This window comes from Phocoena sinus, chromosome 2, assembly GCF_008692025.1.
Source record: "Phocoena sinus isolate mPhoSin1 chromosome 2, mPhoSin1.pri, whole genome shotgun sequence".
Lineage (NCBI taxonomy): Eukaryota > Metazoa > Chordata > Mammalia > Artiodactyla > Phocoenidae > Phocoena > Phocoena sinus.
Genome location: NC_045764.1, coordinates 23,983,842 through 24,128,020, shown reverse-complemented (window position 1 = coordinate 24,128,020; position 144,179 = coordinate 23,983,842). Strand labels below are relative to the sequence as shown.

Genomic DNA, 144,179 nt, shown 5'->3' with positions numbered 1-144,179 from the left:
TGCACGACCAGAGTTTTGTATCCATTCCCTTGGGGCATGATTTAAACCAAGAAATCTGTCATCAGGAGACAAGTGGGGAACCACTCCAGGGATGGCTCAAAAATGATGGTGAAGGGTTTTTGTCTCCCTCTCAACCCTGTAAAATTAAGTGAAACTGATCTCTGATTGATTATTAAACACTTTGCATTAAATGGCTGGGGGATATTCTGCTCATTAAACCCATGACTCTCAGCAGAGCTATTTCTGCCAGATTTTATCATGGGGGTGGGGGGTGGGCAGATAATGAGAAGGAAGTAATGGTGTCAAGTTGGCAAAACTCCAGAGGAAGTTAAAAAAAACTTCGGTTACTAACATCACCTGCAAAATGAATGCCATTCTTTTTGAGATTAAGGAGCCAGGTGAACAAATGTTAAGTCAGCACCTTTCCTATGGAAAGCAGTTACTCACTCTGGCGTGTAGAAGAAAAAGTCCAAAGGAATTTTTTCCTTCTTTTTGGAAGAGGCATACATACAGGACAAAATATCTCATTCACTTCGTATGGAATCTTTGAAGTATTAATGCCAATTCAGGTTCATGTGTTTCTCTTTATTTTGGTCACCAATTGTAATTGTCTCTTGCATCATTTGTTTGTGCCTTTTAAAAGATTTTGCACACCAGTGCCTATACCATGATAGTTAATATAAATGAGGGTTCCTTGGTCTCCTACAGAACACTTGATGGGGCTCAGCAGTGCAGGTATGAGTTATTATGACGCATTTATTTACTAGATGTGTTTTCTTTCCATTCACATGGTTTTTATTTTTTCCCCCACTTTACTTGAAATCACATCGTCCTCTATCTATCAGGGGATAAAAGATGATTACCTTTTTGTTCAGAATCCACTAAACTAATACAGTTATTCTGTTTGTTGCTAAGCAACGGAGCTGGGTTACCCAGAAGAATCTCACTCCACTGTCAGATCCCTGTTCCCTTTTTGATAAGTGACCAAGGAGAGAGTTTGCTGACGGGAAGAAAGAGCTTGTCACCTAGAGACTTGAGGAATCAAAAAAAAATGAACCGTCCCAAGTTTTGCAAAAATGCTTTTATCTTAGATAAACAAATTATGGTGTATTCATACCGTGGGATACTTTTCAGTAATAATAAGAAAGGGCCACTGATGCACAAAACATGAATGCACGTCACACGCGTCTGAAAGAACGCCAGACACAAGAGTATGTACTACGTGTATTTCATTTTGTGTCTGTGAAACCCTAGAAGAGACGAATCTAATCTAAAGTGACAGAAAGTGGGCAGTGGTTACCTGGAGCTTCAGGTAGGAGTTGTCTGAGATGGGGCACAGGGAACTTTTAGGCATGATGGAAATGCCCCACTATCTGTATATTGATTGCAGTAGAAGTTGCACAGATGCAAACTGAAATGAAGTTTAAATGGGTGTATTTTATTGTATGTATATGCTACCTCAACAAAGATGCTGTAGCTATTAGCATCCTACTTATTAAACTTAGATTTAGTTGTGTGATTTTTAAGACTAGGAATATCTTTTTTCTATTGAGAGTCATTCTTTTACAAGGGAAAGAAATTCATGTCACGTAAGGAAAGTGCAACTTAATTTTTAAAGAAGAGTTTTTGCTTATTTTTTTAAAAAAAGAATGTTTACTTGAGAAATACTGTAATTAATATTTCTCCCCTGGCTGCTTTTTCCCTTTCCTTTTTATTTTTATTAAAGTTATACGTGTAAATAATTTAAAGAGTCTCCTGATCCACAGGAACAATGACTTTCAACTGTTTCTCTTGGAATTAATTTTGCATTTCCAGTAAAATCCTTGTACCGCTGCTTCTCGACTTCTGTTTTATTGGTTTCTCACTCTAGAAGTTTAGTATTTCAGTTATTTTCCCTCTCTCTCTCTCTCTCTCTCTCTCTCTCTCTCTCTCTCACACACACACACACACACACACACACACACACATCTAGTCTCTCATCTGCCTAATGTGGTTATAGCATAATGCTGTTTAACGTTGGAGTTTAGCTTATTGTGACCATGTGAATGCCATTCATTCCTGAGACAGGTGGTAAGCTATGATTATTTTTCCTTTCCTGCACACTTTTCTGTTTTCCCTGTAGTACGATGGGGATGATTTTTTGGTTGGGTTGGTTTGCTCCCATGAGGATTGGTGACCTCCAGGCTCCCCACACAGCTGTAATCATGGACCCTCCGCCCCCTTCACCCTGTGTGTCCCCTTCACCTCTCACTGGCTCCCCTGTTTGCCTGTCTCTGTAATGCTCTTCAAAAGGGTAAGTGACAGGTCTGCTTGACCTGAAACATTTTTAATCTGCCTTCATATACAAATGATTGCTTCTCTGTGCATAAACAATTAGATGGAAATTCATTCCCTTTCTGAAATTTGAAGCTACTTCTATAATTTCAGTTTCTAGTGTTGTTTTGTGAGGTCCATGCCATTCTGATCCATGTTGCTATAGGAAACCGTTTTCTTCCTCTGAAAGATTCTCACAAAATCTTCTTTCTATTGTCCCTGGGTTCTGAGACTTCACAGTGAGGGGTGATTGTGTGGGTCCATTTTCACCTATTGTGCTAAGGACTCAATGGTCCCTTTCAATCTGGCAACTTATTCCCTTATGTTCTGGAAGCTCCGAATTGTTCCTTTGATGATTTTTTTCCTTCCTATTAGTTGTGTGTTTGGATACCCAAGACCCATCTTCAATTGTCTTATCTTTTCATTCCTACTTTCTATTGCTTTGTGCATTTCATCAATTTTATCTTCCAACGTTTCTATGGAGTTGTTTGTTGCAGTCATTGTGATTTCCAAGGGCTGCTTCCAAAGATGTGGTAGTCTTTTATTCCTCTGCATATATTAATAAATGTTTCTTAAAATCTTGTTCTCCCTATATGGTCACCTTCAAGTTTCTGTTTTCTGTATGTTTTGGTCTCTGTCTTAGTCTGTTAGGGATGCGATAACAAAAATACCATAGACTAGGTGGTTTATAAACAACACACATGTATTTCTCATAGTTCTGGAGGCTAGAAGTCCAAGGTCAAGGTGCCACAGATTTGGTGTCTATCATGAACCTCTTCTTGATTCATGAATGACCACCTTCTCACTGAATAGACTTCATCCTCAAACAGAAGAAGGGGTGAGGGAGCTCTCTGGGGTCCTTTTATAAGGGCATTGATCTTATTCATGGGGGCTCAACCCTCATGACCTCATTACCTCCCAAAGGCCCCACCTCCAAATACCATCACATTGGGGGTTAGGTTTCAACATACGAATCTGGGGGGATGATGAGCATTAAGCCTATTGCAGTCTCTCTCTTTCACAATGAAAGCTTCCACAGATGTCTGGCGATCCTTTGTGATCCGCGCATAGTTAAGGCTAGAGCATTAAAAGGCAGATCGGATGCTCTCTGTACGTAGATGGGGTCTGTTGCGCACAGCCCCCACTTTCCAGTCTTCTGTCAGGTGGGGAGGAAGTAGCAACAGCTCAAGGACCCGACTGCTTCTTTCACAGACTCTCACCTAATCCTCTTGTTTTCAACACCACTTCCAACACTATTCTAAGGGTTATCAGTGCAGCAAATTCCTGAGCCCCCCAGGGTCCTGCTTCTTGGCTTCTATTAATGCAGGCTTGGAATTTACCTTTCTTAGATCTGTACTTCTTTCTACCGAAGAGATACCTTCCATTTCCCGCTTGCAAATCCCCACCCACCCCCATTGCCTCTCTTTTCTTTTCCTTATCTATGTGAGTTTACATTTCATGATGACTGTTCTTTTGATAACCTCCTTTGGGTTGCTGTATGAAGTTTTAGGAGAGAATAAAGATGCATGCGTGACATTCGCCTGCCATCTTTCACTAGAGAAAATAATCTTTAGAAAGTGTTTTAATTTTATATTTTGGATCAGCAATAGAACAAAAGGAGTTAGAAAAATATACTCGTGGAGACAAAGTAGATATGGAAAAATACACAGAGAAAAGGTTGACCAAGCAAGACACACAACAGAGAGGGACAGTGAGATCAATGAAAAGACACAGACAAGTATGAGATAGCAGCTGGTGGGATGCTATTGCCGTTCAAATAATGTCCCAGTTCTGTGACAGAGGACATCAGGGGCAGAGGTGTTTTTTTTTATGTAATCGACTCTAGCCATTGAACAAACGCCATGGCAGGATGGTTGCCTGTTACATGTAAGGACTCTGGACTTAAGCCTTTAATGCAACTGGGCTTATCTCCTAATAGGTTAACTATTCCCTCTCCCACATCCTTGCACCTTGTAACCAAAAGGAAGAGACCCTGCCGGTTACAGAGAAGGCGAAGTTCTGTGCGCACAGGGCACACAAGACCCCAGGTGACCCTGCTATCTTCGGACTGAAGAATCTCTCAGCCACAAGACAGTTTAGTCTAAATATTACTTATAAGAATGAAATCTCCCCCAAACAACTAAAATATCCAACACTGGAGGGACAATTTACAAAATGCTATTTTTTTGCACTTCACACATTTATCTCTAAACTTAAAAACAAACCTGCAAGATTGTTACTTGCATCGCCGTCTTACAAATGACAAAACTGAGGCTCAAAGAGGTGATGTGATTCGCCCAAAGTCATTTAAATTTAATTCCCAAGCCAAGTACTTATTTCCCTATATCACGCTGCAAGAGAGGCAAGATGTCCTTTTCAGACCTCCTCTTCTAGGACTCTGCGTTTTTGTTTCTTGAGCTGATTTAAACTCAGCAGAAATGTCTTAATTATTACGAACCAGGGAAGCAAGAAATTGCAAGTTTCTAAAGCTTCACCAGCCAGAGAGAAGCATTTCAAACAGGCAAAGGGGCAGATACTTAGAAAACCATTGAGCTACTGCCACCGTCAGAATTTCCAGGGCTGTGAGTTAAAGAGGAAAACAGCACGAATCTATTGGCAGGCGGCCAACGGTTCTGTCTGCCCTCACAGCACTAGATTTTCAGAACTCTGTGCCCTTGACTGATGGAAACCCTGCAGAATACATTCGAAGTATCATTATTTTGAAACTTGAGAGGACCACAGAAAAATTCTGAAGGCTCTTTCTCAAGCGGAGTTTCGAGATACTACAGAAAACATAAGCCCTCAAATGTGGGGATTTTCCATCTAAAAAGTACAGTATGTAGCAACTTGTGACACAAAAAACCCCAGCAAAACAGCTGTTCCTTTGGCTGTTTCCTAACTGGGGCTCAGTGGAAGAGATTAGTCTTCACAGGCTTACTTTGAAATCAATCTACACATGAACCGAGACCAAAATCAGAGAGACCACGGAAGCCTTGGTCATTACCCTTCCGTGTTTCTGCAGCAATTGTGCTACAGTGTTTTCTGCAAACCATGCAAGCAAGCATTTGAAAGAGAGCCCTCACTTTGCAAAAGATGAAAAAAATCAGCCGTCCTTTGCCAAGTTATCTGCGTTATCGGTGACAAGCCTGAAATGAAGATTTCACAGCTTTATTTCATCACAATTCTAAAAATAATTCACACTGAAATGTAAACTACTGAAAATGCATTAAGATGCCACCCTCTCTTGGGCATTTACATTTAAACTAGAGGCAAGGGAGGGAACCTTAAGGCAAAGACGTGACCTTGTCCCTGCAGAATTTCAGGTAGGAGGGAAAAGCAGAATCTTGGAGCCAGAAAGGACCTGAGAGGTGATCACACACACACACCCCCCGCCCCGTTTCCTCGTCTATAGAGACCTTGGACGTAAAGACGTAGGTGACTTGCTGGTGTTAGAACTCAAACTTCCCGACACCCCAGTTCTGGGTTTCATCCACTTTGCCAGTTTCTCACTCTCTGTGGAAGGCAGGGTTGGCTTTGTGACAGAGGGACCCGTGGATCCGCAGGACTGAATGGCTGACATCAGATCTGCTCAGGGCAAGCTCTCAAATCATCTCAGGTCTTATCATGTCGGTGAGGTAGGGATGGAGGGGTGACGATTCTTAGAGAGAAATTCAACACAGAAACATTTTGAAGTAGCATTTTGGCTGTAAGGTCCTCGACCTGTGGGCGCAAGAAAACCCTTCTCTGCAGCCTCAGTGCCATTATTCATTTTATTTTCAATCATGATTTCACATAACCTCTAAACGTTTAGCGTGTAGATCTTTTGAAGTGTGATTAGTGTCGGCAGTGCGTGCCCTACAATAGTTAAAGAGGTTTATACACGCCTGTTTTCTTTTTGGAAAAGGCTTAGTTTAATATGCAGACGTCTTAACAAACCTGCATCTACGCAGATGACCCCACAATTGCCTATTTCTCTTCCTTGACTCTCTCACACTCTCTTTTCCTTTATATTCTTTTTCCTGACGTAGGTATGCATTACTGTTGCTTAGTATAACAAGGACCCACCAAATAATTGTGACTAAGTATTCTCTTGGGGGATTCAAAATTTTGAAAGGACAGCCAAAAGAGTTGATTCATTTGCAGAAAGATGGCATTTTAGGGAAGTTATAGCAAAAGTGTCAGCAACCGTATTTTGCTCAAAGCTTGAAATTTAAAGCAGGGAAATGTTGTCATGATAGTAATCCAAGTAGAATTAAATTTCTAACAACCAGGGTGGATCCCGGGGAGAGGAAAAGCTGAAAAGTTCATAAACACACTTAAGGTACAATAGGAAATACCTTTGTGTACACCTCTTCCTTTTGTTGAGTTGGCATCCCCGGTTCCTTACCTGCACATTTCAGCAGGTGAAGGACCAGGAACTAGGAGACTGGAGAGAAAGGGCCAGTTTTGCTAACACAACACATATTTTACCGATTGGGCAGCCCTCAGAGTGAATTTGCACTGAAGCAGGAAAGAGATGGAAACCCCAAGAGAAAAAGACTCACTTGGTCTCTTTGCAAGATTGCCGTGGGCTCTGCTTACCGCCCAGGTACCAGGGCCTCGGTTAACATTTTAAGAGCAGGTTTCAGTTCTCTTTTCCTCTGCTCCTAAGGAGGACAAAGGGAGAGGAAAGAGACAAAAACTCAGGAGCAGGGGAATACGAGCAAATATTCCTTCTCGAGTGGGTCCCGGGAGCCAAGGAAAAACACGCAGCCTTTCCGGAGTCCTATAATGTTGGATGAATTATGTTGTCTCACAATTTGTAGGCCATACCCTTGAGAACAAGGTACACGGAGGCGCTTAACATAGCGCTTGGCACTGGTACATGTTCTAGAAGTTCTTGTTAAATTTTGATCCAATCTGAGTGTCTAGAGCCCGCTGTGTGCTCTATTGTGAGAACGGACTTTCGTAGGGTACGATTTCTAGGGATAATTAGGGAGTCGGGCACTGTGGGTAGGGCAGGAGGAGGGAGGGGGGATTGAGAATTCAGGGGGCAACACAGCTCTGAAGATAGAAGGACAAGGGAGCAAAGACTGCCAGTTATTACCGATACCCATCCATTCTCCCGCCTCAAAGAACAAACCTCTAGGGCTTCCTTGGTGGTGCAGTGGTTAAGAATCCGCCTGCCAATGCAGGGGACATGGGTTCGAGCCCTGGTCCGGGAGGATGCCACGTGCCACGGAGCAACTAAGCCCGTGTGCCACAACTCCTGAGCCTGTGCTCTGGAGCCCGCATGCCACAACTACTGAAGCCCGCACGCCTAGGGCCTGTGCTCTGCAACAAGAGAAGCCACTGCAGTGGGAAGCCCATGCACCACAACGAAGAGGAGCCCCCACTTGCTGCAACTAGAGAAAGCCCGTGCACAGCAGTAAGGACCCAACACAGCCAAAAATAAATTAATTAATTAAATAAATTTTAAAAAAAGAACAAAGCTCTAAACATCACATACACAGGCACTGAACATCGCATTTCTTGGCCTCTTTTGCAGTTGAAAGTGGCCATGTGCCTAAGCTGTGGTCAATAAGATGTAAGTGAAAACATGGAGTGGGAAGTTTTCTTGAAGGGCATAGACTCCTGGGAAGAGTCCTTTTGATATTTCTGCTGTACATCTTTTTCTTTTCTTCTTTGAGAGTGATAGCTGGAGCTCCAGCAGCTATTTTGGACCATGAGGTGGCCTTGGAAATGAAAGCCATGCATGCACTGAAAATGTCAGAGTGGAAAGATCAGAGCATGTGTCCCCAAAGACCACCTTGGCAGCCTGGGACTGCCCATCTGCAGAGTTCTGTGACAGAGGAGCAAACTTCTACCTTGCTGAAACAACTGTTATTTTGTGGTTTCTGTTATGTGCAACCAAACCTAATGTTAACAAACCGAGAAATCTATTTTCTTTCATCCTCCAAGTGACCTCAAATGGATGGGGATGGCTTACCATTAACAGTTACCTACATCAAGTATAGTGACAGTTTTTATATCATTCAATGAGTGAAGATAACTTCATTTTAGGATTTATTTGATTAAAACAGTCATTTTTTTTTCACTCATGCCCTTTCTAGTTTGCTATCAGATTTCCAAGAAAGGGAAAGAAGTCAACCTGCTCTCTGTGCACAGAGGTTTCCTGAAACACCACCAGGCAAGAAAAATACAGGATCACAAAAACCCTCTACATTTCTCCCACAGTAGTTCGAGAAATCCCAAGAGGAAGGTCTCACATTTGCTCACAGCGAGGTCCTTTGCCTAATCACACTTTCCCCTTCCTGCTCTCCATCCCCCTGAAACTGCCTGGAAGGAGTGAATTTGCTTCTGACAAGTCTGGGGTCCCAGCCAGCTCCCCCTCTGTCCAGGTCACTGTTTCTCCATGCTCTGATTGGGTCCAAATGCATCCTTTATATCTTCCCACACATTTGCTCCCACAAGAAGGTCTGGTGCTTACAATATCTTAAGTAGCTTTATAGCAATGTTATTGAAGGAGTTCTTTCACTATGTACTTGTTTTTTCATCACAGACCCATTTCCCTAGAATCCAGCTGGATTGCAAGGCCCTGCGGGGAGGTTTATATCTTATTATTCTTCACATTCCTCACACTTCTCATAGTGTCTTAGTCTGTGCAGAGCTGCTATAACAAAAATACCATTGACTGGGTGGCTTATAAACAACAAACATTTATTTCTCACAGTCCTGGAGGCTGCAAGTCCAAGATCAAGACACAGGCAGATTCGGAGGGGGACCTGCTTCCTGGTTCACGGAAGGTGTCTTCTCATTGTGTCCTCACATGGCAGAAGGGGTGAGGGGCTCTCTGGGGCCTCTTTATAAAGACACTAATCCCATCATGGGGGCTCCATCCTCATGACCTCATCACCTCTTAATACCATCACCTTGGGGGTTAAGATTTCAACATATGGGCTTCCCTCGTGGCGCAGTGGTTGAGAGTCTGCCTGCCGATGCAGGGGACACGGGCTCATGCCCCGGTCCAGGATGGGCCGGTAAGCCATGGCCGCTGAGCCTGCGCGTCCAGAGCCTGTGCTCCACAACGGGAGAGGCCACAACAGTGAGAAGCCCGTGTACCGCAAAAAAAAAAAAAAAAAAAAAAGATTTCAACATACGAGTTTGAGGGAGTGTAGGTCACAAACATTCAGACCATAGCAGAGGATACTTGATACCTGGAAGGTATTTATTACAGTTTTTGAGTGAATGAGGGCTTCAGTGGCCAGTAACACGAATCCATTTATTCTCACTTCTAACCCTAAACAACCATCCTGGAACCAAGCTCAGCTCTCGCATGTCCCAGCTCTCGTCCTTAATGGCAAGTTCTTCCCTGGAGACTCTTTTTCACTCTGAATATCAAAAGGATTTATCTTAGGTTCTCAGGTTGTGACCCTTGCCGCACACAACACTGGATATCTAGAGGGACCAGGGGAGAGGAGACAGTCTTTTGCCTCCTTGACCCTGATACACTCAATGGGTCATCCAATGCATTCCTCCTTCTTTAGGTCCTTACTAATGGGCTCAACCTAGCAAATGAGGGTCGGCATTTAACTGTGGAAACACATGCCTAAAGCATCCCAAATCCCCAACGCCTGACTTTTCTCTGCCCCTATACGTCCACATTCCTCTGTGGATAGAAAAAAGGAAGAGACACAATAAAATGGTAGCATCGTGATACCTGCTTGGGACTGGGCAGACAGTACGAGACGACAACTTTGAGGTGCTTGGGCTAGACTCCCTCGTGGGACAACTTTTCAGCGATGGCGGGGGGGGGGGGGGCAGTTAGTTAATCCCTTAGAAGCACACAGCAGGAGAGCACAAGATGGACACAAAACTGAGCTCCTGAATCCAGATGTAGGAAAGAGGACGGGTTACTATCTGTTCATTTCCTGTTGCAGAGCCACTGGGCTGTCCAAATACAAAGGGCAGAGGGCTTCCCTGGTGGCGCAGTGGTTGAGAGCCCACCTGCCGATGCAGGGGACACGGGTTTGTGCCCTGGTCCGGGAAGATCCCACTTGCCGTGGAGCGGCTGGGCCCGTGAGCCATGGCCGCTGAGCCTGCGCGTCCGGAGCCTGTGCTCCGCAACGGGAGAGGCCACAACAGTGAGAGGCCCGCGTACCGCAAAAAAAAAACCCCAAAAAACAAACAAACAAACAAAAACAAATACAAAGGGCAGAGGCGTTAGCCCATTAGAAATCTACTGCAAGTTCTTCCTGAGGAAGGTGGGAGGTGGGGAGTTGCTGTGTTGCAGAATTCTCCAGAGCGCGGGGTGGGGGACAGCAGTCACAGTGGGGACCCAGGGCCAACAGGACAGGGAAACTGGCTTAGGAAGAGCCTCCGACACCAGCCTCCTTTGGAGTTTCCCTGCATGACAACACTCTCCACCCCGTTAAACCACAATGGGATGGACATCCATCCTGTTTCCTTATCATATACCCAGCAGAGAACACGTTGTCTGACATGTGTTAGGAACCCAATACAGATTTGTTGAGCAAATAAATGAATACACTCACAGTGAAATTGCTGATCGGTGTGGCTTTAAAGCAAATCATTGGGAACATTGCAAGACGTTAATGTAGAGGAGACGCAGCACAAGAAGCTTTAGTACATAAATGGGCATGTGCTTCTCTTAGGCCTAAGGATTTTGAGAAGCCAAGTAAGAAACCTTACTTATAGCTAATAAGTAAGTGCTATAATGGCTTATAGCACTGACCTTTATGTCCTGTTCAGCCATAGATTATAAAACTTACAGGGGCTCATGCATGGCCCCGACGATGTTCAGAAACTCTTTTTTTCTCTCTCCTTCCAAGCCGGCACCTTGCTCTAGTGGAGAGACTAGGAGCTGAGACACCTGACTTCCAGGTGAGGTTCTGACAGCATTTTGTGTGAGTGTGAGTACGTATATGTGGTAACCTGGGTGCAGTGATTTTCTCTCTCTACACCTCAGTGATGGGATAATGGACAGAGTAAGTCCTGCTTGGCTTAACTCACAAGTTTGTGTAGCTATTGAACGGAGGAATTCGTGTGAAAAACACTTTAAAAAACCCAGAGTCTAGGAGGCGATGCATTATTCCCATTTTCTAGCTTTCTCTGTTTTCCTCCTATTTCTCATGTCTTTAACTCACATGCCTTCCTCGACTTTTCCAATGGTCTTATCTTTTTCGGTTGTGTTTACGCGGGTTTTTCTTCCTAAAAGTGCTGGAAAACTCCTTCTGACCTGTGAGCTCCATTTGATTTTGTCTTTCATAAAACTGAGCAAAGGACTTCGTACAAAACGTAAGCTCAAGAGATTGGATACAGTTCCTTTACAGTAGGACCATTCTATCCTTTACAGTAGGACCATTCTATCCTTTACAGTAGGACCATTCTATAGAATGGATAAACTACAGTTTATCCATTCTAAATGTAAAATGTAACAGTGTGCATATCCTAACCCCAGACTCCGAGTCCATCCCTCTCCCTCCCTCCTCCCCTTTGGGAAAGAGTATAAAGAAAAGAATGTATCTATGTGTATAACTGAGTCACTTTTCTGTACACAGAAATTAGCACAACACTGTAAGTCCACTATACTTCAATCAAAAAACAAAACAAACATAAGCTCAGCACACTTGGTGGTGCTGAGCGGGACCCTGAGTAAATTGGCTGGAGGCCTGTGCTTGGGGCATAAAGGGACAGACAGGCTGTCTGAACTCAGGGAACCCAACAAAGTAACAGTATTCTCCAGAGTTCACAGCTTGGACATAATTATGTTCTCAGCTCTGTGAGGAAGCTCCCCTACGCGCCAGATGCGCAGGCTCAACGGCCACGGCTCACGGGCCCAGCCGCTCCGCGGCATGTGGGATCTTCCTGGACCGGGGCACGAACGTGTGTCCCCTGCATCGGCAGGTGGACTCTCAACCACTGCGCCACCAGGGGAGCCCTCCCCTATGTTTTAAGCAAAGTTCGCTCCCTTGACTTCCCCATTTCTCCAATTTCCAAACGATACTTGAGTAACGACAATTTACTCAGTGGGAACTTCTGTATCCAGAGAAAAGAAGCTAAAACTCTAGATTCCAAACCGTGCCAAAGTAGAACATATACACATTGGGTCAACAGAGTTTTTCTCAGGACCCAGAATTTCATTTTTGGCCAGAAATAGAACAATAGTTTGAATAAGGAGAGGACTTTATCCAGCCAAGCATCTCAGTGCCATGAATGACTCACAGCTCAGAGAAAAGACGAAAGTACTGAGAAAGCCTTTCTCCCCGGTGTTCCCGTGTTTGATGTTCCCTAGAACAAGAAGAAACAATTGCTACACCAAACATTTAGCGAAAAATTACTACATCAAATATTTAGCAAGTCAACCTTCATTATATCATTTAACCCTCAAAAAACAATACCCACAACACAACACATCAATCAATATTATTATTAACATCCCTTGACCAAAGCAAGAAACTGAAATTGAGAAATTAGTGATGTGCAGATGGTCACCAGCTAGAAGCGGCAGAGCTGGAATTTTAACTAGGTTTTCTGGTTTGTTTTATTTTCTTTGCAGCTAATTTATACATTTATTTTGGTTTTAAGGACCACAGGAGTAAGAAGTTGATGCTGTTCATACTTCAGTAATATTATCATTTAAATGATATCAATGGCTAATGGGATTCCTAAGCATTTTTCCTGCGGAGGCTTTGTGAAGCTACCCTGGTTGTTCACACCAGTGGTTCAAGTCCAATGTCATGAGGTAGCAGATGATTTGAGTGGCTCCAGGTCACTGAGCTAAGCTTGGGGATATCAGGGGTTCCACACATCCTGCCTAGTCTATTAACTTGATAGTGATGATATGGTCAGAGTGGGTTTAAACATGCTGTTTTCCAATTTTAAATGTAATTTATAGATAGTGTAGACATTTCTTAAAAATAATAGAAAGTTCAAAATATAACAGAAAAAACCTCCCTTATAATTGCTACAAAGGATAGTTGAGGGAACGTTGGAATATTTGTGCTTGGTTTCCTTCCAGCCTTCCTTTCTAAGTCCATAATTGGCATCGTGCTTTGTATGCCAGAAAAGTGCCACTTTGTTCATTTAATATCATATTTTTTATCTCCATGTCACTAAAAATTATGTAGAAAATTTTTATTCCTTTCAATGTGTCATGACTTACCATAATTTGTTGAATGATTCTCCCTGTAATAGGAAGTTTCGATTATTTCCTTTTAAAAAAAAGTCATAAATAACCATGGTTTTTTTTGGGTTTTGGTTTTTGGTGTTTTTGATTAGTACACCATCCACAGAGTGGAATGGCTGGGATAGAGGGAAGGAACATTTTAAAGCACTGGCAATGCAATACGTTGCCAGCTGTGCTAAAAGGCTGTATCGATTTGCACTCAGTAAGGTGGACACTCTCTTTGTGGGGTCCCAGGTCACCCAAACATTTGGAGATTCCCCCCTGCAGCCTTCTAGGAGTTCCCACTACCATGTGCATGATAGCTTGTTCCTTCACTTCACAGAGCCTGTTCCCTGTCTGAATAAGTGACCGAACTGGAGAAGGATGTCCCAGATCCCTTTCAGTAATCTGTGTCTGCACACCCTAAGCACAGGCATGGGGGCTCTTGGGGCTCAGGGGTCACCCTGACACACCTCCTGGCTGCCATTGTCCCATGCACATGACGTGTCTGGGCCATGGGATCTGAGTGGTTCCTTCTCCTGCACACCAGTCTCCCGCTCAGGTGGATGGCAGTGGGGGGTATTTTGCAAAACAGCCAACCTCAAAGACCCTCCTCCTGGCTACGCCCCCCTCTTCACAGCCTTCCCTATGATCCCACCTTGCAGCTGCAACAATGGGGCGCTTTTGGACCGTCTGGGGTCCCCTTACAAGCTCTCCTACCTGTGGGCACCTCCAGTACCACGATGTGTAAGTAGAGAGTTCTGGTTTACTTCCTTGGGAAACCTGGTACTTTAAACCCAAACACAGAAAAGTGGTCTGAGAGTTTATTCTGAGTCCCACTCAGACTTGGGCTGTTTGCAAACATGTTCCCAAGGGGTAGGGAGCTCTTGGTCAGGTTTTCATTAGGATTAGGGAGACGGTGGGATAGCATCAGTGTGGACAGTGCAGAGGGGGCTACTTAGCAAGTTTCCTTGGGATCAAACGATGAAGAACGTGTGGGTGGTGAGAACCTGCTTGGACTTGCAGGATTCCAGCAACGGAAGGGGTTAAACCAGAAGCTTCTCCTCGTCAAGTATTTTGAGTCCACCAGCTGGTTTGCGACATGAACTACAAGGGACCACAGACTCCCGGTCTCTGGGTCAGTCCCGATCCGTGGGGGATGATTTCCTCTTTAGAGAGGAGAGCTTTCCAGTTTGACCAGGATGAATAGATCTGATGACACTTGTTGTTGCGAGCGTTCACATCTCTTGTTCTTAGTCCTGTGATTTTCTAGGTCAATGATATGATGTCCCAAATTGTGAATAAAAGCCAGCTATTTTTTTTTTTTTTGCGGTACGCAGGCCTCTCACTGTTGTGGCCTCTCCTGCTGCGGAGCACAGGCTCCGGACGCGCAGGCTCAGCGGCCATGGCTCATGGGCCCAGCCGCTCCGCGGCACGTGGGATCTTCCCGGACCAGGGCACGAACCCGTGTCCCCTGCATCGGCAGGCGGACTCTCAACCACTGCGCCACCAGGGAAGCCCGAGCCAGCTATTTTTTTAAAAAAAAGGACTGAATGCCTATGGCTTAATATACACTCTTCTACTGAATTATGATTATTGAGTCCATCTGAGAGGATGAGAAAAGTCGGAAGTGATTTTTGTTCTTTAGAGGCTGAATATATGGCAAATTACTGATCAGACCTCAGTCAAGTCTTTGCAAGGTTAACTTTGTCTTAATGTCTGAAATGGAAGGAAATGTTATTGATGCAATGATTAGAAGTTAACTCTCATTTCTTCTATTTCTTCGGGGTAGGGGAGAGAAAGCTGGATTCCACAGCCCTGAAAGCAGGGCCTGGTAATGAGGCAAAAGCAAGAGGCTATAAATACTCGGGCTGACAGAGCAGCAGATGGTGGGGTTGGACGCGGATGGCGGGGAGGGAAACGTGCTAAGTGGGATTGGCATATGTTTCCTCAAGTCTTTGACCTGCTTGTTACTCTGAAGACTTTATTAAAGGCTTGAAAAAATTGATGTGAAAGTTGTGATAGCAAAGGAAAGTTGGAAAAGAAAATGGGAAAAAAGAAAAAAGAGATTCCTTGAGGCATGAGACTCTCTCTCCCTATGTGATTGATTTGTATTATAAGTAATCATTTTATCCATCCTGAAAGATGTCAAAGCACCACACCCAATTTCCCTTCCCCCTGCCCCTGGCCACTACCCCACTGGTCCTAGACTGCAAAGCAGAAAGCCAAGAGAGCAGTTGGGCTGTAGGCCTGAGGGCAGGTGCAGAGCTGGTTTGCACCCATAGGAACTTCCTGTTGACTATCACCTTGGGACCATCCATGAGGGTATTCATTGGGCCGCCCAGCCCTGAGGTGAGAGCGGCCCTCCAGTTCTGAGCCCTCTATTCAATGAAGTAATACAGTTCCAGTGTGTGATACCAGCTTTGCTCGTGTTAGACCAAGACAGGCTTCTGTTTAGCTCGAATCAGTATTTCCTTTGACTGAGACGTTACCCATGGGCCTTATTTATTTTATTAAAAAATGTTTTTATTTTATATTGGCGCACAGTAGATTAACAATGTTGTGTTAGTTTCCACTGACCTTATTTATGATTTACCCTTGGTTCATTATATTGTCAACTCCCTGTGGGCAGGACCCTCCTCTTCCCTGCACATAGCGTCGGGCTTCTAGCTTGAGCACCAGTATGCTTCTTCATCATCCAACCGCACTGTTTGGGTCTCACTAGATTACAAATTCCCTGATGGCACAAGTCGCGTCGCCTCTTGATTTAATGCTCCAGGGCAGCTGGCAAGGTGTCCTGTGCCTCACATTCCACTAAACGTGGAATCTGATACTCTGTGGTGGGCAGAAGACATTCACTTCTCTCCACAAGGGAAAAAAGGATGGAAAACGGGAAGCTGTGGGTCCACCTGTACCTGCCAGATATACTAGGACCGGGGTGCAGAGGGTCAGACTGTGCAGTCAGTGTCCATCTAGCTGTAAGGTGTAGACGGAGGAAGCCTAATACTTGCATGCATGAACGTGATGCCATATGGGAATAAGAATCCCATATCTTACAGTCAGAGTCCTGGGGCCAGGGGGGCGAGTCAGTATCATTGGAGTCCACAGGGGGGTCACATTCTGGTATGAGGCAGTGAGTGGAGCAGTAGAGGGGAGGGACCCAGAGGTGTGCCAAGGTCCCCATCTTCTTTCTCCAGGCCACTTGCCCACTGCTTGGAGGTGCGGTCCTACCTAGAAGAGCTGTGCTTTGGACTGGCCACTGGCGTATTGCTTCCTAAACTGGGTCTCTGCTGCCCCACCAGCAGCACCCCAGGCCTCCTGTTGGTAGCTCTTGGCCGCTAATGGTCTGTGGCTCGTTTACATGTTTGTTTGCCATAGAGTCTTAGATTTAGTGGTGACATAAGGACTTCAGAGAAGGTGAACCAGTTAAACCTGGCAGTTAGAGAAATTTATTTGAGCTGCCAAATAGAAACTGTAAGTACAAAAATATTTTGAAACAAATGAAAATAAACACACTAACATTCATAGGATGCAGCGAAAGCAGGACTGAGGGAATTTAAAGCAATAAATGCCTATATTAAAAAATAAGAAAGATATCAAATAAACAACCTAACTTTGTACCCCAAGGCAATAGAAAAAGAACAAACCAAGCCCCAAATTAGCAGAAGGAAGTAAGTAATAAAGAGTAGAGTTGAAATAAATGAGACAGAATTTTAAAAGTTTAAAAAATCAATGAGACTAAGACTTGTGGGGGTTTTTTGGTAAAGATAAACAAGATTGACAAACCTTTAGCTAAACCAACTAAGAAGAAAGGAGAAGATTCAAATAAATAAAAGCATAAAGGAAAGAAGAAACATTACAACTGATATCATAGAAATAAAACAAATCATAAGAGACTAATATAAAAAATTATATGCCAACGAACTGGGTAACTTAGAAGAAATGGATACATTTCTAAAAATATATAACCTACCAAGAATGAATTATTAAGAAATAGAAAATGTGAATAGACCAATAAAGAATGAAGAGACTGAATCAGTAATCAAAAACCTCCCAACAAAGAAAAGCCCAGGACCAGATGGCTTCATTGATGAATTCTTCCAAATATCTTAAGTAGAATTCATGCCAATCTTTCTCAAACTCTTCCCCAAAATGAAAGCGAATGGAACATTTCCCAAACTCATTTTATGAGGCCTGCATTACCTTGATATCAAAGCCAGACAAAACACAAGAAAACTACAGACCAATATTCCAGATGAACATAAGTATATAAAGAAATCATACAACTCAGCAAGAAAACAAAGAATATGATTTGAAAATTAGGCAGAGGAACTGAATAGACCTTCTTCCAAAGAAGACATACACATGGCCAACAGGTACATGAAAAGGCTCAGCATCATTGATCATTAGGGAAATGGAAAATCAAGGGGTATTTAAATTGCATTGGAGGAATGGCTTCAGTAAGTAAAAATTTTCAAGAAGTCACGGATACATAACTTCTTTCTTTTAAAAAAAAAATCCATTGCCCTGAGCCTAAGTAACTCAGGAAAAGTGTATTTAACCTCACGAGGGTGGACGGGACACTTGGAAGATTTGTTCTCCTTGCTTGCAAGGAGAACTGGCTCTCTGATCTCTGCTTCGCAGTTACCACCTTCCCTTCCTTCCCCCCACACCACCCCCACCCCCCCCCCCCGCCCCCCCCCCCCCCCGCCCCCAGTTTGCTTCTTGTCCGCATCTGCCATCCAGGTGCAAGTACGCGAGACTGTAGAAGTCTGAGTGAATACCATCACTCCTCTGAACCTTCCAAATAGGCTCGTCTTTTCCTCGCAGTGTTTCTCAAACAATAAAGAGCAGTTTCACTCCTCAGGAAGACCAGCCTGTCTGGAGTTTTATCCTTCCTGAGACCTATGAGGCATATGCTTCTGTAAGCGCGTCTATGATCAAACTTTTCCTCTGGAGTCATTATATGCTTTCTTATAACGTATCGCTGAAGAGGTCGTCTTCGCTCAGTAAGATCCTTCACCACTAAAGAAGGTTTATACGCACACTCATTCCAGACGTATGTCTGGATATACAGTACATGCTTGCCAAACAAGAAAGTACAATATTCATGATTGTTGTAAACGCCTATTTTTTCTGGTTTGGATTTTTGGTTGTTGTTGTTTCCTTTTTGTGTTCATTTTTTGTGAAAGGTGTAAGGTGTGTGTCTAGATTCTTTTTTTTTTTCTTTTTCTGCATGTGGGTGTCCAGTTGTTTGACGCCGTTTGTTGAAAAGACACTAGTCTTTTCTAATAAGGTTTTTTTTCCAGTAACGTTTTCTGGACGACTGCTTCTAGGTTGGACAGGAGCCTACCATCAAGCACGGTTGAGGAGATCTGTTTTCTGCAGTCGAGGCTAAATTTATTGGGCAGAGTCCAATTAGATGATCTCTGATATTCTGGGCCGGTCCTGGGATAAAATCTAGAGCAGTGATTGATTAAAACCTTAGAAATGCTTACGATCATTTAGCACACATCGCTCCCGGCCCTGCCTCCATGTCTCCCTCTTCTCCAAGTGTCCAAGTCCTATGCCACCCGCTTGCAGCTCCAGACTTCAGCTAATTCTAGGCTCCTAGCACAATTCTTGTCTTTATGACTCATGTGGTATTGGGCTGTTTCATGATAGGAAAGAACCAAAGACCCGAAGGTATAAACTCCTGAAAAGACCACTCTCTCCTCCTCCTCAACTATGTTTCTTTGTAGCAGGAACAATATCGTAAACTCTTTGAATCGCATATAGCTCAGGGTATAGCACAGAAGTGAATGCATAATTTAATAAATGCTCGTTAGTTATTTGATTGACAGGGAAGGTCCTTGTGAAAAAGGAGGAGTAAGTGACTCTCGACCTGTGAAAGAGTGTATACAAACCTGATCTTAAAAACCACAAAGGGGGCTTCCCTGGTGGCGCAGTGGTTGAGAGTCCGCCTGCCGATGCAGGGGACATGGGTTCGTGTCCCGGCCCGGGAAGATCCCACGTGCCGCGGAGCGGCTGGGCCCGTGGGCCATGGCCGCTGAGCCTGCGCGTCCGGAGCCTGTGCTCCGCAACGGGAGAGGCCACAGCAGTGAGAGGCCCGGGTACCTAAAAAAAAAAAAAAAAAAAATCCACAAAGGAAACCATGACTTTATCAAAGGTCTCTTACTGGCCGATACAGCCCTTTGCAAATGCTGTCTGTGCAACCAGAAGGCTGTCAAATAAAAATGCATGTGCTGCAATAGATACAATGTGTGAGTGTGTATTTACACACATATACATATATGTGTGTGTCTGTGTGAATATACAGGAAATTATTAATCCTCCTTGCAATTCTTCATGTTTCCCTGTTCTGCGGTCATGACTTATAAATTAGTGCAATTATCAAAGTTAATATGTTAACATTTAAATATTCTCTTACTGGGTACCATTCATTTATTCGTGAATATTTAATAAGTTTGGTAGAGAATAGTGAACAAGACTGGCCTGGACCCCATTCTCAAGACCTATTTAAAGGATGCTGCTAATATAAAAACGTATTTGAAAGGATTATCTATTCAGAAAGCATGTCCAACAATTAAAAGCAAATGGTTTTCCCTCTTCTCCATTGTCGGTTGGGTGTTAAGCATATCCCTGGACCGTTCGATACAATGTCTTGTTTCTTACTGCAGATAAAAGCACTGCTTTTCAAACATCATGTCGTTGTAGCCTTAGAGATCTCCAGCTTCAACAATGTAAGTTGTTTTTTTTCCCCATGTAGCCAGGAACTGGATCAATAAAGTAAAAGCATAATGACTTTCCCTGCTTTATTTTAGTATGTTATCTGATACTATTTGCTTTCTTAGTCTTAGTCAATATTGTTGTCTCCCAGGAGGTGCAGATGTTATCTCTTCACTCAACCCATTTTTCCACCATCCTAAATAAAAAGTCAGCCGGGACAAAGGATACTGACTGTGCTGATAATTTCTTCAGTGATTCTCAAGCAAATGATAGTGCAGGCTAATTTCTATCCTCATCATTTCCTTTGCTATGACTGTGAGCCCCAGTGGCCACACCTCTCACCTTGAGCCCCCAGCTGCCTTAATGATTAGGACTCTGTTTTGCGACCGGGCAGCGTTCGGCCACATCGCTCGGCTGAGGCCCTGCACACAGCACTGACCGCTCAGTGACACATTTCAAAGCTCAGGCACGATAAACGTGCTGCCTTATGCAACAGGAGGAGAGAAAGGCATCCTTCCACCACAGCCCGGTTTTCTCAGGATGTAGGAAGTTTATGACATTGTGGAGGCACCATACATCCCCCCTCCTTGTTTCTTAAACCTGCTCTTTACTTCTTTTCCTCCCTCCTGAGTGCTTCAAGGGCTCCTTTCAAGGGGTTAAGAGTCTCAAAGACAAATTTTGGAGCTGCCCGGTATGATTGAGAAAATGAGATTCCTCCCCCTTTTCCTCTGGCTTCTAAGCTTAATTCGATTTATGCGGGGCATTTCTCCTTCCATACTGGACTTTCACACCAACTGTGACAATGGTACCCAAGAAAGCTGGTCAGTGATTCCTCATCAACCATGTGAAAAGTGGTTTCCCAAGAAGCATCAACAGTATTTTCCTATGAATTCTCCTCATGCTGTGACCATGGTCCTTGTCTGGGCTTTCATTTTATATACAGGTAAACAGAGGCACAAAAGAAATAAAGTTTTTTTTTCAATTTTTATTGAAATATAGATTCCTTTCCATTATCGGTTATTACAAGTTATTGAGCATAGTTTCCTGTGCTCTACAGCAGGACCTTGTTTACCTATTTTATATATAGTAGTCTGTATCTGTTAATCTCAAACTCCTAATTTATTCCTCCCCCATTTTCCCCTTTTGTAGCTCTAAGTTTGTTTTCTATGTGTGTGAGTCTATTTCTGTTTTGTAAATAAGTTCGTTTGTATCATATTTTAGATTCCACATATAAGTGATATCATCTGATATTGGTTTTTCTCTTTCTGACTTACTTCACCCTGTATGACAATCTCTAAGTCTATCCATGTTGCTGCAAATGGCATTATTTCACGCTTTTTTACGGCTGAGTAATATTCCATTGTATATATGTGCCACATCTTCTTTATCCATTCATCTTTTGATGGACATTTAGGTTGCTTCTATGTCCTGGCTATTGTAAATAGTGCTGCAATGAACACTGGGGTGCATGTATCTTTTCAAATTATAGTTTTCTCTGGATATATGCCCAGGAGTGGGATATACCCAGATCATATGGTAGTTGCTGGATCATATGGTAGTTCTATTTTAAGTTTTTTAGGGAACCGCCATACTGTTCTCCATAATGGTCGTACCAATTTACATTCCCACCAACAGTGTAGGAGGGTTCCCTTTTTCTCCACGCCCGCTCCAGCATTTATTATTTGTAGACTTTTTGACGATGGCCATTCTGACCTGTGTGAGGTGTTACCTTGCTGAAGTTTTGATTTGCAAGAAATGGAGTTTTTGAAAACCATAGACTTAGTACCCAGAATGCACTGTCCCTGGACCGGGTCCAGTGTGGCTGTGAAAACAAGACAGAAAGTGGGGACTGCTCTAGATTCAAATCCCAGCTCTGACGTTGAGTCACTGGGTGACCTTGAGCAAATAATTTTGTCTTATTTTCCTCATCAATATAAAGGAAGAGTTTGAATTAGAGGCACGGGGCTCTAGGATGATAACATGCCCTGAGTTCTGGTTTCGTTTCACAGTAGGATGAAAGACAAATGTTTAAACATATTTACGATTGGCAACTTAGGTGCACAATGGAATAAAATACTTTTTCCATTACATTATAATTTGCAACAGGGGAAAATATGTAGGCTGAGGAGATTTGTAAGGAGAACTGTGTGGGAGTCACCAATAAACTATAGCTCTTAAAAGCTTTATATAGGGACTACACTGGCAGTCCAGCTGTTAAGACTTCGCCTTCCAATGCAGGGGGTGTGGGTTCGATCCCTGGTCGGAGAGCTAAGATCCCACATGCCTCAGGGCCAAAAAACCAAAACATAAAACAGAAGCAGTATTGTAACAAATTCAATAAAGACTTTAGAAAAATGGTCCACATTTTTTAAAAAGCCTTATTTACCAGATCGTCATCTTTTGTGCCTTTCCCATTTGAGAAATTTTACCCTCCCTTACTTGTCTCATCAAAGTGAAATAAGGGATGAAGAGGGTCGTTTTCTGAAGTTCCTTTTTTTTTTTAGCACCAGTGGTTCCTGACTTTCAAGCTGCTTTTTCCAAAACATTAAGCATAAAGTGTTAAATTTGGAGCTGCTTTCTTTTCTCTTCAACATTTATGAGATAGACACTCACTCATTCGTTCTGCTTTGAATATCAAATTATTTCATCCACCCAAAGATGAAAATTCTGCACACAGGTCCTAGAATAAATATATTACATTAAATACATTTTGTTCTGCATGAAATCTTACCTCTTGTGATTTGCAGTCAACTCCTGATATATTTTAAACAACAGAATGAAATATGGATTCCTTTGCTGCCTTCTTTCTGGATTTTTCTAGATTAACATTTCTTAACCAGGAGAGCATGGACCCCATCTAAGGAGCTTTCCCTTCCAGATGGTATAAAATGGTTTTGAATCCTCTAAATAGAGTTTAAAAGACATCAAGTGTCTGTCTATACCTGTAACCTTTTTTAACCTTGGGGAAAATGTCAAAGTTTTCATCCCATCTTCAAGGGAAACCATAATTTCAAAAGGGTAAAAATCACTGCTCTAGGTATTAATTTAAAGGATTTGACTTGTTCACAATATCAGACTTCTTTTTTATTTTTCCACTTTCCTAGCTGATAGTAGCTAGATTACTTGAGTTAAACTAAGGTCTTCATTTGAACTAGTGAGTGCCTAGGTTTTAAAAAATACTCAAATTTCTGAACTGTCAGCTTTGTAGATCAGAACTTCTACCAGTCTGTAGACGTCTATGTACTCCCGTCCTGAGCGTCTCTTTGTGACCTGTTCGGTACAAAGTTAACATGCTACATTTCTTGGTCTTAAGAAAATCCTTTTGTAGAATGAATTTATACAAGATTGCGAATATCCTGGAACTTGCAATCTTTCTAAAATTGCATGTCTTAGGAATAAAGATGCAGACATAGAGAATGGACTTGAGGACACAGGGAGGGAGAAGAGTAAGCTGAGACGAACTGAGAGAGAGGCATGAACATATATACACTACCAAATGTAAAATAGATAGCTAGTGGGAAGCAGCTGCATAGCACAGGGAGATCAGCTCGGTGCTTTGTGACCACCTAGAGGACTGGGATAGGGAGGGTGGGAGGAAGACACAAGAGGGAGGAGATATGGGGACATATGTATATGTATAGCTGATTCACTTTGTTATACAGCAGAAACTAACACTCCATTGTAAAGCAATTACACTCCAATAAAGAATGTTAAAAAAAATTGCATGTCTTTCGGGAAGATGGTTATAGGTTTTTTCTTTCTCTCTTTACCAAGCAAACAAACAAAAAAATGTTATAAACCCTGTTTTCTAGATCTACAATTGAGCTACCAAATCAGATCACCTTAGCGCAATTTTACACCCCCTTTTCCTTCCCCTTTCCTCCTTCCTGTTCACCAGTTTTGAATTTTGACTGAGGTTAAGTGTATAAAATGTCTCCTGGAAAAATATTGGCAGAAATTGAGTAAATACAGAGATTGAGTACTTCTGACCCATATAATATAATGCAATTTATAGCATGTGCCGGGAAGTTTCCTCCTTTCTCCCCCACTACCTGCAAAACGAATCACGCTAATATAATTGCAATAGTCACTTTGAACCGTACCCATTGAAATGGACTCCAAGTGCATACAGCCATCTAAAATAACAAATCCATATGAAAAAATCAAGATATTCCTGTAGAAATGATATGGGTGGAAACTTCAATTCCATTTAATTCGGGTATTGACGGTCACCTCTTGAATGACCAACTCTGGGGGAAATACCAAGGAAGTAAATGTGAGTGTCTGACCCCATGGAGCGTTCAGTCTCATTGAGCAGGAGGGCTTTGCATCTCTGAAACGGCAAGGAAGCCACATGTGGAATAGAGTCCGGCTTAAAGCACGTGCTCATTAAAATGTATGGGTACCAAGGGGTGGGAGGGTGGGATGAATTACGAGGTTGGGACTGACATATATACAGTTTTGATCCTATGTATAAAATAGATAACTGATGAGAACCTACTGTATAGCACAGGGAACTTTATTCCATGCCCTGTGGTGACCTAAATGGGAAGGAAACTCTAAAAAGAGGGAATATATGTCTATGTATAGCTGATTCACTTTGCTGTACAGTAGAAACTAACACACCATTGTAAAGCAACTGTACTCCAATAAAATTTTTTAAAAATCTACAGGAAGTTGGAAGAGGGCTGAGTTGGAGGCACTGAAACAGTCAAAGACAGAATTCTAAAGATATACTTGGATGGAGCCCAGGAGGTGGAGAAAACATTTGAAACTGGGGCAGTAATATAACAAAGGCTCTCCCGGGAACGGAGAGAGGATTTACAGGACGGGCTGAAGTTGGCCTGGAAGAGTGGAAAATGCAGGGTGAGGGGATGAACCTGGGGCTCCTGGAGGCAAGGGTTGAGTCTTGGCCTTGCTGATACACTGGTTGCTGGAGAAATAAGGGGTGAAGAGGATGGACTCCCAGCAAGAGGGAAGAATCCCCTTAACTTTGGGCACCTCCAGGGTCAGTCAGTACCTGTGGCACCAAGGACACACCAAAGATTTGGACAGATGCAATAACAGAGAGAGTAAAAGAGAGGATTGGGTAATGAGAAAGGGAAGAGGAAGAGAAAAAAGTGAATGGATTCATTTCACTAGGTATCTACCTGTGACCAGGACTCGATAGGGCCAACCTAAACTGGTGGCGTTACTGTTTCATGAAATGCTTTAGTGGGTAAGGAGATATGCCCATGTAATAAACAAAACTCCTCAGATGTGTTCTGATCCTCCTAAACCAGTTTCTTTCCTGGGATCAAGCGTTCCTTGACACAACTTCACTCACCCCTAGTCGTTTAGGAAGTGACCAATAAATACATGAATTAAACCGAATTGAAGTTTCCATCAATATAGTTTATGAAGGATGACCTTGATTTTTTTTCTATGTGGATTCCTTAACTTAGATCCCACTATATGCTTGGAGCCCACTTAAGATGGGATGATCTAACCCCTTCATACCCACTAGGGTGGCTACTATCAAAAAAACCAGAAATTAACAAGAATTGGTAAGGATGTGGAGACATTGGAATCCTTGTGCACCATTGCGGAAATGTAAAATGGTTACAGCCATTGTGGAAAAGAGTTTGGTGGTTCCTCAAAATATTAAAAATAGAACTACCCCGTGATCCTGCAACTCTATTTCTAGATATAAAGCCAAAAGAATTGAAAGCAAGGTCTTTTTCTTTCCTGATGCTCATTAATTTTTAAAATTGAAGCACAGTTGATTTACAATGTTGTGCTAATTTCTGCCTTACAGCAAACTGATTCAGTTATACATATACACACATTCTAGTTTTATGTTCGTTTCCATTATGGTTTATCGCAGGATACTGAATATGAAAGCAAGGTCTTGAACAGATACATGTGCACGTTACTCGCAATAGACAAAAGATGGAAGCAACCCGGATGTCCCTCAACAGATAAATGGATGAACACGATGTGGTCTATCCATACAATGGAATATTATTCAGCCTTAGAAAGGAAAGAAATTCTGATACATCCTACAACATGGATGACTCTTGAGGACGTGATGCTAAGTGAAATAAGACAGCCACAAAAAGACAAAAACAAATGCTGCCTGATTCCATTTCTTTGCGGTACCTAGCATAGTCAATTTCAGAGACTGAAAGTAGCATGGTGGTTGCCAGGGGCTGGGCGGGGAGGGAGGTGGGGAGTTGTGTTCTTACGGGGACAGAGTTTCAGTTTTGCAAGATGAAAACATTCTTGAGAAGGAGAGTAGTGATGACCGTACATTATGAAAATATGAGCTGTACACTTAAAGAAGGTTAAGGTAGTAAATTTCATGTTATGTGTATTTTACCACAATAAAAAAAAATTGAAAAAAAAAAAATCTGGTCTAAAATGACTAATGTTGCCTGAGGCTCCACACGGTGGAAGGCCCCCCGCTGCAGCCTCTCAGGGACTGATCCCTGCACCAAGCCGCTCATCAGATGCCCTATTTAGCAGTTAATTATTTCTCTTTGATACTGGCTTTTTCATCTTTTAATACAGCAGTTTTACTGCCTCTGATAATTATTCTGTCTCCATAACTCTTTTAAATCTAACGAGGCGTGGCCAGCTCTGCTTAACAAGGCCACACGTCATTAGCTTCTTGTCTCTGTGTCATCCTGTCACCCTCAATCACCACATGACCAACCAGGCACTAACTGGTCACTTGTCATTGGCAAAAGAGTGTGAAGTGACCTGCTGTCAGGTCAGTTAGCAGTGGTGTTTAATAAACTTCCAGGACCACACACAATCCTGCCTTTTATCCCCATCCCCCCCCACCCCCGCCACAATCCAGGTTGAGGGAACCTGTTTGAGGGATAAATCCGTTTTCCACTAACCCAACAATAAGACCTTTAGGGAGGGTCCTCTGCTTTCTCATCCTCTGCTCCCAGGAATTCTAATGTTTTGTCTCAAAATCCCCCGAAAGAAGCAGGGAGAAGTAACGCACGGAGCACGGGCTTTAGTCAAAAGACGTTGAGTCAGTCTTGCTGAGCTGTTGCTCACCAACTGTGTGGCTTCCGGCCAACCACTTAACCTCTCTGGCCCTAGTTCTTTTCCCAAACAACAGACTTCTGAGGGTTGTCTCAAAAGCTAAATGAGTTCATAGCTACCTATGTTGCCAAGCCACATCAGCCTGGAAGGAGAAGTAAGATAGTTCCCTTCAGTCTACTTTTGAAATGAGTTAGGGTATAAATTCATATGGAGTCAAGATGGTATCAAAAATTTCTTTCTTTAGGTTTTCTTTCTCCCCCGTACCGATCTTCTGTTGCATCACTCCCAAATCTTTTGGGAGTGGGAGAGTAGGGGTCTATTTATTTATTTGCTTCCAAACTCATTCTGAGTCTGCTTCTATAAATGAACTTCTGTGACAAGATCACAGGGAAGGCTTTCCATCTTGTTGGGGTTATTGCTCTGATCTCAAAATGAATCTCAAACACACTTCCTGAATAGGTCGGTTTTCATCTGGGCACACAGATTTCTCTTATTTTCTGAAGACAAAATCAAGTCATTTGTCACATTTATCACCTTAGAAACTTGATCAGTTTATAATAAACATAACAAACTATGTTTCCATGCTTCCAAGTCTGGAAAGACCATTGCACTGTTATCCTCAAAAATCCCTTCTTAGCCCAAAGCAGAAGACCATGGGGACCAAGTGCCGAGTCAAGGTCAACCACACTGGGTGTTCACGTGGCCTTGGGGACTGCTGGCTCCCAGGATGCTCAGGACTACCCCCTCCCAAAGGAAACCACAAGACTCTGTTCCCTCACTGTCACTTAGAGTCCCAGCATTGCTGTCGGGGTGTTTCCTTCCGGTCTGTGACAACCACCTGGAAGTTTCTTTTTCTCACAAAGGAATAGAGTGAGAGATTTGGGAGACTTGGGTCCCCGTGAGTTAGTGAGCCCTGTTCTAGGGTAACAAGGTCCCTCTGCTCCAGACCCACAACTTCACATGGAAACTGCAGAGCCTCCACTCGGCTTTTGATTTCCTCGTGATTTTGCCATTTTGTCCCCAGAACACTCACCTGAAAGAGAGCTGGGCTGGCTCAAAGGCAAAGGAGGGGAGCTGGTCCCCGAGAGTCCGGTCTGCCTTAGGCTGTGAGCTCCCTGGGGACAGGGCCACATCTTCCCTATGCTCCTTATGTCCACGGTGCTCAGCACAGCACCTTGCATGGAATCACACCCAGCAAGTGTTTCTCGAGCGAATGAATGAGTAATGAATGGGCGCCTGCCTGGTAGCCCCTCCCCCGACCTTGCAGACTGGGGCCCACTTCTATAGCCATCAGGTCCTCCATCAGGGACGCTCCTCAGAGCACTGAGTGATGAGTGACCCTCGTTCCTTCACTTCGAGTGAGGTTTCCATTCCTCTAGCAGCTGGTTACGAGGGCAACCTCGACTTACCTAGTCAAACTGTCTTCTCAAATTCATACGTTCACTCATTAATCCACTCTTTCTTTCAACATAATTAACTGATCACCTGCCAAGCACCAGGCACTATTCTTTTTTTAAAACATAATATATTTGCACAACTCAAAGTCCAAAATTAGATTTAAAAGATATAAACTAAGTTTCCCCGTACAAAAGCACTGTTACTTTTTTTAAAATTTATAAGCAGGGGATATATGTATATGTACAGCTGATTCACTTTGTTATACAGCAGAAACTAACATACCATTGTAAAGCAATTATACTCCAATAAAGATGTTAAAAAATAAAATGAAATTTATAAGCAAATAGAAATATATAAATCTGAGTTCCTTTGTTAAGAAGCACCCTTTATATACTGTTTTGTACCTGGATCTCTCCATATCTATGCATAGATGGCTTCCTGGTATTCTTTATAGCTGTATAGTATTCCATCACCGTAAGTGCCATGGTTTATTCAACTTGTTTTCTATTGCGGGGCATGGGTTGTTTCTAATCTTCTGTTATTGTAACACAAACACTGTCACAGTGCACTTCTGTGCGTGTGATATTATACAAGTGCATCTGTAGAATAAACGTCCAGAGGTGGGGCTGCTGGATCACAGAGTACATGCGTTTGCATTTTGGGGAGGCCAGATTCCCTTCAAATAGGGGTTTGCCCTTCTGCAGCCCCACCAGCAACTGTGGGGTCCAGGCTGTGTCCCAAGGAATGGGGATGCAGTGGGACAAAGACAGACAGGAGCTCAGCTCTTATGGAGCTTACATTCCAGTGCGAGCAGCCTGCAGACAACCTTCACGTACAAATAACCAAGATAATTGCAAATTGTGATACAATGCCGTGAGGACAATAAAACAGGGTTCTGGGGTGGAGACTTATGCAGGCTGGTGAGTGAGGGGTGAGCCGTGCTAGATGAGGGGGTCATGGAAGGTCTCCAAGGAGATGACACTTCATCCAAGACCTGAATGAGGAGGCAGCCATGAGGTCAGAGGAAGAACATTCCAGAACATCTGAGGGGACAACATGAGAAGGCATTTAGGCTCCTTCTGGAAAACCGTCCCTGCCCACCCCACCCATAGGTAGACCAACACGCCACAAGGTCAAGTTCAGGGATTCCTGTTACCCACTAATCTAGGGCTGTTGAATTGAGTTGTTTGAAATATTTCCAATCCCAAGAGTGTGTAAAACTAGGTGAGATGGAGAAAAGGTAGGTTCACTTTGCTGCTTAGAACCAGATCTTAATGTTGTTGACACGTAAGATATTTCTCATAATTTTCCAGTTTCTAGAATCTAGTAGATAATACACTTTTTTTTAAATTGTGCTTTAAAAAATATAACATAAAATTTACCACTTTAACCATTTTTAAGGGTGCGGTTTGGCAGTGTCAGGTATATTCACAGTGTTGTAGAGTCTTAAAATTTTTTTTTTTTTTTTTTTTGCGGTACGCGGGCCCCTCACTGCTGTGGCCTCTCCCGTTGCGGAGCACAGGCTCCGGACGCGCAGGCTCAGCGGCCATGGCTCATGGGCCCAGCCATTCCGCGGCACGTGGAATGTTCCCGGACCAGAGCACGAACCCACGTCCCCTGCATCGGCAGGCGGACTCTCAACCACTGCGCCACCAGGGAAGCCCAAGTCTTAAATTTTTTAACTAAAAAAAAAAATAAATAATAAGCCTAGGCTGTGAAAAAGGTTGAAACAAGAGAAAAATCACTAGAATTTGCAGCAGTTATGTGAGTGCCTGTGATGTCAAAGTTCAAGGGAAACCAAAAGAGGGAACATCACTTATGGATGAGAATGAAATTGAGGGTCTTTGACGTCTGGAAGTGTCCTTTCCCTAAAAGATTTTGATTACAACAATAGCCTTAACTCTTTCTCACAGTCCACTCCCATCTAGGTTAGAAAATTGCTGCGTTCTTCCAGCTCCCACAGGCACTTTCATGTTTGGTAATGAATCGCATCTTTTACTCAGCAGTAGAAAATAATTAGTGCCAGGTGGTAAATGACTGGATCAAATCAGTCAGCATCAGGCAGGTCAGAGGTCTCTCAGCGGCTCACCTGCTCACCTTTGTACCATGGAGAGAGGATGTACCTATAGATGATCCAAAGAATGTAGCTCTACTTCAAAGAAATGAAATGGGAACTCTATTAATAGTGGAAACAATATAGCTGTGAGCGTCATCTTCGGCCATGAGAAAATCCGCTGTCCTTTCTTCCTCTTTTGCTTAATTTTTCCTTGGACTCAGGATGCCACACGACAATCATCCACTAGATGGCGCCATCCATCTGTTTATCTGTCAGTGCGTAGCCCTTTCACTGGGTTGAAGCCAATGTTGAGACTCGAAAGCTAGAGGGCAAGATTTCCTCAGAAATGACTTATCAATTAAAAAGAAAGTAAAGTAAAGACCGCTTTGAATATAAAATGCCTGCAAAGGTCCCAGTCTCCCAGCTGCAAGGCTCAGTTTGCCATGAGGAAGCAATTGACGCGAGGGGGTTTTGTAACAAAGCCTGGGTGATGCCTTTCTGGAGGTGGACAGAAGACGTCAAGGAAAGAAGCTAAGATTCCATGGAACACCATTTCTAAGTTTCAGTAAATTTTGTGGCTGCCTGGAAAATGCATCCTAGATCTGTGTGCTTCATTTCACCTGGCTGCCCACCGGGGCAAAAGGGTTCGGGTTCCCTCCTCCCGTGAGCCCGGGCTGTCATCTGGAAGTCATCAAGCCACTTTGGGAAATATTTGATGTCACTTCTGTGAATGGCACTCAAGTTTCCAGGCCCTTCCCTGGATTTGAGCTCCAAGGGCACATTAGCAAGAAGAAGAGAATATTTCCATACAGGGGTGTCCTGGCAGCTCCAACCACAGGGTGGGCTGGGCCTTCTGTCCGGTCCCTGACCTTGACCTCAGCTGCCCTGGCTCTTTCCATGCTTTTCTTCTGACTCCCTCTGTCCCCTTCCCCTCTTATCAGCCTCTTGTTCTTTTGTGATCTCTGACCAAAACAGCCTGCCACTTTCTTTTCTTTTTTCCTTTTGAAAGTTTCATCAAAATTTTTTTTTTATTATTATTAAAAACTAGGATCTGATTATTTCAGATTCACAAAGAACTGGACTTGTCCTTGGTGGGCTATGATTTACCACACCCTTCGGTGCCCAGGACCACCCCTCCACCTGGCAGTGGGGGCAGGGGGCAGGGAAGCTGGGGAGGAGTGGTCCTCCCTGTACTAGACCATTAGGCTGATGAGATGCAGGGTGACAGCTCTCCCCAGACCACCCCAGGGTGCGTCCACTTGCATTAACGTCAACACTGGGACGCTGATGCCTCGTCGTAGCTCCTCAGGAAGGCGCCTCAGACGTGTTCCGGGAGGAATTCAGGCAAACAGGCCGCCCACCCCCATTCTGTGTGGCCTCACACACGTGGCCGCTCCCTCGGCCCTCTGCTAAGCTCTCCCACCCACCCCCTCACCTCCATCTATCTGAAGTGCCTTTACGGTAATTGTGACATTCATTGGGCAGACATGGCCACTCATCTAGGGTGCCTTCCAAAAGTGATTTTATTTTTTAAGTTGAAGAAGGGAGGGTGTGGGGAAGCGAGGGTGAGGTTTCCAACCTCAGTAGCATCACCGGAAGCGTTCATTGACTGTGTTCATTTTATTTAACCAAAAAGATGAGAGAGTGAGAGAGGGATGACTGATAGATTAGGTGGACGGATAGATGGATGGGTGGATTATGGACACATACATAGATCTATAGACAGATGATGATGATGATGAAGATGATAGATATCATGGATGGATAGATAGGTGATAGATAAGTGGAAGATGGATAAATAAACTTTCTACTCCACTTTATTTTTCATGCTACAAAGGTAATCCAAAGAAAAGGCACAGATAATTTATTAGTTAACTTCACAGAGAAGTCCTATTAACATATTTTTGGTAAAACGAGCTATAGGGTCTCTGGTTTGCTGCGGGGATGTTGCAGTGTTGGGATGGCCGTGAGCTCCGTCCGTGGAGAAGGTGGGCAGCTGTTGGGAAGCAGGAGGGCTTTTCTCTATAGCGACAAAGCAGAGTTAAGAATTCAGAAGCAGAAGAATGAATACAGAGGTCCTAGGACGCTTGCAAGGGATGCAGTCTGTGTCTCCACCGCAAAGAGCCCTCGGGGTGCGGGCTGATGTCCTCCTGTGAAAACTATTCTTTGACCCAAGCGTGCTCTGTAGGTGGACTCTTGAAGGAAGAGAGGAGATTTTGATGGAGGGATTTACTGGTAGAGTTCTGGCCGTTTGGTTCATAAATTATTCAACTTGAGGTCACATTAGAAAAATGCTCTGGGACTTCCCTGGTTAAGAATCCCCCTGCCAATGCAGGGGACACGGGTTCGAGCCCTGGTCCAGGAAGATCCCACATGCCGCGGAGCAGATAAGCCCATGCGCTACAACTACTGAGCCTGCGCTCTAGAGCCCGATAGCCACAACTACTGAGCCTGCATGCTGCAACTATTGAATCCCATGCACCTAGAGCCGGTGCTCTGCAACAAGAGAAGTCACCACAATGAGAAGCCGGTGCACTGCAATCAAGAGTAAACCCCGCTCGCCACAACTAGAGAAAAGCTCAGGCGCGGCAATGAAGACACAATGCAGCCCAAAATAAATAAATAAATAAATTTTTTTTTTTTTTTTAAAAGGTTCTTGTCAATTTCTCTAGCTGTCTTAGACACATCCTGGGACTTATGCATCCCTCAAGTCTGCGCAAGTGCCCTGAAGAAGCCACTTTAAAAATAACAATGATTAATTAAGACCAGGTCCACCCAGTCCTTCTGCTTTTTAAAAGGATCCCCCAAACAAAAGATTTGTTGTTTTATGGATTGGTGTACATACAATGGGTGGGCTCACTTGATTACAATGCCACATGCTTCGAATATTTTTACTGAAACTGATCAGGCCCCAGGGAGATGCTCAGTGATGGGGGAGGTTATGCAAATGCCCCCCCAGGGGAGAAAGGGAGATCACTTCAAAGGTTTTGGTCTTGTGATTAATAACAATAAGAAAAAGGACTTTACACAGTTATAGGGTAGGTTCAGGTCTTTCTTCTTTATGTCCTTGTTTACAACTTTTCCTACCTCGGTGAATCTGAAAATATTGTGGTGGAATTCTGATTTTTCTTTTGCCTTCTCTTCTAGTGGAACATTTTAAGGAACCAAAGGAAGAAAGACACGCTTGAGAATCTCGTCGGTTTTGACCACTTTTCATGTGTATCTAAAGAAGATGAAAGTTCCCAGTTTCCAGAGCATTTTCCTCAATGATAACTTGTAATCATATTACTTTTTCCTCCTGGATATTCCAAGTATGACCCATTTGGGGGGTATTTTTTCTTAGTTTATATAATAACCTCTAACACTAAATATGTTGTTATTCCTTTTACCTACCGCACATGGAAGTCAAATGAGATAAACCTAATATTTACAAAAAAAGCCTAAAATTATTTCAGAAATACATTTGACTTTCTTTAACTTCATTTTATTTTTAAAAGGCCTTGGTTGGGTATACGGATGTTTTCTAGATTTCTACTTTATCCAACTGTCCTACCGATTTGTCTGTTTCTTAAACTCTCCATAATTTCCTCATTTTGCAAAAATAAAATGGATGGCTTATCATCAGAGTTATTCTGAATGTAAATAAAATAATAATATTATAATTTACTTCTTCCATGGAAGTAATTGGGGGAAACATCATAATGTATAAAGAACTGTAATATATTTATATTTGATGCCCATCTCATTCATTTCTAAATGTTTGCCCATATGAATAGCGTAGAATCAAATGCATTTGCAAAGGTATGATATAGAACAGTACGGAGTACAGTACAGTACATATAATAAAATGATGAGATTTAAAGAAACCTATTTCTCAGTTCTATGATACCTGAAAGCAAATAGTAAGAGCCTTTTTCATGCATCTCACCATCTCCCTATAACATCTTGTAGAACAAGACCCTAATCTCTGTGCGCATACAGAGTTCTCTAAAACGTGCCATTGTCTTTGCAACCATAATTATTGAATTTTGTCTACAAATAAATGTGTATAATATATGTAATTGTCACGAATTGCTATACAGCTGAAAATGGGCTCTGGCCAGCAGTTAGCCATGCTGAGTGAATCTAGGATGGATATTCAGGCAGAGACCAAGTTTTTGTTGCCTGGAAAGGATGGTGTTCATGTTTTTTAGCCAAAGAACTGTGGGAAGAGACTGGATCGTTTCAATAAAATGGGATTGCCATACAGAACTGGCCACCAATATAAAGCCTTAGTTGTTTTTTTTTTTAAGCCAATGAAAGAGAAGCTATGTTTCCCACTGGGGGGACCCGTGTATGGGTCTTTTTTGATGCGCAAAGCCTACGAGTGTGGGTTTAGCTTGAATTGTTTTGAATTTACAGTTTTAAAAGGAGTTTTCAGTAGGAAATAGATGGCCGGGTGATTAAGAACTGTGGCGGTGAAGCCATGCGTCTCTGAGCCCCGGAGTCTCAGCTCTGGTCAAATCCCTTAGCCTGGGAGTGCCTGCGTCCTCTCATCTTTAAGGTGCAGATTCGAAAATGTACTTCTCTGCATTGTTAGGAGGCCTAAAGGAGAAAACGCCTCACGAAAAGCACAAGGTCTGGCACACAGTAGGCCCTGCATGGATGCCGGTGAGTCTTACTTTGAATTGGAGAGGCAGCTCCATGGTGGCCCGTTTCTGTGCTGTGACTTTGGGAGGAGTTCCTGGAAACTCAGCCTAGAGCTTCTTCAATTTCTTCGGTCCCACTGAGGATCCTGGGAATCACGTCATGCCTGGTAACAAATCCTCTGCTTAAGCTCACCAGAATGGACTGTTCTCTTTGCCAGGGAACCCTGATCCGTGTGGAAACTCCCGAAACCCCTATTGTTAACTGAACACAGGAGTTGCAGGGATCCCACAAAAACATTCTGTGAGGACCCACACTGCGAGGGGAGAAAAGCTGAAGCTCCGAGTAAACAGAAAGTTGACGCCAGTGTCTCTTTTCTCTGTTGCAAAGGTTAAATCCTCCCGAGCTGGACTGCATCTGTCACTCATTGTACTCTCCAACACCAGTGGGAATAATCCCTACATTCCACTAACCAGGGTGCTAATTTCACTCCAGCCCATATGCAGCATTGCATTCCCACAGCAGCACCTAAGACAAAATTCCCTGGGTAATGAAGCAAAGAGGAAAGGAAACAGGAGATGCTAAACCCACACTCATAGCATTGCTCTCCATGCCAACTTTCTGCTGCTCTGGGAAGGGCTGTCTTCTCACAGTGGGCACTGGACATTTCTCTCTCCTTCTGGCTTCTGCCATCCTGCCATCTTTCAAGGTTCAGCCACATCACCTCCCATGCTTTTCCTGGCTGCTCTGTTTCACAATATCCTCTCCCTCCTCTGAACTTTTACTCTCTATATCACTGGCAGAACCCTTCGTATACTTGCTTCTATTAGGAGTTGACTTCCTTGTGTGTATGTTTACCTCTCGACTAGATACGAACACTTTGGCATCTCTTACACTGCTGAACACAGAGCAGGCGTGCAATAAGTTGTTCTTGATTAGATTATACATTCATTACATCAGTGTAAAGTTCGTCTCCATGGGTTACATACCAACATGGAAGAAAACTGCAGCCCCATGACCTATTTACAAATCTGACATCTCATTTGAGTGCTGTGATGTCCTTCAAAAACAAGAAAATAAATGTCAGATTTGTCTTCTTGCTTTTCTGATCTTCCTGCCGTCCTGGCTTTGTATTTCTGAAGATAGAAAGAATTGGATGTTTCACGATTGCTTGGAATTAAGCATGAAAGGCACTCGCCATGTAACTCTGGGGTGGTAAAAATATAAAGAAGCTGGGAAGGGTCAGAATTAATGGAATCTGGGGCGGGGGCACTCCTCACTGACTCCCTTTGTGCGGGAGGAGAGCAGATGGCCAGAGGATGGAAGAAATGACTATTTCAACTTGCTCCAAAAACTGGGAGTGGGTGGGAATAAAGTCACTGTCAGGTCAAGTTCATGCTGGTTGGACTTGTGAGCCTTGACATTCATCTGTTTAGAAGGAGTTTAAAAGCCCTTTCAACAAAATCATCCAGCTCTACCTAATGTTACGCTTATGAACTTTCACAGGTAATTTCCATTGACTTATTGAGGCTTCGTTTTCTCTACCGATGGAGGGTTATGCATCTTTCTTAATCTGAAAGCCCAATGGGGAGAGAATATGTATTTGTTCTCCTCCCATCTCTTTGCTCAATAACACTGCTCCCAGCTGTCTTCTGTTCTTGGCAGAGGGGGCAGGGCAGAACCGCTCTTGTTGGGACTTGGAGGATACGTCCTGATTACAAGTGAGAAACAGACCACAAGCCGTGCTTCGCAGGGGTGGGCACCCTGGAGGCAAGAAGGAGAAGGACTGGGGGCCTGGGATGCGCTGTAGCCAGAACGAGTTGTACAGGAATGGAATGATCACATTACTTATCCAAGAGTGGATCATCAAATTCAGCTCTTCTTTGTTTAGAATATAACGTGCTGCTTTCAGGTCAAGTTCCACTTTTCCAGTTATGTTCTACCTGTTTAATTCTACAGTTTCTCTGTACTTGCCTAAAGCACATGCCAATTTGTGGCAGGGAAATTTGCCCACATTAGTTTCAAGGATGGTGCAAGTTTGTACCAGGTTTCCATTCACAGATAACAAACGGTTTTTTTTCTCCATCCTTAGTTGACAATGAACAACTTGGTGATTGATGAAAAGGTGAGAAAATGTTTATTCTAATATGCTAGGCAACCATTTCACTCCCTGGCTATTTTTAAAGCAAAGACTGAGGTTCAAGGAGAAGCCTCATTTTATTTTTTGCACTTTTGAGGATAGACACCTGAGGGCAGAGACCGTTGCTCTCTTAGGAATAAACCCCATGGAGTGTCCTACAACACTGTGCAAATAGCGTATGCATGGGTGGCTGGTGGTGAACACTCAGTAAGATCATGTACAAAGAACAGGATGAATGTCTGACATAAATTCTCCTCCTTATGTAAAAATAAAACTATATATTATATTCTGATGAAGGATGAACTGAAGCAAGTCATGGGTCTTTTTTGTTTGTTTCCTGTGACTGTCTCTATAGATATGGCCCTTGGGGTTGCAATCATTCATCATCCAAAGGACATGGAGACTTAATTCCTCCCTAAAATAAGATTGATTCTGAATGTGGCTGGTCCTTTGCCGTCATGTCTTAGACACACATCCAGGCGGCCATGGAGGCAGGCGTGGGGGATGCTATCTGTTCTGTTGCCATGACACCAGGCAGTGTTTCCATAACACAACCTTTCCACTTTCTGGGCAAGCCAGCTTGGACCGTTTGCCCTGCATGATGCTAGTCAGGCTGGAAAGGGATCAAGGGCCCTTGGGGATTGCTATTCTGATTTTTATGTGTGAAAGTTTAACTGCGGCTCGAGCCAGGCATGTACATAAGCGCAGGCTCAAGAGCGAAAGGGGGTGATCCCGGAGGAAGACACGGAGTTGCTTGGAAGGTATTAAATGAACACACTGTCTCTGCTTTCCTTTCCTTTGCAGGGCAAGCTGAGTGTTTCAGCTGCAGGGGTTTGCATGTCCGTGAGATCCGGGTAGCTGCAGAGAGCAGAGTGAGAAAACAAAAAGTGAGGGGGGGGAGTGAGCTAACGACCAGGGAGACATGCAATGATGAACTTCTGCAGCTTCAAAAAAATAAAAAATAAAAAGGAATTCGGGAATGTAATTTAAACTTGATTTTAAGGAGAGCTTTTTGTTTCCGGGAGGTGGCAAAACACCCTCCATCTGGGGCTTGTGTATGTCACTGAGAGGAGGGATTCCCTCCTGTCATAAACGGAGAGTGGTGAGTGTGGGTTGGAATCTACATTGGGCTCAGATCGTACTTAAATAAGCAATTTTATTGGAGTAGCAAGTATCCAGGGAACAAAAGCCACTAACTGCGTTTACTCAGAATCAGAAAAAAAACTTGAATTGGGCCGAGAGGTGTCCTCCTACTGGTGACTCTGCAGGGGACGTCTATGAAGACGGTCAGGCCGCTGTCACGGGCAGGCATCCCCTTCTCAGCGTGCCAGGGGGACCTTTTCCCCAAGTTGGCCCCATCTCACCATTCCTCCCTCAGTCCTGGTTGACTGCATCATCCATCCTAGTTACCACAATGGAGAGGAAATCTGAATATTTTTGTCCAAACTCTCCCAGCTGGAAAAATAGGAAATAAATATATATCTGCTTTTCTTATCTTCCCAATTAGAGGGTAAGTTCCTTGAGGACCAAAACACGTTTGTATTTACGTAATAAGCACGGGGTAAATATCTGTTTACATAGTGTAAGTCGAATAGCTTAATGCTTTCAGTATCAACTCCTAGGCAATGGTACCATTTGCAAATCCCTTGACTTACCAGGAATATTTTGGCGACCATACAGATGATTTTTTCCCCCACAGTACCTGACTCTTCTTATTTTTGGCTGCGTTGGGTGTTCGTTGCTGCACAAGGGCTTTCTCTAGTTTCAGCGAGTGGAGTCTACTCTTTGTTGTGGTGCACGGGCTTCTCGTTGCGGTGGCTTCTTTAGGCGCACAGCCTTCAGTAGTTGTGACATGAGGGCTCAGTAGTTGCGGCTCGTGGGCTCCAGAGAGCAGGCTCAGTAGTTGTGGCGCACGGGCTTAGTTGCTCCGTGGCACGTGGGATCTTCCCGGTCCAGGGCTCGAACCCATGTCCCCTGCATTGGCAGGCAGATTCTTAGCCACTGCGCCACCAGGGAAGTCCCTCTACGTGTGTCTTTACGTTGGATATTTTATGCATGACAGTGTGGTAAACACATGATTTCACTGAAATCTCACTGTCCTGGTTCATGCATACAACTCACGTTCCTAGAAACATCCTTTTTTTTTTTTTGTAAGAACACACAGCATGGGATCTACCCTCAACAGATTTTTCGTGCCCAATACCGTATTGTTAACAGTGTACAGTGTTGTACAGCACAGCCTTAGAAGTTATTCGTCTTGTGTACCTGTTGGCAACAACCATTCTACTATCTGCTTCTATTTTACTTTTTATAAATATGGAATGCTTCATGAATTTGCATGTCGTCCTTGCACAGGGACGTCCTTGCCACGCTAATCTTCTCTGTATCGTTCCAGCTTTAGTGCACGTGCTGCCGAAGAGAGCACTGTTTTAATTTCCTCATAGAAGTGGGATCATGCAGTATTTGTCCTTCTGTGACTGGCTCATTTCACTTAGAATACTGTTCTCAAGGTTCATCCGTATTGTCACAAGTTACAGGATTTTATTTCCTTTTTTTAAGGCTGAGCAATAGTCCATTGTATGTGTACACCACACTTTCTTTCTTCACTCATTCATCAGTGGACACTTAGGTTACTCCCATGTCTTGGCTATTGTGAACGAAGCTGCAGTGAACATAGGAGAGTGTTCTCTCTCTCCGAGATCTGGAATTTAATTCCTGTGGCTATGCATCCAGAATTGGAATTCTGAGTCATACGGTAGTTCTAGTTCCAATTTTTGGAGGAACCTCCATACCGTTTTCCATAAAGACTGCATTTTATTGCATTCCCACTAACAGTATGCAAGGGTTCCAAATTCTCCGTAACCTCACCAATACTTGCTGTCTTTCGCTGCAGTTGTTGTTTTGATGATAGCCACCCTAACATGTATGAGGTGATACCTCACTGTGGTTTCGATTTGCTTTTGACGGTAGTAGATTGGGTTAGTAGCTTGACTCTGGCCACTTATCTGCTCTGATGATGTCCCCTATATAAAGGGCCTGACATACTGCCCAGTGTACAGGGGATCCATAAAAGCTGATACCTTGCCTTTCCCTGCTACAAAGAACTGGCAGAAAGTAGAGCCTGGAGCTGTGTGCTGGCTCTGACTCTGCTGCCTCGCTTAGGTGACCGTCAGGAAATCATGTGCGAGTTTCCTTCATCTGCTAAGAGGCAGTGATGGCTGGTTTTGCACAGGAATAAGATGCTTTATTTAACACACTTTGTGATCCCAGAAGAAAAGAGTGCTCAAGACCCCACATTATTTCTCTATTGTTAATAACAAAGTAAACGTGTGTCTGGTACAGGGACCCACACTTAGCAAATAAGCAGTAAAATGACCAAGTGAATGAACAGACAAAACACCCAAACTATCAGTGTGGTGACATGTCACTTTTTGGCCATCTGGCTTCCATGGGCAGAAGCCCAGCTTTTGGCGAATTCACTTTGAGTGGTGTCTCCCATGTGGAAGTGTCGGAGGGCTTTATTTCTCTGGCCCACATTTCCACAAGCTGAATAGAAACTCTCTGTACTCCCTTTCTCATTTTTCTTTCTCCCCAGGCATCTCCCAAGAGGAGTTTGTTGGGAAGACAGAGTCTTAGGAGAGGATTTAGCCTTGGTCCTTTTTGCTTTTTCAAGTTCAAGTTCTGCAGTCCCGATTTTCAGAGGGAAATAGAAATGGGAGGTAGGGCTGATGGAGAAGGGAGAGGTTTGGACCTCACAACTCACAGTGTGGTCCAAGGACATGGCCTAGGCCTCCCTTGGGGGCTGCTGGAAAACGGAGGATCTCAGGTTCATCCCCCTCCCCACTCAACACCAGGGGCTACAGCTCAGCAAGTTCTCCAGGTGATCCGTTAAGTGGTTAATGCTGGAGAAGAAAGGTTAGAAAAGCCCACACAGCCATCTTCAGAACTGTGAAAGAAATCTGTATTTGGCCGAGTCAGAAACAGTTTCGGCACCAAGGAAGACAGAGAATTCCAGATATAAGAGAGCAGTTCTACAGCAAACACTCCATCCTAGAAGCTTCTGGGTTCCTTTAGTTGCAAATCTCCAACAGATTAACCATCTATCCGGCCCTGGAAGGGGCAGGGGCAGGGGCAGGGGCACGTGGGCAGGAAAAGAAGAAAAGGAGAAAGATAAAACCATTTTCCCATTAATTTTAAAGTGATGCATATCTATTACAAAATTTTATTTTATTTTAGCCACAAGGCATGTGGAATCTTAGTTCCCTGACCAGGGACCCAACCCGTGCCCCCTCCCTGCATTGGAAGCACAGGGTCTTAACTGGACTGCCAGCGAAGTCCCTATCACAAAATTTTAAACACTACATATGACCATTAAAGAAATGGACTTTAGAACTACCCTCTTCCAAGACTGTAGTAATCATATAAAATTGGGACTTCTCTGGTGGCACAGTGGTTAAGAATCACCTGCCAATGCAGAGGACACGGGTTCGAGCCCTGGTCCAGGAAGATCCCACATGCCACAGAGCAACTAAGCCCATGTGCCACAACTACTGAGCCTGCGCTCTAGAGCCCACGAGCCACAACTACTGAAGCCCGCATGCCTAGAGCCCGTGCTCCACAACAAGAGAAACCACCGCTGAGAAGCCCGCGCACCGCAACGAAGAGTAGCCCCGGCTCGCCACAACTAGAGAAAGCCTGAGTGCAGCAATGAAGACCCAACACAGCCCCCCGCAAAAAAATCATATAAAATTGGTCAAGAGCACAGACTCTGGAACCAAGCTCCCAGGAACCAGCTGGACTCTGGAACCAGCTCCAGTGCTTACCAGCTGTGTGACCTCCGGCAAATTAATTAACTTGTCTGTGCTTCAGTTTCTGTTGCTGTAAAACAGAGACAATAGCAGAGTTGCTGTGAGGATTCAGTTTTGTTCAGTGTAAAGCTCTTCAAACCATGCCTGCACAGAAGTGTTTGTGCTAATGACTTTTCACATTTAAAACTTAGATCCCTTTGGCCTTTTAGTGTAAGGAGTGGGTAAGAAATTAAGGAATTCGTTTTTCCCCTAAAGGTTCGCCAATTATCCAAACATCATTTAGGGACTAATCTCTCTTTCCACGTGTCTTATGGGTGGAACGGTGTCTCCCAAAAAGAGAGGTTGCGGTCCTAACTTCCAGTCCCTCAGAATGTGACTTTCTATGGAAATAGGGTCCTTGAAGAAGTAATTAGTTAAGAGAAGGTCCTATTGCCCCTTGGTTTCAGACTTTTAGCATCCAGAACTGTGAGACATTAAATTTCTGTTGTTTCAAGTCAAGCATTTACGGTACTTTGTTACAGCCACCCTAGGAAGCAAATACAGTCTTTGGGACCTGTAGCTGTGGAAAGAGATGTTATGGCAGCTGTGACAGCAGAGTCAGAGCAGGAGGAGGCCTCTTTCCACCCTGGACCCTCCAGGACTCACGAGCGTCTGACAGAAACACCTTTGGGGACTTCCCTGGTGGTCCAGTGGTCAAGACTCTGTGCTTCCAATGCAGGGGCCGCGGGTTCGATCCCTAGTCGGTGAACTAACATCCCACATGCCATGCAGTGCAGCCAAAACATCAAAACAAAACACAAACAAACACACGAACCCCTTGAAGACAAACACAGCTTCCTTTCCAGGCACGTTCTGCCTCCGTAGCCTCGGGGCTAGGATTCCAAATGACCTGGATCACTCCCGCCGCCCCTCAGCCAGCTCACAACATAAATAAAAAGGAGAACACAAAAGTTCAAGTGCTGGGACTTCCCTGGTGGCGCAGTGGTTAAGAATCCGCCTCCCAGTGAAGGGGACGCGGGTTTGAACCCTGGTCTGGGAAGATCTCACATGCCGCAGAGCAACTAAGCCCGTGCACAGCAACTCCTGAGCCTGTGCTCTAGAGCCCGCGAGCCACAGCTACTGAGCCCACATGCTGCAACTACTGAGCCCGTGCTCCACAGCTACTGAAGCCCGCGCGCCTAGAGCCCGTGCTCCGCAACAAGAGAAGCCGCCGCAATGAGAAACCCGCACACCGCAACGAAGAGTAGCCCCCTCTCGCCGCAGCTAGAGAAAGCCCGAGCGCAGCAACGAAGACCCAACACAGCCAAAACTAAATAAAATAAGTAAATTAAAAAAAAAAAAGTTCAAGTGCTTTTATGGATTTCCATGCTTCTTAAATATTTAGTAGGAAATATGTATTAATTTTGCTGTAACTAGCAAAACAAATTTGTCTAAAAAAAAACGAAAGATGAGGTCATATTGGAATAGGGCGGGCCCCTTAATCCAGTATATCGGGTGTCCTTAGGAGAAGGTGAAAAGACGGAAACACAGTGAGAAGACAGAAGCAGAGATTGGAGTAATGTTGCCACAGACCAAGGAAACCTGGGCTGCCAGAGGCTGGAAGAGGTGAGGAAGGATGCTCCCCTGGGGCTTTCAGAGAGAGCATGGCCTCTGACACCTTGATCTCAGACTCCAGACTCCAGAACTGCTGTTTTAAGCCACCCAGTTTGTAGTACTTCGTTATGGCGGCCCTGGGAAGGTAAAACAACATATAACGGACACATTTTTGTTCTTCTGACCTGGTGGCTCATTCCTGTGCCTTAATGAGATATTTTGATAATCTGCAAATCTCAGGAGAAAGAGATCCTGAACATTTTCATGTTTGCCAATAGTTTTTGAGATAAAATTCGACATCTTGATATCCAAAAGGGCAAATCAGTAACTATTATCGGCTGTCGTGAATATTCTCATACTTTTCTGAAAGCCTGAGCCTCCCTGTCAGCCCTACTGCTCACTTCTGGGCCCCCGACATTGAGATCTCCACTGTGACACCTCAAATAGAGTTTAACGTCTCAGCCACCATGTCTCCTTGTATTAATTGAGGAAGGTTTACAAAACTTAGCGGGGTGCTTTTGATGATTCATGAAGTCCATCCACACGTTGCACGAAAGACTGTATTTGTGCAAAATAAATCTTCCTTCCTTGGTTTATGACGATGTTAATTGCTTTTTAAGGACTGTTGGTGGAATTGGAGAGAGAATGCCAATGCCAGGTTCTATTTCACTTAAGTAAAGAAAATCAGATTAAAATAATGAATGACACTCCAGGAGCTATGAGGTTTCCTGGGGGAGTGAATGACTGTCCACAGGGTCTTAGCCTGAGACCCCCTCTGTGGCGTAAATAGGGATGCATTTCATAGCAGCTAAGCGTCAGGAAATATGCTTTTAATTATCACTTAAGATGTAACCTGTCAGAGGTTTTAGTATCACTTGTTTTTAATGAGAATTGATTTTCAGATTGCATTACCCAGAAAGCCTAGGATAATGGAAACCCCTGGTCCTTTCCTGAGACCTTTAGTCATCACATGTTTCTTTGTCAATCTTGCTGGCATCGGCAGCCACCAGACATCCGATCTGCCCACATGTGGCCCCGGCAGAGGGGCCGGCTTGTTAGCCTTCAAGTGATTCTGATGAATGAGATTCTACAAAGCTGAGCCTGGCTCATGAGTATCGCTGCAAAGTGGGAGCCCCAGGGAAAACTAAAGAGGGGTTGAATTTTTCACTGTGGTCCACAGGCCGGCCTTGTAGATGCAAGGATGCAGTGCAGAAACAATGTGTTGATAGGAGAAGCATCCATCTGAGTGATGCCCACCTCTGGCCAGACCTTTCACTGGTTTCCTAACCTTTTCTGAAATGGCCAAGCAAGTCCTGGAAAGGCACGCCAGGTGCAGATGTGCAGAAAGGCAGCGAGAAGAAGGAAAAGATGTCTGGTTGTCCAAGTTTTCCCCAACTTAAGTCATTCCCATACCATATAGCACCTTCCTGTTTTTCTTGCCATAAAGTGGTACTGCCTTTACAATGATTTACTTAATATTTTACCTTAAGCTGACTTGGTAAACTTTGTAAGTTTACTTTGCAAAGAACACTAAAATCGGTACTGAAAAACACATTAGTCTTGCTGGTTTGGAAGTAAAACTTTTCAGTTATAGATGGATATTGTTGCCTGCTGACGGTTTTGCCTGTGATGGTTGCCTTTGCTAACAAGGATATCTGAGAGGTGTTAAAGGAGTAGTAACATGATCTGGGACCTTGTCTTTTTCCTTGTCAGAATCAGAAAGATGGAAAGACAATTGGAGGGGGAATAACTTTCTCACTCTTCGATACCATATCATTGTTTTTTATGTATAAAACCTAAAAGAATGTTGGCATGTGTCCCTTTATTTGGGAAATGATGATAGAATCCATGCATGATTACGTGCAGACCAGGTTGGAAGGTGATGTAGAGGGAAATTGGAGGCAGATGGAAAGAAAGGAGACAAAAAAGCAAGAGCAGGCAGGCTCTTGTTTCTCTCCACTATGCAAGAAACATAGTTTTGAAAAAAAAAAAAAAAAAAGATCAGCGTTAAAATCAGCCCTACTCTCAATCCCTCTATGTTCTCTCGTCCGTTCCATGTGTATTATTTGCCTCCCATGTGTCAGCCATGAGGACAAGAATCACTGTCCTGGGGGAGTTGTTTAGTTCCACAGAAAACAGAGAGGTGCGTGGAGAGCTGTAGGGTCTACTAGGAAGTCACCTGAATCAGATTCTGGAGGACCAGCGGTAGCAATGGGGAGAAAGTAGTTACCGCGTTGTCACCCTGATCGAGGATTCCAGTACCTTGGGAAATGGAAAGTAATCACAATCAAACCAGCACATTTAGGACAATAGAACACAGTGTCACACTGCTTAGGCCCCCTGACTTTCTGGGCCAGGGGACAAGTATTTTTCCCTGCTTCACTATGTATGTTTTGCTGACTATAAAAGAGGAATATCGGCTCTGGACACCAGGTGGCGCTGGTCATTAAAGTTCCAAGGCCCGGGAGTAGAGATGTCTCAGTTAGAAGTTAAGCTTTGAATTCACCAAAAATTTCCCTGGTTGGCCTGATGTGATCCCGTGGGTGCCCCCAGGGTGGGTATCAGTCAGTGGTTACCACTGGGTTCATCCTATCCTACCAGGTGACTCTCCCCAAGCCACGGCCTGGGCTGGGCAGTCCGTCCTGAACTTGCTGACCATGGTGTTTGTGACGGTGGCCACCAACCTCATTCTACTCTTCCTAGGCTGGACCATGGTAAGAATTTTTTGTTTTGTGGGTTGGTGTTCAAGGGAGCGGTGAGGTTTGGAGCCAGGGTGACGATTAGATCTGGCCACCTCTTGGCTATTCAGGCACTAATTATAGGGATTCAACCTGCCACTCACATTTGAGCCATTTCTCTGGTCCTCCAGGGGAACATAAACCAGTCCATTCTATGCATTTTGAAGCAGTTTTGACCAAACACATATTAGGGCAGAAAAGAAACCTCGGTAGAGTTCCCTTGAGCCTGGGAGGATTTTGTAGATTTCATGACTTATCTCTGTGATTTCCGTTGCCATGAAAAACTGAGGGTTGCCTCTACTCGATTTCAATTCACTGTCCCCAGAGCATCATTCCTTCCTTTGCCATATATAATTGTGAACTATATGCTTAATGATAATTTTCCTTCACGTTTCCTGACAAGGGGGAGAAGCATGAGTTGGCCCCAAGTGTGTAGAAGCTGCCCGAACTGTGTTCATGTCTCTGTGGGAGAAGCCAGGTCACCGTGATGACCATTTCCTGTGAGCAAAAAGCTGTTCTTGGCCGAGGCATGCTTAGAGCTCCGATCGCTGCAAAATGTACCTTCCTCCCCTCTTAACTAATGGGGTCAGACCTTAATAGGGATACTAACTTGTAGGGCTCTTAAAACATTTATTGCCATATTAGTGGTCTCCATCCAAGGTTAAGGAAACCTAGTGGACCCTGTACATAGGAGCTGCCTAAAGGTTTTCTAGCTTTGGTGGACAAGACAGGGAATGAGGGACAAGCCTCCTCATTCCTCCCCGAAGGCTTTCTTCCCATGGTTAGTTGCCTAGAATGCTGTCAGCTCACCAGTTCCATGAATGACATGGATCTAGGAATGTAGAGATTGAGTTATAACCACATGCTATAGACTGAATTGTGTCCGCACAGAATTTATTTGTTGAAGCCCTCACCTCCAATGTGACTGTATTTGAAGTAAAGAAGGAATTAAGGTTAAATGAGGTCATAAGGGTGGAACCCTGATTTAATAGGATTAGTGTCCTTATAAGGGGAGGCATCAGGAAGATCGCCTTTTCTCTCCTCCATATGAAGACACAGCAAGAAGGTGGGCCATCTGCAAGCCAGGAAGTGGGTCCTCACCAGGGACCACATTGGCTGGCACCTGGATCCTGGACTTCCAGCCTCCACAACTGTGAGAATAAATATCTGTTGGTTAAGCCACCCAGTCTGTGGTATTTTGTTATGGTGGCCAGAGCTGACAAAGACACCGTACAACAAAGGAAGTCTCGGCGCTGTGTATGAGAAATAAGTAGGGGTCCATGGAGGCACTAAAACTCCAATTTTAAGAACAAAACCGAGACAGGGGTTCAGTGTCGTCGCATTTATACAACAGAAAGAGTGCGATCAGGCGGCCCCAACGGCGCAGGTGGCAGGGGTCCTATCCATTCCACTCCTGTCAATTACAGTACGTGTCAGACCAGATTGGTTTCAGCCTTGCAGATTAGTAGACAAAGGGTCAGCTCAGTCCTATCGCTGCATCTTGTTTCTTCCCGCCAGCAGCAGTAGCCTTTGGAACAATGTGTGGGGATAAAGTGTCTGCCACAGAATTCAGGGCAGGGGTGCAGTATTCATTCCCATCCTTGGAGAGGCACCTTCGAACTCTCTCTCTGGAGTATAGTCCAGGGAATCACACACTTTTCACTCCCAGCAGAGCAGAGAGATAGAAACAAGATGAGGTTTCCTCCACCCCCACGATTGGCACCTTCCCCCAAATCCCGCGAGTCTCATGGCACCAGGCAGACTCATAGCATCAGATGCCAAGTAAACAGAAAAAGATCGCTTGGGAGCGAGCTGGCCACTCCTTGGATAAACCCAAGTCTTTGTTGTCGTATTCAGAAAGGCTAGCTCGGAAATGGTATCCTAATTACCTAGAGGCATGCGTGATGATTCAAGGCAGGTTGCTTAGTAGAGAAATTCAGTGGCTTGGCTATTTATTGGATACATAACTATCGTTTTTGAATACTTAGTGTATGCCAGATACAGCCCCAGATTCTCTCCATGCATCAGCCCCTTGATTCTTCTCAACCACTGGGAGGCAGTCACTAAGATCTTCCGCATTGTACACGGGAGGAAACTGATGCTTTAGAGGCGTTCATGGACCTTTCCAAGGCCACGTGGTCAGTCACAGCCCGGGGAGGACCAGATCCTTTACTGCTCACTGAATGTTCTCTACTTGTCACTTGTCTTTCTTGAGGGTCAGATAGACATTCATTGGAGAGGGACAGGGGTCCTTCTGCCTTCGTCACAAGCAGAAAATCCAATGATACAGGACTATGGGGAGCCAATGTTTTTCTCAATTTTGGCTGAATCTCACTTCAGAGAATACATGTTCCTGCTGCTTACCGGCATGGCTTACCTAAACTGTCAGAAGAGGTGTTTTATTCCTTGTAGATAATCTCCTGGAAATAGGTCTCTTTTGAAAGCATTTTCCCCCCAAAAGGACCCCAAAAAGATTTTTAAAATCAAAAAGAAATTGATTCTTTGTGGTCTTCTCATTTTCCAAGGTGTTCTTTTTTAACAGTGAATGTGTATTATTTGCAATCAGATAACAATTGTGCTTTGTTGGCCATTGAAAATAGAGGGCTTTCAGCCCCACTGCCAGTGGGAGCACAGAGGGGCATTTTGCACTGTGTTCTCTCAAATCTCTCTTTCTCTTTCTCTCTCTCTCTCTCTCTCTCTCCCCCGCCGCACCCCCTCCCCTTGGAGAGCGTGCTTCATGGAATGTTCCTTTCAAAGTTCTTCCAACGAGGAGGCTAATGCAATGTCTTCTAGTGAAAGAACAAAGCTCTCTCGCACGCATTATCTCTTGCCAACTACTCACAAGTGAAGCGAAGTCCTTCTCAACAGTCGGTAGCTTAAAATAATAGACGAGAAAGCCGACTGTATTTGCAATAATTGTAGAAGTAATTTTGGAGTATCTACTACTCAACTCACAGAACCACACCAACCAAGTACCTTCCTCTTTCTTTGAAAAAAATGATGTAAAATTGTTGAAGCAATGGTCTGAACGGTGGTCCATTTTGATGATTTTGAATTATGACAAATACTAGTCATTTTAAATGGTTTTTGTCTTCCAGGTTTAGCTTCTTGCCATGAGAGAGGTCAAGTGTCTTGGGTGTGTAGGTGGGAAAGGGAGGTGACAGACACACTGTCTGCCTTGGGTCAAAGAAGCTGATCATGCGATCAGTCACGTGATCACCCGGGTGTGTCAATCCCAGCACGCCTTCAGGTCGGAAATTAAATATACGTATATACATATCTAATTTATATATATGCTGTATGGCTTATGTATAAACACTTGGGTGACTTATGAAAGAACATGGGAGCAGATGTAAAGGATTCATATGGAGAATAAGAGGAGGAGAAGAAGGAGGTGCAAGGGGGGAGGAGAATGATGAGGAGGAAAAGAAAAGAGAAGAGAGAGGAGTTACCCTAACCCATCCTACAGAGAAGCTAGGTATTTCTTTTGAAAATTAAAAAATATACATTTCTGGCTCTGTATTCCATTTGTACTTTTTCTCTTTGCCTCCTGCCTCTCAAGAATCTTTTTGTCAGTACACAGCCCTCTTCTTAAGGATCAAGGCCCCCGCTTTGAGGGACCTGGGGTCCCCTCTCACCCACAGATGTTCACCGCCGATCGGCCAAGCTAAACCACGAGTCACAGACATCCTAGAAGCGTGTGAACCTCTGGGCCCTGCCCCACTGTCACCCAGCTGTGCCGCTGACTGGGAGCCAGAACATCCTGGTGCCTGCCTGGGATCTCCCATGGTCATGGGCTTCGCCTTGATGCCCAGCTGGTCTTCCCACTTCACTTTGGAGCCCCTGAGGGTTTTGTTCTTCCAGTTGGAAAGTAAAGGACTCGGGGGGTTTTAAAAAAATTGTGGTAAAGTACATAGAACATAAAATCTACCACTTTAACCATATTTTGTATGTTATTCTTTTAAGGTAGTCAGATTCTCTTAGCCAACATTGAAGAGTTTTGCATCCATGTTCCTAAAAGTTTTGTCTATAATTTCCTCTCATTAAGCATTTTGTCAGGCTTTTCTATCAATGTTGCACTCACTTTTCTCCCCCACTTTTTTTTTTTACTGTGGCAAAACCCATATAGCACTTTGGGTGACAGTGATTTGTCCGTGAGGGTTCATCGATTGTAACAAACATCCCCCTCCGGCGGAAGATGCTCATGGTGGGCAAGGCGGCGGCGGCGTGGGGGGCAGCGAGTCTGTGGGACATCTGGGTACCTTCTCTCTACTTTGCTGTGAACCTAAAATGGCTCTAAAGCTAGTCTATTTTTTAAAGTACCGTGAAAGTTACCATCTTAATCTCTTTTAAGTGTACAATTCCATGGCACCCAGTACATTCACATTGTTGTGAAGTCCTAACATTTTCTTCTGGCAAATGGGAAACTGTATCCATTAAACAGCAATCCCCCCTCCCCCCTCCCCCTCCCCCACCCCCCGGTAACCACCATGCTACTTCCTCTCTCTATGATTTTGACTATTTTCCATAGCTCATATAAGTGGACTCAAACAGTATTTGTCTTTTTGTGGTTGGTTTCTTTCACTGAGCATAATGCCCTCCAGGTTCATCCACGTTGTTGCAAATACAAGATTTCCTCCTTGTTCAAGGCTGACTAGTACTCGTGTGGGTGTGTGTGTGTGTGTACCACATTTTCTTTATCCATTCCTGCACAGACAAACATGTAGGGTCTTTCCATACCTTGGCTCTTGGCTTTTGTGAATAATATGAACATGGGGGGTGGGGGGGGGCTGCAGATATTTCTTTGAAATCATAATTTCATGTCCTTCAGATGTATACCCAGAAATGCGATTGCTGGACCACATGGTATTTCCATGTTTGACCACTTTTCAAATGTATAATTCTGTGGCATTAGGTACATTCATTGCTGTGCACAGAGGCTGAGGCTTCTGGGATCCAGCACACAAGTTTGGGTTCCACCCAGCAGGGAGGACACCCCAATCTCCAGGCGCCACGGCGTGTTTTTTTGTTTGTTTTTGTTTTCTTTGCGGTACGCGGGCCTCTCACTGCTGTGGCCTCTCCCGTTGCGGAGCACAGGCTCCGGACGTGCAGGCTCAGCGGCCATGGCTCACAGGCCCAGCCGCTCCACGGCATGTGGGATCTTCCCGGACCGGGGCACGAACCCGTGTCCCCTGCATCGGCAGGCGGACTCTCAACCACTGCGCCACCAGGGAAGCCCCACGGCGTGCTTTTTAGGCGGGCTTCTCACTGTCCTCCGTCCCCAGCCTCTGGTCACCACCACTGCGGTTTCACGGCAGCCCTCCTGGGCTCGAACCCTCCTGCTGCACCCCTCCCTCTCCCCCTCGCCCCTGCATGGGGCCCAGCAGCAGGGCCCCTCTGACCATGCACTTTCCCCTGCAGACCCCATTATGTCAGCAGACCAGTGTTGTCAGCCTGACCTGAGCACAGTCAGCCTCTCGCTGACCCCTTGGTGATGCAGAAAGCCCCCTCCCTGAGTTCCCAGCAGACTATCTCCCCCACCCCTCCCCGACCCTTCGCTCTCCACGTGACGCTAAAGTTTCCGGGCCTGGAGGGGAACAGGCTGGGTGAGGGGAAAGTGCCTCGGGTTTTATCAGGGTTCATCTGACCGTCTAACAGCAGGCGCCGGGCTGCCAGCATCCGCGACACTTGGATTTCAACCATTTTCTCCACTTGACACCTCTCCGCCCCCTCCACACATAATAAGACCCATTCTTCGCCAGCAGGGACCGCCCGTGTTGGGACCCCAGGCTCGGCTGAAGCCGCCCGGCTCTTCTCCCCTTTCCCGCCGTCCATTCAGCGGAAACCCTAGCTGCCCAGGCAGAGGGGCGCCCAGGCGCTGGCTTCTGCCAGGGGTGATAACGCAGTCCCAGCTGCCCAGACTGTGTGGTCATCGGCAGGTCACTAGGTCTCAGCTTCCACCGTGACCCCAGAAGCCAGAAAGAATGGGCTTGCCTCTCCTGAACTTGCAGGGAGGGCTTGGGAACTGCATTAGTCTAAATGTGAAAGTCCTGCAGAGGAAAGGAATTGAAGAGCTGGTGGGAGAAAACAACGACAACAATTCTAAGTATTGTGCCTAGAATGAGGCTCTGCTCCCTTAAAGGGACAGTCAGTTGGGAGCAGACGAGGGTAATGAGGGTCACTTAAGGACCCATCCTGGGTGAAACAGGCTGAAGTCATAGCACAAGGTACTCAGGCTTGACTGCGGTTTGCCACCTGAATACGGCAGCAAGACTGCTTCTGCTTTGGACAGCTTTAGTAAGGAATTAACCTGAGAGCTAGCTTCTTTTTTTTTTTTAAGAGAGAGAGAGATTTCATATTTTAGACGTCCTATTTTGTCAGGTGCTCAGAAGTGCCTGTGACTCCAAAGATGTTAAACATAAAGGGGTTGTGGTCTAGCAGAGGGTCATTCTGTACATGCTCTTCTGAAGCTTGGTTTTTAATTTCATGCATGTTACACAGCCTTCTGTATTCCACGTTGTATAATACATAGCTAGCTTTAATAGCTATAAACCGTGGTATTAATGTGCCCTTAATGACTGTCTTCTGATGACCATTTAGGCCATATCTTTTTTTTTTTAAGTTGATTCATTTCACTATAATTATTTTAAAAAAATTTATTGAAATAGTTTACAATGTTGTATTAGTTTCAGGTGTACAGCAAAGTGATTCAGTTATATATATACATATGTAAATTCTTTTTTTACTTTCTCTTTCATGATAGGTTATTACAAGATATTGAGTAGAGTTCCCTGTGCTACACAGTAGGTCCTTGTTGGTTATCTGTTTTATATATAGTAGTGTGTACATTTTAATCATTTAGGCCATTTCGTAGTGTCCATGTGTTTGTTTTTATTATTACTAGAAAGTGGCAAGTAACATCCTGTACGTGTTGCTTTGTGAATTTATGTGAGTTTATGAAATAAATTCATAAAAGTAAAACAAAAGAAAAAAACCAGCTGTTGTGAATGTCAAGCTCCCTTTCGGCTCCCTAATGATCGGAAGTTACATCCTTACTTCTCCCGGCCCCTCCCGCATTCACTCTTCCTCCAAACAAGACTGCGGTGCCCGGAGCGGAAACACGAGCAAGCAGATCAGAGGTGATAGGACCTAAACTCCCCTGTGGGTCTCAGGCGCTGGGGCGAGGGTACCCCAGACAAACGGCAGGGAAGAAAGAGGGAACCGGGGACGGAAAGTGCGCCCACGCTGCATAGGTGCAGAAGCCAGGGCTGTGCCAGCAGGACCTCAGTAGAACCTCAGAATCTGTCACCGGTTCTAAATATGGGCAGGTCGTCCTTCAATTTTGCGTGGCTCACGTGATCTGCGGTGACAAAAGGATGTGCGCACGAGGTTCGCAGGGACCCAGGAGACTTGGTTTTCAAGTTATTTTACCTTCGGGCAGTGGGAGCCCTCCCAGCACCTCCCATCCTCCTGTTCTCCAGCCTCTGGGAACTAAGTCTCCTTGGCCTGTGGACCCTGACCTTGGTCTGTGTCGGCTCTTTGCTTTCTTCCACCCCACCAAGCCTGCTCATCGCCTCCGTGGAAACTAGGGCACATCGCCCTAGCACGGCGCTGAGTGTCTGATAGAGAAAAAGGAAAGTTGCTGGCGCCTCCACCTCCTCCGCCTGTCTCTCTCTGCCAGGTGCGGCCAGAGGCTCATTAATTACATCAAGAGGGCTTCCCTGGTGGCGCAGTGGTTGAGAGTCCGCCTGCCGATGCAGGGGACACGGGTTCGTGCCCCGGTCCGGGAAGTTCCCACATGCTGCGGAGCGGCTGGGCCCATGAGCCATGGCCACTGAGCCTGCGCGTCCGGAGCCTGTGTTCCGCAACGGGAGAGGCCACAACAGTGAGAGGTCCGCGCACCACAAAAAAAAAAAAAAAAAAAAATCACATCAAGAGCTGCATTGCCTGTGCCTCTCCCAAGGAACACAAGTGACGTTTAAAAGCCACCAGATGTGCACGTGAGTTCTGTCTCTCTCCATTTCTGTGTATTTAACCGGGTGGGGGGTTGGGACCCCCTTCCCCAGCGGGCTTTCCTCGCCCCAGCTCCCCAGATGTGTTTCTGTGACCTTTGCATGGAGGGTGATTTGTTTTAGGAAGCTACCGACTGGGAGATGTTTCCTAGGATGTCGTTTCTAAGGAAGAGGGAGAAAGATGAACTTGCCGCAGTCCTGTATCTCCAGCCCACAGAATTCCCTGCCCACTTCGAGCCCAGACCAGTGGCAAAAAGCAGTCCAACACATAGATACACTACCAAACGTAAAATACATAGCTAGTGGGAAGCAGCTGCATAGCACAGGGAGATCAGCTCAGTGCTTTGTGACCACCTAGAGGGGTAGGATAGGGAGGGTGGGAGGGAGACACAAGAGGGAAGAGATGTGGGAACGTATGTATATGTATAGCTGATTCACTTTGTTATAAAGCAGAAACTAACACACCATTGTAAAGCAGTTATACTCCAATAAAGATGTTAAAAAAAAAAAAAGCAGTCCAACATTCAGGGACACGCAAGAGAGCCGCCTTCCCCAGACTTACTTCTTCGCCCTGTGATGCTCAGCTGATACACACAGGTGGGATCCTGGATCCAGTGTCCAGCAATCATGGCCATCACTGTGGAAGCTGCTTCTATTTTGTCCAAAGCATGCCAGGGTCATGAGAAGAGCAGAGTCCCTGCATCCAGGCTAAGCCAGATGTCAGCTCTGTGATGAGGGCTGGTCATTCCATCTCCCTGAAATTTTAGTTCTTCTATACAATTTATTTTCCTTTCCTTTATAGTGTTTTTATTACAAATAAATAAGTTATTATATAAAATACTCCTAGACTTTCCCCCCCCATCCTTACCCATTCTGTAGGACCCAGATCAAATACCAGTACCTCTTCCACCCAGGCTGAAAGCAGTCTCCTCCTTTTTAAACCCCTTCCCACCCACGTTTTTTTTTCTGAACTTTTTAAGGGCACACTGCTCTCTCTGTTTATAAGTAATTACACACAACAGTATCTCCAGGATGGGCTAGGGAGGCCCCTCTATCCCCTCCACGGTGGTTCACACCCACTCGCTATTAGTCGAATGAATGAATAAGTGAATGTACTTGTTTTGAAGCATTTTCTCTTCTGGGAAATTTGCACTGAACAATTCAAAACGTTCCTGTCCTTCAATCGTATACAAAGTTTTATCCTATGTTTTCATCACAAGGTCTCAAAGTGTTATTTAGTTTTCCAGGCCGATGAAGAGATCAAAAGGATATGTAGTTGCCTCCAAGTTAGACAGGAGAACTTTTAGTTTCTAGAATACTCCTGGACTCTAGCCTTCTTCGAAAGCAAATACACTTTATGTTGGAGCTGAGCCTTCAGACATACTGTTTCTGCATTCCCCAGGAAAGGCCTGTTTCTTTTGTAACATTCTGTAACACTTAGAGAGCTTATGTTACTTTCATGGAGGAAAGAGCCTAGTGATTGAACAGACTTCCAGTAGGAAATGTCCCAGATGGAACAACAGTGCAGGTCTCCCATACAGACTTTCATTCACGCTCAAGTATCTACAGTATTGTATTTTCTACATTGCCTCTATACATTTCAAATAAAATTTATTCATTTCAAAAAAGCACACTAGGGCTTCCCTGGTGGCGCAGTGGTTGAGAGTCCACCTGCCGATGCAGGGAACATGGGTTCGTGCCCCGGTCCGGGAAGATCCCACATGCCGTGGAGCGGCTGGGCCCGTGAGCCATGGCCGCTGAGCCTGCGCATCCGGAGCCTGTGCTCCGCAACGGGAGAGGCCACAACAGTGAGAGGCCCGCGTACCGCCAAAAAAAAAAAAAAAAAAGCACACTAAAATGTATTTACAATGCATTTCATACTTGTAGTACAATGAAGTGATTTAATTGACACATCAATAAACTTAGGACCTGTGATTTTCTTCTTATATAACCAGAAATTCCCAGTGAGCCGTCAGGACATCAGCCTTTCTCTTACACACACACAGCTGTTGTTTTGAGAAAATAATATGATTAACAGAGAATTTTCAGGAAGAACTCTGTGTCAATAAAAATTAATTTTGAGTTGGCCTAGGAAATGTACCCAACACACACACACACAATTGCCACGTTTATACGCAACAATAAAAATTTTAAAAGATTGTGCTAGAACTTCTTCCTTTCCTCCCAGATCCCAAATCCCTCTAATATAAATACAGAGACTTTGAAGATGGAAAGTTTGCTTTCATTCCTGAGTTTGAGGCGATGCCAGAATAACGGAAGGGAAGTGTCCTCAAGTCCACGCGCAGCCAGATGCTGAGATCGTGAAGTGGGTGAGACCGTGAGGTGGACGGAGTGGAGAGTATAAAGGACCAGTATGGGGGCTTCCCTGGCGGTCCCGTGGTTAGGTCTGCGCTTCCACTGCAGGGGGGCACGGGTTCTATCCCTGGTTGGGGAACTGAGATCCTGCAAGCCACATGGCATGGCCAAAAACAAAAAATTTAAAAAAAGGACCAGTATGACCTTGGGGGATGTCCACAGGTTGGCGGGAGGAAAGACATGCAGGAAAGGAGACTAGGAAAAAAAAAATTCTAATCTCACAAGAGAAGCAAAGGGATCCAACATTTCAAAAAAGAGGAAGAGGCCAAAAGTATCATGTAGTAGGGGCTGGAGACACCCATCGCTGGAACTGGATGTCAGAAATGGTCATGTGACATCTGAGACACAGTTTGATGAACGTGGTAAAGACAGAAGATGAATCTGATGACTTAAGCAACTGACTAGGAGGTAAAAAAAAGTGAGGGTTCAAACACCGACCGCTAGCACAAGCCTGACACTGAAATAAAAGAGAAGATGGAAGCCCCAGGGGCCTGGCCAGGGGTGAGCGCTTCAGCCTGGAGGAGACTTCTGGAAGGGTGTCCGAGTCTATGGACGTACCACCCTGAACACGCCCGATCTCGTCTGGAAGGGTATCCAAAACCAAGAGGGAAGAACCTCTGGGGAGTAAGAGTCTGGAGATTCTAGAAAGAAGAGGAGTCCTTGAGGCAACTGCCCAGATGGAGTGAGAAGGATAGAGCCTGGAAGAAGGTGGACCGTTATACCCCGAAGGCAGCAGGACAAAGATGCTATGAGACAGAGTAAGCAAGGGAGCTCCTTCTGCAGTTTTCTCGGCACAAGAGGAAGCGAATTGCTGGGGAAAGCTGCGGAGTGAGGTGGTCTAGAAAGCTGAAGCAGAAGGCGGGAGCCATGGAGGCCAATGCACTTCAAGGAAAACAGATTTCAGTTTTGCTAAATGCCAGCAGGAGCCCTGCTGGTTGAATGGACCCATTGTGGCACTCTGTGACTTCCCCGATGCATTCTCCGTACCTGGGGACAAGAGTGATGGATGCGGGCTGGAGACAGACCCAGGCAAGGGTCCAGGGAGACAGGAACCTGCAGTTTCACTGACTGTCATCCACTGTGGGTTCACAGTAACCCCCGAATCTCCAGGGCACAGATCAAAGCTGATTGAAACTGAATGGAGTAAGACGATGGCTTCAGTTCCTAAGCTGTTCCCAGCTGCTTAACCTTACAGAAGAAATATTTCACGTGGGTCCCTCTGTATATGCACTTCTTCCTTGCAGCTGAGCACTCTCCATCTTTGGAATGTTTTCCCCACCTCCTTCCTCCCTTCAGCTGGGCCTCTGCAGAGTTCTCTTGCAGAATTTCTCACACTCTGTTCCAATCTTTGCATATCTCCTGCTCTAAACTGTGGACTCCATGGAGGCAGGAACTTTGTTTTCCTCTGAATCCCCGAGCCTGGAACACTGGATCTCAGAATAGACTGGAGTCACTGACTGAATCATTTTGCATTTATTACTTAGGACGTTCAGGACGTATCTTCACGTGCAGGCAGAAGATAAAGATCATGGGATCTGAGCACACGACCTCGTCCAGTCCCTTTATTAGAGACGAAGAAGCCAAAGCCTGAAGAGGTGGACTTCATGCCCTTGAGATAAGGAGTTGGCTAGTTTTCTCTTTAACACAACCTCCCAGTGATGTCTCTCTCACTCCTGCTCCAGGTCTGCTTTGGTTCTAATTCAGGATCTAACATCTAAGCAAGATCTGGCCTGACCACAGGAACTGGAGAGAGAGATGCCAGAATGACAATCAAGAGAAATGCCCTGTGCCAATGGAAGAAGTACCGAGCCAGGTGATGGTCAGCGTGGGGAAACAAGTGACCCAAGAAGAAGGTGAGAGAAGCTTTGGGATGCCCGAGTCCCCAGAAAATAAGGGACTGAGGTTTAAGACACTTCTCTACAAATTTGACAGTTTTATAAAAGGTCAGAAATGGATGCTGTACATTGGCTGTTCCACACAGTCACGTGTTGGGGTTTTGGTTTTTTTTTAGCTTTATTGCTGGCTCTGTCACTTTCTCTTTTTTTCAATTAATTTTTATTGGAGTATAGGTGCTTTACAATGTGTTAGTTTCTACCGTACAGCAAAGTGAATCAGCTATATGTATACATATATCCCCTCTTTTTTTTTGGATTTCCTTCCCATTTAGGTCACCACAGAGCACTGAGTAGAGTTCCCTGAGCCATACAGCAGGTTCCCAGTAATGTGTTGTTGTTTTTTTTTTTTTTTTAGCAGTACTTGGGCCTCTCACCGTTGCGGCCTCTCCCGTTGCGGAGCACAGGCTCCAGACGCGCAGGCTCAGCGGCCATGGCTCACGGGCCCAGCCACTCCGCGGCACGCGGGATCCTCCCGGACCGGGACACGAACCCGCGCCCCCTGCACCGGCAGGCGAACTCCCAACCACTGCGCCACCAGGGAAGCCCTAATGTGTTGTTTTAACATGATTCTTCCAATATTACTCACTTGCTCCATTTACATATATTTCTATGGAATTCAGAAATCCCTACAAACAAGCAGTGCAGTTAGAATCAACAAGTTTTATTCTCTCTAGCCGTTTGCCCTCAAAACAAATATACTAGTGTATTGTTTGTTTTTAGATGTCATTCTCTTACAGATTTTTGTTGAAGGAAAATGTCTGTTGAAGGTGAGCTATGTTGTGCCCTACTTATTATTTTAAACTGACTAAGATAAATATTTAAAGTCACAGTTCTAAGTATTTGCTTAGCTGTGTTCTTTTATTTGCTGTTTATTTTAGTTGGAACATGTGTGAATGGTTCCAAGAGTCCAGATTAAATAACAACATTGTTTGTATACATTCTGGGTAGCTTGAAGAAAAGAAAAGGAATTCGTATCTTGAATGATTCAGCGTCTTAGTCAGCTCAGGCTACTATATCAAGAATACCACAGACTGTGTGGCTTACACAACAAACATTGATTTCTCACAGTTCTGGAGGCTGGGAAATTCAAGATCAAGGTGCCAGATGACTTCCTGATTTTAGAAGGCATTCTTCTCATGTTCACAGGGTGGAGAACAGAAAAATCATCTCTCTCAGGTCTCTTATAAGGGCACTAATCCCATCACAAGGACTCTACCCTCATGACCGAATTACCTCCCAAAGGCCCCCCCCTCCTAATGCCATCACCTTGGGAGTTTAATTTGGGCTTTCAGCATATGAATTCGGGGGGACACAAACATTCTGTCCATAGCATTCAGCTCAGCCAACACATACATTTAAAGAAAGGAATCCTGTCCCTAATTCACCTGTGAGGACACATGATTCAATTAAAGACCTAATGTTATGTCACACAGAAACAGAGGTGCTCGCTCCCATTCCCAGAGCCCTGCATCACACTGCCCGGCTGTGAGGGAGGGTCAGGATGGGTTATTCTCCCAACACCCGCTCCCTCCATCCTGAACTAATAAACCACTGAAAAGGCAAACGGAAGAAGGTAAAGCGCCTAGCATGAGTGGGTAGAGAACGTTCAGCCCATTTTACTTGGGGAATGTGAAACTTTACATTAGGAGACCCCTAAAGACGACCCATTGAGATGCCTCTCTTTTTCGGATGAGGGAGTGGATTAGGGTCCCAGGGGTGGAGACTTGCTGAAGAGCCCAGCTGGTCAACTTGTTAGGACCCATTAACATTAGCGATGATGTAACTTGAGGTTTATCCCCTCTAATTGCAATGTACTTCTCAACCTCATTCAACTGCTCATTTTGTAACCCCGACCCCGCCTTATTTATAAATGCTCAAGGAAAATAAACGACTGTCCACACGGTGACATCGTGTCAAAGCTAACCAGTGAGCTCTGGAGGCTCAGTCTGGCCCTGCTCTAAGTCTTTTATATGATGTGGGGGAAGTCACCCAACTGCACCCTGACTCCGTTTTCCCACCTGAGAAGAGAATCCCTCCTTGCCGCTGCATTTACTTGAAAAGACCTTGCTATTCACAACACGCGTGGCCAATTGAAAATATGACATTTTTCAATCAACTTAAAAGAAAACCCTGAAGTATGACCTTGGAGTGGAGTTTGGAGCCCACAGATCTCACAGTCTCTGGCTAAAACAGAAAATGCCCTGATACATACCTTTTGCAAAAAAAAAAAAAAAGATGGACAATTGAAAAGAAGGAGAAAGAAAAGTGGGATGAGTCTAAAGTAAAAACACTAAAATAAAAGCTCATCCCTAATACTTTTAAAAATGTGCATTTTTTTTTTTCTGAATAGGAGAGTAAGGGACGGTCACCTCGTTGGAATATCTGGTCCTGTAGTAACAGCCTCCTGTCTGCAGCTTTTGTGTGTGTGTGTGTGGTACGTGGGCTTCTCACTGTTGTGGCCTCTCCCGCCGCGGAGCACAGGCTCCGGTCGCGCAGGCTCAGCGGTCATGGCTCACGGGCCTAGCTGCTCCGCGGCGTGTGGGATCTTCCCGGACCGGGGCGCGAACCCGTGTCCCCTGCATCAGCAGGCGGACTCTCCACCACTGCGCCACCAGGGAAGCCCTGTCTGCAGCTTTGAGGCCACACCTGGAACACAGATCCCGGCTCCAGGCGCTAACACAATGGGCTGGCATCGTGGCTGCAGGGATTTCTGCCCAGTTGGGCCCGAGGTCTATGTAACAGGAAAGTCCCCGCAGAGCCTGCCCAGGTCCTGGCCAGCCCAGCTCCGGCTCCTCCTTTCCCTCTGAAATATGGAAGCAGCTGTCAGCAGCCTGGGCCTGTGCATTCACACTGCTGGCATGAAAACAGGCAGCTGAGTTGAGTCAAAAATAACACAGCTGCCGGCCCTGGTCTGGTGGGTTCCCAAGGTGGAGAGAGACGGAGATTCTGAGACACAACCAGTCCCACCCCCCTACCCCCACCGCCGATGGCCCAGGCACTAACTTGAACTCCTGCAGCCACTTGGTCCACAAAAGCATGTGGATGTCATTTTGCTGCTCAAATGTTTCCCATTCGAAAATGGGAAGGCAAGGGCAAAGGTGGTAAACAATTTTCTTAGCTCTGATTTCCCTCCTAGTGCTGTCTGCTTCCACATGGCATGAAAGTTCTAGAGTCACTCCCTACTGGAAGAAACGTTCCATGAAGCCGGCACAAGAGCTTTTATTTCATTCGGTCTCACGTCAAAATATTCCATGTCTCTGATCCAAACCTTCCTTTCCCTGCTGTTCGGCTCCAGTGCCCCCCGTGTCCATCTGCGTCCTGACCGCAGTGAGGGTCAGGCTTACTGACCCTCCGTGGTCCAGCAAAAAGCCGGGAAGGAGGGGGAGAGAGGAGGTCTCAAGACCACCATCAACCTCCCTTCCCCTTGATAATGTGACGGGCTTCACAGGTTCCACAATGAGGAGTGACAGTCATTGACTTTTGACACCACCCTGACCCCTGATTTTAACCCCTCCCTTATGGAATCAGATTTGTCCAAAGCCTCTTTCTCACGCTGACTTCCTGGCCTCACATGTCTGGGATGCGGGAGAGCTCCTTAGATCTGTGAGCATGTCCGCACTTCCTGCTGGGAACATGCAGTTTGGTTCCTGTAGGTCGGCTCTGTGCTGCCAATACCTCCCCATCCCAGTTCTGCAAGAGCCTAATTTATCACCTCCTGCGGGACCGAGAGCAAATCAGGTCGGAATCAGGACCAAGGCTGAAGGGCCGAGTGAAAGATTCATCACGCGGCTGGCCGACGCTCCAGCACTGAGACAGGCCAGTGAAATACGCCCACGTGGGCTGCCCTGTTTATTAGAAGCGCTCAGCTTTCTGGAATAAATAGGAGAATCTCCAACAGCAAAGTTAAGTGATCTACAAAGCCCGTTAGAAAAATACCGGTATCTGGGATGCAGAGTTTCTATTTTGAGTCAATTTTTAAAAAACGAAAACAAAATTTCAAGGGCAAGACATCACAGTAGAAGAAAATCCTCTCCTAAGAAAAGACCGAATGGTGTACAGTGATCAAATCTACATGCTATTTCATGACTCGTGGCCTGGGCCCAAGGAGAGGTTCCCCTGAGGCAGAGCTTGGCCGCACATCCGGAGAACACAGCGGGCTAGGAGGAGAGATGCCTATGCATTAGTAAGGCAAAAAGCAGAGTGCCCAAGCCTGGCCATTTCCACAGAGAAAACAGACCTGATGGCCACCTTCCTTCATCAGAGTCACCTTGTGGTAGGCAGTGAGATGGACAAGCCAGCTGGTATAAGATAGAGATTTGCTTTTAACTGTGACTGGTCCCTTTGGTGCCACCACTGTTCTCTACTAGAGATGGGGGAGGGGGAGGGGAAGAGCAGGAAATCCCATTCTTGCTTCAACGTCCTGACCCCACCCTTTCCTCAAGCAGAGGTTAGACCTCCCCGCCACCAGGGGTGAGTCCTGGGCGGCGGCTACCTGCCAAGCGACAAGAACCACACCACGGGGTCCCCGAAGACGTTTCCCTGTCACACGCTCTTGCCTTACGGCTGCTGGTGTCAGAGTCCCCGGGATGTGCCTGGGCCAAAGGTGGTCTCGGAGTCAAAAGGATGGGCCGCCAGGTAGTCTTTATACTCCCCGTCAATCAGGTTGGCGGCGTTGTTCCGGGCAAACCAGCAGTCCACCTGCTCTTCCCCGTTGTAGATTTTCCTCTGCTTCCACACCACTGGGACCTGGTGTCCTTTTACCTCAAGGACGGCCTCAGACCTCTCACCTGTCTCAGGGACGGAAGGATGGGCAGGGCTCTTGCCGAGCCCGGTGAGTCTGGCCTCCTGGTTCAGGAACTGACCTGAGAGGACAAAAGAGACATCAGGTCTAGGTCAAGTGTGAGCAACGCGGTTGAACAAAATCTAACTTCAGTTCGGGCACCGATGGCCAGCAAATGCACGGGTGTGACCCAGAGGAAGGGGATGCATAACATCAGAGCAGTGACTGTGGTCCTCGGCTGGAGTCTCCCAGAGCTGCTCCACCTTTTCCAGTGTCCAGGGAGGGTGTGGGGAGGAGAGACCTGAGTGTATTGGTAGTGGCCTCCACTTCTGGAAGCTACCACGGGAAAGATGCCCAAACCACAAAAAGAGATGCCCAGTCTCCTACTGAGATGGGAGGATGAGATGGGGGCAAATAACGAGGGAAGAAGGGTCCAGTCTTCCCCGCTCTCCTCCCTCTGGAGGACCCCTTCCATGTGTGCACTTAGTGGGTGTGCACTGGGCGGAGGGTGTGGAAAGCAGGGTCAGAATCCACCAGGTCGAGTGAGGGCACTGCCAAGGCCGAAGGGACAGCAGTCTGCGTCTGGGAGAGGAGCTTCCCAGGCAAGCTGCACAGAGACACGTCCCTCTCGAGTGCCAGGGAATCCTGCTTTCTAAACCGAGCCCTGGCAGTGGCTCCCTCTTTACTTGTGGGAAAAGCGCCCACATGAAATTGCACGTGGAGGGAAGCCAGGCAGAGTGGGCTGCCCGAGGCTCCCAGCCGTGGGGGTGCCGCCCGGGAGGGGCCATGCATCTCCCACCTGGTGCTGGGCCATGGGATGTGTCTGCATCCTCTCCCTGAGAGTAAAGAACCAGACCTGGAGAGAAGGACTCCTCATTTCTTTGCTCCCCTTCCCCAGAGGCCTGTGCGAATTAGTTTATAAGCCCATTCCTATTCTAGAAAAGTGTCAGGAAGCAAGAAGTATACTTTTCACACTAATTCGAAAAGATATGTGCACCCCAACGTTCACAGCAGCATTGTTTACAGTTGCCAAGATACAGAAGCAACCTAAGTGTCCATCAACTGACGAGTAGATAAAGAAGATGTGGTACGCAGTGGAATATTACTCAGCCATGAAAAAGAATGAAATTTTGCCATTTGCAGCAACACGGATGGACTTGGAGGGCATTATGCTAAGTGAAATACGTCCAGAGAAAGACAAATACCGTATGATATCACTTATATATGTGGAATCTAAAAAATACAACAAACTAGTGAATATAGCAAAAAAAAAAAAAAGCAGAGTCACAGACATAGAGAACAAACTGGTGGTTACCAGGAGGAAGGGGGAAGGGGCAAGAGAGGGGTGAGGGAGTGGGAGGCACAAACTATTGGTGTAAGACTGGTTCAAGGATGTGCTGTACAACACGGGGAATATGGCCAGTATTTTGTAGTAACTGTATATGGAGTGTAACCTTTAAAAATTGTATTTAAAAAAAGCAAAAAGAAAAATTGGCCATGTGCCCAAAAAGAAAAGAAAAAAGAAAAAGAAATAGACTTTTCATGAGCTTCATAAAGACCACACTCCTGTGGAAACTCTCAACCAAGTAAAGATACGGGCAGCATCAGCTTCGTTTTGGGAAACTGAATTCTGTGCTGTGAGCCAGCGTGGAGAGCAGCCACCTACCTAACAGGCCATGGCAGTTGCCAGAAAGGCCTTGGCCATTGGCGACGTAGAAGCCCAGGTGGTTTCGCTGGTAGGGGGCTGGCTTTTTGTAGAGGTGGAGGAGGATGACGAAGGCCACGTTGCCCTGGATGGCGATGGTGACCTTGGCATTGGCGGACACCGACACCTCCAGCCCCTGGCTCCCCACGGCCGCGCTCTGGTTGCAGGGGAGGACCAGCCTGTCCCCACCATCCACGATGACTCTGGTGGGCGTGATCTCCAGGTAGGACCTCTCGGGCTTGTTGACGAGGATGGTGATGGTGCGGAAGTAAGTGCGCTGTTTCTTGTGGCCGTTTGGGGGAGCAGGGGCCCCGATCAACTCTCCGTTCACCGTCACACCTTGAAGGCGGGGTGGGGGAAGAGAGCAGTGGTTAGAAAAACTACCCCCACTTTCATGAGAGGGCTTCTCATCCGAATTTCCTTCCTCTCTTGTACCTCTAGAACCAAGAACTCCTGCTCACACATAGGGACTACTCAGTGCCCACTGAATGAAGGAAGGAAGGAACGAATGCATGAAGGTATGAGTGATTTTTGACCAACGTCCTGGGTAGGAGAAGCTGATGTAGGTTTGGGTGAAAATATCGTAAAAAGGGGGTTGACATATACACACTACTATATATAAAATAGATAACTAATAAGAACCTGCTGTGTAGCACAGGGAATTCTACCCAATACTCTGTAATGACCTGTATGGGAAGAGTCTAAATAAAGAGTGGGTAGATGTATATGCATAACTGATTCACTTTGCTGTACACCTGAAACCAACACAACGTCGTAAATCAACTATATGCCAATAAAGATTTAAAAGTGAAAAGAAGATAAATAAATGAATAAAAATTCTAAAAAAGGGGGTTGACATGTTTGTCTGCTTTCATTCCAGTGTCTGGTTATAGTTCCCCAAACTCTTGTGTGGCCCTGACACGGTATTTTCTTACCCATCGGTTTCCACTGCTCCTGATTTGGAGACCCTGGGACACCACTGAGCAGGGGGGTAGAATGCGAAGATTAGGGTTTTTTTTTTTTCACTCCCGAAACTCGAGTTCTTTCACTTTCTAGGCAGAACTCACCAGAGTCAGCATGATCAGAGACCAGCCTCAGGATGTGCCCAGGCTGTCCATCGATGTTGAAACAGACCGTGAGGTTGCTCAAGGGGAAATCCACAACAAAATGGGGGTCTCCATCCGCTTCCAGAACAGGATGAGAACGGAAGAGAAAAAGAAAGAAAAGACATTTATTGGGCACCTTCTCTGTGTAAGCACTCTTCTTCTATTTTCTCATGAGTTATTGACTTAACCCTGTCAACAACGGATCCTCCGTGTCTACACGAGGAAGGTGGCTGGGAGGCGAAGTGATGCACCAGTTACGCAGTCAGTTCGTGGAAAGTAAATATTTGAATGCAGGTCCCCTAAATTCAAATATGATGGTCCTGTCACCACACTGCAGTCAAACATAGACAACTGAACTTTAGAGGGAAGCGGGGCATCACCCTACACTCCCCATGACTACTGAGCTCACATTCTTCAATTCCCTGTGTGGCTTCCGCTAATCACTTTCTTCCCCCTTTGCCCTCCCCAGTGAAGAGATGTGGATGAGAACTTCCTGTCCTGTGACCAGAGTGCCTTGGCCCTTGAGTCATTCACAGCGTCAGATGGACACAGCCCTTGCAGGAGTAGTAATGACCAAGCCCAGTTTAGGGCTGGTGAGAAGTAAAGGACACAGAGTCAACGGGAGGTCAGGTGGTGCGGCCAGCGATGACAGTGGCAATCCGTCCTCTGGGTCCTACTGCCTTTACTACTCTCAAATTTGTGTCCGTGGATAAGACCACAACGTTTACCTGGCCCCTGTCCCTTACCCATTCTCCTCATTTTTGCCTCTGCTAAAGATGAACAGTCTTGCCTCTTACGGTACAGACAAAATATTTCCCAAGAGTCTATGTCAATTCTCTTTTCTCGCGAGATTGGAGCGTTAGTTTCTCTCTAATTTGTACACCAAACACAATGTGTTCCTGAATTCCTCTCTACTTTACGTGTACATGTATGTATACGCATTTGTATATGGTGGGGGGTATGCACCAGGAGTTCAAGTGTTTTCAGGCTACAAGCCAATTAATGTTCTTGGTGGAACTGCTGAAACACCCTCTCTGTCCCCAGTGTGACTCAGAAGGGCCTTTGGAAGAATCTGGTTCAACTCACTGTAAAGTGCCTCAAGCACCCAGTGAATGGCAACTTAATAAAGAAATACAAGGTACTGGTCTTTTGTAGGTGAGAAAAATAACACCCGTTAAAGATAAAAGTCCATATTTTTGGCACTCTGTGGGTACGAATATAACTACGTGACAGTTCTCTGAGAGTTTCTTGTGCTCATACCATATAATTTCTACTCAAATCTTCCAAATCCATTTATAAGGAAAGATGCTGCCTGCTCCAAAAAAGAGAGGAGAGGTCTGGAAGTCATTACTCCATGCTGCATCCAAGAGCAAAGTTTTCCTGCATTCCATAAAGCATGTGTGTTCAAAGGAACAACACGCTACCCACTGGAGACCACGTGTTTCCTCTCCCCAGAGCTAATCTCCAGGTTGTCCCGGGCTACGTGAACCTGGACACCCAGCACGTCGGCAGCAAGGCAATAAGAAAGACTTACAAAGGCAGATGTGTACATTTGAAGAATAAAACCCAGCCCTTGTGTCCTTATTCCATCCAGATTTTTATTATAATCCCAGGAATATGGCCAAGGGAAATTTTAGGGTATTGTTATCTGGTTTTCCCTTCTAAAGCCAAGGATCATGAAAATAATAAAATAACAATGTTTAAAAACCTTGCATTGTCACAGATATTTGTAACACCAGAAGCTAGAAGCAAGCATACTTCAGATCTCTAAAAACAAACGTCTTTCCAGCTCAATCATGACGCATGTGTAGCTCTGTCCATCCACCCTTCTATCAGGGCTCCTGCCAGGCTCCTCAGGACTGTGTTACCCATGGGGTTTATGTGATGGTTTAATGATGATCCTGGTTTTGAGAACTACCCCACGCTGCCGGTTTGCACTAAATAAATATGGGTCCTCACATCTCGTCCTATGAGCTGATGTTCTAACTGGCTTCGGGAAATTCCTGGTCATCCGCTTCCTAAACATTTCAACTCTCCAATCAGACACCAGCACATTCTTTCCTTTACCTGAGGTTTTGGAGACTTTAATCCTTGGGTTGTATGGTTTCTTGAGAGCAGGTCCTAGAGAGGAGAAGGAAGAGATCCACCACCGTTATTCATTAAAGAGGAGGAAGTGAGAGGTACAGAGGGCTGAGAGGAGTCAAGTACAGCTCTCAGATACGTTTGTGACAATTTAAACACGTCTCTTTTAAAGGAGGCTCTTGGCCTCGCAACACAAAGTGAAGGTGTAAACGACGAGGCGTAACTATTTTATTCCTCTATAAATTAGATAATATTCTTCTTGTCTGTGATTTCTGTGTATATAATAGGAGAAAATAGTCTATCATTCTTAAGGTATAGTTATGGGGGGAGGGGGGAAAGCAAAGTTGTTTAATAGGGACAGAGTTCCAGGTTTGCAAGATGAAAAAGTTCTGGAGATCTGTTTCATAACGGTGGGAATATATTTGACACTACTGAACTGTACACGTAAAAATGGTTACGATGGGAATATACTTGACACTACTGAACTACACACTTAAAAATGGTTACGATATAGAGAACTGACTGGTGGTTGCCAGGGGGGAGGGGGTTGGGGGAGGGATGGAGTGGGAGGTTGAGGTTAGCAGATGTAAGCTTGTATATAGAGAATGGATAAACAACAAAGCCCTACTGTATAGCACAGAGAACTATATTCAGTATTCTCTAATAAACCATAACGGGAAAGAATATTACAAAAAAAGAATATAACTGAATCACTTTCTGTACAGCAAAAATTAATGCAACACTGTAAAGCAAGTATACTTCAGTTAAAAAGAAAGAATGGAAAAAATGGTTATGATGGGAAATGTTACGTTATTTGCAAAATAGCAATTTAAAACAACCAAAGATATACAAGAATGTAAAAGAAAAAGATAACGCGATAATCCAGGTCTATAGCCATGTGTGTAAGTACAATTCACAAAGCAGCAGGCAAAAATAAACACTCCATTAAAGAATAACCTGGGCTTCCCTGGTGGCGCAGTGGTTGGGAGTCCGCCTGCCGATGCAGGGGACATGGGTTCGTGTCCCGGTCCGGGAAGATCCCACATGCCGCGGCAGCGGCTGGGCCCGTGAGCCATGGCCGCTGAGCCTGCGCGTCCGGAGCCTGTGCTCCACAACGGGAGAGGCCACAGCAGTGAGAGGCCCGCGTTTCGCAAAAAAAAAAAAAAAAAAAAAGAATAACCTAAAAGTAAATTACTTTCTGTCAATAAATACCTTATTTCAAATTGTCTATATTAAGATTTTGCTCCTCTTAACCGATTTTTGCCCCCCCCAGAAAATGAAGATCACAGTATCTCAATGTTTTTTGTTTTGTTTTTTTGCGGTACGCGGGCCTCTCACTGTTGTGGCCTCTCCCGTTGGGGAGCACAGGCTCCGGACGCGCAGCCTCAGCGGCCGTGGCTCACGGGCCCAGTCGCTCCGCGGCATGTGGGATCTTCCCAGACCGGGGCACGAACCCGTGTCCCCTGCATCGGCAGGTGGACTCCCAACCACTGCACCACCAGGGAAGCCCTCAATGTTTTTTAAGCGCCCCCTTCTCCAACTGGTCCCTGGTCAGCCAGACACAGACAGAATCAGGCCGACCACGAAGGCGGAATGACATCTCAGTCTGAATGGCTGCTTTGAGGAGGCTTAAATTGTCACAGACACTCAAAAAAATCATAAAATTAAAACTAAAAAATCATCTTCAGGGAAATCTTATGTCTAACAAGCCTTCTGAGCGATCAGCCAGTTATTCCCTCATCTGTGTTCTTGGCCCTCTGATCTCGCGTCATTTGAGTCTGCTGTCTCCTGAAGCTGCTGAGATTTGAGTTGCTGACACTGAATCACGATGTTACTCAAAAAGCCATCTTCCCTGGATGTGGCATGGATCTCGTAGCATGACCTAACAACATCACGCAACTTACTTTTCATCCTTTTCGTCAGAACAAATATTGTACTAGTTCTGCCAAGACGAGTTCCACTCTTTCTAAAAAGGCAACATATCATTTTTCACCCCTACGTCAGGTCTGAATTTTTCAATAAATTTCTAGTTCTACACTCCTCATGGGAAAGGGTATCTCACACGTGTAGAGCACTTATTATATACCAAGGCCTCTACACATTTAATCCTTGCAACAATCTTTCAGGGAAGATATTACTATCTACATTTTACAGGTGAGGGAATGGAAGCTCAGAGACGTTCAGAAACCTGCCCCAAGCCACACAGCTGGCTAGGAGGAGCCGTGATCTGAAACTCTGTCTGGATCCTAACCGTATGCTCTCCCTACCATGCCCAGGTGATTCTCAGAGTTGAGGATATGAGGATCAAATGAGGCCCAGGGTTAATGTCAGTTCCCTCACCTTAGGACGTGTGCACCTGACAGGAAGTTAAGAAAAATGTCACACATAAAAAAGTGCTGTTTTCCATAAACAGATTTTACTGAGAATATAACCCTCTGCTTTGGTTGAATTACTTTTCCTGTCCTTTTCCCATTCCTGGTGCTACTAATTTCCCCCTGACAAATGGCACTGAGACAGATAATAAGAATTTCTGTTTAAACTCTGGATTCTCCTGAGAATCCAGAACTTAGTTCCTCCTATATAATAAGACCTATAATAAAATAAAATTTTATTATTTTATTTAATTCTAAACAAAATCATTAAAATTTAAAAAATAAAACTTTAATTTAGAAAATTATAAGTAAAATTAATAAACTATGAGTAAATAAAATATAAAATAAAATTTCATTTCATTTTCTCTATAAAATATTTTGTTTTCTCAGGAAAATAATGTCAAGCGTATGCATAAAATGACATAATTGAAGTACTTAAAATATAGAAAAGCATTTAAAAATGAGTATTTGTTTACTTGTCTGTTCATCCCTGTGCCTCCAATAATGCCTGGTTCACGGGAGGCACTCAATATTGATGATTTATCGATAGACTGGCTTTACTTTCTCGAATTTCTCTATAGAGATCCATGGTTTATAACAACACAAACATAAGCTAAGCCACTCTTTGAAGGCTAGGAGCTGCAGGTAGAGAACATTGTTTATAAGAGTTATAATACGAGAAAATAAAACAGACGACCTTGGCCTGAAAAGGAGCCAGAAGGGCCATCCCGAGAGTGCCCCTACCTGGCTGCAGGTGGGCGCCCCTCAGGCTCTGCATCACCGTTTCGGGCCCTGTGGCCGCCGACGTGCCGTAGGCGTCCTCCGGGGTCTCTGTCCGCGGTGCTGACTTGAGCGTCATGGAGGTGAACGGAGCGAGGAAGTGATGGTTCATGGCCAGAGCCTGTACCTCCTGCCTCAGCCGCTCCCTCTCGGGCTGCTCATCACTCTGCAGCCAGGAACTCAGCAGCTCCTTCAGGGTCAGGTAGCTCCAGAGACGCTCCAGGTGGTTCGGGTGCTCCTGGCCACCCCCCTTGGGCCTGGGGCTCCCCGGGACGTCGTTCCCCATCCTCCGGGGTTCCACAGGCACGTCCTTCTTGAGTACGACAAACTTCTTACTGTTGCTGGCCGTGACCTCCACGTGCAAGCGGTCCATCTCCTTGTCCACCAGCTTCCCCGCGATGATGATCTCAGAGCCATTGAAGTAGTTGGGGAACAGGGTCCTGGTGGCATGCTCTACCAAGCCGGGTGGATAATCCACGCGGATGTCCGAGAGGAGCGGGGTCCTGATCTCATCGTAGAACCTGGAGAGGAGGAACAGAGAGGGAGAATCGGGGCCTGCACTAGCTGCAGGCAGGTCACGTCCCAGAGGAAATCACAGGCTGTCTTGGGGGGGCGGATCTGATCTTAGAAGCAACCAAGTCCAACATTCCACCCAGCAGAACATCTCAGACAGGAGGCCATGCAGCCGTAGCTCAAACACCACTGGTGACGGAGAACTCACTATCTCACAAGCTCCCTTGCCGTTTGCCAGACTTAAATTCTGGTTTCCTCTTCACCCCAGAACATAGCACAGTCAGCGACCACTTTCAACTGGCCATTGTGCTTCAACGTAAAAACACGATCATTGTAACTAGCAGGCAAGGTGGAGCTGACGCTACCTATCCCACCTCCCTCTCAGGGTGGAATTAGAGTAAACACAGGCATAAATTGTTTTAGTGCACTTCAAAGACCTAGCATTTTTTCGCAAAATGAAGGTTTGTGGCAATCCTGCATTGTCAGATGATAGCATTTTTTAGCAATAAAGTATTTTTCAGTTAAGGTATGTACATGACACTACTGCATGCTTAATAGACTACAGTGTGATGTAAACCTAACTTTTACGTGCGCTGTTAAAGCAATCCACCTGTAGGACTCGCTTTATTGCAATATTTGCTTTATCGCTGTGGTCTGGAACTGACCTGCAGTATCTCTGAGGTGCGTCTTGAGATGAGGAAGTGCTCTGAAGTGTCAGGAAGACAGTTATAACCATAAGAGCTGACAGAACACCTAACCTGTGAAAGCCGCCCTGCCAATATTTCACGTAGGTTTTCTCCTTAAATTCTATCATCTGACCAGAATCCTCACTTCACAGTTGGGGAGACCGAGGCACAGACAGTCTTAAAGCCTCACGTCACAAGGCAGGACCAGAACGTGAACCCAGATCCACCCAGTTTCAAGACCCATGGTGATGTCTCCCATGAAAGAAGTGACGATCAGACTCGGGGTCCGTCCTCACGTCCTCACGTCCCGCTGAGCCTGCCCCCCGCCCCGAGGACACAGACAGACCCACGGACCCGATGAGCTGGGCGCGGGCGTCATGGTCCTCGTGGACGTGCCGTGTGAGCCCACAGTTCTCCAGGGACAGCATCTCCAGCAGCTTGAAGTCCACATCGGCCCCGATGCCCACGGTGAAGATGCAGACCCGGCCCCGAGCGGCCTCCCTGGTGTTGTTGAGGATCTTCGGGGTGTGGGTCTCCCCGGCGGTGGGCTTCCCGTCTGTCAGGAAGATGACCAGGGACACGCTGCGATCCTCGATGTCGTTGTGGGCCACGAAGTCGTTGAGAAGCCTGATGCCCCTCTGCAGGGCCCCGTTAATATCCGTGCCTGCAGGACATAGAACAGGACACCTGAGGAGCCTCGCCACCTCCTCTACCTGGACACACCTTCTCGGGCCCCTAGCGGGCACCTGCAGCAGTGGCGCATGGGGAAAGCAGCCACCTGCATTCCTGGGGTGACTCCATGTCACAAAGACTGCTAGAAACTTGGCAAATGACTAGGAACAGCAGAGAATTATATAACCTTGTCCTGAAGGTGTCTGATGGCACCTCAGCTTAGGTGTCTCCACTCCCTTAGCGTGAACGGTTTCTACCTCCTTTTTGGAGAATCACTTTGGAAAGGGAAGGAGGGTGCTGGGCGCAGGAATTCAGAGAAAGCAAGCGCCCCAGAGGGAAGGGAATGGCACAGGACGAGGAGGTGGCGACGCGGAGACCGTCGCGGTGACCGCACTTGTGTCCTGGGGCTGGAGGATGCTGATTAAAGCACTCACTTTTTTCTTTTTTTATTGCTGTCGTCTTTCCTGCTTCCTGCCCCTTCAGGATCACCCCTGCTTGTTAGGACCCCACCAAGTGAAGGCTTTCAAGTTTACACCTCCTACCCCTGCCGTTTCTAATTCAGACACGCTTGTCATCGCAGCTCTGATTAAAGTCAGGGGACAGTGTCTGTGGGAGGTGCTGGACAGGTATTTTGCTTGGGGGATGGAGAGACGGATGGCTGGTGGAAGTCAAAACTGCCAACTAACGTGAGGTTTCTGGATGAGCTGAGAATTTCATTCAACTCTGCTGCTGCTGTTCTACCATCGCCAAGAAAAACTGAGAGTTCTTACCGCAGCCGTGAATACGTACTTCCTTTTTCTGACTCCACTGGGGTCAGAAAATCCTAGCATTTTGGTCGCTAGGGATTTTTTTCTTTTTTTGCCAAGCTGCACAGGTATGCAGGATCTTAGTTCCCCAACCAGAGATCCATCCCATGCCCCCTGCACAGGAAGTGTGGATTCTTAACCACTGGACCACCAGGGAAGTCCCAAAAATGTCACCCATTTTAAGCACACAATTAATGATTTTTAGTAAATTTATGAAGTTGTGTACCCATCACCACAATCCATCCCCCTGACTGGAGTGATTTTTATCTCCCCGCAAAATGTACCATAGTTGAGTGAACCAGACAATTTTCCCCACTGCTTCACATCCTCCAGAATTTCTGGCTAAAATACATATGACTGTGACTGTGCAAACACATTGATAATTCGTTCTAAGATGTACACATGGCCCGAACGTAAGGGAAAGTTACAGCTGAAACAGTATTTAACGTTTCTTTGGGTTCACTCACTTGCCTTTCTGAATGCCCAGCCTAGTTTCACGCTGCCTCTGGATATGTGGGCATGAACCAAAATGCAGGTGTTTATTTTCTCTTTAACCTAGAACGTAACAATGATGCCAAATCTCTCACTGCATTTTTTTTTTTTTTTTTTTTTTTTTTTTTGCGGTACGCGGGCCTCTCACTGTTGTGGCCTCTCCCGTTGCAGAGCACAGGCTCCCGACGCGCAGGCTCAGCGGCCATGGCTCACGGGCCCAGCCGCTCCGCGGCATGTGCGGTCTTCCCGGACCAGGGCACGAACCCGTGTCCCCTGCATCGGCAGGCGGACTCTCAACCACTGCACCACCAGGGAAGCCCTCTCACTGCATTTTAAATCCCAGGAGAGCCCAGGCAAAGGACACACTTAGCTTTTCTTACACGAGACACCAAAGCACAGCACGGCTTGGTACTGAACGTCCGTTAAGTTGGGGCATCTCCCGCACGCTTAACAACGGCAGGGGGGCTTTCTCCCCAGGGAGCTGACACAACCATTCCGCCGAGAGCTCCCCCAGGGTCATCAAAGGACCCAAGTGCACCAGCAAGAGGGATCACTTGGGTAAAATGGCCATATCTGACACCTAGAGAGGACTTCCTATGTGCAGCCACTGTTCTAAGTACTTTAAATATTTTAACTCATCTCATCCTAATAACAAGTCCGTTATTATCCTCACTTTACAGATGAGGAAACTGAAGTATAGGGAGGTTAAATGACTCATAGCTGGTAGAGCTGGATTCAAATCCAGACAGTCTTGCTTCAGAATCTATGCTCATCTCCTGAAATGACACTTTTCTGAGAGAAGTAGATTTAATTTTCTGTTCACCTGCAGAGGCTGGGACAATGAAGTACCAAGAAAAAATAAAGGAAACCAATAAGGTTTCTATGGTTTAGATTCCAAAATACACACAACTGTTTTCTAAAGCTTTATCTCCACCTCCCACACACAAAGGATTCTCATAGCAAGCAGAACATTCAAATAATTTTAATGCATATTCTTTGAGTATGCACTGTAGGTCGGGAGCTATGACAGGAAACAGGGGCTAAACAAAGATGAAGGAGAGTTTCTTCCCTCAAAGACTTGACCATCTTGTCAACTTCCTGCTGTAGATCATCACTATAATATTAAATATAACCTTTCATTTCTCCTATCAACCAGTAAAACATTAACTGGATCGTGTTGCTGTAGAGACTGGTAGGAAATCCCATCTGTAAATCGAAATTCCAACCAAACAAGATCAAGTTCCAAATGAAGTTCATTTGGGAAACCAGAACTTTGCCTTGGATGGAAAATAACAAATATATGAGCAATGAGAAACTCAGATGGAAGAGGATGGACAGAAATGGGTGTTTTCTATGTTTCCAGGTATCCAAAGCAGAATTATCTGAGACACCCAGGAGATGGTGTCTCTACAGGGGCCTTTAAGAAAGGTGTCAAAGGGTCAGGTTCAGGTCCAATAAACACTCCAATACTGAGCATCTACCACGCATCCACTGTCCTAGTGATGGATGTAACAGCAGAAGTCAGCTCTGTGTCCAGGGTTGAAGGAACTCAAATCCAGCACGGTTGGTAACACGCTGTTCTGACTCTCTAACCTTTTCCCGCGTCTGCGTACTTACCTCATCACGACCCCCCAGCCAAGTATGCAAAACCTCAGAGTCCTCCCCTTTCCACCCAGAGCACCGCCCAGGCCATCTGGGGTCCAAGGGATCTAACGGCTCAGGAGGGCAGCTTCACCTGCTGCTTCCTAAGGTGCTCATATTCAAACACACAAAACACTGAATCATCCATTTGGCTTTCATTCCCCTCCCCAAAACACAATTTACAAAAAAAGCTGCATTGTTTGGGATCCGTGAGATAAACCAGGAAAGGCTCCAAAACCTATCAGGTATTTCCTCCGCCCGCTAACTTACTTGACCATCTTAGTTTGGGGCCTGGAAGAGGAGAAACAAGCTCCTGGGAAAGCTCTCCCCTGTTATCTCCTTTCCTGTGATCAGCGTCAGCTTTCAAACCCTCGTCTCTGGGCAGAAGGTTAGCTACTCACGTATCCCGTCGAGGCGAATGGGCAAAGCAGGATGCGCGTTTACCTCCGGTCGGTGACATGTGGTGAATGTAGACTTTGCCGTCTCTGATATTGTTGGGAGTAACTGACACCAAATGGTCCTTCCACACTTTGACCCGGTTGGAAAATCCAATGATATTGAAACGGTCCTGGGGTCGGAGGTCATGCAGAATCGTGAAAAGGGCATCTTTGGTCTAGGCAAACACAAAAGCAAAAACAGTCACGTCTGAGCGCATGAGTCCACGCGTCCCCTGGCTTGGAAACTGCACACCGGGGACAATCCCAGGGTTAAAATTAAGTGCCTGCTACGTAAAGGGACTCGGATAAATGTCAAGGAACTTTGTCACCTAGCTGGAAAAAAAACCATCATTAATATGTTACAATTTTATATAAGACACGAATGGGTGTTTCATGTATGAACCATCACGTCTGCTGGAATCCACCAAGGCTTGATGGAATCCATCAAGCTTCTGTATCTTTCACCACTGCTATTCTCTAGACCTGGAATGTTCTTCCTTACTGCCTCATGCCCTCGTTTCACCTGACAAGGCCCTCGTCATTCAGAACCCAGTTAACATGCTGTATTCTCTATCTGCAACATTTTCTAGCTCCTCTGAAGAGAGCGCACATCTTCTCTCCTGTAGGCTAGCACTGTCTTCAACATGCTCACAGAGAAAAGTGCGTATTACCCGTCATGACTATAGTCTGCTTCACGCCTCTTTCCCTTCCTCCAGTGTCAGCTCTCTGAAGGCAGGTGCATCTATTTTCTTATCACCCAGAGCAGAGGAGAACTCCTGACACATAGGAGGCGCTAGAGAGAAGTTCAGAGGATGAACGAACGCATGGACACTTCATGAGTTATAGATGAAGGGTACGCATAATAAATATCACTGGAATTTAAAAGAGAATGAAGCACTGCAGGCTGGAGTGATGTGAGAAGGTGTCACAGAGAAGGGGGAATTGAGGATGAGACTCAAAGGAACTGGGTAACTTGAGAGACGTGGGAGGGCATCCCGAAAAGAAGCAAAGGAGGTCAGAGAGACGGCTAGAGGAAAGCAGAGAGGTGACACAGGGGGGTCCCGGAGATGCTGAGCGAATGAAAGGTGTGCAGGTAAGTCAGACGTGACTTGTGGAAAGAGGAAAGAAACCATCGGAAACTGAAAACAGAAAAGCTTTAGGACTGCAAACGAGGCAACCAACAAGGGATTAATCTCCACAATATACAAACAGCTCACGCGGCTCTATATCAAAAAACAAACAACCCAATCAAAAAATGGGCTGAAGATCTAAATAGACATTTTTCCAAAGAAGACATACAAATGACCAAAAAGCACATGAAAAGATTCTCAACGTCACTAATTATTAGAGAAATGCAAATCAAAACTACAATAAGGTATCACCTCACACCAGTCAGAATGGCCATCGTCAAAAAATCTACAAACAATAAATGCTGGAGAGGGTATGGACAAAAGGGAACCCTCTTACACTGTTGGTAGGAATGTAAATTGGTACAAGCACTATGGAGAACAGTACGGAGGTTCCTAAAAAACTAAAAACAGAGTTACCATGTGATCCTGCAATCCCACTCCCGGGCATATTATCTGGAGAAAACCATAATTCGAAAAGATACACACCCCGCAATGTTCACTGCAGTGCAATTTACAATAACAAAGACATAGAAGCAACCTAAATGTCCACCAACAGAGGAATGGAAAAAGAAGGTGCGGTACATATGTACAATAGAATATGACTCGGCCATAAAAAAGAATGAAATGATGCCATTTGCAGCAACATGGATGGACCTGGAGACTGTCATACTGAGTGAAGTAAGTCAGACAACTATCACGTGATATTGCTTATATGTGGAACCTAAAAAAAGGGTACAAATGAACTTACCTGCAAAACAGAAATAGTTACAGATGTAGAAAACAAGCTTATGGTTACCAAGGGGGAAAAGGGGGGAAGTGATAAATTAGGAGTTTGGGATTAACAAATACACACTACTATATATAAAACAGATAACTAATAAGGACCTACTGTATAGCACAGGGAAGTCTACTCAATACTCTGTAATAACCTATATGGGAGAAGAATCTGAAAAAGAATAGATGTATGTGTATGTATAACTGATACACTTTGTTGTACACCTAAAACTAACACAACATTGTAAATCAACTATACACCAATAAAAATTTAAAAAAAAAAAAAGAAAAAAGAGAAGCTCCAGGAGCCTGGACAAGAGTTTCTAAAACAATCAACTCGCTATTGTGAGTAAGCACTGCCTTCTCTAAATAGCATTATTGCTAGACATTGAAAGAGACGTGGCATATGAGGTATGAGGTAGGGGATGCTCATTACATAACTGCCATGTAATGTCATTGCCATGTCATTGCCATGACCTCTGCCACCCTTCACAGGGGTGAAGAGCACTTCACTGTAAGGGCAGGAGGGCTGGGGTTCACCCTGGATCCATCACTTACTGCCTGTGTGGCCCTGACAGATAAAGACAAAGAAATACTATACGATATCACTTACACATGGAATCTAAAAACAGAACAAAACCCAAACTCATAGAAAAAGCCATCAGACTTGTGGTTACCAGAGGCACCAGGTGGGGGCTGAGGGAATTGGATAAAGGTGGTCAAAAGGTCCAGACTTCCAGTTACGAGATAAATAAGTCCTGGGGATGTAATGTACAACGTGACGACTACAGTTAACACTGCTGTGTGGTATATTTAAAAGCTGTTATGAGAGAAAATCTGAAGAGTTATCATCACAAGGAAAAAAAAAAGCATTTTTGATCTATATGAGATGAGGGATGTTCACTAAACCTATTGTGGTAATCATTTCACAATAAGTGAAACCATTATGCTGTACACCTAAACATACACAGTGCTGAATATCAACTGTACCTCAATGCAACTGGGGGGAAAAGATTAAATGACAAAAAATTAATGCCTCCATTCTCTGAGATCCTCTCTCAGCACACACATCTATTCTGCATTTATCACACTGCATTATCATTATCTCCTCGAGCCCTTCCCCACCTCAGGACCTCTTCACCTGCTGTTCCCTGTGTCTGGAATGCTCTTCCCTACAGTGCATGACCGCCGGCCCCTCCGCATCCTTTAGTTCTGGGCTCACTCGTTTCTCTGTCCTCTCAAGCCCGGCACCCTGCTTCTCTGCCTTCACAGCGTCGAGAGAGAGCATGTCATTACATATCTGTGCATTTACTTGACTGTCGAACTCAGCTCCACGCCTCCGAGAGCGGGAGCTTTCTCTGTTCCATCACTCCTGTGTCATACCCCGCTGTGCCTGGCCACACGGCAGAGTCTTGATACATTTTTCCAGAAAAAAGTGAATGGTGAATGAACTGTCCATCTGTCACGCTAGACTCCACAAAACAGCTGTCCCCTTGCTCCTCCTCACCCAATACAACAGTTGGCGCATTGTGGGCTGTCAGTGTGTCAGTAAATATCTGTTGAATGAGTAACTGAGACAGAAAGAAGGAGAGAGAGAGGGAATTCTATGACGTGAATACAGAGGAAGTAAGAGAGACACAGCCCCTATCCTTGAGAAGCTAAGACAGGGAGCACTGAGAAGGATGATATGCAGGAAACAAGAGCTGAATGATGGATAGCATTAAAGCCAAAAATAAATAGATCAGATCATGACAATAAACAGATGTGGGTGGAATGCCCTGAGCACTGATGCTGACGGAATTCCTGGAAGCATGCCTCACCTTGACCCCTCAACCTTCCTTCCACTCAGAGCCAACACAACCCCAGCATGAGCAAAGACGGGCTCGGCGTCATTCTCAGTCCAAGAGTCTAGACCGCTGGGAAGTCTGAAGGTCCACAACTGGGAGGTGACAGATGGGACCACAGCAAGCGGTGGCCATCCCTGAGATGACACAGTTTGGAGCCCGACACTAAGGCAGGCACTTGGAAATGTTCCCGCCGCTGGGGCTCAGAGCTGGCTGAGCACCCCAGGGTGCAGGCTGGACCTGGGGAAACTTGTTAGAAGAAGGCTGCCGTTTGTTTAGCTGCTGGCATCCTTAGGTTCCTTAAATAGAGTGCTAAAGCCCTCGAGAGGGGCTGGCCTGGCTCCTTTGATGATTTTTTTCCCCATCGTGATGGATGCTCTGCTTTAGGAATAGTCCTTGGAGCCTCTCCACCCTCCTCCCCTGAGCTCAGCAACGACGGGTTTCTTATGACCTTGTAAGGCCACAGCTGTAACTTATCCTCACGTGCACCAGGGCAGGCAGACCCATGGGCTCCCAGTGGCTCTATTTCCAATTGCCTTAGAACCTTTGGTCTCCAAGGCCTCATCCAAGAGACCTGGGCAGAAGGTGCTTGGAGCCACCACCATCCATTAACCCTTTCTGAGCTCTGACCGTCTCCTTAGATGGCGGGTGGCCTGGGGAGCTCTGTGTTCTGTAGAAGGCTGAACAGGCAGGAGGAAGGTAAGGGTCCAGATAGAAGAGTAAACGTGAGGGGGCTTCAGCTGATACTTCTGCACCCTGCGTTTATACGCTGAAGATGAACAGAAACCTGGTCAGACTTTTGCCAAGAGTACAGCCCAGAAAACAGGGCAAGCGCATTCCAGAAAGATCAGAGAAAGCCCAGAAGGGCAGAGAATGTACAAGCCAAGCTGCTTTGAGGGCCTGAGCTACCCTGAAGGTACCAATTGATCAGATCCACTCCCTGTGGGTCCCAGAGGGCAATCTGCAAAGACCAGTGTGTACATGTAACGAGAAGGGCTCCTTATGACATCCCAGGTTGTGTTTGGACTGAAGAAAGATACAAAGGGTACACAGATACAATGAATAGAGGAAAAACTTCTTATTATTCAGATAGAAAAGAAGCACCTTGGCCTGGAAGGAGCATTTAGACAAGATTCCTTTTAATCTGAGCCACATAGAATCACAGGGAACAGGGATGAGTCCCTGTCTGAAACTATTCCATGGTGAGGAACGCTTCTTCCTTTTTTTTCCTAAATTTACTTATGTATTTTTTATTTTTGGCTGTGTTGGGTCTTCGTTGCTGCGAGTTGCGGCGAGCGGGGGCTACTCTTTGTTGCAGTGTGCGGGCTTCTCATTGTGGTGGCTTCTCTTGTGGTGGAGCACGGGCTCTAGGCACGGGGACATGTGGGATCTTCCGGGACCAGGGCTCGAACCCGGGTCCCCTAGCACTGGCAGACGGATTCTTAACCACTGAGCCACCAGGGAAGCCCAGAATCCTTCTTCTTATAGGTACTTTCCTTGGGTGGAAAGGAGGGGAAAGAAGTATTTCCTTTGAAAACTGTCTTAGAAGTTCATTTCAGCGCTACCTTTGGTTTATTATTCACTAAGCCTTTTCATCTCTGTCCATTTAAATTCTTTCAGGCACATGTGAATAAATAAAGACGAGCTCTCGGTTTCAGATTCTCTATTCATTCAACATGGTTGGTGATGGTCCCTCTTGCTCTAGTGGGTCTTCAGGAAGCAGAACTCTGTAGGCTTCCCTGATGGTATCTGTGGAAAAGCGCAGGGCTGGGCCCCGGGAGGTACAGCCCCCTTTTCACCCTTCTCTCACGCTGCCCTTCGCGAGGGCTGCTCCTGGGGAAGGGAGTGTCTGCGGGCAGCTCTGTCCTGCGGGCTCTGGGCCCTGCATTAAGCCATCCTACAGACAAGGGATGGCCCTTCCTTCCCCCTCCCTGCAGAACTAAGCCTGAGCAGCTGGAGGCTCTCGGCACAGCCTTGGGTGGCGGGGGGGGCGGGTGAGCACTCCCTGTGCTGACCGCTGTGTCGTGAACAGCTCTTAGACATCCCCCAGGAGACAAGCATCGTGCAGTCACGCCCTCAGGCTGACCCATCAGTGGAGCCCATGGAAAACCCAGCTGCCTGCCCACTCCATCGGGGTGCCCGCTGACGCAGCTTTCCTCAGACACTTCTGTGTCCCCGCCAAACCACACTCACCAGCAACTAACTCTGACACAAGAGGCTTCTGTACCACAGACCCCGGGTTGTGACATCATAGAGGAAATCCAAGTTCAAGGGTCCTAGATACTAGCCACGCCATGCTTTTCAGCAGAACGGACTTGCTGTGCTCTGAAGCAGTCCTATCACTTGCCTTGTTCTAAAATGCTTACCGAGGAGCTGACCTCTTCTCTTTCCTGGGTCCACACACTCTTTCTGGATGAACCCGAGAGAAAAGCATCTATGATTTTTCTCATCGAAAACAAAAGAAATCTAAGACCTTCTAAAAGTCTTGCTTAAGCCATGAGAGAGAATCACGATCAGCAGATACATACCCTGCAAACAGCCCTAAGTTTCTGAGAGGTAATACTGGGGAGTGGAATACACCAAATAGGAACTGGGCACAGGTGGGCCTTCTCCCTTCCCAGGTGGGTGGAGATAAGGGACACGGGTGGGGACCAGAGGGAAGCGTGTGCAGCTCATCCTCCTGTGAGTTGCAGTCCCTCCTATTGCCAGCAGGGGGACCCCTCTGTGCCCACGACTGGCAATGGAGTCCTTCCAATGGAAGGACAGACAGAAATTAAAAAGTCTGTTATCCCAACAAAGTTTGCAACATTAGGTGCTCCCTGCACCCTCAAACCACCTGTCTAAGCCGGCACTGAGGAGGACGGAGATTCCCACCATCCCGGCCTCTCTCTGTGCCCTCCGCAGGCATACAGCCCACGTCACCCTGGAGTCAAGGTCACGGCTAAGACCAGAGCAGCCACAACAAGCCAGCTGGATGCCGCCAGTCCCTGGGTGGCAATTATGCTTCAGTGGCAGTATTCCAAGACCATGGCATTTCACACGGATTCTGCAAAAGGCAGTACAACCTTACATGGACATGTTACAGGTCTTTCAATGATCTGAAGGGAAGTTTTCCGAAATTGTATCGAGACTGACCCACCAAGTAATTGGGTTTTTAAAAAAAAAATCCCAATTTTAGGAGCAAGGCAATAAATTGAGTGAGAAAGACCATTTCTCCATACTATATTTGTGTCTATATCATTGTTACACTTTCCAAAGAATCTAGCAACAGATTGGTTTCAGAGAAGAACCTGAAATATTAAAAATGTTACCCCACTGATGACAGTATAGGCACAGTTCAAGAGGTTGTAAACCCATAAAGGAAAACAGTGATAACACAAAGCCTGGTGCCCTCCTGTCTCCTCTCTGCCGTAAATAGCTCCTGAAATGGAACACATTATATAATTTGTATTAAAAATAAAAACTTTAAACTGTAATAAAAGAAACATAAACCATCAAAATGTGTCTCTGTCCAATATGAGGAATCTTGTTGAAAGAAACTAAAACTATTTTTCTCCTGGCCAAAGTGCTCCTTTTAGAGAAACTCAGAAGGTTTCTTTATATAATTGGAAAATTGGGGATAGAAGTCATCATATTTTCCAATATTTTAAAACAGTTTAGCAAGTGCTAAATATTAACTTGAAATTTCACCTAGGAGTAAATGGAGAAAACTATTTCTTTGGTCTCTACATTGTCTGTACTATTATGAAGAGCATATTTTCAAAATTAAGCAAAATCATAAGGCTCCCTTATTTAAAAATACATTATTTTAAGCTATTGTAATTTCATCTACTGTTTGAATTCTAATTTCAAATGCTCTTTCAATACAATACTGTGCTAAATTATGTTATAACTCTGGTTCTGATTACCCAATCTGTGTAAAAATGTTAAATGGTTGTTCCTTCATAGCAAGAGAAAAGCACTGTTCTAGTAAAAGTTCAGATCTAAATTCCAGTATTACTTCAGGACTGGTTCTAAAAGAGAATAGTTGTTAACAACTAAATTCTGGCTAAATTAAAAAAGTCTGAATAGGTTTAGATATTAGAGCATCTTTTGCAATATAAACATAACGATATTTCATGAGTCTTTGTGTTTGGATAACATTATTCTAACTTGAGAAGCAAACTCTCATATGAATGCTCTGGATAACGTTACAATCTATCACCTAATGTTTTGACTTTGCTTTGACAAATGTATCAGGTATTTACCTAATAATGTCATGGTACATTTTTCTAAAAAGCTCTTTGCCAATAACATTTCTTTGATTCTTTATGATGTAGTAAGCACATCTATTTCCCGTGCTTGATGTAGAAATAACTCAAGGCTCAAAAGAGATAATCTTTTTCACTTCTCTTCACATGGAAGGTTAGTAGTTATCATGATTTGCTCACATGGCTGATGCCATCCCTCTTACTCTGGCCAAGAATATAACCTCACCACTTCTATCCAGGTGGTCATAGGCTCCAGGTGTTCATTCACAGGTATGGCTTCCTGCTCAAGCAGGAAGTAGATAAGAGGATGCTAACGCAGAAAAGTTCACCTAAGTTTACAGATCTTTGTAAATGGAGTCCTTCACCCACGTTCTGACACACCTACTGACTAAGAGGACTGAGTTCTTGGTCCCCAGTGCCAGGTCTAGATTCTGAAGTTTATATTGCCCAACTGCATGCTTGGATTCTAGAGCCCTACCCGTTTCAGTCTACAGAGTTTTGCGGTGTTTGACTCTCTGACCACCCCCTGACCCATCCAACTTGCCCTTAGGTATGAGTTCTTATGACTTCTGTGTCCCTGGCATAGGTCCACCTAGGCTACTCGCTTTAAATACCCAGAAATGTGCCCTGGCGAACATCAAGAACATAACAGAAGGATGTGGGGAGGCTGTGAAAAAGCCACAGTCAGTGAGAAACAGTGGAACAGTTACGAGAGAAGTATACACAGCACATCAGCACATGAGGATCGTACACACAAGGAAATCGAGCAAGTGGAGTCACCCTCCAGCAGCCTGGGACAGTGGCGGTGTCCCTGTGTCTGTCACCACTCTGCCCCTTGGTGCCCCTTCCATGCTGAGAATCTGCGGTGTCCTCCGTTTGCTCAGCTGTACACCTGAGGACTTGTGACAATATCCCTGCCTCTCCAATCAGATGGTTTTCAAGTTATCTAATCCAAAATATTACCACAAACTTACGGCTATAACTTATTCACTCTCGTCTCGCAGCTTTCTTCATGTTTTTCCCCAACCAAGAATTCACTCCGTCCTTTCCTGCCACCTTCAAGGACTAGCTCCTAGGTCACCTCCCTCATTAATCTTTTGTCAAGTACCTCAAGCCCTTTCCTTTCCACCAAATTCTTTCCACTATCTAGAATACGTGGCATGTTGGATTTGATTAACACCTGATTATCTATATTTCTTTTCCCCAGCAGAATTCTAAGGTCTTTCATTAAAGTGACTTAAATAGGATGCTTTTGCTTTTTTTTTAATTGAAGCATACTTGATGTATAACATATCAACTACAGGTGTACGATAAAGTGATTCACAATTTTTAAAGGTTATACTCCATTTATAGTTATTATAAATTATTGGCTATATTTGTGTTGTACAATACATCCTTTTAGTTTATTTTATACCTAACAGTTTGTACCTCTTACTCCCCTACCCCTCCCTATCTTGCCCCGCCCCCCTTCCCTTTCCCCACTGGTAACCTCTAGTTTGTTCTCTACCTCTGTGAGTCTGCTTCTTTTCTGCCACGTTCACTAGTCTGTTGTATTTTTCAGATTCCACGTATAAGTGATATCATACAGTGTTTGTCTTTCTCTGGTGCTTTTCTTATATATACTCTTCCTCTCGCCTCCGTGTTTTTGCACGTTATCTCTCTCTTCCTCTCCCTTCTCATCCCATCCCTGAATTAACTTCTGAAAGACTCAACTATCCCCTCCCCTGGGAAGCATTCATTATCCCCTATTCCACCCCTCAAAAAAACTGATCAGCACCTCCATCGTGCCGTGACTGGACCCTACATGTACCTCTATCACAGGAAGCATTTTGCATACAATTTTCTACATGACTTTTCTTCTCTGGACCTCTTGGGAGAAAAGGCTCTGTCTTATTTATCTTTGTATCCCCACGCCTCGCACCTCTCCCATAGTACATAATCCACATGTATTTCATTCTTGGAGAATCTGAAGTCTGGACTCAAAGCCAAGATGCCATCCTGAGGGATAGTGGGGTCCTAAGCAAGAGAACGAGGTGGCTGTGATGTCAGACCTGGGCAGGTCTTAGGAATTGTACCCCCTTTCCATCAGCCAACCAAGCAGATGCAATCCAGGAATAACAATGCTTCCTGACACTCTGATAATCATGCCACATTTGTTATCTCATTTAATCCTCTTTGACTTACAGCATTTATCTCGTTGTCACTTGTAGCATAAGTTTCCTATCTAGCCCCTTACAGAGAAGGTCTGCTGATCGAAATCCCCACTGGAAAGACGTAAGTGCAAGGTCAGGATGCCAGGAAGGGGAAGCTAGGCTTTGGGTTATACAAAGACCATGCTTTCAGATGCTGACCACAAGGCCCGCACTCTGAACAGATAATACAAGAGTACTCAAAGCTCTGTACTGTTCATGTTTCCTTCCTACGATAGCCACATAGTACCTTCATTCAGAGATCCTCAAAACTTTTTAGACATGACCTCATTTAGCTCAATCTTAACGGCCTCAACAAACTTTTTAAATAGGTGCCTCCAATTTATTTAAAATTATCTATATGATCTTTGTTGAAGAGCAAGTTTGTTTTTTTTTTTTGAAACAAAAAAATTCAAGTTTTCATTGGTGGCCCAGGGTAAAAACATTTTGCCCTCTGCCCATCATTTATTTCCTCATATTCTGAGTCTGAGCCCAAAGACACCAGTTTCCCCCACTGCCTTCTGTTCATGGCCCTGAGTCCCAGACCTCTGTTCTGCAATGTATTTCTGAGACATGCATCTGTTAGTGGCACTGTCTGGACAAAGGCAGCTCAGGAGATGAGGATAAATGCCATCAACTGAAACAGTATTCCTAGACAACACCAATTAGCCGTCACTCTAGATCAGGGGTCAGCCAACCATGGCCTGGGGGCCGAATCCAGGCTGCTGCTTCTTTTGAATAAGTACAATTTTATGGGAAGACGACAAGCCCATTTCTTCGCACGTTGCAACAGATGCCTTTGCGATACGACGGCAGAGTTCAGTCATTACGACAGAGTCCATCCAGCCTGTAAAGCTTAAGATATTCACTGGTCTGTTATTTTTAGAAAACGTTTGCTGACCCCCGTCCTAGAAAACTGGAAAGAGGGAAACTGGACATTGTGTTATTAACTGGAGTCATGCTTTCAGAGGCTCACCACAAGGCCTGCAGCCTGAAAAAGTAAGGCAGGAGGGCCCAAACCTTATACTGTCCATTTTTTATTTGCATGACAGGTGCACGGTGCCAACCTCTGGAGACTCCAGATTTCTTAGACATGATCTCCTTTGTACGCCTGCATCCCTCCTTTCTGAGCTCCTTCACGTGTGCAGGGAGCTCTCTCCTCCAACCAGGTCACCTCCCTGAGGTCCTTCTGGGCCGGGCTGGCCCTGTCCAGCATTCTTCCGGGCTGCTCAGTGAAACTCAGACTGCCCTCCTTTGATCCCCACCACTTCAAAGGTACTCTCTCCACATCTTAACGTCTTTCCAGCATCCTCTCTTTCTCACTGTGGCAGATCCACATGCTCTTGAAGAGAACGGCTAAAAGGAATGTACCAGCGGACACCACTGGACTTCACGGTACCGAGATTCCTCACTCTGCACCTCTGTGGTCTCCATCCTCATGCTCAGCCCGTCCAACCCAAATCATAAGAGGGAAAGCGGCTTGCATCCCTGCACACGCCCCAGGTGGGCTTAAAGCTAAATAAGGAAACACTAACAGTTAATTCTGTGTATCAGAGCAGCAGCTCCATTCATTTCTCACAACAGCACGCTGCTGGTTGAAGTCTCTCAGGGCAGGTGACCTCTGTGCACTCACCTGAGATGGGCAGCATTCAAGTGATCTCCTCACTTGGCATAAGAATAGGTATTGTATATAAAATAGACAACCAACAGGGACCGACTGTCTAGCACAGGGAACCATACTCAATATTTTGTAATAACCTATAAGGTGGGGGTCCCCAACCCCCGCCTTATAGGGTGGGGAGTCTCCTGTTAAGAGCCAGGCCGCACAGCAGGAGGCGAGTGCCGGCAGGCGAGCAAGGGAAGCTTCATCTGCCGTTCCCCATGGCTCGCATTACCGCCTGAACCATACCCGCCCCACCTGGCCCACGAAAAAATTGTCTTCCACGAAACCGGTCCCTGGTGCCAAAAAGGTTGGGGACTGCTGTTACAAGGGAAAAGAATCTGAAAAAGAATATCTATATCTGGGCTTCCCTGGTGGCGCAGTGGTTGAGAGTCCGCCTGCCGATGCAGGGGACGCGGGTTCGTGCCCCGGTCTGGGAGGATCCCACATGCCGCGGAGCAGCTGGGCCCGTGAGCCATGGCCGCTGAGCCTGCGCGTCCGGAGCCTGTGCTCCGCAACGGGAGAGGCCACAGCAGTGAGAGGCCCGCGTATCGCAAAAAAAAAAAAAAAAAGAATATCTATATCTGAATCACTTTGCTGTACCTGAAACTAATACAACATTGTACATCAACTATACTTCAATTTAAAAAAAGAAAGAAAAAAAAAAACAGGAAAAGAAAAAGAACAGGTAGAGCCTGAAAGCCTGAGCACTGGCCTGAAGTTACGCCCTCATGATACAGTGAAGAATGTTATGGGGAAGAGCTTCAGGGTGGGGTAGACCCGGCTTGACTCCAAACTTTTCTACATATAACTTTGTATATTTCAGGGCACTTACATCACCTTCCTGTCCCTCACCTTCTCATCTACAAAATAGGGATAACCATGTCTATTTCAATGGATTGTTGGAGGATGAAATGAACAAATGTATGGAAAACCCTTAGTGTGCTGGGTACCTGCTGGTCACTCAGGGGCTGTAGCTACTACCTTGAAAAATGCCAGTTACATTTAATAATTTATGCTCTGGTGGGTTTTTCAGCAAAAATCACTACCCTGCTACATGCCAGGTACCATGCTAGGTGCTGGGATTGTGTACTCTAATGATCAGAACCAAGATGGTTCCCAAACCCGTGGAGCTTACAGACCATTTGTCTATAAGGTTACACACAGAATGTCCAAATAGCGCGTGGAAGCCCAATTTTGCACAGAGAAGAGGAAAGTGAGGTTCTGGAGCATGAAGTAAGCGAGTGAAGGAAGCACAAATGAAATTCAGATGCGAGCTCTCCAATTCACAAGCTCACATTTCCCCTCATTTTAGTTTGGCAATTACAGATAAGCAACACTGCGCTTGTTCTTTGCCCTCGAAAACTGTTGACTACATTAAACAGAGAAAGGAAGACAACCTCCCAAAACCACATGGGAGTCTAGGACTGGCAGAGAATGGCACCGATTATGGGGAAAAGTCTGCAGAAAGTTATGGCATGAAAGACATCTGTTAACTCATGTATTAGCCACTGCTTGGTCGCCAAAGCGGGTCCCTTATCCAAGCTCCTTAATATGAGGGCAAAAGTAGTAGATCCAATTATATAGCTTAGGGCAAAGAAAGAGAAGAACATGCAGACCCTTGTCAAAGAAGACTGTATTTAATAGACACCTACTATCCTCAGTGTTCCCACATATGTTTGTTTGTGCCAATCCCTTAAGCAGGTAACCAGACAGAGTAAAAAAGGTCTAACCCGCTCACGGTTTTTGTTCCTCTTCAGATCCCCGTCTCACTAAGAAGTTTCACAAACTCAAGCTGGGAGGCAGAAATCTCGCCTGACCCAACACCAGAGCCATCTCAGTATATTTTTCAGCAAGAGCAGGTGGAGAGAGAACAGAGCTGAGCCCTGAGCCAGCAGCTGCAGGAGACGCTGAAGCTGCCCCCAGGCTGGTTAAGTCCCGGCATCCAGGCTCACATTCCTACCAGGATGTGAGGATCAGAATGAGAAAATGCCAAACGCACACAGTTTTGGGCGCTCTCCAGGTACTGACAGACCCTTGACTAAGAATACATTTTAAGGTGAAATGACCTTTCCAATTCCTTATAGATCAGTTGTTTAAGTACTTACTCAATACCAACTATATGGCCAACGTGGTGATAAATACAGTGAAGTATCTTGGGCCCTTCAAAGATGCGGGAGCCAAGAACATCCAGGACGAGAGTGAATGCGTGATTCTTCACAGCACAAGAGTGGACCCGAGACACATGGCTAATGTGGCCAAGCCTGCTGACATATCACCAAAGCCCTGTGTTTGGGGGTAATCTCCCTCTTCACCAGGGGACACAATACTGTGTACCTGACGCTACAAAGAGCCGGTTAAGCTGTTCACTCAGGGCTGTGGCCTTCAAGGAGATGAGAGCTGCTAAAACAGTCAGCGGTTTTCAAAACCACTCAAGGCAGCCACAGGCTTTAGAAATTGCCTGGAGGCTTCTGACATGTGTTTGGCTGCTCTAGGATGGTTCTCCTGGAAAGCGGCCACACTGCGGCTCAGAAGCCTGCAGAGTGCATGCCAGACGTTCAGTGCCTTGCAAGGAATGGGATTCCCTATCCAGGAATGAAGGAAGAGGGGAGACTAACAAACAGAGTGACATCTATCATCACACTGCACTTGGTAAGGAAATCCCTCCCTCTAGATGCAGCCTTCTCAACCGAGTCCTGAAATGTAAAGGCATTGACCGTGTTGCCATCTGCACATCTGTCACTTCACATGGGAATGCTGTCTCATCACCCCGTTACTTTCACTGAGACCTCACAGCATCTTGGTTTGATTTGTGGCCTTCAGGGTCAGACCTGGCTTTGAAGCCTGGCCCTGCCATTTACTAGCTGTGTAATCTACCTTTGCAAAGCCTCAGTTTCTCCATCAGTAAAATGGGGATGACAACCAAATCGTTATAAAGATTAAATACTCATTAATTAAATAATTCATGTAATTGCCTTAGCATATTGAAAATGCTTCATGCTCCATTTTTAAGAAGTGCCTGAATTATGTTATCATTAAAAGTAAGTCTAGGAGTCCCTTGTTCAGTTCATTGATTTTGTCTGCACAATTTGGGGCCGGATTTATCTTTCTGGGGGTTATTTGGTAAGAAGGTTATTGATAGTTCTCCTATAAGAAGTGGGAGAAGACCCATGTGCACTGGAATGGACTGGGCTTGAGGTTAAATCCTGAAGTGACTCAGGTTCCTGAAGATGTGAGAGGCTTTCAAGCTGCTGTAGCCTTTGGGTGATGAATGGCCTTCTTGTGACCATGCAGTAGAACTGATCATGCATTTTACCATTTGGGTGTTTCTTAATATTTATTGGGAAATCATTTAAATATTATAATTTTGTTGAGTTCTACAAATGCATACAATAGAAACTGTCATTATAAATAATTTACATTATGAAGATGAAAATCGTATTTCTTTAAACTTGCATTTCTTTAGTTACTAGTACAATTGACTCTTTTTCATAATCTTATTGAATCTTCTTATTTCTTCTCTGTAAATTGTTTCGCATCCTTTGCCCATTTTCTTATACAGGATTAATTTCATTGATCTGAAGTAGCTCTTTACATATTAAAGATAAACTCCTTTCCTCCTCATATAGCACTTTATATATTAAAGATAAACCTCTTTTTGCTGCAAAGTTTTCCCCAGTCTTTTGTTCCCTTTTTATTTAAAACAGAAGTTTGAAATTTTTATATAGCTGAAGTTATTGATCTTCTTTCTTTGTAATTACTTTCATTGCTTTTAAGTTTAGAAAGTCTTTCCTTACTTCAAAAGTAGTTAAATGTGCACCTATATTTTCTTACATATTTTGGCATGTGGTTCATTGATTACTTTTAACTGCTTCATTTATTTAGAATTCTTAGTATGGTTTAAAAGTTATAAACTGGTACAGTCTTTCCGGAAAAATGTTTTTGCAATATGAATTAAAAACCACAAATGGGTTGGTGATCCTTGCCCTACTTCTAAAAAAGGTAACGAAAGAAAATGATCAGGCATACAGCCACGGATTTCTACTGAAGACAGTCATTCCGATGCTGCTTATATTAGCAAAAAATGGAAATAACTTCGAAGTCTCTCGTGGTGGTGGAGCAAATATTGTTTAGCTGCACTGTCCAATAATGGTAGCCATCAGCCACATGCGGTATTTAAATTTAAATGTATTAAAATTAAATATTCAGCTCCTCGGTTGCTCAAATGCTCAGTAGCCACATGTGACAAGTGGCTACCATACTGGATAGCAGTGGTACCAAACATCCCCATTCTCACAGAAGTTTCTGTTGAATAGTGCTGCTCTGTGGCCATTAAAATCAGGTTTTGAAAGAATATTTAAAACCATTGGATAATTTATAATATGATGGTAAGTAAAAATATCAAAATATAAAATATTTACTGAATTCAGATTGGTTGCAGCAACTTTAATCATCAGTATCTTCATCAAATGCTGTTTTCTATAGAGGAAACCCAAACCCCGCCCTCACGAAGCTTGTTGTCTTAAAGAAAAGAGAAAAAAAACCCCAGAAAATCTGAAGTGCAATAGGTGCATAGGAATTTAATGAGATACACAGGGAAATGTAGCACATGGCACCTACTCTGTAGCTGTTAACTGACTGGAATTCCAAACGGGAATTATTACACTGGATCATATACAAGGCCTAATGAACACTGTATTCTGTGGCCAACAGTGGTCTCAAAAGAAGCCATGATTATCCTTCTGTCAACATCTATTGATATTATCCACCAAAGGCACAAAAACAACTTAGCAAACAAATGGCATTTAAGAACCTGGAGTACATAAAGCAAAGAACTTTACAGAGTACTTAGTAAATATGGAAAGGTTACAAGGCCTCTGAAACATCAATTAATAATCAACCACAACAAAAGAATGCTTCACTTATATGTGAATAAAACTTTGGAAAATGATGCCCATAAGTAAAACCTACATGCAATTTGTACTCAACCTTCCCACTAAGAACAATTGAAAAGTTAAACAAAATGTATATATTTTTAAATCTTGAAAGTATCAAAGAGTTAATAAAATAGTGAGAAAAATATCTGGGAGAAGATGAAAATTTAAAGAGGTGGGCTCAGCATCTGGGATCACTTTTTAGCTGAAGCATCCAAGAGCTGATGTCCAGAGATCTCCAAGGATAGAAATAAACCAGTTTTTGAAAGGACTTCAATCCAGCTCTGAGCCATCTGGTCTGCCCATAAAAATCTCAAGCCCTGAAAATGGACTAAAATGATCCCAGTTTGTTATTCCCCCAGGAACCTGATAGAAATAACTCAAAACTCTCTAGAGGAATAGATCCTGATCCTAGGCCTCAAACTATTTCTACAAAACATTTTCAATATAATGTCCATCACACAATTGAAGATAACCAGTCACACTGGAGGAAAGATGAGTGGCAATCAAAACAGCTCTTAAGTGGCTCCAGAGTTTGTAATTATCAGATATGTACTTTAAATTGCTATGTGTACTGTGCTTGAGAATATAAAAAAATATTAAAAACTTAGTACATAACATTCTAAAAAGTGAGAGAGCAAATCTGAAAAAGAATCAAATGGAAATTCTAGAACTAAAAAACACAATACCTGAAATAACTCAATGGGTGAGTTCAACAGCAGATCAGACCTGAAGGGAGAATTTGTGAACTGGAAGACAGGCTGGAATGAAGCATGGAAAGGCAAAATTTGGAATATACAGAAGACATCATGGGAAACACAGAGAATATGGAGAAAAAAAATCTAACATTGGAATCCCAGGAGGAAAAGTGAATTGAAGCAATTTCATGGATGACAGCTGACGCCTTTCCCATGAATCCCCAAATTCATGAAGCCTTAGGAACTTCAGGGAGAAAAAAATAAGAAGAAATACACACTTAGAACCATCATTTTAAAACTACAGAGAACTAAAGATGAAGAGGAAAATCTTAAAGACAGTTGACCATAAAAGATTACCTTTAGAGGAACGACAGTTTAAATTATTATGGACTTTTCAACAGCAACAATGGAACCCAGGCGACAATGGAATATACCTTCAATGGGCTGAAAGAAAATCACTGCCAACCTAGAACTGACATCCCCAGTAATAATATTCTTAAAGAGGGAGAGGGAAATAAATCATTTCAGACAAGCAAAAACTGAGAAGTCTGTACCAGCAGACTCACCATTAAAAAGATACCAGCGAGGGCTTCCCTGGTGGCGCAGTGGTTGAGAGTCCGCCTGCCGATGCAGGGGACATGGGTTCGTGCCCCGGTCCAGGAAGATCCCACATGCCGTGGAGCGGCTGGGCCCGTGAGCCATGGCCGCTGAGCCTGCGCGTCCAGAGCCTGTGCTCCGCAACGGGAGAGGCCACAACAGTGAGAGGCCCGCATACCGCAAAAAAAAAAAAAAAAAAAAAAAAAAAGTTACCAGCGAATGTTCTTCAGGTGCAAAAAAAGGAAAAAAAAAAAAAAAAAGGAATCCCAGATGGAAGGTCAGAGATGCTGAATGAAGAAAAAGTATTAGAAAGGAAGGAGTCAGCCGGCTGACTGTACAAGAATGTGATGCAGAAGAACCAGGAAAATCTAGCTTACAGGAGAGGTTATCTTCCCCTTATACAAGTTAAAAATTATATTTGGCTATCCTGCAAAAGAAAAGAGTTAAAAAAAAATCCTTGTATCACATTTTTGAATATATTTTTCACTATTTTTGGGTGGGGGGAAATCAGACGTCATGGAGAAAACATCAATATATTATACTGGGAATTCCCTGGCAGACCAGTGGTTAGGACGCCACACTTCCAATGCCAGGGACCTGGGTTCAGTCCCTGGTTGGGGAACTAAGATCCCACAAGCCGCATGGTAAGGTCTATATATACATATAATACTGCATCTTTTTAAAAATATAAATGGTGAAAGTAACTACAAAGTAATAACAGAAAATGTTTGCAATAATTTATCAGCTACGATCAGGTTCAATTCTATGTGGAGGGAAACCTAGGGGTGGAAACAGGGGGGACAGAGGGTTCCTAAGAGGTTTCAGATACTATTTTACTCATTAGACCATGTATTTATCATTAATTGATAAAAACAGATAATGAATTAAGAAAGAGACCTAATTCTTTGTTGAATGTAGAGATATTCGTTGGTCTGGCAACCAGTACAAAAAAAGTTCTGTTTTCCATTATGTGAGTTGGAAATATACTATAAATGCAAATTTCTGATATTTATGATACAAGAGTAGGATAAGGAATAGTCTTTTCCTATGGTTTGTGAAAAAATGTAAATAGTCGTATTTGGGGGATAATTTAATTTTTCAGCACAGACTACAGGTCCCCTTAATGTCCCCCCATCCCTGGAATTCTAAGATTCATCCTAAATACTGTGAGAATATTAGTCCTGAATTACTGAGATACAAGTCCTTGGTTCTAACTACAGGCCAAGGGGGCTGCCAATGATTTTATTCCATTGTTCTCAAAGGACATCACTACTGAAAGGAATTATTCCATCAACAATGGTGCTGTTGAGTGGCCTTCTCGTTGTATTCCCGTCGCATTCACATTATCTACCCTGCCAGTCCCCTTTATTTCAAGGTGTTTCTACAGCCCTCTGCTCTCCTAAAACCCCCAGGCTGAAATGATAATTTATGTCCATGGCTTAACTGAATCAGTTCAGGAAGGTTCCCCACAGGCAGAAACAGCTGAATGGTAAAGCAGACATTTGTCATCAGTTGAATTCTATTCACTGAGAACATCACTGTCCCAGGCAAATGTGAGAGAGGAAAAAACGGGCAGGAAGCACTCACTCACCTGCCGCAGTTTGGTTCCCACCATGGAGGCACTGCTGTCAAGCACAAACACCACATTCTTGGGTAACGGAGGAAGGTCTTTGGGGGCAAAGTAGTGCACAAAATAGCCATTTAGAACCTGGTGGAGGGGAAAGAATGTAAAAATGGTAGTACCCAGATTAGGCAGGAAAACAAACCAAAATGGATAGTCTATGGGATCTCTAATAAAAGTCAAAGGTAGCATGAAACAGAGTCTAGGGCCAGATTCCGTACCCAGAGCAAAAGCATCCATGGTCCTGATTCCTCCAACTAATTGCAAATTAATGAATTAATTTGTTTATTTATTTAAACAGCTTTATGGGAGTATAATTGCTTTACAGTGGTGTGTTTCTGCTTTATAACAAAGTGAATCAGCTATACATACACATTTATCCCCATATCTCCTCCCTCTTATTTCTCCTTCCCACCCTCCCTATCCCACCCCTCTAGGTGGTCACAAAGCACTGAGCTGATCTCCCTGTGCTATGCGGCTGCTGCCCACTAGCTATCTATTCTACACTTGGTAGTGCATATACGTCCATGCCACTCTCTCACCTCGTCCCAGCTTACCCTTCCCACTCCCTGTGTCCTCAAGTCCGTTCTCTACGGCTGTGTCTTTATTCCTCTCCTGTCCCTAGGTTCTTCAGAACCTTATTTTTTTTTTTTTTAGATTCCATATATATGGTTAGCATATGGTATTTTTCTCTTTCTGACTTACTTCACTCTGTATGACAGACTCTAGGTCCATCCACCTCACAACAAATAACTCAATTTTGTTTCTTTTTATGGATGAGTAATATTCCATTGTATATATGTGCCACAACTTCTTTATCCATTCATCTGTTGATGGACACTTAGGTTGCTTCCATGTCCTGGTTATTGTAAATAGAGCTGCAGTGAACATTGTGGTACGTGACCCTTTTTGACTTATGGCTTTCTCAGGGTATATGCCCAGTAGTGGGGTTGCTAGGTCTTATGATAGATAGTTCTATTGTTAGCTTTTTAAGAAACCTCCATACTGTTCTCCATAGTGGCTGTATCAATTTACATTCCAAGCAACAGTGCAAGAGGGTTCCCTTTTCTCCACACCCTCTCCAGCATTTGTTGTTTGTAGATTTTTTGACAATGGCCATTCAGACTGGTGTGGGGTGATACCTCATTGTAGTTTTGATTTGCATTTCTCTAATGATTAGTGATGTTGAGCATCCTTTCATGTGTTTGTTGGCAATCTGTATGTTTTCTTTGGAGAAATGTCTATTTAGGTCTTTTGTCCATTTTTGGATTGGGTTGTTTTTTTGATATTGAGCTGCATGAGCTGCTTGTAAATTTTGAAGATTAATCCTTTGTCAGTTGCTTCATTTGCAAATATTTTCTCCCATTCTGAGGGTTTTTTGGTCTTGTTTATGGTTTCCTTTGCTGTGCAAAAGCTTTGAAGTTTCATTAGGTCCCATTTGTTTATTTTTGTTTTTATTTCCACTTCTCTAGGAGGTGGGTCAAAAAGGATCTTGCTGTGATTTATGTTGTAGAGTGTTCTGCGTATGTTTTCCTCTAAGAGTTTTATAGTGTCTGGCCTTACATTTAGGTCTTTAATCCATTTTGAGTTTATTTTTGTGTATGGTGTTAGGGAGTGTTCTAATTTCATTCTTTTACATGTAGCTGTCCAGTTTTCCCAGCACCACTTATTAAAGAGGCTGTCTTTTCTCTATTGTATATTCTTGCCTCCTTTATCAAAGATAAGGTGACCATATGTGTGTGGGTTTATCTCTGGGCTTTCTATCCTGTTCCATTGATCTATACTTCTGTTTTTGTGCCAGTACCATACTGTCTTGATTACTGTAGCTTTGTAGTACAGTCTGAAGTCAGGGAGCCTGATTCCTCCAGCTCTGTTTTTCTTTCTCAAGATTGCATTGGCTATTCGGGGTCTTTTGTGTTTCCATACAAATTGTGAAATTTTTTGTTCTAGTTCAGTGAAGAATGCCATTGGTAGTTTGATAGCGATTGCATTGTATCTGCAGATTGCTTTGGGTAGTATAGTCATTTTCACAATGTTGATTCTTCCCATCCAAGAACATGGTATAGCTCTCCATCTGTTTGTATCATCTTTAATTTGTTTCATCAGTGTCTTATAGTTTTCTGCATACAGGTCTTTTGTCTCCTTAGGTAGGTTTATTCCTAGGTATTTTATTCTTTTTGTTCCACTGGTAAATGGGAGTGTTTCCTTAATTTCACTTTCAGATTTTTCATCATTAGTGTATAGGAATGCAAGAGATTTCTGTGCATTAATTTTGCATCCTGCTACTTGACCAAATTCATGGATTAGCTCTAGTAGTTTTCTGGTAGCATCTTTAAGATTCTCTATGTATAGTATCATGCCATCTGCAAACAGTTACAGCTTTACTTCTTTTCCAATTTGGATTCCTTTCATTTCTTTTTCTTCTCTGATTGCTGTGGCTAAAACTTCCAAAACTATGTTGAATAATAGTGGTGAGAGTGGACAACCTTGTCTTATTCCTGATCTTAGAGGAAATGGTTTCAGTTTTTCACCATTGAGAACAATGTTGGCTGTGGGTTTGTCATATATGGCGTTCATTATGTTGAGGTAAGTTCTCTCTATACCCATTTTCTGGAGAGTTTTTATCATAAATGGGTGTTGAATTTTGTTGAAAGCTTTCTCTGCATCTATTGAATGACCATATGGTTTTTCTCCTTCAATTTGTTAACATGGTGTATCACCTTGATTGATTTGCGTATATTGAAGAATCCTTGCATTCCTGGGATAAACCCCACTTGATCATGCTGTATGATCCTTTTATTTTATTTATTTATTTATTTTGCGGTACGCGGGCCTCTCACTGTCTTGGCCTCTCCCGTTGCAGAGCATAGGCTCCAGGCGCACAGGCCCAGCGGCCATGGCCCACGGGCCCAGCCGCTCCGCGGCATGTGGGATCTTCCCAGACCGAGGCATGAACCCGTGTCCCCTGCATCGGCAGGTGGACTCTCAACCACTGCGCCACCAGGGAAGCCCGTATGATCCTTTTAACGTGCTGTTGGATTCTGTTTGCTAGTATTCTGTTGAGGATTTTTGCATCTATGTTCATCAGTGATATTGGTCTGTAGTTTTCTTTCTTTGTGACATCTTTGACTCATTGCTAATTTAATCTGTATAAAGTCATTCCTTAAAAGTATATCGACTACACTGACTAAATCAATTTAAATTATCCATCCCTTCTTGACCCTTGTCACTTGAGAATCCTGCTCCCTTCATTATCTGGTTTTTCCTAACCACCTTTCATGTTAAGACATAAAGACTGCTTACATTCTGGATGCACATTAATACATTTTGATATTCCCGCCCTGTCTTTGGAGCAACATAACCTAAGAAAAAGGAGCCATGGGCCAGTCTCTCTAAATTAAAATTGAAGACGAACTAAGTTCTAACTTCATCTAAAACACCACAGGGAAAATTAGATTATAGGTTTCATTTGCCTCCAGATTACGGAAGCAGGAAACAGATAACCACAGCCTCCAGCAAGGGAACACTGCTGGTCTTCTTGGAGACATATTTGGGGTTAAAACAGATTTCCTAAGAATTGGTAGTTGTCTCTCCCTTAGGTAAGTATTGAAATCCCTAGTTCTAGGTGTTAACTAAGAGTATCAAGCAACTAACATGAAACAACAACAACGAACCCATTACCTGGATGTCCCCAATGCTCTGTTCCCTATTAACATCATATCTAATGATGAAATCTCCCAAAATGCCATTCTGGGCAATCTTGGCTTGTTGGACCACAGTAGGTTTAAAAACGACTTTGGCAAAAGTTTCGTTTTGGTTGATAACAGTAGAAGGAGGTGGCCCAGAATCATCTGTAAGCAAGATATAAAGATAATTAATAACTGAATACATAAATTTTTCCTGAAAAGAAACAAGATCTATTTTGCATGGACACAAAGTGTTAGACTTTATTTCAGTGCAGGTTTATGTTTCATATGAACTCCCAAAACTTTGTACAGATAACGTATCACGATGCACCAGGTATGTTAGCATATATTTCACTTCTATGCCTCCTTTTAAATCTTTTCTTATAAGAATTTTTAAAATACGCAAAAGTAGACAGAACAGTAAAATGAACTCCCATGTACCCATCACCTGACTTTAACAGTTATCAACCTTTTACCAATCTTCTGCGTCTGTTTTTATGTATCCTCTCACAATTGTTTCCTAGAATTTTAAAACAAATCTGAGCCATCATACTTCATCCATGAATACTTCAGTATATATCTCTAACTACAAGAACACTTTTTAGTGTAACCACAAAACCACTGGCACAAGTAACAAAATTAATGCTCAGTGCTTAATTATCAACCTATACTCAGTTTGTATTTAAATTTTCCTGAGTCTCTAGAACCTATCTGGGAACAGTTGCTTTGTTTGAATCAGGATCATAACAAAGTCCCCACATCACATTTGGTTTATGTTTCTTAAATCTCTTTTAATCCACTAGTGTCCCCCCTCTTCACCTTTTTTCTAATGCTACACATAAGTGTTGTAAAACACTGGTTATTTGTCCTACGGAGTTTCTTACATTCTGTATTTTGTGATTGTTTACTTGTCCTGTCTTTTAACTTGCTCTTCTGAAGCCCTGGTCCCCAATTCTGGGTTGAATGTAGCATATGGGGGAGTAGAAAACATACCAATGCCCGGGCCAAGAGCTCATTTAATTGGTCTGCGACACAGCCGAGGCATCAGGATGTTTAAATTCCCCGTGGGAGTCTAATGCTCAGTTAAGATTGAGAATCACAGCTCAGTCCCCTGTAGTTCCTGTGTTCTGGTGGGTAGAGCTAGAGACAGGCTACACTCAGCTTCAGTGCCATGGACAAGAACGCTTCTTGGTGATGCTAAGTCCCTACTACTTTATCACATCAGAAAGTACACAATATCCAGTTGGCTACTTTTAGTTGCAGTAAGATTCATGGTGGGTTCTGATCACCCACGATAAAGTTCCTCATCAGTCTTTCCCTTAATAGTTTTATCAATCACTGATGATGTCTGCCTGTTCGCTATTTCATTAGAGTCGGAGAAGGCTGCTTTCTAATTCTGTCATTCCTTCCATATGGAATTCTTCAGTAAGGAACACTCTTCCTCCATCAATCATTTGGTTGCTCTAACATACTGTTTGTCCAGAAAACTTATGACTCTTTAAAGAAAAAATTTCCCAAAGCTTTCCCCAGCATGAAACTTAGGATATAAATTAGAATTCCAGAAAGAGGATAAATGGATTTTATGTGATTTAAGAAAAATTAGTGATGACAAAGAGCATCTCGTTTCACTCCTAACCTTCATTCCTTCCGTAGGACACACTACAGAGAATTATTTCGTGGACTACCCACCTTTGTAAATCCATACACCATGTCTATATACCGAATAAAAGAAACCCAAATTTTTGAGATCTGCATGCATCATGAAGAATATGAAAACAAAATGAGGAATTCGTAAACATCAGTATGTGGACTTTTTATCTGAATAAATCAAAAGCCGGAATCAAAGCCCGGATTAAAACTGCTGCACAGCATCTGATTCTCTTTTAAAATCTATTTAAGTTGATACCATGGAGTAAGCTGACCAGCAATTTTCCATCCCTAATTAGCAAAATAAAAAAGGAAATGAGGTATAATTTGTCCATGGTAATTTGTGTTTAAGAATAAACTTCTTGGGCTTCCCTGGTGGCGCAGTGGTTGAGAGTCCGCCTGCCGATGCAGGGGACACGGGTTCGTGCCCCGGTCTGGGAAGATCCCACATGCCGCGGAGCGGCTGGGCCCGTGAGCCATGGCTGCTGAGCCTGCGTGTCCGGAGCCTGTGCTCCACAACGGGAGAGGCCACAACAGTGAGAGGCCCGCGTACCGAAAAAAAAAAAAAAAAAAGAATAAACTTCTTTCCGTTAATGGCTTATTAGACAAAAGTCAAAGGAAGCTTAGACATTTCCTTCAACAGAACTGACAATTATTATTTAGAGACCATTTAGGTGTAACCTTAACAGGAACCAGCAGGCAGAACTGACTCTTCTATTATTTGTACTTATCAAGGGCAGGGATTTCAGGAGTGACCAGAGAGCTAGCAAACAGAAAGCCTGTTCTTACAGAAAGTCAATTGTATGCAAGAGAACATACTTCCAACAGATCTGCTCATCTGAAGAAGGAGCTGTGAAAATCTCAAAGGCATGCTGACAAGTGCCAGCCTGTGTTTCCTGGAGTCGATCTTTCATTGTCATTACTGGCAAAGCCCCAAGAGTGAGAGGTATGATAATACATAAGCTAAGAACTCAGGATCACAAATGAGTCAGAAGGACCTGCATTTGATACTGGGTCTGCCTCTCATCATCTCTGAGGCTCTGGGCAGGTTATTGAGCCCTGGTTATCTCATCTATAAGATGGATGAATGGTCTACCAAACACACTATTGAAATGGTTGTGATGTGATGTACCTAGCACCATTCTGATTCATGGTGGGCAGTCACGCTAGCTAACATTATCATCAACCACAAAGGGGTACAAAAAATAGAAGGGCCAGTGAATTCTAAAACACAACGTGTCAAACTTGGGATACTTCTTGCAACGAAGAGGAAAGAACTACTGCTATTCGCAACACGGTTGAATCTGAGAGTCATTTTGAGTGAAAACATAAGATACAAAAGAAAGTATTCACTCTGTTTCCATTTACACAAAACTCAAGAGCAGGCATAACTCACTCATGGCAATTGAAGGAGCCTAGCGGTTCCCTTGGGGGGTGAATACTGACTGGGAAAGAGGATAAGGGGACCTTTTGGGGTGCTGAAAATACGTCTTGACCTGAAGGTAACTGGTTGGGTATATACATAGGTAAAAATTCATTAAATTCCACACATAAGATTTATACACTTTATTCTGGGCATAGCCCAATTTTTAAAAAAAATTAAACTCATTGAAAGCTGTATAGTCCAATAGATGGAACAAACAATCCCTGGGATGGAACACAGTATTATTTGCCAAATGAACCTCTATCTTAGGGTAAGTCTGTTTGTGTAGGCATTTATATGGGGATTAGGTGTATTCATTGTAGTTCCAGCTGGCAGAATGAGGACCAGGGACAGAGTTACGAGGAAGCACTTTCGCGCAGCATCTCTAAGCTCTAAGAAAGATGTCCTGTTGGCAGAAGCAGCTTTCACGACTCATCTCACTAGAAGTGTTCCAGCGAACGCTGGATGGGCTCATCACCTGCAGGGGTGATGCAGACCAGCTCTACCACGTAGTTTTGGGCCAGCAGCATCAGTATCACCTGGGAACTTGCTAGAAACACAAATTCTTGGGTTCATCCCAGAAACTCTGAGTCAGAAACCCTGGAGGTGGGACCCAGGAATCTGTATTTTCACAATCCTTCCAGGTGATTCTGGTTCCTGCACAAAGACAGTGGTCATGTGCCTTTGATATATGTAATTGGGCGCCACTAGATTCTCTCTAACCTTAAAATTCTACATGAATGAGATTTGACTCTCTTTACACTGTCAGGACATACCTACTATTTCATGTTTCAAGTCTCTCTCATTGAAATGGTCTTTACAATTACCCTGAATTAATACCATTCATGGTTGAATGAAAGTACTGAGGATTAAAAAGTATAATTTCTCTCTTCATAATTAATTGACTAGGCTCTTTGATATAAGCCATGAGAAAGGATAGTGTATTATTATTTTTGTTTCCTACTGACCTCTGATGTTTGCTAGTGCATGATGAAACTTCATGAGATTCTTCTAAATAGGCTTATTTTATGTGCCCAAAGAGTGGGCTGATTCGCAGTTGGGTTATTCACCAAGAAGCCCGGTTCCTGAGATTGACCTCCACCCACTAAGTACCAGACAGTCAATGTGACCCAAGGAATTTTCCACTACCTATCAAAAAAAAAAGAGGTCTGCTGGGAAAAATTCCAGAGTAGTATCTCTAGAAAATAAAATCCTCTTTTTATTAGAGAAGGAAAAAATCTTAATAAAAAATTTATTAGAAAATGAAAAAAATCAATGAGATTAGTATAGGCTGCCCACAGTTACTGACCAAAATCTCAAAGCAGAATAGTACTATTGAGCTTTTCCTGACTGTGAGTTGGGGCTCATCCTGGTGACCGCCACAAAATCGTAAGTACAATGAGCTAATTTAGTAGCAGGGCCCTCAGCAATCACGGGATGTGTCCTAAACATAATGAAGAGTGCAAGGCAACAGGTTGGGAGCAGACCAAGAGTGAGAATCTGACCTACTTTTCTAATGAGAAACCACATATTTTTTCCTCCTATTGGTTTGCCTTCCTTCGTGCCCACTTGGTCAGGGATAGCAGTGAACTTCGGTGATTGCTCTGAATTGAAGGAAACTGTGTCTTCTCATGTCATCCCCCTGTTTTAATCCAAGCATCAGTGGTCTTGTGTAAGATGACCTTCGGGGGCACAAGACTGCCTCTAGAGCATCCTTGAGAAGATTCACCGACTGCTCTTTTCCCACCCACCGTTCCCTGCTTCTCAGGTCATTAGCATCCCCACGATGCCCTCTTCCTGTCTAAAGCCCCATATTTTCGAACAAGAAGATACGTGTTATTTTAGAACCCACATAATACCGAAGGAAGTGGGCTCTAGAGTTTGGGGGAGACTCAAAATGACAGACTTAATATCTCTGAGCCTCAGTTCCACATCTTTTAAATCCACATCATAGAATCACAGTCAGAATTAAGTGACATCATATATAAAAGCAAGTGAGGATGGCACATGGTGGATGCTCAATACATAATAGCCCCAGCCTCTCCCCCTTCAGAAGTACCTTCTTATTCTTTTTGTCTAGGATGAAAGGCAACTCATGAGGGAAAAAAAACTCTTTGGTCACACAGTTTACATTTTCCCGTAACAGGTTTCTCTACACCACTAAGAGCTTAGTAAAAACAAATAATCATTATTTAGAGGAAAAAATGCACATCATAATGAACATTCTTAACAGGGAATTCAAGAATGTTGATACAGAGAATGATCTTTATAAAGTATAATGGAATTAGTAGCTTCCCAAGAGCTCCCTGAAATTATATACAGAATTTGGCATGAAAGTGTACATGTAGGGACTTCCCTGGTGGCGCAGCGGTTAAGACTCCATGCTCCCAATGCAGGGGGCCCAGGTTCGATCCCTAGTCAGGGAACTACATCTCACATGCATGCCACAACTAAGAGTTCGCATGCCACAACTAAGGAGCCCACCTGTCGCAACTAAGACCCAGCACAACCAAATAAATAAATAAAATAAATATTTTTTTCAAAAAAGAAAGTGTACATGTGTATTTTTTTCTGGAGAGATGTCTGTAGCTTTCACCAGATTCTCCAAGGAGCCCCCATAAAGTTAAGAGCCATGCATACAAGTGCCATTAAATATTCCTATTTTTCCCACTGATTCTATCTTGTAATGATAAGGCACGTCATCTATTTTGCATAAAGCATGAAGAGAACAGGGATGTTATTCACAAATAAACACTCCCCTCCTAGACAACCACCTGGGGGAAAAGGGAAGCTGACTGGTATGTACAGTGTCTAAAGGTGAAAAGATTTAGGAGCAAAGAACCACAGTCAAAGTCATCAGCTGAAAGCTACACCTCTTTGGATCAACTGATGGGGGATTTCCTGGCCTCTGTTTCCTGTGGGCCTTGGGTTTGCCAACTGTCGGAGAAAAACAGCCAACACCTGGTGATTTTATAAAAGGATTTCCAAACAAACACTGTCTACTCATTTCCCCTTGGAAAAGAGGCTAAACTGTCTATACTTGCTTATGTAACCGTCTCACCTGGGCTCCAGTGGGGAGATTTCTTCAATAAAGGGCAAGTCAAAAACATGTGAATAATTGGCCGACTACCCTTCAATGGTCACGATAAAGACAACATTCAAGCAAACTGGCAGAGCAATAAAAGAAAAAGTGATGGGGATGTAATTATGGCATGGCGACTATGGTTAATAATACTGTGTTGCATATTTAAGAGGTGCTAAGGGAGCTGACCTTAAAAGTTCTCATCATAAGGAAAACAATTCTGTAACCACGTATGGTGAAGAACGTCGCTAGGTTTATCGTGGTCATCATTTTGCATTAGATACAAAGAAATCATTTTGTTGTACACCTGAAACTAACATAATGTATGTCAACTGTACCTATATTGGATAGGTCTCGGGGAAAAACAAAGTGGTAAAGTTGAGGCAATGAAGACGGAAAAGAATTTAAATACCATCGTAAGTCCCCTATTACATGCGGTTTTCTTATTGGAACGGGGCTTTCTCCTCTGTATTGATAGCTGGTATTTTAAATCCTTTTGGAAAATAGCATCATATAGATATGACAACATATAGCATAGAATGATAATGCAAAGTTACAGCTGAAGGCGTTCAAATGCAACTCCATCACTGTATAGGTAAGCGGTGTTTGCCCAGATTTCTTAGCCAATTAGCTTACTACTTCACTCCTCACTCAAAGCTCTTTCTTTCCCCAAAACGATACATTACTGAGTCTCAGGTTTCCCTGTTTGAATGACTTGCCCAGAGAAACTACGCATGAAAACAAGTACAGCTACCTCATACATTCTAAATGCAGATAACCCCTAAAAACATGAATTACCCCTTCCTGATACCATTTTGTGTCCACTGATGACCTCCAACATTAGCTGCTCTAAGTGCTTGAAACTGGACCAAATGAAGGCCCAGCAAAAGCAGTGCTAGGACAGCAAAGGAATATAAGACTAAGAGGTTTCTGGTAAATTCTTCTACGTTGTCCTCTGGCACTCAGGCAGAACATGGCCCAATCACTGAGAAAACCTGGGTGGCATTTTATAGATGCATCCTTACAGAGGGTGTCCTTATACTACTATTCAAAACTGCCAATTCTTCTTACCCATTAGGATGGCTACTACCAAATAAAACACACACACACACACACACAAAAAGAAACAAAAAAAACCCACCAGAAAATAGCAAATGTTGTCAAGGGTGTGGAAAAACTGGAACCCCTGTGCACTGTTGGTGGGAATATAAAATGGTATAACGCTGCAGAAAATGGTACGGTGGTTCCTCAAAAACTTAAAAGTAGAACTGCCATATGATCCAGCAATTCCACTCTGGGGCATATACCCAATAGAAGTGAAAGCAGGATCTCAAAGACCCTACATGCCATGTTCACAGCAATACTATTCACAATAGCCAAGAAGGGGAAGCAACCCAAGTGTCCTTCTACAGATAAATGGATGAACAAAATGTGGTTTATAAGCACAATGGAATACCAGTCAGCCATGAAAAGGAAGGAAACCCTGTTGTGTGCCACAGTATGGAGGAACCCTGAAGACATGATGCTAAGTAAAATAAATCGGTCACGAAAAGACAAATACTGTATGATTCTACTTATACGAGGTCCCTAGAGTTGTTCAACTCATAGAGACAGAAAGTAGAATGGTGGTTGCCAAGGTCTGGGGCAGTGGAAGAAGGGAGAGTTGTTAAATGGATATAGAGGTGCAGTTTGGGAAGATGAAGACATTCTGGAGGTTTTGAATAAACACAACACTACTGAACTGTACACTGCAGAACGACTAGGATGGTCAATTTAATGTTATATGCTTTTTACCACAATTTAAAACTTTTGTTAATTTTTAAGTGAACTTATTTACAAAACAGAAATAGACTCACAGACATAGAAAACAAACTTACGGTTACCAAAGGGGAAAGGCGGGGAGGGATAAATTAGGAGTTTGGGGTTAATACACACACACTACTATATATAAAATAGATAAACAACAAGGACCTACTGTATAGCACAGGGAACTATACTCAATATTCTGCAATAACCTATAAGGGAAAAGAATCTGATAGAGAAAAAAAATATATATATTTATGTATAACAATCACTGTGCTGTACACGTGAAACTAACACGACATTGTAAATCAACTACACTTCAATTACAAAAAAAACTTGTATTGATTTTTCAAAACTGCCCACTCTAAGCTCTTCAAGGGCAGTGACAACGCCTTGGACATCTGCAGGTGCCAGGCGTTCAGCACAGGACGTGGTGAGGACTCAAGGTAAGCTTGCGGAACATTTAACGTGGACACGACTCAGCACATTGGCACATACTCGGGCAGATGAATGGAAGGGCCCTTCAAGAGGGTCATCTTGAAAGTGTGCTGGTGGGTGTGGCAGATGCTCTAGTTGATACATGTCACCTGCATCCACCTCTGGGTGCAGCCACACTTGCGGTGGACAGTGCCATTCACCCGGACAACACCCCACCTCGCACAGCAAACTAAGACAGCAGGAGAAAGGAAGAAACAGAGTGAGGCCTCCCAGAGAAGAGCAGGATGGTCACCAGTACCAAGTGAAAGAGAGAAGGCTACCCTCCCTGGTGTCTCGGAGCCACCCTGCTCAGAGCCAGTGCCGACCCAACTAGAGCCAACATTCAAACAGACAAGTAACATGGGTCCTCCTATCAGCATTAAAAACAGAACAAAAAAAAAAAACAAATCCAACCATGGAGCCAAATGATTCATACCTCAATAATTTCTGCACTGAACAATGCTGGAAACCCTCACATAACAACCAGATTGCTTCCTGGCAAATGTACAGAGGCCAAGAGGGGCCATGCCCTTCCAGCTGCAGACTGGAGACTGGATCCAGGGGAAAGACACACAGCAGTGGGGAACCGGAGCTGGGGGTGAACCATTAGTCACAATGCAGCCTTTAATAGGGCAGAGCACCAGATTTAGCAAATAAAAAGACAGGATGTCCGGTTACATTTGAATTTCAGATAAACCACGAATGATTTTTTTAGGATAAGTATGTCTCAGATACTGCACAGGATATACTGTTTATCTGAAATTCAAGTGTAACGGAGCATCCTGTCTTTTATCTGGCAATTCTGGAAAAGGGAGGGATCTAGATTCTTGTAACCAGTCTTCTGGAACCAAATTCTGTCTCCTAATCCCTCCTTCACAACAGAATAAGAGCTACACCCAAGAGCTGACAAAATTGACCAACTTAAGCCAGGAATGTATTGAAAATCCAATAGCATCTTCACTGCCAACAGTTATTTATTCCTAAATTCTTCTAACAAATATTTATTGAGCACCCATTCTATGCCAGGCACCACACTAGGTGCCTTGATTACAATCCTGAGAGCCTTCACAGCAAAAGGCAGAGTCATGAGGTTACCAGACCAAGCAAAGAAAAAGAGAAATAAGATTTTTAAACAGATTCAACCAACCCTTCATTGTGCATCTATGGATACGCAGGACACAGGCTAGTCTCTGATCAAAAGTGACTTGAGGGCTTCCCTGGTGGCGCAGTGGTTGAGAGTCTGCCTGCCGATGCAGGGGACGCGGGTTCGTGCCCGGTCCGGGAGGATCCCACATGCCGCGGAGCAGCTGGGCCCATGAGCCACGGCCGCTGAGCCTGTGCGTCCGGAGCCTGTGCTCCGCAACGGGAGAGGCCACAACAGCGAGAGGCCCGCGTACCACAAAAAAAAAAAAAAAAAATGCAGCTGTCTGAAAATAGAGACAGATGGTAGATTGGTGGTTGCCTGGGGCTGAGGTGGGAACAGGGAGTGACTGCAAGTAGGCACAAATATCTTTTCGGGGTGATAGGAATGCTCTAAACTTGGATTGTGCTGACGTTGCATAACTCTGCAAAGGTACTAAAAATCACTGAATTATAGACTTAAAATGAGAAAATTTTATGCTATGCAAACTAAGCTTCAATAAAAACTGCTTTTTCAAAAAGCAAAGAATATAAGCGATAAACAATGAAAGTCACAGAACCGTATCTGTTTAGTGGTAGAGAAACTTTTCAACATTGTTCTTTAGCTTTACAAATAAATAAGCATGTTAAAAAGCGCTCATAAAAAATCTGTTTCTCATAGAAATTCAAATAATATCAAACCCCAAAAATACAGCTACCCAGGCCTCACCCAGATAAATTCTAATTCACGTGTTTGAGGTAGGACCCAGTCATCTGTGTTTTTTTTTTTTTTAACCTCTCCTGTGACTGTAGGGTATAGACAGGTTTGAGCATCACTGATGTAAAGCAAAAGGGGATAAAACAGGCAAGGTACCTTATTTCTTATTTTGTTTATCTCATTTTATGTTACTCCTAGCCATCAGGGATCTGATCATAAATGAAAGTTTTATGCCCCCCTCCAGTTTTTTTTTTTTAATCATGGAAAGGGCAGTAATTTTGGTGCCATAGGGCCATAAGAAGTTTGAGATTTTAACCTAGAGAGTGAAATAACCAGCTTTAAACATAGATGGAATATCTATCCTGGTGTATGACTTGAGAAGATCACACATCTAGGGATGTTCCAGGAAAGTCTTAATTTCAAATACTCTGTTCCACTGAGCTCACAAATCATAAAAATATTTTAGAGGACAGTTACTGGAGGAGAAGGGAGCAGGGTGACGGATGAGAGAGGGAGTCTGGTCTTGTACCGAATACCAATTTGTATCCTTTTAGAGTTTGAACCACGCACGTGAGTTAACTATTTTAATAATCCAGAAAGTATAATGCTTTGGCTTCCAAAGTACATCTCACCGAATTGGCTTTCACATTGAGAAAAAGCCCATTCGTTTACGGTTCCATAGCCGTGGGTCCAATCCCCATACATCGGACAAGTAAACTGAGGCAAAGGTAGGTTCCACTGCTTTTAGCCTTTCCCTTTCTTTTTACATAACTAGGGAGAGACTCGGAATTTGAACTCACACCCTCAGTATTTTACAAAAGCTCCCAGAGAGGGCTGTTCTAGAGGTTGAAGGAGATAATCTTGTGTGCAAGGGCCGAGTCTAGTAGCTAGCACACAGTCATCTTTATCTAGAATTGCTTCCGTAAAGATGTCACTGGGTCCAGTGGTCAGAGAAGTCCAGAAGTCTGACCTCTTAAGGACAGCCAGATCTATCAGAGGCATGTGCTGGCTCCGGTCCACATTCACACGATCACAGCCAACGTCCTGGTCTAAGTGCTATTCTAGCTGCACCTCTATCCTGGATGCTTTCTGGAAACACGCAACAGCGTCCAGACAAAATCACAACATCCTATGACTCTGGCTCCTGGGGCCGCCGTTTTGCAGGAAGAGGAACAGCTGAGCTCTGGACGGGAATGAGGGGCAAAAGGGCCCCGGTCCACTGCACCTGGCCTGGGTAATGGCCTGTGAGACCTCTCACTCTGGAAGGCAAAATATCTACTCTGGTGCAAAGAGCCAGGAAAACAATTTTCTTAAAAATAAACAGATTCCCAAGAGACCAACGGTCTGGAAAAATTCCTCTGAGATTCCCACAGGCCCTGCAGTTAAGCAGTAACAGGATTAACAACAGGATTCAGACCTGTCCCCTCCAAGCATAACCCACACACCACAACGCGGACACCTCTGAAGAGTCACAGTGGTTCTGAACCTGGCAAGACACACATCCATTTCATTCCTACAACAGGACGACCATACTTCCCACGTGGGAAAATTTCCCACTAAATTGTGATTAGGGAGAAATGAAATTTTAAAATGTTCTTTCTTATTAGATTAGGTGTGTATTTTTCTTTTTTTTCCTTTTTTTTCTTCCTTTTCTTCTCTACTTTGCAGACACCTCATTAGCTATCTACTCTTTAAAACGCATCCTGTTTAATACTGTAAGGAGACAAAGGTTAATCAGACAAAGACCTGCTTCACAATCACTTATGATCTAATAGGGGAGATAAGATTTGCAGAGAAAAAAAGTAAATAGAAGGGGACAATACTAATTATGATGATTAAGCTCTTACTCGGCACCACATGTACACAAATGCTTCCCAATGACCCTAAGAGACAGTTACTATCCCTGTTTACAGATGCGTAAGCTGAGTCTCACACAGCCCAGGTCAGCGTTCATAAGTGATTGAAAATCCATTAACCATACACACAGTGACCTAGATGACCTAAGAATGGTGTCATGTATCTCATGCCATTTCTGAATGCCAGGTCCCTTGATGATATCTGTAACTTTTTGACAAGATCTGGATGGACTGCCAGCCCACTGTCTGGAGTCAACTTATAATAGACCTGAATCCACACTCCAGTCTTTGAGGGTGAACGACTTCTCACGTCCAGAGTCACTCACTGAACTGCGTGCTGGGGGCAGAACGCGTATGTTCCGTACTGTTTACTCTCCCACGTACCAGCTCCGGCTCTCGACTGTTTTTGCATCATGTAAGATAACGACATTCTGTTATTCCTCGTGTCAAGTTATTTCTCTCCTCTCCTTCCAACCTCATCCCTCAATATTCTTGTACAAGAAGCCTTCTTGGGAGACTCTGGACCCTCCTTGCAGTCACAGGGGTTGAATTCAGATTCTGCACACTCCACGATCACTTAGCACTCAGCACTTCCCTGATCTCAGTGTCACAGATATCCGAAATCTTGTCATTCTAACCCTGGTGAATTTGGGGGCACATCTATGCTGTCACCAATTTGACATAAAGCCTTACTGATATATCTAGGATAAGGCACAATGCAAGTGAATATTTAATATAAACTATTAGTGGAAATTAATATAGTGGTTAAAATTAGATTAGACTGAATTTTTCATTATCATTTCAACAGAGTGCTATTCAAAAAATTAAAATTTGAGAAAAAAGCAAATTGAGCAATCTTATTAATGAAGAAAATGCCCGTGTCTTAAGTCAAACTGGCAGTACATATTTTTAATTATTTAAATTTAGAAAGACATAGCACATTATTTAGATGTTTACGTTAATGTCAAAAGTTTGCTTTAAAAACAGAGTATGGAAAAATAAAATAAAATAATTAAAAAAAGAGTACTAGAAAATGACCACGTACTCCCTTACCCCTAGTATAAAATGATTATTTTATATAACTTCCTGGTCTTTTGTCAGCTTCACAGTTAACATATTTAACATTAAAGTGTATGTACAACTGTGTCTCTTTTTTCTCTATCACGTGCTGAATTGTTTTTGTAACCCTATTTTACTAATCACGTCTGTGTGGTTGAATACTTAGGATGAAGGAATGTTTTTGCTACTACAAATATTATCAAACGGGTTTGTACATGTAACAGTACCGATATTTTAGATGTCTCACCGAGGTTAGATTCCCAGGAGTGATACGACAGTGTCAAATGATTTGAACATTTAAATCTCCTGATAGAGCCTGGCTTAAAAAAAAAATGTACAGGGCACTGTCTTTGTTTTGCTGCTGTCCTTCAGATTCCCCCTCCTCTTGGGGCCCGTGCTGCAGGGGTGCCATCTGGTTTAATGCCAGCGCCCAGCTTGGAGTCAGTACACGACACCTGAGTGCATCCGGCCAGCACCGCTCACCTTGCCCCCGCCCGCTGCCCTGGCGACGGCTGTTCTGGAGTCCCAGCACCTCCAGCGCCGTGATGCCCGACCTCTCCAGAATGGTCACCTCCACCGTCAGCCGCCCCACCAGCTGCTGGGGCCGTACGCTGACCACGTGCTCGTACTTCCCCAGCCGCCGCTGCAGGAGCTCCTCGTAACTCAGGAGGAAGGCAGCCTTGTCCTTGCTGGGAAGCACCACGGAGGCTCTGAAGGTCTCCGTCCCCTTCTCCCTGGAAGAAAGAGAAAAGGGAACAGGGGATCGGAGAAAGCCAGGTTCCTTCGAGTCCCCCAGGGCCCCGGCCAAACTCTCTCAGCGAGAGGCCTTAGCGTGGACCACAATGTTTCCCCATCATCAAGCCACCAGCCACTGCAGCTGCCCCCATGATGCATCCTGAGGGGATTCAGGAAGAAGAAAACCAGGAGACTGGCCCTAGATAGTTAAGATGCATATCTAAGGAATAATTTCAATGAGCCCAGACTCTTGCATCTTCCTATACACAGAAGCACTGAATTCATCAACTCGAGATGTCTGTTGTTTTTCAGTGTGTGTGATTAGCAGTAATCTTTTGATGTGTGACTACCTTTTTTTTTTTCCAGCAAAAACTCCTCTATATCCTGGCTCCTGTTTGGAACAGTCCCTCAGAGCTGAGAAGCTGTCGCCCAGTCATTAGTTTTCAGTAATGCCTCCAATAAAACATAATTCTTGATTTTTAGGTTGTGCATATTTTTTCAGTTGACATTAGAAAGAAAAACTAGAATTCAGTTTTGGGACGAGTAGCAAAGGCCTGCACTAGAGGAAGGTCACACAGGTTCAAGGAATTCTGAAGAGCAGAGAACTCAAAGACTACTGAACTCTCCGACCTCTCCTTGTGTCAGACCCGAGGGAGCAAAGGGGAGGGGGACTGACACAGCTGACCTCCAGGAAGAACAGATTCCTGCTGTGATCCAACTAAACGGAACTGTGGCTTGCCTGGTTCTGCACAATTTATGAAGTGTAAGAAAAGATAATCCTCATAAAGCCCACACCTTTTCCTCTAGATCCTAAGGTCGTTTTTCTTCAAAGGGAACAGATGACTTTTTTTCAAATGGGCTGGTAGAGAGGGAAATTGATTATTCTCAGTATACTAGGTGGTTCTCTAGTTAATGTTATCTACGGAGTCATTAAAAGTGAATTGATTTATTGGTGTTCAGTGTTCAGATTCAGTTTATAGACAAAGAATACAAATACCACGACAGATCAGAATTTTAACGGTGATAGCTCTGATGATGCAAAAGTAAATCATTAAGTAGGAAGAGATGAGTGCTGGAAATGGAAATGAAAAGGTAGGATGACGTGAAGGAGAGAGAATATTATCACTGAAGATAACAGGGCTCGTCTAAGATGGTATAACTCTGCTTAAATTAACTGAAGAAGAAAAAGATAATAATACAAAAAACTGGAATGCAGAGAGAAAGTGGGAGTATTGTAAACATGCTAAATCCTCTTTCTTCACAGCACAGAATCAACAGATAATATCTGATTTTTATCACGAAATTTTTAAAAAGCAAAACTATCATAATATTTAGAGTGAGGGAGGTAACTACCAGAAAACTACAGAAATATCAGAAGTGGATGTTTCTAGAAAGTGAGAACTGGGGAATGGGAGCGATAAAATATTCCTTTTCATCATAAACCCTTAGCTACTATATTGTTAACCAGGTATATATCTGCATTTTTTTTAAGATTATTTTTTTGATGTGGACCATTTTCAAAGTCTTTATTGAATTTGTTACAGCATTGTTTCCGGTTTATGCTTTGATGTTTTGGCCCTGAGGCATGTGGGATCTTAGCTTCCTGACCAGGGATCGAACCCACATCCCCTGCACTGGAAGGTGAAGTCTTAACAGCTGGACGGCCAGGGAAGTCCCTAACCAGGTATATTTAATTATTTATTATGATGATAAAAAATGAAAAGATAAACCTTTGAAGAAAAGGGTGAGAACAAGATGGGTAGGCAGGGCAGAAAATTTGACACTTGGCTAAAGTGGACTTTTAATTCCTTAATTCAATGGTACTTACCCACTGACTTCTGTGGTTTTATTCCTTTTCTCTTTTACCTTATCACCATTTTTCTTTTCTTTCTCTGTAATTTCTCCCTGATACACCTTGTCTCCAATAAGCCTGAAACACAAGACAGCCGCGTTGCCAGCTTGCCTTCCAAGACAAACTCAAACATGGATCTCATAACCATGACAACCCTAGAAAATATTTTTATTTGCCTCTTGGATGTGCAGAAAGAATGCATTCCAGGCCAGGGCACTCCCCTTGTATCACTCATCTCATTCTAGGGCAATTTTCAACAGGTCTAAATGGGAAGATCCAAGCCAGGGGGCCTCTGATTCTCCAGGAGGAAATCAGAAGACCTGCTCAAATTTCCAAGAAGATTCACCAACTTGAACCTTGCCCAGACCTAAAATTAAATCCACACACCTAATTCGCATCTCTTTACCTCTTAGTTCAGGAGAAAAGAAGAAAGATATTCTATCTGGTACATCAAAGGTTTCATGGTGTCTCGTCATTCAGATCTCAACTTCAACACTGACTCCTCTGATCCACCTCCCCAACTAAACAAGCTGCCTCAATCCTACTTGCCATCTCCACAGCATTTGCTACTGTCTGAAGTTATCTCATTTATTCATCTGTTTGCTTATTTATTGTTTCTCCCCAGTGGAATTTCTGGAGCAGAGCAACATTGTCTTTTTTCATAGAAGTAGACCAATCACCTTGAAGCGCGCCTGGCCCAGGGTGGGTACCCATTTGTTGGAGGGAAAGAAAGAGGAAATGAAGGTGGGGGGACGAAAGGAGGGAGGAAAGAAGAGAGTAATGGGATAAAAGAAGAGGTAATAAAAAGGAGGAAGGGGGAGAGGGAGAGACAGAAGGAAGAAGGGAGAGGAAGGGCGGGGAGGGAATCAACCTTCTTTCCCACGAACTGTCCACTGGACTGAGAATTTATAAATTCTCACGGCCAAAGACTGTGGTCCTCACAGCATCTCAGGCTCCCCTTGACACTCCCGCCTAGAAATCTTCAACCCAGGGTCTCTGACCAGGGTGTCACCTACATAGTGAAGTTAGTGATGAAAGCTGCGGCTGGAATCTGCATCTGAAACGTGATTTCCTGGTCCTCAGATGCTCTGTTCAGTAACCTGCAGGCAACCGTAGTGAAGGCGTAACGGGAAATGATGGTGGACTTCACTGAGAATTCTGTCATCAAGGGTTTGGTTTTCTGTTGGAATCAAAACACACGGTATGCTGTGCACCTGGAACTCTCACAACATTGTAAATCGACCATACTTCAATGAAAATTTTTAAAAAACAGTATTTTCAATGGCACATGATTCAACCATTTGGGGGTAGGTGTGGGTTTTTTTTTTTTTCCGTAAGAGAAATCATCTTCAGTTTGGGAGCCCTTGACTTGTGATTGTTTTCTTCTTTCTTTGTCTTGTCCTGATTTTCCGGATTCTCCCCTCAGTTGTAAAACAGTCACAGTTGAACAACCAGTACATGACAGAGAAACAAATTATTTAGTCCAGCTTTAAGAAATGAACACAGTAGGGAGGGATAAATTAGGAGGTTGGGATTAACATATACACACTACTATATATAAAATAGATAATCAACAAGAACCCGCTGTATATATAGCACAGGGAACTCTACTCAATACTCTGTTATAATCTATACGGGAAAAGAATCTGAAAAAGAATAGATATATGTATATGTGTAATTGAATCACTTTGCTGTACACCTGAAACAACACAACATTGTAAATCAACTACACTCCAATATAAAATTTTTTTAAAAAACTGTAAAAAGAAAACAAAAAGAAATGGACACAGTTAAGATTTCCAATTTAACAGAGAATATACTCAAAGAATTTAATAAAATATTGGAATTTTAGAAGTATGTGAAGTATATAACACTTTTCTGTTATAAATGTTTAGATCACATTTCTAGACTCACTGAGTTGACCACAACATCAGATTACACCTAAAGAAATTCTCATATTTCCTAATTAATTTCAATATCCACTTAGAGAAACTATACTCTGGGGCTTTTCCATTCAGATGACAATCACATTATTGTAAAATAAGAATCAATATTGAGCTCAAGAAAGTATTTGGGGAATTAGAACCCAGAAATAGGGAAGTCTGTGCTAATTAAATTTATCCCCAAAACTTCTGATAAGGGCAGTAGCTAGGCAGTGCGAATTTTAAAGCTGGTTAAACTATTCACAGTTCTCTGTGCATCTATAATACATGCATTTGCTTCTACCTCATGGTATTATAACTTCTGCTAAGTGTCTTCTTCACCGCATGAGCCAGGCCAGAGCGTGGGCAGTGGTGGCAGAGTTCCACCAGACTGTTCATCTGGTGGCTGAACTTGAAGCAGAAAAAAATCTAAACACATCTGAAAGATTTTCCCCTAGAAAGAAAACAAGTTCTCCAATTCGGTCTGAGAAGGAGGTATTTCAAAACAATGGTTCTTGAGATGTGGTCCTTGGACCAGCAGTGTCAGCAGCATCACCTGGGAACTTATTAGAAATGCAGAACCTCAGACCCCATGCCAAACCTACAGAGCGAGCATCTCAGGGGGTGGGGCTAGAAGTCTATGTTTCAACAAGCCCTCCAGGGGATTCTGAGGGTTGAGAAGCACTCTTTTAAACTAATATAACTAGGTGACACTTCATGTATTTCTGCTAGAATTTTATATCTATAAATTGAGAGGGCTTGTAAATCACCTAAATTATGTCTTCTTCTGAGATCCAAGAATCTAACTCAAAATCAAAAGTAAGGAATAAAACATTGGGTTTTAGGAAATTATTCCTGAAATCAGAAATAATTGACGATTATATATTTTATATATAAAAAATATATATATGATTTTATATATTTTATATATATAATCACATATATATTTGTATATGTATAATATATAATCATATATATGATTATATTTTTTATTTAAAAATATTCTTTTTTAAAAAAATAAATTTATTTATTTATTTTATTTTTGGGTCTTCGGGGCTGCACACAGGCTTTCTTTAGTTGCGGCGAGCAGGGGCTACTCTTTGTTGCGGTGCGCGGGCTTCTCATTGCGGTGGCTTCTCTTGTGGAGCACGGGCTCTAGGCTCACGGGCTTCAGTAGTTGTGGCATGCGGGCTCAGTACTTGTGGCTCGCAGGCTCTAGAGTGCAGGCTCAGTAGCTGTGGCACACAGGCTTAGTTGCTCCGCGGCATGTGGGATCTTCCCGGACCAGGGCTCGAACCCGTGACCCCTGCATTGGCAGGCGGATTCTTAACCACTGCACCACCAGGGAAGTCCTCTTTTTTTAAAATTGGGGTATAGTTGCTTTACAATGTCACAGAGAGTAAGTCAGAAAGAGAAAAACAAATATCGTATATTAACGCATATATGTGGAATCTAGAAAAATGGTACAGATGAACCTATTTGCAGGGCAGCAATAGAGACACAGACGTAGAGAATGGATGTGTGGACACGGCGGGGGGAAGGGGAGGGTGGTATGAATTGGGAGATTGGGACTGACATATATACACTACCATGTGTAAAACAGAGAGCTAGTGGGAACCTGCTGTATAGCCCAAGGAGCTCAGCTCAGTGCTCTGTGATGACCTAGATGGGTGGGATGGAGCAGGGAGGGTGGGAGGGAGATCCGAGAGGAAAGGGATATATGTATGCATATAGCTGATTCACTTCGCTGTACAGCAGAAACTAACACAACACTGTAAAGCAATGTTGACAAAACATTCTTTATGAACATCTAGTCTCTTTAGGACAAAATCCGCTGCTTTAGCCGCCGAGTTGAGAGAAGATTTTCATACAGCAACAGAAAATGGACACCTTCCTCGTACACCTTTAGACATTTAGACCTGGACCTTTAGACCCGGACACCTTTAGACATTTGAATTTACAACCCTACTTTAGTTTGAGTTGCCCTTGAGCTGGATTTAGTCATTTTGTTAATTTATTTCGAACTCTATGCTCTTTCTGATCTCTACGTGCTTTATTGGTTTTGTTTTGGGAACTAGACTTCTGCATATTAGAAACACCCTTGAAATGAAGAAGTTATAGTAAAAGCTATCAAGACAAATATAAAGAAAAAGAAACTCTCAAGTCCAATCCCCTCGCTTTACCAACGTTAAGACCAGGCTAGGGTACTTGCCCCTGGTCACACAGGTGGGAGGTAAGAAATCCAGCATGAGAATATGGAGTTGCTGACTTCCAATCCTGCCTCTTCTGTAAAAGGATTCCAGAGGTGGCCTGGCTGATCAAGGCTTTTCCCAGCGGTCACTGTTAGACAGCCAGTAAAATACAGAACTGCCAAAGCATAGTATATGTAATGCTGGTTCAATTCAAAAGTTACCTGTAAACCTTAGTTATCCCCCCCATTAAACTGTAAACACTCCAGACAGGGCAGGGAGCTGAATCCATTCCGCACTAGTGCCACATTCTGATATTTTCTAAAAATATTTTTTTTTTTTTCTTTTTTCTTTTTGGTTGCACCATGCAGCTTGCAGGATCTTAGTTCCCTGACCAGGGATTGAACCCGCACCCCCTGCCATGGAAGCGCAGAGTCGTAACCACTGGACCACCAGGGAATTCGCGCCCCCCCAATATTTTTCTTATCAACTTATCACTTCTTTACATAAAAGTCGAGCACTACTAGGGAAAAAATCTTGTTTAGTTTACGTCTTTGATAAACAGAGCATACAACTCTAGCTGCACGGCATTCCAAACAAAACTGAGGTTCTACCATAAAGAGTCCTTGCCCTGTACTATTTCTAAAGTATTTAAAGATCTTCTGCACTTGGTACCCTTGAGATTATCTTTGATGTCATGTTGATTTGTTCTCATTTATGAGATAATTATCACTTAAAATCTCACTGCAATTAAAATGTGAAAATTAGAAGACGCCTGACAAAATGCTAAGTTTGACTACTATGGTATCTTCTTTTGCCTTAAGATTATGGATGTAGCAGAATTTTCCACAACATTACATCACGAAGAAGCACAGTTTATGGTCTGTAGCCCCGAGAGACAGGCTGAGAAAAGTTTCAAGAAACTATTTTAGTTTTACTGCTTCTGCCCGGTTAGTGTTTTCCCACAGGAGCCCCTGTGTTATTTACATGGATAGCCCTTGCCTTTCCGTGACTGCGCTGTCCGCCCGAAAATCTATTAACATCAATTATGCGCAACTCTATCCCCCACCCCCAAAAGCTACCCATCCCTTCTCCTGCTCCTCCTGGCCTGTAAACACGTGGAAAACGGTGGCCATGACTTATTCCTTTTTTCTCCTCCACAGCTCTCAGCAGAGAATCAAAATCAAAAACATTTGTAAAACTGAATTTTCGGAATCTTGAACAATTAGAGAAAAACAGATATCCTCCAAAGGGAAATAGTAATAAAGTAGTGGTTCAGAAGCACGACTCTAGATTCTATGATGGATTGGGAAGAAATATTACACACGATCTGTTCTCTCAAAGCGCAGTGGGAAGAAAGTGCAAAAAATAGAGAGAAACACAGGAAGATATAGGGAGATATATGTATTTACTTTTTTTTATTGGAGTATAGTTGCTTTACAATGTTGTGTCAGTTTCTGCCGCACAGCAAAGCGAATCAGCTATACGTATACATATATCCCCTCTTTTTTTGGATTTCCTTCCCATTTAGGTCACCACAGAGGACTGAGTAGAGTTCCCTGTGCTACACAGTAGGTTCTCATTAGTTATCTATCTTATACATATAGTATCAATAGCGTATGTATGTCAATCCCCATGTCCCAATTCATCCCACCCCTCTCCTTTCCCCCTTGGTATCCATATGTTTCCTCTCTATGTCTGTGTCTCTATTTCTACTTTGCAAATAAGATCATCTATACCATTTTTCTAGATTCTACATATATGCGTTAATGTATGATATTTGTTTTTCTCCTTCGGACTTACTTCACTCTGTATGACAGTCTCTAGGTCCATTCACGTCTCTGCAACTGACACAATTTCAATCCTTTTTATGACTGAGTAATATTTACTGATTGACTAGGAGACTTTCCAGAGCTCAGAAGGAAGAGGAAACAGTGAAGACCATAAAAGTAAGAAAAGGCTTTTAAAGAGATGTAGAATTTATATGTGGTGAAAGAAAACAAAGAGAATATTCTAAAAACACAAAAGACATAGAAATGGGAATGAACCATAGCCCATTCCTGGCACAAGAAGAGTGCAGTTTAGTTAGAAAGGAGGGCACATGGGGTGAAGAATATTGGCCAGGTACATAAAATCGTGAGGAGATGCACCACCCCAAGGCCAAGCACAGAACCTGGAATGGGAGAGGTTTACGAAAATGTGTCATAAAAGAGAGGATATAAAACCGTGGTCTCGGTTTTTCCCAAAGCACAGTTCTTAAAAATCCAACATGCTTTCCATATATGCATTCAACTCAGTATTTTGTTTGGGGATGTGGGCTGGAAAACAGGGGGCAGAAATCAAGTCTTCCTGTGACATTATCTTTCCTGAAAAAGCGAAACAGATGGAAAAGCCTTTTTTGGCAGGGAGTGTCTGAATTAGCTGCTTGGGGGACCAGAGGTTTCTGTGTGACTCACGTGAGTCACTTAAGATCAAGTCACCCAGAAGACATCCTGAATCCCCCAAGATGCCATCTGGAACTGTGACAGGGGAGTGTTTGCCACGGCCTTTGCCAGGAGCCAGGTCTCTTCCCAAAAGATTGACCTTCTGCTGTTTTATCCTGGTCTAAGAGTCCTTTGTCGACCACTAGAAGAAATCAGCCCAAAGGTGGGAGAGAACCTCAGAAACCACCTCATCAGCCCCTCTCACTTTATGGAGCTTGGCAATTGGCTGACTCCAGTCCAGAGATCTTTACTAAACCTGAATGCTTCTTCCTTTTGAGAAAAACACAGCGCATGCTGTTATTACATGAAGCAGAGGACTTCAGACAGGGCACCTCCCTGATGACTGTATTTACCACCCTGGGGAAGTAATTTTCCTTCTGCAGACAGAGGGTGTCATCAGCTCTGAATTGCCTATTTGCAGTAATACATTCTATAGGGCAATATTTCATTATGTTTAGAGAGGAAACACAAAATGCAATTATCATTTTTTTTTTTTTTTTTGCGGTACGCGGGCCTCTCACTGTTGTGGCCTCTCCCTTTGCGGAGCACAGGCTCCGGATGCGCAGGCTCAGCTGCCATGGCTCATGGGCCCAGCCGCTCCGCGGCACGTGGGATCCTCCCGGACCAGGGCACAAACCCAGGTCCCCTGCATCGGCAGGCGGACTCTCAACCACTGCACCCCCAGGGAAGCCCGCAATTATCATCTTTATGCAGAAAAAAAATTCCATTCTGTATACCCCCTAAAACAGATAAACCACGATGGCTAGAGTTGGGAGCAGGGAGACAGACATGTATGTAGCTGGCTCTCAGTGAGGTAATGGTGCCCAGCACCACACTACCTGCTGAACTGACTATATTTTCTTATTTTCGATACTTTTGATGCTCTGGCATTTGGGGCTTTGATCTTGGAGAGGCTGCTCCTCCCAGGGCCAGCTGATTCCTAGAGATAGCAAATGACACCCCTGCGAGCACACCTTCGAGATACAACCAATCAGCACAGAGCCCTCTACCCCAATCACCTCCTTTACCAAACTCTCACACACCAACCAATATTCCCCCTGCCCCGTATCACCCCAGGACCAGGTACCTGACCACTGGGGACCATCCCTGTAGCCCAGAGACTGCCAACATTATTCCAGCTACCCAATCCTGAGCTTACGCAGCATGCCTAACCTGACTCATCAAGTTCTTCCTGTAAAAACCCCAATAAAGGCTCTTGGCAGCATTCTCTCTCTGTCCCTGCTGCCCCCTGACTGACCCGGTGCTTCCCCACATAGCGCTGCCATGCCTCTCATCCCTTGGGACCTCTGAGTATAAACTTCCTCCTTCGTGAGGATCATTTCCATGTCTGTGTGTCTCACCACATCTGCTCAAAACACATCTCAGCTATAAATTTTAGCATATCTGCTAGGAAGGGGATGCCAAGACACAGCCCCTGCCATTGGGAGGTTAAAGGATGGCAGTGAATTATTTTAGGAAAACAGGCCAGTAGCTGTCAAGCACCATGGAGACTCAGAAAAAAAGATACTCCTGTTTTTCAAAACATACACATTTTTGGCATCTGTGATACAAGAGCTTCCTTAAAAGAGTAACTGCTTAATTCAGAATAAAATCAAGCAAATCCCCAGGGGTCCATGAGCTGGCAGTGACAGGAGGGTACCAGCTGTGGCCACCACGCCCTCTTCATTAATTAGAGTAGAGAACATTCAGATTAGTGTGGTATGGCTAGAACACAAAATACAAGGAGACTCGGGTAAACGAGGGCTACAGAGGCAGGCAGGAGCCAGATCACAAGGGGCCATAGATGTCCTCAGAGTTAATCCTACAGGTGATACAAAGTCACTGAAGGCATTTGCAAAAGAGTGATGCACCAGACCTATGCTGGAAAGATCATTCTGGTACTGTTTGGATGGGTAAATAAAGTCCACATCACAAAATTATAATACATGCATCAATAAAAGTGAGGCTTTTAACGTTACTAGATTTCTAAGAAAATTTAAGAGATTGTATAAAACAGTCTAAGCCAAAGGGCCAAGGAAATCTTTTTAACCAAGAATGAAACCTTGAAGGGTATAAAGAAGCGATAAACTTATTTATTACTCAGGAACTGAAAGCTTTTATATGGCAACTATGCTACATACAAAGTTAATAGACAAATAACAGATTTAGGGGAGAACTCTTCCAATTCAGAAGACAGAGTATGTAGAGCACACAAAGATCTCCTACATACTGACAATTAGGGGATAAAAAAACACAATAGAAAAATGGGTGCAGAAAAAATTTCACAGAAGAACGACTCTGAATGGCCAATAAATATATGGGGAAAAGTCCAGACTCAGGGAAATGTACATTAAAGGAACAATGAGGTATCACTTTAAATCTAAGAGACTGACAAATCAAAAGGAGTAATTATAGCACTGCTGGCAGAAATGTACATATTCATCACTGCTGATAGAAATGAAATTAAGACATAAGGTACTAGGTGTATTCAAAAAGTAGTCTGACTACATCTATCAAAATTAAAAGTGTGTGCGCACTCTGACTCAGCAATCCTCTTACTGAAAATCTCAGCCACAGAATTAAAAGCACCCACATATTAGAAAAAAAAATTTTTGCAGCAGCATTTACAGGGGCAAAAAAATTTTTTGCAGCAGCATTTACAGGGGCAAAATAATTGGAAAAATATTGAAAGCTCATCAATAGTAGAATGCTTGATAAACCATCGTGTGCCAACAACCTGTAATATTTTTCACCATGTCAAAGAATGGATAGAGGCAGGCCAGGTGAGGCACTGTTGAGTGAAAATAATAAGAAATAGAAAAATACGATCAGGTGAGAAGGCAGCTGTGTGTATAAATGACAAGCACAGACTCAGAAGCTAGACTGCTGGGACTCAAAATCCTGGTTCAACCACCTCTTTCGGAAAGTGTAATCTTGGACAAGTGACTCAATCTCTCTGAACCTCGGTTTTCTCATCTGTAAAATGTCTCTATATTTGGCTGAGCTATGACACATGAGGCGCTCAGGACAATGCCTGGCACATGGTCAGCATGCAGGGAACAGTAGCTGTGGTTACATGGTCCCACTGTCTGAAAGCAAATATGAGAACTCTCATACATGCCAATGTACACGAGGGTCCCCCACCTGCCTCTGCCATGATGTTTTTCTCATGGCATCTTCTCTATTCCTAACACACTTAACCATTTATTTATTGACTGTGTCTATCTCTGCCCCGCTTTAGAATTCAAGCTCTATGAAAGACAGGGTCTTTTGCCTGTTTCGTTCATTGCTATATTCCCAATGCCTTGAACATTTCTGGGCAGATAGTAAGGATTCAAAAAAATACTTGTTGGGAATTCCCTGGCAGTCCAGTGGTTAGGACTCAGCGCTTTCACTGCAAGCAGCATGGGTTCAATCCCCGGTCAGGGAACTAAGATCCCACAAGCCGCATGGCTTGGCCAAAAACAAAACAAAACAAAACAAAAACCTTGTTGAATGAATGAATATGTGTATCCATGTCTTGCTGGGAGACTACTGTCCATGAGTCTGGTATTTCTGCACATTTTCTGTGCAGAGGCACTGGCTACTTCTGTTTTCTACTGCATTTTCCAGGATATTTGTATAATGAACAGCTTGGGAAGACAGAGGTGGGGTTTCCCTTCAGAGCAAAGGGCAGGTTGGCTTAAAGTCCAGAATAATAAAGAGAATGTCTCCCTCCAGGGCAAAGATCAGGCAGGCTTAGTGCTCATTACAAAAGAGGCAGGTTCCCTAAGCTTAGCGTTTCTCTCTCTCTTTTTTTTTTTTTTTTTGACTAATATTTATTGGAGTATGGTTGATTCACAATGCCGTGCCCGTTTCTGCTGTACGGCAAAGTGAATCAGTTATACCTATACACATACCCACTCTTTTACAGATTCTTTTCCCATATAGGTCATCATAGAGTACTGAACAGAGTTCCCTGTGCTATACAGCACCTCTCTTGTGATAAAATCAACCACGTGTGTAGGTGTCGCCTGGCCCTCTCTGTATCACTACATGAGAACTGAGCTGGAGGAAAGGCACCAATCCTGCCACTCTGACTTCTGCTCTTACTGTGAGTAGTAAATCATCCTTCATCTCTGGCCCAAGAGTCTCCTGTTTTGTGCCAGCATCCATGAAACGCAACAGACTAGCTTATTGGCTTGTAAGTAGGGTAAAAATCTAGATTCTTCACAATTCTTTACCCGTTTATGTTCACATATGTCTGTGTATGATGATGTGAACATGAACAAAAACATGAGACAATGAGGTTAGCAAACCTGGGGTATGGGGAGTCAGGATTGGGAGGATAGGAGAAGGGAGGGGAGGAAGAGGCCATGCAGAAAACGATGAGAATACAAAGTCCTGGTCCAAATAAAGATGGTAATGATTGCGACATTGGTCATGGTCAATCCAGCCTTGACTCGACCACCAGCCAGGAGTGCGGAGGCCTTGGGTAAATGGCTCATTCCTGAGGATGTACAGAGGAATCCATAGCCTCAGAGCCTGAAGGCGTGTCCCCACATTTTGATATATCACGGCACACACAGTGGGAAGGAAGGACTGAGATCATTTCAGATAAACGCTTAGAATCCTGAACATCTGCCCAAGTTCCATCTGGAAACCTCCAGCATGCACTGAGAGCCTGGACCAACTTCCATTACACAAAGCTTTAATCTATAAATGTGAATTCTTTGCTTGCTTTAGCTGTTTACTTCACAACACAGCCTTTATTTCTTGTGTAAGAACATCATGAAAAAGTAAAGATTCACTTAGGTGTTGGGCTTTTTTCTAAGAAGGTCTTTGAAAACTTCATACTTTGTCCTTACAGTTCTACTGGAATAATCAGGTCTCTTTTCAGAAAAAAAATCCACTTAAAGAAAGCCTTATAAAAGCCTATAAAAGAAAGCCTTACAGAAGCTACACTGTTTCATGTTCGATTTTTTCTACATTCAATTTATAAGCTTTGGGGGAGCTGCGAACATAGTTATTGCCTGGTTCAAAATACACAGAATAGCGAGGGGAACAGGTTTTTACGAGAATATACGTACCAGCCTTTGCAACAGCCTGACTTGCCTTGGGACCCTGAGTGCAACCTAGAAGAAGAAAAGAGACATGAAATATGATCGTGAGGTCATTCTCATGTGAGTTACACGAGGGGGGTTAAAACCAATTCAAATTCACGCAAAGGGTTATCCATCCTGAAAAGCAGTTTTGACCTGTAACCAGGGAGCATCCAGGCCAGGATTAGAATTCATCCCTCTCAGACCTGGCTGACTGCTGAACCCATGATGTCACACCCCCTCCTCACCTGAGGGTTCTTACATCTGTTAGGGGAAGGCAGATGAAATGGCCAGGACAGAGTTCATTAGAATATCTGTTTTCGGTTTCCATTCACTTTTGGCTTGAAAATCGGCTCTTTGCTGTTGTGTCTGCTACAACGAGTAAACCCGTCAGCTCAACTCTGATGGGCTCATTTACTCTGCTCAAAACTCCAGGAAGCTCTGGAAGCAAAACTGAACTTACCTTGAACTTTCTTACTGTGTTTTTTTGTGGATGATTTGTTATACTTTCCCACACGCAGAGGAGGGGCAGGGGACGGTAATAACATCCTTATTTTTAAAAATCATATAATAATTAACCAGCCCCTCTGGACTAATTTAAAAGCCCTAGCTGGATGCCGATTATTTCTCATGACACGTCACCGTTTAAAGAAAAGAAGTGTTAACTACCTCTGCTGTGAGTGATGAATCGGCCTTTCTGGAGGGCAGTTTGACAATGTCGACCACAGACTTGGAAAATATGCTTAGACTGTATGCATGCCTCTTTCAACAGCTTTATGAGGTATAATTTACAAACAATAAAATTCATTCATTTAAAACAATTCAATGTTTTTTAGTGTATGCAGAGCTGTGCAATCACCATGACAATCAATTTAGAACATTTTTATTATCCTAACAGAAAGGTTCCCAACCCCAGCCTTTGCCCTGGCCCCAGGCAACCACTAATCTACTTTGTCTCTATGGATTTACTCATTCTGGGCATTTCGTATACATGGAATCATACCATATGTCGTCATTTATTACTGGCTTTTTTCACTTAGCGTAATCTTGTAGCATTCATCGGCACTTTGTTCTTTTTCATGTCTGAATAATATTCCATTGTGTGGATACTCCACATTTTGTTTATCCATTGGCCAGTTGATGGACGTTTAGGTTATTTCTACTTTTTGGCTATTATTTATAATGTGGAACTTGAACTCTATGAACATTCACATAGAGTTCTTTGTGTTGGACATACGTTTTCAGTTTCCTCAGGCAGATACCTACAAGTGGAATTCCTGGATCATATGATACATTTAACTTTTAAGAAATAGATAAACCAGTTTTCAAAGCGGCTGTAACATTTTACATTTCCACCAGTATGCACATCTTCTAATTTAGAAATCCTAGTTTCGGAAAAGCACCATATGGGGGAAAAATCAATAGGAAAAAAAATGAATGTACAAAAAAATTCTTTGCAACTTTTAAAACAATTGCTAATCATTGGAAATACCCTAACATATCCTTGAAAAATGGTTTGGTTCAATATATTATGATACATTGATTAATTAGAATATAGCTATTGGAAATAATATTATGGGCCTATATTTACTGACATCAATGTTAATTTTACTGGACTTCTGTGCTGTTCACCAAATATTTCTCCAACTCTCTGTCAGAAGGATTGCATTTCCTGGCCCTCTTGTGGGAAGACAGAGCCACGGGACTGGCTCTGGCCAATAAGTTATGAATGTAAGTGGCATCTGTCACTTCTGCGCTGAGGATTTGATCGCAGGTGTGAGGTCCTCCAGAACTGCCTTTTCTCACCGGCACAGTAATTAGCAACGTTTGATATGGTCACTGCTCCACCAAGCCCAAGATCACACTTGCTGCACCGACAATCCAAGATGGACAAGTCATACAGCAAGAAATAAATGTTTGTCATTTAAGTCACTGAGATTTGGGGGTTGTTACCCCAGTACAGACTGGCCTGTTCTCACTTATACATTCAGACATATTTTAAGTGATTAAATCAGGTAGCAAAACGCTATCTTTAACATGATCTCATTTTTATAAGTGTCTACGTGTGTAGAATGTGCCCAAAATGCTAATGGCTGTTACCTTTGAGCGATTAAATTCTTCTTCTTTAAACTTTTTTGTACTACCTCAGTTTTGGACAAATTACTGTGTATCATTTCCAAATAGGAAAAAAAACAATAAAGATATTTCCATTTTGTAAACTCAAAGTATAACAGAAACTGGTTTAACCACTATCCTCTCCCTGATCCCTCCTGAAAATAGATAACGCTACTGTAAATTACCACTATAAGCCATTACAGAGTCTCCTATTCTACGGAACATGGAATAGAAAGAATTAGTACAGGGTTTTAGGTTGACATCGGCCCTGGCTCCGTATGAGAACCAAACAATGACTAGGAGGACACTGGTTTCTATTTCTAAAATGACATGGGATGATTGGGACCGTCCAAGGAAAGCCAGAATAAGTTTCCTGGGCAAGGTCTCCATCGGGTCTGCAGGCTCAGCTCAGGCCTCTCCCTTCCTAGAATTGTGGAATAGGCTGAGGACCACTTAAGATAGCCATGGTCAGAAGGGAAGCTCAGGCCTGCACAGGTATTATGTTCTCCGGTTGATCTAAAGTATTTCTTTGAAGTCTCCTCCTTTGTAAAATAGGTTTTCCAAGAAAATAAACAAGCATTAAGGAGAACAAGAGAGGCTGGTTTCTCATTTTTGAGATGACTGGCCTCTCAGGGGATCACGATGGCTACACTTCAGTCCAAATTTAGACTCAGACTGAACCAGAATCAAAACTTCCTGGTGCCAGCTAGGATTAGAAGTGGAAATGACAGCAGTCATCTTCATTGTTTTTAGTTAGGAATTCCTGATCCCTTTTATTGTTTGAGAGTTTTCCCCTTGCCTTGTAAGAACCTGGGAGTGTGGGTTAAGGACAGGTAAGTAACCGACTCCAGCTTAATGTCAAGGGCTGCCATGAATAGTAATCTCAGAGCATGGACCACCAGATAATAGACTTAAGAGATGGCTCAAATAGGATTCTTTGCTCCTACTGAGCTGAGCTTGCTTCTCCAGCATCAGAACGGATGTCCAGACCACAGTGTTTACTGTGAAATACCAGCCATGACCTTTGCCATCAAGGACCATACTACCTAACCTGAAAGAAATACACTCAGGAACACTTAGTAGACGAGGTAAGTTTTACAAAGGAAATGGAAAAAAGAAGAGTTCACTATGTTCTCAGATGACCGTGAGAGGCTTTACGATGGAGGGATGGCTAGAAGTAGTTGTGTAGGATGTTTGTTGGAGTGGAATGAAAGGGGAAGGGAAATTTACAGAGCATCCAGTTCAATACGGGAAGTGTGCTGAGAAAAAGCTCAGAATCTGCCTCTTTATCTCACATGGACCAAGCAGCATTCCCTACCAGGATGTGCAAGGGTGGCTGAAGACTGCCTCTGCACAAAGAATGTAGCGGTAACACTACCAGAGCTGGGGGATTGGAATCTCCATCTACTCCATCATCGGACAGTCCAACCAGAGGTAGAAAACAGCAGGCACTGCTTCATGTTCGTAATTTGGATAACAGAGATGGTATTTTCCCGCCAGGATCGATCACAGTGTTGGAACAGGATTGGGAGAGAAGAGAAGCACCATGAAAGCATTCCAGAAAATCCACAGATGGGAAAGAGCACAGGAAAAGAGAAGAGGAGTGAACCCTAATTCCACCCAGGGTGAGGGATATTGTGAATACGTAGAACAAACACACACATGCCCATTACGGATGGATGCTTTAATGACCCGGGTGCACTGAAAGAGGGACAGAAAGGCAGGGTTCATGCCCTCAGGCTGTACTTAGGCCAGCCTCAGCCACACACCATCAAACGGCTGAAGACATGAGTTCCTGGCGGGCTCTGTGCCAGAAATGTATCTACCCGCTGGGCTCCATCTTCTAAGGGCATTCTGAAAACCTGAAACCAAGAGCCAGGAACCCAGGAGTCTGCTGCCTCAGAGATCTGATACAGGACCTGACACCAAACCCAGGGCTACAGGCTGCAAAGCACGGGAGCTGCCACCCATCACCTGGACCGAGGACAGTTAGTCTGGGAGGATCCCATCTGGGTAATTCTCAAAAGTTCTCTTCCTTTGGAGAAATGTTGCTGCAGGTTGTCCTGCTATGAACCTTTTGCCATCTGGGGGGCCCATAACCTCAGCAATGGAAGAAGAAACTTCTTCTGGGGGCTGAAATTCCAAACAATTTTCCAGGCAGCTGGAAAAACAAAAACAAAACCCAAACCAACTATCCTTAGGCAAGTCACCTTGTTTCTTTTAACCTGTGAGAAACAAGGGAAATGGATCTGGCTTGTGGGAAGATAATGAGGAGGGTGGGACCACCCCCCAACCCCACAAAGAAAGCTCAGGTCTCCAACCTATGGCCCCATTTTCCTAAACGGACCCTCTGCTCCTTAGATACAGAAAGCTTACAGGACCTCCAGCTGGACCTCTGACAGCACCATGGGCACGGCTGCTTTATGTTAGCGCATCCAGGACTTTAGGAGAACGTTAGTTAGGAACACGAAGTCACATACGACTCATCGCCCAGCTCGCAGGACTCCCCCATCCTTCTCCCCACCTCCCCGTCAAAGAAACCAGATATGGCTGGCTCTGGTTCGGGAGTGAGTAAATCTCTGGAATCTCTCCCGTTAATACCCTTCTTCCCCATCCAGCCTTAGGACTCCATTGCAACGATCACACCCGTGCACATAAAAGAGACATTATCGAGTGGTCTGGAGCTCACAGAATCTTTCCGTGACTTTCCTTTTCAAAGCGTTAAGAAAAAAAAAAAAAAAACTGGTCTTGATTTTCTTTGTTTTCCCAAATGCAAAGGTTCTGAGTGAGAGACTATAAAACTTAAAACCGCAGAAATGCTCGATTCAGGGAATTAGAAATGTATCACCACTGTGCGTGCGGTACCAGAAGCCTATGCTGAACACAATCTATGTGCCAGGAGCTACAAATTAAAATCGTGTTTAAACAAATTACGTTACATTGTAAATATGAAAGTGGCGGTCTTTGGAGGCGTCATTGAGAGCCCAGCTTGGCATTCAGCACTCCTGGGTTCTAATCTAGGCTCTGAAATATCACTTGCGTGCATCACTTCCCCTGGGTGGACTTCCATAGTTCCCCTGGAGCATAAGCTAGCTGAGGCCTTCCTTGCAGTGGCAGAGATTCAACCAGGCTGTGCATAAATAACCCAAATAGCTAATAGGACCTGAGTGCTTACTATATGTAAGTGCTGTGCCTGAATCATCTCATTTTATCCTCCCAACAAACAGGAGCAGAAGTGGGTTTGTTACTTTTTATTTAATAGTTTATTATTGTTTAGAAGCTAATAAAAGGTAAGCGTCAGGATCCTTCACTTGCACGGTCCCTTAACAAACGGCGGTATTCGTAGTGTTTGTCAAAATGTGTCATTTGCTGTGATTTATTTATCCTTCTAAATAAATGTTTATTTTAGCACTTTTAGCATTTAGCATTTTTCTTTGAGAGGGCTTTGCCCATTATATAAACTTGACTCCTCTCTCAAAACTTAGATCCACCCCTGCCTATGAAGTAGGAACCATTAACAACGCCATCTTGCAGGTGAGGAAACGGAGACCCAGAGGGGTTAAGTTACTTGCCCAAGTACACACAGCCAGTAAGTGGTGGGATCCAGATTTGAACCCAGGCAGTCTGGTTCCACTTGGGGTGCTCTTAACCATATACTTTAGTGCTTCTTATTATTTCTACATAGAGCTCCTAGCAAACTCTCCCTGACACTCAACACTTGATGCCTACTATTATTCTGTAAATTAAAAACTGCTTTTGTAATAATGGGAATGCAGCTCCATCCTTAGTTAAAGAAACCATGTCAGTTTGAGGGACTTCCCTGGTGGTCCAGCGGTTAAGAATTGCCTTCCAATGCACAGGACGCAGGTTCGATTCCTGGTCGGGGAACCAAGACCCCACATGCCGCTGGGCAACTAAGCCCGCGAGCCCGCATGCCACAACTACAGAGAAGCCCGCGAGCCACAATGAAGGCATGGCACAACCAAAAATAAATAAATAAATATTAAAAAAAAAAAAAGAAACCATATCAATTTGAAAGCAGGCTGATATTATACAAGAGTCTTGCTTTTTAATATTGATTTCCTGAAAGATTCTTTCAAAGCTGAATTAGTCTAAGTGTGGTCCATGCATCACCTGCATCAGGATCATCTGGGTCCCACCCAAACCTAGTGGATGGAAATTGATGGGGGTGGGGCATAGGAATCTGAATGTTTAAAGAGCCCCCTGAGTGTCCTTCTGCAAGATGAAGTTTGAAAACCACTGCAGATAGTGGGTTTATTACACTACGGGTAACACTGTTTACAGATGAGGTGGAGAGGGAGGAAGGGACTTGAATCTAGGATATTATTATTAATATTTTCAGTTAAAGGTATATAACAAGCTAATAGGCAAGCTGCAACACAAGCTAATAGGCAAGTTCAGGTACATTAAAATTAACATATTCATTGACATTTAAACATTGTTCACCAAATACCATATGATATCACTTATATGTGGAATTTAAAACTGGACATAAATGAACCTATCTATGAAACAGAAGAGAATCAGGGACATAGAGAATAGACTGGTGGTCGCCAAGGGGGAGGGATGGTGGGAGAGGTTTGGATTGGGAGTTAGGGATTAGCAGATGCCAACTATTATATACAGAAAGGATAAATAACAAGGTCCTACTGTGTAGCACAGGGAAGTATATTCAATATCCTGTGATAAACCAGAATGGAAAAGAATATGAAAAAGAATGTAAATATATATATGTATAACTGAATCACTTTGCTATACAGCAGAAATTAACACACTGTAATTCAACTATACTTCAATAAAAAATAAAAATTTAAAAACTTGTCCACATATAATTTTGAAGACCATAATTATTGAGACCAAAGCACTAACTGCATTGCCAGGCACCATTCTAAGTTCTAAGTCTATTAACTATTTTAATCTTCAAAATCCTTTTAATTAAGTAATCTCAACATCCCCATTCTCAAGATGGGTAAATAGGGGCTCATAGATGTTAATTAACTCCCCAGTAAGTGCAGAGCCAGGATTCAAACCCAGGAAGTCTGGTTCTGGAGCCTGTGCTCTCAAATCCTACATCTCATACACACACACAGATTTTTTTAATAGAGTATAAAAAGGTAAAATCGCAAATTTTCACAAAATGTTATATTTGGAGTCTTTTCTGATTTAGTCATTTTCCAGATGAGTAAATAGTGCCGTGAGTTGACGACTGCATGAAGTCACTAAAATGGGCTAAACCTGTGTTCTTCTATTCAGGGAAGTTCAGTGTTCAGCCTACTTGGACTTGCAGATGTCAGAGCTTTAATCCCTCCTCCCAGCTCATAAACAGAATCTTTGTTTCAGTGCTTCCCACATTCTTCTCCCTCCGCCCCCTAAAAAAATTTTAGGATCTTTACCCTAAATTCCTACCCTCAGCATTTCAGCTGCCCAAGCCTGACAGCAGCCACCAACATTAAGTGCTGACACCGTTCCCAGCACCTTAGGTGTATTAACTATCCAATCCTCATCACCCTGTTCTCTCCCACTTTTCACAGAATTGGAGATTGAAGCACCCAGGACCTTGCTCAGCGTCACAGAGCTGGTAAGTGCCAGAATCAGGAATCGAGCCCAGGCACCAAGTCTATGCCCTTAACCACTGACCAAAACAGCTACCATTTCTTGAGCACCCACTGTATACCAGGTCCTTTACATAAACTAGCAGCTGGATCCTTACAAGTATGCTCAAGAGGAGGTGTGTTCCGTGCTGTGATGGACAGTAAAGGAAGGCTCAGAGAAGGTAAGCAGCTTGTCCAGACCACACAGCTGTAAAGGGCAAAGGAGAGACCAGCCTTTCTCTCTGGATCCGAAGCCTGCATGTTTCTCCTCCACCGAACAGCCTCCTGGAATTTTTATGGGTTATTCCTCCTGATAGTCCTACAAGAGAATGACCGTTTCTTCCATTTCACAGATAAGCACATCCTTGAGGGAGTGTCAACATGAAAGTAACTATGGGATGTTTAGGTAGATTCTGTTTTCCAGATCTGCTCTTCAAACCAAGGTGCTGGGAAAGGGGACACAAAGTATACTTGCTTATCTCTTCTTCCCATCCTGTGAAAGCATGCTATCAGCTGAACAATTTAAATACGTGTGTGTAAACAGCACCAGGAGACATAGAAATGCACTGTCTACTTTAGAAATGCACTGTCTACTTTAATCAGGACAGAGCCATTTCTCCCTATAAGGTCTGTACTTTGAAAACTGTTCCAACCTGTTTTATACTCTTCAAAGAGCTTTCCTATCCATGGGGCATTGTACTGAGATTTCATATTTGCAGGTTTCATTCACCTGTGAGGTTAAGCCATTTTAAAAACCCTGCAGATACACAGAATATTAAGCAGGGTAACTGAGACCCTTTGGTTCTTGATCCTCTGCCCATCATCTGGCCACCTTTAAACTGCTAAAGCATTGATATGAACCTGATGGAAAGTCGTGTTCTCCCGGTTTTCAGATGGGAAAAGCAGAGGCTTCCTGGAGTTTGGAACTTTTCCTATATGTGCTTTCTCTCTGGAACAACTAGGAACCGACAGCAACAACACACTACCCCACACACGAGTCTTAAAGAATCCTGTAGTTAACGTGGGACTCTGGCTCAGAAATGAACAACAAAAAACTAGCAGAAACCCGCGCAGGTAACAGGAGCCAAGGAGATTTGGTTCTGCAGGACTTTGAAGTGGCAGACACAATTCTGCAAGAAACTTCGCCAGCCAGACGCTCTCCTCGAGGGACCAGTAGATGGGGAAGTTCCTGAGCAGAAGGCTGGGGACAGAGAGGAGGTGGAGGGACGATGTGACAGGAGATGGGGGTGAACCCTCCCTCTCTCGCGTCCAGGATCCCGTCCGGCAGCTACGCACCCGAAGGAGGCGGTGGGAAAGGGCGGCAGCCCGCGTCTGGGGCCCGCCTTGGGCACCCCCGAACTCCACTTACTTGCTCCGAAGTGTCCCCCCAGCTCTGCACCTCTTCCAACGACCCCGCGCAGAACGGCAGGGCCAAGCACAGCCCGAGCAGCGGGAGCATGGCGGGGCCGGGGCGGTGGCACTGGGACGCGGCGGGACGTGCGGGGTACAGCGCGGGGTACAGCGCGAGGTGCAGCGCTGGGCTCGCGGCTGCGAACGCGCGCGGCCCCGCCACCGCGCCCTCTTGCCCCGCCCCCGCGCCCCACAGGCCCCGCCCCCCGCACGCCCCGCCCCGGCCCCTCACCACCACAGACACCGCCCCACCGCGCACCTCCCGCCCGCGCCCGCGCACCCCTCCCCGGCCCCGCCTCCGCGACCTCCGGCCCCGCCCCCGCGCCCTTCGGTCCCTCCCTCTCGCCCCTCAGACCCTGCACTTCCGCGAGACCCCCGCCTCCGGCCCAGCACTCCCGCGAGACCCGCCCCCGTCCTGCCCCGCGCTGCTGCACCCACGCCGGTTACCCCCCCCACCCCGCCCAGAGCGCACAGCTCACACCCCCTCCCTTGTCCCCTTCCCCTCCACCCATAAGCCCCGCCCCTCCCTCGGCTTCTTTGCCTCCCTTCTACACCCAGCGCCTATGGCACCTCCCTCCACCTCCAAGACCCCGACCGACCCTCTCTTCCTCTCCCGCCTCTTCATGGACTCACTTCATTCCTGTCGCAGGAGAACACGGTAAGGGCCAGCCTGACCCTCGGTACACAGCCCACCCGTTCACCTGCTATATATACCCCTCATATGTACCACCCTCCCACTGCTAATATATACCACCCCCTCACCTACTGTGTGTACCACCACCATTCCCCCACCTGCCAGCCTAAAGGCAACAAGAGACCTTCTGCCTTCTTCTGAGAGAACAGCGCATTCCCCTTGGCGTCCAACTCTGAAGCTCACAGGCCCAATGAAGGGGTGCTAATTTGTAGTCTAATGCAGAATGGCATTAGCAACGTGGTCCCGTTTTATGTGGCTCTGGCATAAAGGAACAGAAAAGAGGAAGCTAGGATTGGCACCATGTCGTAGTATTTCTTATTTTTTGGTTGTTAATCATGAAAGTGAATGTCATTGTTATCATAGTTACAAACTATCGGTGATGTTTCTGTCCTGTCATACATAGAATAATTATCTGGCAACCACTCACCCACTGACTGGCCTTTTAGAGTCTGGGCTCCATCTTTTTTTTTTTTTTTTTTTTTTTTTGCGATACGCGGGCCTCTCACTGTTGCGGCCTCTCCCGTTGCGGAGCACAGGCTCCGGACGCGCAGGCTCAGTGGCCATGGCTCATGGGCCCAGCCGCTCTGCGGCATGTGGGAACCTCCCGGACCGGGGCACGAACCCGTGTCCCCTGCATCGGCAGGCGGACTCTCAACCACTGCGCCACCAGGGAAGCCCTGGGCTCCATCTTTGTACCTGGTAGACACACAATGAGCTGGAGCTGTTTGTTTCCTCTTCCAAAAGACAAGCACCTCAAAGACATTTTTTATGTCTGTAAAAATTGCATCTAAATCAATACACTGAGTAATAGAAGTTGGCATCAATCTCAGTGGCCAAGAACAGGGAAATGGTTAACTCAAATGATGGAACGTCCATCCTGTGGAATGTTATGCAGCTATTAAATAATAATCACGAGGTCTATGGAAACAGGGAAAATGTTTACAGCATAATCTAAAGGAAAAAGTCAGATCACATGATGTATCGAGAGTATGAGTGTAATTAGGTAAAAATACATATGCATGGACATCAGAAGCAGGGAAAAATGAAAACAGTGGTGGGTTAGCTTATGGTGATATCTCTTTTTTAAATATTTTATTTACTCTTGTTGAAATGCTGATTGTTTAAACAAAGACATTAAGAGGGGGGAAATGTGGCTATGGTGAAATAAATGAAAGGAAGATCATTGTCATTAGCAGTTGAACATTTAATAGCCCAACCACTGACTAATTTTTAAAAATGCCACCAACATGAAGTGACAGTAGCTGGTCCAGCTGGGTTTCTGCAACAAAAACACTGGTAAAGGAGAAGGAAGTCAAAGGATTTTTATTTTTAGTTCTTTACTAACCGTGAGTTACAGATGTATCCCAGGCGCACTTAGAAACTTTGCAGCATACAAAGCCTGCCTACCCCCCTCCTCATTTTAAAACTAAGGAGGAGAGCCCCAAATCTGGAATCAAGGTTTGCCTATTGCCCCCCTCACACCTCCTCGCCGCCAAAGGGAAATACCTACTGGTGAACTGAAAGTTGAATTTGGACAAAGCCAGGTTATTTGAAAGGAAACAGTAACAGCTACTGTTATTTCCATCAATCCTCCAACAGGACTGGGACCCGGTCTTTGTCTTTCTACCATCCCTCTCCTACTGGACTCTATTTTTGACCTTATATCTGCTCTTTGTCCCAATTTGCCCCAACTGGTTTCAGCAGAGGTCAAACAGTCAAGAGAAGAGTTTTATTTTCTTCATCTGGTAGGACTCTCCAATTGTACTCTAGGCTGTGGTGCTAGTGGTTGTTACATTGTTTTGTGGCCCCTTTGACCAAATGTATCCCACCTTCCCTGAGGGCAAGCATCTTCCGCTTGTAGCACTGTGCTGAGGGTATAGTTAGCATTGGAGAAGCATTCCGTGAATGGAATTAGGAGACTGGAGGCCTAAGGGTGCCCCCCACCCCTGCCGCCAAGCTGGCTGTGCTGAGGCAGAGGAGGCCTGGGCTGTATTCACTTTCTAGCTACGTGACTTGAGAGAGTTTCTAAACTTCCTAGTATTTGCAGACTGTAATAGCCTAGGCTTCTGTGTGATGTCAGAGCATCTGCACGACCAGATAGGGATGATCTTTAAAAACTAGGTAGTGTGATACAAATAAAACACAGTGAGACTTCCCTGGCGGTCCAGTGTTTAAGACTTTACCTTCCAATGCAGGGGGTGCAGGTTAGATCCCTGGTCGGAGAGCTAAGATCCCACATGACTAGCTGCCCAAAAAACCCACAAAAAAACCAAAAGAACCCTGTGAAAGATTTACAAAACTCTTGATAAGCATACACAGTGATTTATATTGACCTTATAAATATGGATGAAAAAAATTAACTGTCCTCCCCCAAAAGGGGCTGAGGTATCCCCGTGCATGTGTCCTTTGATGCCAGGAGTTGCTGACTTTGCAGTTTGAGACCACAAAGCTTCTAGAACCTCAAAGCCAAAACCCCATCCTGACTTTTCCAAGGAGACACGTCATGGGCTTACCAGGCCCACAGTCCAGTTAGGCACAAATCTCCAGCCAGGACCCGGGTGCTCATTGGCAGAATCTGGGTCCAGGGCTCAGCAGCAAGGGCTTCATAGTGCAAGAACGAAGAGGAGCTGCCGGTCAGAGAGGCCCCCGTGCCGGCTCTTGCCAGGAAATGGCTCCCCTGTGTAACTGAAGGATGGGCCAGGGATTCCAGAATTTTAGAATCAGACTCATTAGAGTTAGGGGCTTTCCCCTGGTCCCCCACTTGAGACCACCAATTGATGGGCCCAGCTAGCGTAGCCAGGGCAGAGACTGAAGAGGGAAGGCAGGCTGTCCATTTGGTTTCTTTTCTTCTCCCTTGAATTTACCCCCGAGGGTCACCCCCTGGTCCCTCTATCCAGCTGCTCTGAGATTCAAGCCCTTCCTCCGGCCCCCGCATCAGTCCCTCCCTTGTCTGTGTTCCTTTCTGAGTGTTTGCAAGGCTACTGTTCTCTTCTGGGCCAGCTCTTTCTCACCTCCCTGGTCTCACCTTTTTATCTACTTACATGGCCTTGTGTTTCTCCTGGACCCCTGACAACTTTGCATAATCCTGACAGTTTCTTACAACTTGCCTTTTTTTTTTTAATCAAAACGACTGGGGAGGAAACGGATTCATTTTGGCCTTGGCTCCACGGTTTCTCAGGAGCCCTTGATATCTTGGGAGTCTCGTTATACCCACTGTTCACCTAGTTTACAGACAGTGAGTTTTACCCAGACAGAAGATTTGTGAAACTGGAAGCAGAGTATACAGTTTTCCAATTTCTTCTGATTGATGATTTGCTAAATTTATCAACTATTCACAAAGTGTAACACATCATATTTTATTTTAATTATCTGCTTAGAGATTTGAGACCCTGATTAGACTTGATTTGCTCATGGGCAAGGATTGTCTCATGCTCATTTTTATATTCGCAGTCTGCCTGGAATAGAGTCGACATGCAGTGCGTTTGATGGATGGTTGAAAGAATGTGTTTCTGGCTTTATGATGCCCTGTGCTAGCTGTGTTATAACAGGGATTTTAGACACGGTCCACAACCTGGAAGAATTTACCATTTAGATATGAAGGTGGAACTAACAGACAACATAATTTGAGCTCAGTGGTGAGATGCTAAGTGGAGAGGAGGGTGAGATTGTGATTGTGGTCTAGAATAATTAGAAAAGGCTTCGGGGAGGAAGTGGAAATTACTCTTTGCGTGAATCAGATTTGAAAGCCAGATGGAGAAGACAGGGCATTAAGGAGACAGGGGAAGGAGAAGGTCCAAGAGTGGAAAAGGCTTTGACATAGGGGAAAAGAACACAGAATGCTGGGGGAAAGGTCCAAGTTTGGGGAGTTACCTGTAGAATGTACCTGAGCTAACAGGTGGGAAAGGAGATCTCAGTAGTCCCCAAGGGCAAACCTGCAGACCAGTGCAGGCTCGTGACAACGTTTTCTCCAGCCCCTTTCAAAAGGAGATAAATAAATGGAGGCGTTATGGTGTATTTTTTTCATCAAGCTAATTTTTTTTAAGAACTGTCCTTGTCACTCCTATTAGTGATGGTGTTTTTGTCACTCCTATTAGTGATAGTGTCTCACTGGGGGTCCTTGGGTGAGAAGAGTATGTCCCCAGGGGTGGTGCAGTGGAGGAGGTGGTGAACCAGAGCCTCAGGAAGGCGTTGGGGGGAAAACTTGCCCTTTGAGAAATCTCCCAGATGATTCTGAAATCCCGCCCACACCCTCCACAAACGGTACCGTATACCTAGATGTTATAAAAATTATTACTGTTTCAGTGACCCGTGCTTGCTGCCATTATTAATACTATAAAATGAGTAGTTAAATACATATATTTTTTGCTTTTTCGAATAAACCTTTCATGTTAATGAAACTTTAAAAAATAACATTTTTACCTGATAAACTTGTGGTCTAACCTCATGTAAGGAAAAAGTACAATTTCAAATCAACTTGACATTTCAGTACAGCCAGGTAAAAGTGAGCAACCAGTTGTAAATCAAGTAACTTGTTCTTAGTAAACCATTAAAGTTAAATTAAATGGCTCATTGCCACATGCTGTATTGATAGGTTATGTTGTTTAGGAATCTGACAGAGACATTTACACAGCCTCCAAAGCTCTCAGTGTAAATTAGGCTCAATAAACATTTCATGTGATGCATTATGCATTTGAAAGAGCACACGTACTTTTTAAAAAATTTATTTTAGGGCTTCCCTGGTGACGCAGTGGTTGAGAGTCCATCTGCCGATGCAGGGGACACGCGTTCATGCCCTGGTCCGGGAAGATCCCACATGCCGCGGAGCGGCTGGGCCCGTGAGCCATGGCCACTGAGCCTGCGCGTCCGGAGCCTGTGCTCCGCAACGGGAGAGGCCATGACAGTGAGAGGCCCGCGTACCGCAAAAAAAAAAAAAAAAAAAAAAAAATTTATTTTATTGAAGTATAGTTGATTTACAATGTGTTAATTTCTATTGTACAGCAAAGTGAGTCAGTTATACATATATTTACAGTCTTTTTCATATTCTTTTCCATTATGGTTTATCACAGGATATTGAATATAGTTCCCTGTGCTATACAGTAGGACCTCGTTGTTTATCCATTCTATATATGACAGTTTGCATCTGCTAATCCCAAACTCCCAATCCACCCCTCCCCCACCCACCCCCTCCTTGGCAATGACAAGTCTTGAGAAGAACACACATGCTTTTTAATGACACCCGCGCTGTGGACTCCCCACCTAGGATTCATCTGGGCTAAGTGACTGTGATGCCAGTCTGTAGTTACATATATGTAGAGCTCTCTATAGATTTACGTGGTAGGCCCACCAATGAAAAGCCAAAGAAACGTAACCCTCTGGCAGCAGTCTCTACCAGAGCTGGACATCCATCTATTCTTTGACCCAGCAGTCCCACTTTGGGGGACTTATCATGCAAATAAACCTGCTCACGTATAAAATGGTGTAGGTACGAGGTTATTCATCACAGCATTGTTTGTAATGCCCAGAAACTGGAATGAATCCAAACGTTCATTAACAGGAGTCTGGTTAAATATAACATGATATCATGAAGCTGGAAGAAAGGATGAGGCAGCTTTCTCTGTGTTGCTATAAAAAGATACCCAATATATTATAAAATTAAGAAAAAAGAGCAAGTGTAGTGTGTGCCGTCTTTAGTGTTAGAAAAGAAGAAGATCAGAAAGCATATTCATAATCCCTTGTATTTGCACAGAGAAATTCTAGGAAGCATAAACAGAAGAAGCGTGTTTGGGGAAGGCAGAATGGTGGGAGGGTGGGAACAGGTCAGAATCCAGGAGAGGAAGGGAAGAATTTTGTTTTTACACATAATATTTGATTTTTTTACTTTTGAACACTGTGCATATATTACCTGTTCGGGCTTAATTGATCAATTAATTTAAAATTGTAGCTGCAACAAAAACAACAATAATAATGGAAAAGCTGACTCCTGAGGGTTCTCTCACATCAGACTTGATCTCACTTGGGCTTGTTGGGTTAATGCTAACCTCAGTAGCACACATGGGAGGGACCTGTACGCCCCAAAACACATACACACACACACACACACACACCCCACACTCAATGACTCTGGTTTCCTATACACTCCCTTGTTCTGTCTTTCTTCCTTGCTTTGCATGGAATGCATTCCACTGACTCATCAGGTTGGTGAGTGCTATTTGCGCCTCTAGTAGAGACCTCATCTCTTTGTTTACACGTCTGTCTTCCTTACTAAACCAAGACCCAGCGGAGGGCAGGCTCTGTGTTCTGTTCATCTTCGTATGCTTCGTCAGCCCCCAGGATGTCCTCCAAGCTTGAGAAATATTTATTGACTCAGTAAGGAAGACTCAGGATGGCCTGCTCTTCACGGTGTGCCTTTCATTGGGAATTTCTACCACACCAGCCTGCCTGGTCATAAGACCTTAGACAAAGTGTTTACCTCTCTGGGGGTGAATATTTTCCAAGAAAAAGCAGAATATTGACTTTCAATGGCTGAAAATGTTTTTAGCCCACAGTTATCTCTCT

General features: G+C 44.2%; 1 protein-coding gene and 1 pseudogene across 2 annotated transcripts; both read right to left on the bottom strand.

Annotated features, from left to right (window-relative positions):
- Positions 1 to 39,780: 39,780 nt before the first annotated feature.
- Positions 39,781 to 39,895, bottom strand: LOC116750069 (annotated as a pseudogene).
- A 22,200-nt stretch (positions 39,896 to 62,095) lies between these two features.
- ITIH5 (inter-alpha-trypsin inhibitor heavy chain 5) lies at positions 62,096 to 137,070 on the bottom strand. Of its 2 annotated transcripts, none has more exons than XM_032617534.1 (14): positions 136,890 to 137,070; positions 127,782 to 127,826; positions 117,135 to 117,298; positions 116,095 to 116,196; positions 114,015 to 114,265; positions 100,343 to 100,512; positions 96,632 to 96,748; positions 76,972 to 77,140; positions 73,271 to 73,580; positions 71,682 to 72,238; positions 68,551 to 68,604; positions 66,445 to 66,561; positions 65,339 to 65,716; positions 62,096 to 63,754 (listed from the first exon to the last, which is right to left on the bottom strand). In XM_032617534.1, the coding sequence occupies exons 1-14, from the start codon at positions 136,977 to 136,979 to the stop codon at positions 63,465 to 63,467; spliced, it is 2,814 nt and encodes a 937-aa protein (XP_032473425.1). In that variant the 5' UTR covers positions 136,980 to 137,070; the 3' UTR covers positions 62,096 to 63,464. The 2 variants fall into 2 exon arrangements, with proteins under 2 accessions (XP_032473425.1, XP_032473433.1); XM_032617542.1 differs by lacking the exon at positions 136,890 to 137,070 and adding an exon at positions 128,042 to 128,056.
- Between the last annotated feature and the right edge of the window lie 7,109 nt (positions 137,071 to 144,179).

Excerpts from the sequence above, each read along its gene's own strand:
- ITIH5 (XM_032617534.1), bottom strand. The coding sequence starts at position 136,979 with ATGCTCCCGCTGCTCGGGCTGTGCTTGGCCCTGCCGTTCTGCGCGGGG. Across the intron at positions 117,299-127,781 it reads TCAGGCTGTTGCAAAGGCTG|AAAACCAAACCCTTGATGAC; the intron begins GTACGTATATTC and ends TGATTCCAACAG. Across the intron at positions 77,141-96,631 it reads TGGGAACCAAACTGCGGCAG|ACCAAAGATGCCCTTTTCAC; the intron begins GTGAGTGAGTGC and ends GTGTTTGCCTAG.